Below are 144,179 nucleotides of genomic sequence, written 5' to 3' on the forward strand. Positions count from 1 at the left end.
ATGTGTGTCCAATAGCTGCAAGGGGGCCGGTGCAACTGGAATACAGAAGAGGGGTGGGAAATGGGCAACCCGGAGCCAGATCACACAGGGCCCTGTAGGTCATGGTGAGAAGTTGGTACCGTAGTTTGTTCTAAGTGTGATGGAGCAGGGGAGTGCTGTGATCTAATTTAAATTTTGAGAGAAAAGGGGAAAAGGGGTGCCTGGGTGGCTCAGTCAGTTAAGTGTTCCAACTTCAGCTCAGGTCATGATTTCGTGGTTCATGAGATCAAGCCCCCAGTAGGGCTCTGTGCTGACAGCTAGGAGCCTGGAGCCTGCTTCGGATTCCCTCTGCCCCTCCCACACTGGCACTCTGTCTCTCTCTCTCTCCCTCTCTCAAAAACAAAAGAAAATATTAATTTTTTTTTTTTAATTTTGAGAGAATGACTGTTTTGTGAGAAGTAGATTATCAGAGGCTAGAGTAAAACCAAGAACACCTGTCAGGAACTCTTGCTGCAGTCTAGGTGAACGTGATGACTTGGAAACAAAGAAAATAGCTGGATTCAGGACACACTTTGAAGGCAGAGCCAACAGGATTTGCTTATACGCTGTATGTGGGATACAAAACAAATTTTATCTGAATGATGCAAGAAAAAAAATAACTGAAATAATATCATCACATTCACAATATTTTAGCCAACATGAAATCTTGGGATAAGAAAGGCTTTTTGAGAAATAGAAGAAATAATTCTTTCACTGGTGAAAGAAGTCATGGATGATTCCATAAACCATGCATTCAGAATCTGAGAGGTAGCTAGACAATGATGTTACGGTTTTGTGGGAGGCACCATTATCCATTTAACTTGTCCCCTCTTCTCATGTCTGTCTCCAATAGTAGAGGCTACTTGATGCATTAGAATGGAATTCACACTAGAAAGGAAAAATTAAATCCATAGTCCCCAAACCTCATTTCAATTTCTTCTCAGCCTCAGGAACCATCAGCTGCGTGGCTGGGGTGGTTGACTAGGTAATACAATTGATGATTTAAATTCCCACTCCTCTTTCCCTGCTCATTTTCTAGAGATGGGGCCTTGTGTTATGAACTGGCCCAACATTAAGCATCCAAATAAAAAATAAAGATGAGCTGTTGGCACATATTCACATGATAAATTATTATATTTTTGGAGAATGATAAACTTCTAACTATAATGTTAAAGTTTTGTCACATGATTCCTAGAAATTTTTAAAGGAATTATGTTATAGAACTCACGGTAACAGTATGTAAGTTTGGTCTTTTAAGTTTACTGACAATTATTTTTATTTGATGTAAAGTGGATACATAATGTCATTATATACAGTCTTACTTACCAAATTGCTATTAAAGAGACAAGAAATAAAAATTGATCTTGAAAACTGAGCTAAAAATACTGAATTTGGATTAGTGTCCTTTATTTTCATACATATGCCTTTGTGCACATCCTCACATATTTCACAATTTCCCACAATACCTGATTATTAGATGTGCGATTTATCTCCTTTTTGGCTTTTATCTAAGGTTTTACATAGCTTGTAATAATATGTCAACAAAATCGGTGATTGTACCTTGACTTGCAAAATAAAACTCATTTTAAGAGCATCATAAATCTAACAGAGCATGCCTGGTGTTCGGATTGGTAGAAAATTGGATGTTAAACACTGGGGACAAACTGATCTTCTAATTCTGGTACTTGAGTAAGTACTAAAAGGAAAAAGAAGACGAGAGAAAAATCGTTACCTGGAGTTGATAGTTTAACTGATCATGATCAATTTGGAGTGCTTCTTGCTTAAGTAAATGACCTTTGGGGTGATTTCATTAGCTTCACATACTGCAAAAGGGTATATCTGAATTCAATGCTATGATTGAGTCTAAGCATATAAAATCTCAAAATAGTTTGAATGGGTGTTAAAAAACAAAACAAAACAAACCCGATTCTTTCTGAGACAAAGAAAGACTGAACTGTAAAGCCCTGCTTGGCACTGTTCTCTAATTGTTGGCTTTACGTGTGAGTAAATATTTGAGACACTGATACCATCATCACTTTGATGGTTGTGGTTAGGAAATGACTTCAAAATTAGCTGCTACTTCTGACTCTTTGGTACATAAGGTGTGCTCCTCCTGGATCTACTTTATTTGATGAAGTCTCTTTACCTTTATAGAGTTGAAATGCCCTATAATCATCTGGTTTGGATTCTACCTTCTTTTCCCTCATAAAAGTCTACAAGGCATAGACTTATTTTATTAAATTAGGATATGTCTTAAATGCCTGTGGAAAGAATTTGACATGTTTCTTTGAGAAACACCAGGCAGAAGAACCAAGAAAGGATGTTTGAAAAACAGATTAGGTATACGTATCTTCACATGCAGATACGTAGCTAGCAGAATGGGCAGGAACGAGGTCTTAATCCACGTGTGCTGATCTTCACATGTTGCTGGTAGATGAAATAGGGCCAAGTGTTGTCGCTAAATACCCCCATATCAAGAATCGTGAAGCTTTAGGAAAAAATGTAAAAGTTTAGTAAAAGAAATGAAACTATATTTTTATCCAAATGACCTTGAAGCCAATGTAATGATTCATTTTCTTGACATTTCATTGTCTTCAGTCGTCATTGCTCTTTGGGATATTTCAAAAAATGCTGAGGTAGTCCCTGTCTTTTATATTCGCCTGTTTGATAACAAATCCCTTACTTGAAGGAGCAGAACTACTTTTGAATTCCTTCCTATTCTTTTAATTTCTCCCCCAATGTCTTCCCTTCGTTTACCACAGCCTTTTCACAACAGGGGCCACTTCCCCAAACCTCAGTCACCACCTCTTCCTGAGTCTCCGGTCAAGGACGGGATCCGTGGCCACGGACAAAGGGGAAGGACAGAAGAAATGATATGACTCCTTGGGGGGTCCCTCTTTCCTCTCATCGTCCACCTCGCTCCGGATTCCACATAAAGGACTTCAAACCAGACTCCACTACCTGCTGGATATGTGACTGAATGTCATCACCTTGCATCTTTGAACCTCAGCTTTTTCACCAAATGAGACTCAAAACTCCTATCCTACCTACCTTACAGGGCTGCTAAGAAGTCTTCTGAATTAAAAGAACCTAGTGAACCATTTGTTACTTTGAAAAGTTAAAAGATGGCTATTAAACATTTTATTTTAAAAGAAGCAGAAGGATCAAGTGGAAAGGGTGAGATGCAGAGGCCTGGCTTGCAGTCTCCACACTGCTACTTCCTGGTCGTGTGGTCGCAGGCACTTCACCCAACCACCTTGCACAGGTGCCAAAGGAGTGATAAAGGCATCAGCTCATCTCCCACCTATAGAAGGTGGTAATAGTAATATTTACCGCAATTTCTTCACAAGGATTGAGAATACGATTTCAAAAGTTCTTTGTGAACTACAAACAGAATATAGTCGTCATCAAACTGGCTCTATAGAAACTGTGTTCAATAGGTACCATTCTAGCTCTTGTTACATGAAATATAGGACACTCTCCCTTAGTCGAGAGCGGTGATTCCTTAGAAACAAACAGTATATATATAACCTTTTCCCTCAAACACTGGTAACCTTTTATGAATTACATTTATAAACTCAGCATTGCACAGTATGAATGTGTGATTGTTAAATTAGTCAGTCGGTGGATTGATGGTATAGAGTAAGATGTTTTTTAGGTTTTGCGGCTTGATGGATATTGGATGATTAAAAAAAAAAAAAAGAATTAAAACTAAAACTGACAGAAGGGTAGCGGCTACCCCAGGGGAAAATTAGGAGTTGTGACTGGGGTGCTAGGTAGGGAAAGGGCATTTCTAGGGTATTGGGGATGTGCTTTTCTTGGCCAGAATGAGAGCTGCATGAATGTTCACTTGGAAATAGTCATTAAAGCTATGCTTTATGTTTTATATGCTTTTACTAATTGTGTGATATAATTTGAAATGAAAACATTTTAAAAATTGAGAAAGAAAAACATAACTGCCAATTTTGACAACTTTCCAAATTTATAGTGCTCCATGGGAAACAGGGGTTCAATATTCTGTTATCCTTTTTCACCCATTTTAATGGCAAAAAAAAAAATATTCACACTGAATTCTCCCATATATTGATGGATGTACAAATGAGAAGAAACACGGCCCTACATGTCAGTGTTATCCTGACACACAAGTGGTAATCTGTGTTTGCACACATCATCTTGGACTAACCCATTCCTCAGAGCTGATATTTCTATATGACTAAACATGCAGGATATGGGATAATTAAGTCCTACATATTTTGAAGATGTAGGGAGATAAATTACCATTTTGGCCACGCCCTAGATTTTGGACATGCTACTTTTCCCTTTCTTCCTTTAAAACAGGAGATCCTCTTTCTGTTTCCACTCCTGCCCTAGGAGAGCGACCCAACACAAACGTTAAAATGACGTTTTCTGGTTTATAATAGAGTAAGTATGATTCAAGTCTAGAGGTAGACTCTGAATTCAAATCTCACGCACCCCCCCCTTATTTTTTGTTTGTTTATTTGAGACAGAGAGAGAGAGCACGAGCAGGGTTAAGAGCATAGAGAGAGAAAGAGAGGGGGGAGAGAGAGAGAGAGAGAGAGAGAGAGAGAGAGAGAGAGAGAGAGAGAATCCCAAGCAGGTTCTATGCTCTGCACTAAACCTGATGCAGGGCTCCATCTCACAATCGTGAGATCATGGCCAAAATCAAGAGTCACACACTCAACTGACTGAGCCACCCAGGTGCCCCTCATATGCCCTTTTTATTAGCTATGTGAATTTGTACAATTGCGCCTCAGTTTCTTCATCTGGTAAATGGGTACAGTAGTAGTACCTATATCATAGGCTTGTTGCGATTTAATACATGCAGAGCGCCTATGACAGTGCCTCACACAAACATAGTAAATGGCTTAGTCAGTACGCTGGAAATGAAATCTTCCTTTGAGGTCTAGCTTTGCTTTTCTGAAGCCCAGAAATTCCTTCTTACTTAATCAAGTTTCTCATGCCCTTCTCTGAACCATTTGCCTGCTTAGGAATAGATACTAAGTATTATTCATTTTGTTACATTTTGTCTTGTCCCTTGCTATCTAAAGCAGACCTTACAACAGATTTTCCTTTCATGCTATAAAACCTAAAACATTTTTTGGTGGCTGGCTCATTAAAATATCCTTTATTTTCTGACTTTGAAAGAACAGCGGCTTCTCCATCATCACCATCCCATTTCTGCCGCCCCTCCTGCCCTACCTAGCAGGACGATCCCACATTAAATTCTAACATTCTCTCTCACCCACTAGCCTCATGCCACACACGCCTGTGCTTTTTAAACCATACAGAAAACATTAGCTGGGTCAATGTGTTTGTTTTTTGGTAGAAATGGAGAAAAGGGGGAAGATGAGGTGACAAAGTATCCTGGAATACCTAAGAATGTAATCATGGCTACAGTATTCACTCAGAGGATACAGATCGTGCCATCGCTAGGAGGAATCCAAGCAATTATACGAGCCCTGTTTCAGATAAGGACACTGAGTTTCAGACAGGCCACTGCCTTACCCAAGGCAGTCAGGAATAAATACAGAATAGAGCCAGGTTTCCCACCTCTAGGCCAGCATTCTTTCTCTCTTCTATCTCGTGACATCTCTCAGCCAAAGTGTCTAGGCTGTGATATCTCAGAGGAAAAGTAATTAATGAATAACTAGGCACACGGCTCAACAACAAAGGTAAATGGCTTTTATACATCAAGGCAAAATCGGGCAGAAATACCACTGCCTGCCATCTTCAGCTGTTCAGATAATTAATATTTTTAGAGTGCTTAAAACATAATCACATGCATTTAATAATTCCAACAACCCTATGAGAAAATTTACTTTCTCTTGCCCAAAGTCACAGAGCAAGTAAGTAGTTAACTCCCAGGCTCAGGCTCAAACCTTCTTTAAACACTGACTTACATTCTTAAGCAAACCACTCAACAATTAACTGGGGCACTACGAAGCGTGTGGTATGGGAAAAGACAGAATAAAAGAGTGCAAACCAGGTAAACAGCTCCACAAAGTTAAGGTAAGCGCAGTAGTAGAGGCATGCATGGGACGCAATGAAAGCTGAGGGAAGAGGGCGAAGGAACTTTCCGGGAATAGGTACCAGAAGCTAGGTTTTAAAGAAAGAGGAAATAGTGGCCAGACCAGGCTGTAGGAGATGACAGCAGAGGGACTAAAGAATGTGCGGTAACAACGATAACAGTTACTTTATATACAGCTCTTGCTATTCTCTGTATTTCACTGATTAGCATAGTAGATGCTATTATATTTCCCTTTATAGTTGAGAAACGGGAGGACCAGAGAGGTGAAATCATTTGCCTCTGTTACACAATGTTACACACGAGCCCAATGTTACACAACGTTACACAGAGCCTGAATTTCAACTTGGGCTCGGAATGCTTAATAACTTCTCCACATCCCACCACTCACACCATGTGAGAACACAAGAACAGTGCTTGTTCAAGGACAGGCCAGTTATCCAAACCACAGAAGCACAGAATATGCACGAAGAAGTGTAATACATAAAGGCTAGCAGAATGGGCAGGAACCAGGTCTTAATCCGCATTTCGGCAAGCGTGCTATGGTGCTTGGTTCTTGGTGCTTGACTCTGCCTGGACAATGATGGGATGCCTGCCACTAGAGACTATTTACCAGGGAGGAGGCATAGTCAGATCTAGGATTAGAAGCATCTTTCCTGATAAACCCAAAGGTGGAAATAGAGACAAGGAGACCACATAGGGATCTCTTATAATAACATAGGCAAGAAATAGCAACAAATGAAACGAAGATAGTGGTACTGAATATGGATTCAACAGATATTTAGGAGGTAATGTATACAAGACTTGGTGTTTGAAGGAAGAATCTCAATCTCCACTCAAGTTTTTGTGGGTTTTTTTTTTTTTTGGTTTGTTTCTGGTTTTTGTTTGTGGAAGGTGAATGGTAGTGTCTGTTATCCACTTAGATATCAAATAGAGAAGGGGGTGTGGGTTTGGGGAATTGTGTGGAAATTAGTTCAGCTTTGGACATGATGATTTTGTGGTCTTTTTGGTGAGAGAAACCAGAGAGTTATCTGACAGTCAGTGGAGCACATAGATTTGGTGCTCAAAAGAGACGTGGGGTTCAAGTTGGTGTGTGGTGGGGAGGGTCTTGGCTACAAATGAGAGTAGCTGGGCAGCCGTTGTAGAGTCAGAGGAAGTGCAGAGCAAAGAGGGAGCCCCGAGAAATGGCCACTTAAGGAGCTGGTAGAAGGAGAGCACCCAAAAGGCTGCTTGAGAGGAAGGAGGAAATCCAGTAAGTCCCAGTGTCACTGGAATCTAAGAGAGAAGGAGCTTCAAGGAGAGAGAACTGGTCCATAGTAACAAGCGCTATAAAAAGGAAAAATAAGACAAAAGCAACCTAAAGGTAACTGCTGACTTCTCACTCATCCTCGCATTTCTTCAAACCATTTGAGAGCCTAAACACCACCCAGTAAAAAAGCAAGGGGCTCCCTTGATTGTTCAATTGGCTTATATGCGGACTGCTCCTTGACGTGCAGGAGAAATTAAGGAGGAATAGGAACAAAATGCACCTTACAATTTATTTGGCCATGTTATGGACAGTTAGAAAACAACATGGACTAACAAGTTGAATATATAATAGAGCTATGGGTAATTGTGCTATGGAGAAAGGAAACAAATAACCAAAAGTTCTGAAAGAGAAGCATTGTGCAACAGGTATTAAAGAAGTGTATTGTCAGGTACAAGTTTAAGAAGTGGTCAGCAGCGACACAGGCAGGGCTGTGCTAACAAATAAATCCACCAATGTATCTTTATGATGCATCTTCTAGGCTTCACATTGCCATGGGCACAGTGGGTGCTGCCCCAAAGCATCACGGAGGGCCTTGGATAAGGAGACAGGCAACACTAACACACAGGCAAAAGCAGGGGTCAGCAAACACATGGATAATAATAAGGGCTTCTGTGTCAGACAGACCGGAGATGAAGTTCCCAGTTCCACCCTTATTAACTGGTAGGCAAGCTAGGTAACTAGTATAAGCGTCAGTTTTCTAATTAACTATATATAATATTCTATTGTTCCCTGAAAGTATCATAAGGAAATAAATAATATCTAGCATTTATTGTGTATTTATTACCCGTAATGTAAAATGCACTGTTCTGTCTGATTTAGTCATCATATCTATTCCAATCACTTTGTTATTGCCATTATCCCCCTTTTCCAGATAAAGAAACTGAGGCACAGAAGGGTTCCAAAACTTGTTCAGGAACACACAGATAGTAGGTGGCAGATTTTTAACCTGGAAAGTCCTAGCCTGGAGAATAGGCTTCTATAGACCATACTCTTCTGCCTCTCAATAAGCATCATGGTGGTCCCAGTGAACACAAGTGTCGGAGGCAGAGGGACGGGACCGTGGGACGACAGGGTTTGGACAGGCAGAGAGCATTCCTAACAAGGCTGCTGTCCACCAAGCCCTTCCCAACCCCAGCATATTAAAATTCCTATGGATATAAAACACATATCACACACACACACACACACACACACACACACACACTTCTATTTTTATATATGTGTGTATAATAGAGCAGGATTTTAAGAGCAAATACACTGAAGCAACTATGATGATGCTTCCCCCTGCTTAAGTGAAAGCCACTTTGGTGGGAGCGAAGTTTAAACTCTCAGCCTTTTCCCCTGCTCAAAAGCAGACCAGCTGTCAATCAGCAGGGAGACACCTTACCCAGGAGTGGAAAGGCAGTCACCTAACTGCTCCCTACCAATTTAGTTAGGGATTCGTTCTAACTCTTATTTGAAGTGCCTAGAAATTAATGTAATATTTCCTGTACTCATTTGCATTGCCTGCGGGCTGGAAGCGCCCCCTGTGAGGGCCACTGAGTTAGGCAGGGAGCTGTATCCAGGGCAACTCAGCACCAAGTTAAAGCAGGAGGAACCCTTGTAGAATGGAGCTGACACTGGGATTAGGATCTGTTCTATGAGACCGTGCCAGGCTGATAAATTGAAGTGGCAATTTGGGATTTAACCAGATAGAGAAGTAAATGTATTAGAATGAGGAAAACCCAAGGAGGGCGAATACTGGGGGAGCCATACAAGTTGGCGAGTGAGGTTTTGTTTTGTTTTGATTTTTAAATTCAAGTCTCTCCTTTTGGCTTTGCATTTGAATCCTGAATTTGAGCATCTCTTCTGCTACTGCAAATATATTAGCGACGTGGATTGTCTTTGTTAGTCTAAATTGCTGTGTGTTTGCAAATACATTTCAAGAGAATGCCACTCAAGAGAAAGCCCCTCTTGGACCCAAATCACAGTGTCTAGAAGTAACTCTTGACCTTGATGCATCTGTGCCCTGCATGTAATGAAAGTAGGTGCAGGAGTGGTTGAAATCTTCCCAAACTATTCATCTCTTATTGATTCACTTGTTCTATTGTGAGCAGAGAGACACATATATGCTAGTTTAAAATTAGGAGTTCCCAAGACTGTGATGAATGAAAGAGACATGGGATTCAGAAGTGCAGAATTTTCTCAGCCAGGAATTGCTGGGTTATTATCCTGGCACATCCGAAACAGATTTATTAATTCATTTCTTTAGTCTACAGATCCCCTCAAACATTTCTAGGATCACTATTTTTTAAGCTTAACTACTGAGCAATTCTTCTAAGTGCTACGTAAGTTTTAAGGAAATAAAAATAATTGTTGAGAATTCAAATTAATTGGGGGATATTATGAAGTGTTGGTGGGGGTTGGGGAGAGGAGAGGAAGGCAAAAGAGATTGAATTCCTTTCACTACATAAGAATCCAGTAACTCACAAATGATGTTGCTACATACACACCAGGGGAAAACTAACCCATTCCCATAAAAAGTTTATGAAAGAAGCATGGGCCCCCTTAAACACATAGATTGCCCTCTATTTGCACTGAAAATATTTCTCTCATTTCTCATACTTTCACAACTTAGGTAAAATAAACACAGTGGCCACCATGCTCATGGGAAATCTGTCACCTCAACTTTCAGAGCCAGCGTTTATTTTTAAGCTGCTTTTTCCACCTAAAAGTTAGTAACATTTGGAAAAAGCCAGATGACTCTTCAGTTCCTAAATCCTACGGATGGCCCATATGACAGAGGGAAAGCATCAGGGGTAGGGTGGAGCATGTGGTGATGGGTTTTCATTCTCATTGTAGTGACAGCGGTGAGAGGGTCTCCGTATTTTATACCTTTTTCACCTCTAGGTCATTCCTCTGCCTGGAACAGTGACAGTAGATTAACCTGTTTTCTTTGGTCTTGCATATGGATAGCTATATATCCACACATGCATTTCAACCCCTGCTCCTTTGTTCATACTTTGTCCATCTATTCAGAATACCTTCCCAGAGTCAGATACCAGGAAGCATTTGTATGGGCCCTTACAAGGCTCTGTACCCAATTTTGAATTTACAATTTTCACCGTTTATCTTAAAAGGGGACTCAACAGTGTACACACTTCAGGTTTCATAAAGCCTGGATCCTTCTCTGGCCTGTCTTATCCTCCCTCTACTTATTCAAGTCCTGTTCATCTCCTGAAACACTGCTCAGCTCCTGCTTTCCTCACCTCACTGACTCGTACCCTGAAAGCCTTGTTACAAAATAGGGAAACAAGTCTGGACTATAAAAATATCAGACAGTCCGTTCATTAACCTTAGTCTCTGAATAATATAAGACATATGTAAATAATGAGAACCATTTCCATTTGTATTTTTTTAAAAAATGCTACATAAATGCTGGGCAAACTTGATGTTTACTTCAAAGTCCAGTATCACTGGTCTGTGTTTCATTGAGGTAAATGTTTTTCAATGGAGGTCATTTGCTTACATACGAATACATTGATTTCATACTGCTTTCATTTGTTTCTAAAATTTTAGATACAAAAATAATTCCCTTTAGAGCTTTTCAACAATACAGTCTCAAAACTTAGATTGAACCTGTAAGACTAAGCTTTTTATAAAATGAAGACAAATCTGAAAACCTCTGCATTCCAAACAAAGGAGGATCCTTAACATCATGAATAATGTGTCTATAATACGATACATTACTTCATTTGTTTTTTCAGAAAATGGCACTTCATATACTTCTAATATCTAGCAGATAGGGAACGATTTTTAGAAATACAGCATTCTACAGCTCTGGGGGAGATACTTCTTACAAAGGGAGCTAATGTGTCCGAGAATAACTTGTAGAAGTTGAACCGCCCCTTCCACTTTTTCAGAAAGCCAAACCTTGGCAATTTGTTACTTAAAGACATTTATTTGTGTTAGAAAAATGAATTGATTAAAGAAGAGCCAACAAAATCTCACTCTGCTCACTTTAGATCTGGAGCAGGGCTTCTTAACTATAATGTGCATGTAAATCACATAGGGGTCTCGCAGATTCTGAATGGCCTGGCCTGGAGCCAGAAAGTCGGCCTTTCTCACACGCTGCCTGGCCATCCCAGTGTCGCTGGGCCCGGACTACACTATGCAGCAAGAGTCTAGCATAAGCCTTCATTCTTTCTTCCACATTCTCCAACTTACCATTTATTTATTTATTTACTTATTTTTGAAACCCAGATCAGAAATCCTATGACATTCCCATCGATTAATGACTTAGCAGAGCTAGAAATGTCCTTGGAAAGAGCTCCAGTTTTGAATGATTTGGAAAATAACTAGTATGTGAATGGGAAGCTACGCCTGAGGAGAAGATCTGATACCTGGACTGGAAGTAAGAAAGACTAAATTTTCATTGGTGGATCTAAGACCAATAACGGAATGATCCTGGACAAGTCATTAGGTCTTTTCAAGCCTTGGTCTCTTCGTGTTTAAAGTCAGGATGCTGGACAAGGCCCCTTGTGGAGGCCTCCTTCTGGTTTCTAGATTCTATAATATTGGCCATGTGTTTGTACGTGTCATGAAGGATAGCACATAATTAATCTGTTTACCTGGGCTATTTTAACAATCGGCGCAGATTGCCAAGCAACATATCAGCACAATCAATACAGTGATACTGGGTCTTAGCATCAACTAGTGAGATTGCTGAAAATAATAATAAATACTTTGTTTATTTCTTTCTTTGTTCTCAAGTTCATTGCCAACTCTAGACTCTGGTTTTGTGCTTTACTCATAGCAGAGGGTAGTTCCCAAAAGGAGAGCTAGAAGAAACTATCTGCAAATGGGAGTTTTAATCCCCATCTTCGGAAAGTAACTACCTGGCCCTACTAACTCACAGGCCCATTAAAGAAGCCAGAGGGGAACACAATATACATGCTGCTTTAGAAAGTCTTAAAAAGTGCCTTGCAAATGCAGGTTATATTTTTATCATTCCCCACATCTTTTCTAAATAATTTATCAACTAGAAAACAAAAATACACTTTGCATTTTGTTAGGCAGGCATTTTCTTTTCATCTATTTATTGACTAAAATAAACACAAAGAGGCAGGAAAAATAGAAAGAGATGAGTAAATGAAAGAAAACATTCTCCAACAACAGGCAGAAATCTATGGAAATAGATTTTCTCTGAAGAGAAGAATCTATTAGAATATTCTTAATGATCTAATAAAAAAAGGAAAAAGACTCAAAAGTTTCATAAATCATTTTGCACTTACTTTGTTATTAGAAGAGGGTACTGTGTGGCAATACGTAAATTATGAACAGAAGAAATTACAAAGTGCACATCTGCAAAGGGAATAGATGTGTACTTCACTGGGAATATAGTTAATAACTATGCCTGTACCATTTTACATCATGATGGAGGAACTATCGAACTGTCACAGAAACAAAAAATTTCCTTGACAAAGTTGCATTTTTAATAGACCCGTAATATGTAGTATTGCTCTATGTTTTCTTCTTACTGGATGAGTACAATGACTATCCTACTCAACATCATCTCAATGCCATCTCTTCTCACTGCTCCTCTAATGCTCAAAGTTTATGTAATACATTGAAACGTGAAGCGTGCGCTAAAACCATCAAAGAAACTAGAAAAATTCTTTTAAGCATTTGTTTTGATTCTTTTAAAGCCCAAGATGAGCAGAAACGCACCTCACTACTGAAAATCTGAAATACATTTAGTCGCCCTGCAGGCTGGCTAATCTAGATTTGCTTGCCCTACCTTAAAAGCAAGACAATCTGTAAGGTCCTCAAATGTAAGTCTAGGTCACATAACTGAATAAAGGTGGAATTTCCCTCCTTCCTCCTTCCTGACTTAAAAGAAACAAATAAGCAGACAAACAAAAAACAGATGTGAGGGCCTCCGGATTCTTGAAGCCTGGTTAATTGAAGTGTCTGCACAACTAGAAAACGCTATTATTTTAAAACCTTATTCTTTTAGCCTTAGTTGAAAGTGCTTTTTAGATCTGTCCTAGAAAATGCAGTCTGGTGTGCATAATTGAATTCTTATTTTCATAACTAAGAATTTTGCACTAACTCAGGATCATGCCTTTAAACATCATTTCTCAGTGTCCAGGACTGTACAGATAAAAGTTTAACATGTATCCATCCCATTCCCAGGGTATCTATCCCTGGAACTCTTGGCTTTAACACATAGCATTATTTCCTTACGGCTCCTAAAATTAAAGAATAAATTCGAAAATATCCAATATGCTTTCATCTTTTTCTATTGCCGCGACTGCCCTAGTTGGAACCCTCACCATCTGGCACCCAAACCCGTGTGCCACCTTCTTAACCAACCCCCCCCCCCCCCGCCGCCAACTTCTGCTTCTCCCCTTTCTACCTTCCACCTAATGGCAGAGTCATCTTTCTTATAAAGCACAGTTCTGCCAGGTCAGCCCTTGATCTTGATTCCAGCTTGAGAAAGCAAACCAAGCACTCGTGTCTACCTCCCCTTACTTTCCAAGTCCCACTGAAACGGCAGAAGAGGTTTCATTTTGTTTTCCCAAGAATAAAACTCTATAAGAGTTCTGGCAAATAAGAAAGCAACCCACTTAGGTTGGAGGAAATTGACTCAAAGAAAATGGAAGTAAATGAAAGGACAGAAGACCAGAGGAAAACTGCAGCCCAAAATGTCAGAGGAAAGATCGGCTCCAGTTGAGTCAACAATTTCAAAGAGTGGCAGTGGGCTGGGGGGCTGTCAGCAGAGAGGGATTTGAAGAATTGCGTTCTGCAGAGCTGAGCCTCAGAGATCTTTCTCCCAACTCTCCGTCTCTAGTGTGTCAAGTGAGCACTAGCAACCATAGTTATTCCCCAAGAAAAAACCCCAAGAATTTCCTTCTAAAGACAGTGGATGATATAGGTGGTAAGTAAGCCCAGTGAGTGAGAGGGGGCTGAGAGAAAAAAACAGAGTGGGGCTGGATGTAATATTGCACCTTCTCACCAGTAACAAAGGAGAAAATAAAGATCTGAGTGCTCCAAGGCCAAAATAACGCCTCTTTATTTGCCAGTTGTGGGAGTCCTCCAGCAGCGGGCCTCCTCTGCACCCACACCTCCTTCAGAAAACCCTGACAAACACACGGCACTTCCCTCTCTGACGGGGAGGACTGCTGGACACCCCCACGCTGCGGAAGAAACACACGTGGAGGATCACCACATCCTAGGGACAGCAACAGTACGAAAGAAGAGGACCAAGAAGAACTTGTGGAACAGATGAGCGGATAGAGAGGAGATGTTGTTCAGCAAACAAAACAAAAGTCAACAGTATAATCTTCCCTTTAAAACTGGGGTGAGGTTACGAAATCGAGGTGAAGCCAGTCGCCCAAAGTCGTGCAACTAGTCTGTGGTATCTTCCACCAAAATTTGTTTGACTCCCAAATCCGTGTCTCCATTAAAGCACATTTCATGCAGGGTGAGCAGGTCACCTTTTGACACAGTGATGACATGTGAAATTGGAGCTTGAAGGAGTGGAAGAAACGGCACAGGTGGAACGGAGAAAGGCAGGGTGGGAGGGCACTTTACCCAGGGGAAGTTTGTGAGTAAAGAAGTGTGCAAGGTGTATTTGGAAATACTCAAAGTCGAAGATTCGTTCTGGGGAAGTATAAGACAAAGAAGAAAAGCCAGGTTGAAGACCGATTCCTCAGTATTTGTTTTTTGTTTTTTAAAGTGTGTTTATTTTGAGAAAGAGAGCGTGCATGAGCAAGGGAGGGGCAGGCAAAGAGGGAGACAGAGAATCTCAAGCAGACTCTGCACTGTCAGCGCAGTGCCTGATGTGGGGCTCCCACCCATGAACCCTGAGACCATGACCTGAGCTGAAACCGAGTCTGACGCTTAACTGACCGAACCACCCAGGGGCCCCAATTCCTCAGTTTGAAATGCCCAGGAGTAGAGTGTCAGTTCCACCTTTAGGGCAGTGAAGCACCAGGGAAAACTTTTAAGCAGAGGGGAGGTTCTAAGCGGTGACAGTCAGATTCTCCTGAGACCTATGCAGAATGTTTTGGGGTGGGAAAAAGACAGAGGCAGCAGTGGTGTGAGGAGGTTTGGGGGCTCCTGTTATGACTATAACTGTTTCAGAGACTGAGCACTTCAAAGAAGCGCTGACATCACTTTAGATTTGGCACATGCACTCTCTGGATCTATTAAAAATCTGGTTTCCTTTTCATTTATCTTTCTATTTTTACTAAAAGAAAAACATATAGTTCAAAATTGAGCCCTGGTTCTAACCAGTACATTTCAGATCACTGGTGTTAATGGGTCAAGTCCCCGGAGGGCTCCACATTTAGAATAGGCCATTTGCACGCGCGAACAGGGCTCATACGTTTTGTCCATGCTCCTGAAACAATTGATGTACTCCAGTATATGGTGTATGTTTTTTATAATTACACCAGAAGAAAGCATTCTTTATGGAAATAAATGTGCTTTTTAAAAACACATTTCTGAAAAGCAGCAGGCAAGGCATTAATAACAAAGTGAAATGATAAACCGAATAGAAGTCTGAGAAAAATTCTATATTTGTATTATACAGCCATTGTTTTCATTCCTGGCACCTTATTTTTCATGTACATAAAGAGAACGCAAGCTACAGCAGGGTGAGACAAAGATCAATGCTGAATGTATTACTTGGCACTGGTCAGACGCAGTTTAATAAGAAAAAAATTGATCCATTAAGCTAAACCTAATTTTTGGCCGAAAATGGTTGAAATCTCTTCTTTATATTGCTAGCTTCATAAAGACCTATAATATTTGGAAGAAACAACTCAAGGCTGAGTTTAATAGGATTAAATGTATTGCAAATATACTTAACAAGAATCTATCAAGTTGTTAATGATTGCTATTAATATCAAACAATTTTTGTATAGAATTTTTTATTAGAGCAATTGTAAAATACAGCCATAAGAAATGTAATATCAAGAGGTTTTCAGGTAATTTGTAACAGCTACAATTGCAGAACTCAAATCCTAACCTACAAGATACAGTAATTTATTTTATCAATCAGTTTCTAACACAAGTGCAATTCAATTTGTAAAGTATCTAAGCGCTGGTCTTAGGCCTGGGTGGCCAAGTTCAGAAGGACGACGTCTACAGCAGCTAGTAGTGATGCTACATGCCACATGCCCAAAGATTGCAAAGTGGAGGATTTGGTGTTAGAAGATTTTGAAATATTTCTGAGATGTAATACTAATTTCAGAAACGATATTTTAATTCAGCTTCCTCTCAGATCATTGAAAAGCAGAAGTTTTAGTCTCAAATTTGATAGAACCATGGAGCTTTAAAGGGAGTATGGAATTCAGTAACTGGTTCAATCTGCCCATCTATAGATACAGAAACTAGAGCTGCAGACTGGTTCCATAAAATAATCTGCCATATACTGGAGGAATACTGAATGTTTTTATTCACGAGATGAAAACCGCTGTGACGAAAACGGAGGCCTCAGAAAAGTGAAATAGACACTTGTAGCCATAACCATGATATATCAACCTGAAAAACATATGCACAATAAATGCCTTTCTTACCTGAATTGTAAAGATTTGGGTTTGAATGCTCAAAGTCTCTACTTCCCTTTATTTATATGGACAGTCACTACTACGTAATAACTGCAGAAATGCGCATGCACACAAACACACACTCACTCACCTAAATGCATTTTTCTCAGAACTTAAATAATCAACATTTAAAATGGACCCATGAAAATTAGAATATTTTAAAGATCATGGTTTACATACACAATTATACTAATAAAAAATTTTTAACGACTGTATTCCCCAAAATTAAGAAAGAAAAATCATGTTCTTACACCTATTTAAAAAAAAATCTCTTATAGCCTGGGCACTGGGTGATGAGCTATGCCCTTTTACCTCCAGGGTACCAATTTAAGTCCCCTGCACATCAAGAAGGAGGAAATATTGTTTCCATTTTAATGGCTGTCCAGTGTTCTATGCAAAATGGATAGGAGGTTTCAGTTCAGTTCTTAGTAGATAGATGCTTACATTATAGAATTGTCACCCAGGAGAAAGGACAAGAACTGAAAGATTATGGTGGAGAGGCACCCTCTCACCCATACAGTGCATCCCATGTGTGGGAAGGACATCCACTGTGCTTAAGAAAATGCCTGTCAGTTCGCAGGAGTTAATTAAGTATTCCTCATAATTACTGGATTTATTACGTTTGGTAAAATCGTAATGTTTGCACGTACGTTTGTTTTTACACACAGGACAGCAGTTTGTAAGAGCAATGCTGGTGGCCGAATACTGTGATCATGAGATCACAGAGTTGAGAATACCTTTTTCTGAATTATAACTCCTGAATATTTTAACTGCAAAGTATGACGTAAAAACTCTATTGATGATTAGTTTGTATTTTAAGCATATAAATCACTTCTTGGTTGCCATGCTTATACTGATTTAGAAAAATACACACCAGTCTATATTGATCTGTTTTTCTAATTCTTCATCAGAAGGGTCTAATATGGTTGTTTCTGCAATTTACTTTCCAAGTTATCCTTTTAGGAGATGAAGTAACCAAAAGATATTGAAAATCCAAAGTAAATTACATCGTACCAGTTAGACTTCCCTGAAGGAATGGATACACCTCTGTAATCTGCTCAGCTCACAACTAATAGGCAGGGGATTCAGCTCTGTCTTAATCTTTACTAAACTATGACTCTCTTTTTAGCACACATTTGTCTTCAGAACACCTATCAAATATTTAGTATATCTTCTAACACGATTAAATTTCCTATTAGATTACAATCTACATTATGAATCAGAGCTTTTAAATGTATATAAAATCCAGTACTATATTGTGATACTTACTGAAGGACACTAAAAAGGGATGCTTTGGAAAACATTATGCCTCATTTTCTAAGCTCCAAACATGTAATTTAATTTTTTTTTGATCCCTGGTTTCTTGAAACTGGTTTGCTTACAGAAGTTAAGTTTGTATATAATTTGCTAATGGGGAAAGGGCCTAAACATATACCAGGGAGAAAAAAAATAAACCTTAATCCTCTAAATGAAAGTAGAATTTGAATATTGCCGTAGGAGAGCACACAACAGATGTCATCCAAAAGAAAGAGAAACGGAATCATATCTATCTATGCATACATGTTTGCAGACAGAATGTATATGTGTTTGCATGAAGATAGATGATCAGATATGCGTACATTTGATGCCTTTCATACTATGAAACAAAATCTAGAGAAGGAGATACCAGGTGATAAAGATGATTAAAAATTTTCAAATTAACTAAATGTAGCTAAATGTGATCTCTTAAATAATAATAATGACAGAATAGGAAAAGTTTACTGAGTCTCCTATCCTTCAATGTCATCTAGAGAGAAAAATAATGCATGCAAAACTGTAAACAGTGGACAGAGTATCTAGAAGTAATCGATGTTTCAGAATTCATTGAACTGTGGAAAGGAAATTAATATAAGAAAGCTCAACACTAACAAAAATACAATCACAGGAGAAGAGATTTAAAGAAATCAAGGATAATGAAGGAGCTTTAAAAGGGAAGTAAGTTTTGGAAATTGCTGTAAAGCTATAGGCTATACCAGGGAACTCATAAGAAGGTTAAATGACAGTCTAGTGCATGGCCCAACAAGAAAAATACATATCAGAGAGGAGAACCAAAGTGAAAATTACTAACCATCTCATAAGATAATTTCCTTCCTTTCCATTAATATAAAAGTACATAGCCACTAAAAATGTTTGCTAAGTTTAAACCAATAGTCTGGTTGTAGTGCTGATTCTATTTCCTAGAAATAGTTTGTTAGAGTTGCTATCAACCAACGTGTCTCTGTATTCCTTTAAAAATCTATAACAAGCCTATAGAACAAATCTATAACTATATATCATCTGCCATATATTTACTACTGTTAGTGTAAAATTGTTTTTGTTAATCACAGGATATCCAAGTCTTGACGCTAAAAATGGAATCCAGGGCTTTTGATTTTCGATTTACCTTAGGAGTTAATTTTAAGGGCTACTTTTGTATGAAGTTTCCTAATAATATGTAGTCTGTTGTCAGTTAATCAGGTTAGTGGGGTGATGAAGGTCATAGATCACTAAAATCATGATGAAGACAAAGTTAATAAAAACATGTTTTAAATAGAGTCAGTGTAAACTCAGTTAAAATTACATCCAATTCACTAATTTAATTATGATGCATTTAGACAATGGAATACATGCAGCTATTTTTTTTAAAGATGAAGTTGATAATATATTTATATGTGTATATGTGAATATATAAACAATATATATTGAAATGTAGAAACAGAAATACATTGTTATTCATCTGAAAATTGTGTGTGTGTGTGTGTGTGTGTGTATGTGTGTGTGCATACATTTGACTGTATGGATGTACTGTAACATCTGAAATGACATACACCAAAATAGAGTGATTGCCAAAAAAATATGTCCAATATCAGTATAGTCTAATTTGGTCTTGTTTTTGCTAGCTAGTCCTTCCTGCAGACCATGGCTCTTACTTCCTCCTCTCAAAACACTCTCATTTCAATGTCACAAAATCTTGGCTCCAAGGCATCAACTTATTTTTATCAACTTGTTTTTTGTTGTTGTTGCTTTTTTAAATATTATTTTAGACAGAGAGAGTGGGTGAGCAGGGGAGAGGGGCAGAGGGAGAGAGAGAATCCCAAATAGGCTGGATCCCACAACCTTGGGATCATGATCTGAGCCAAAAGAAATCAAGAGTCAGTTGCTCAACCGACTGAGCCACCCAGATGCCCCTATTTTTATCAACTTGTTAAACATTAATCCCATGGTATTGTTTGGATCAGTCTAGCCAACTAGAACATTCATCAACATTACCATCAAACAAAGATTTTGCCTTATCAATCCATATTAACACTAATTCAGGCATTCCTTGTGCCCCATTCTGACTGAAGGGAGCTCAGCACTGCTTTGCCAAGGTCACCGTGAAGGAATGCCTTTTCATGGCTTTAGCACACTATTTCATTGTTTTTCAGTCAACTTGAAGAACTTCACCAATACTCAAAAAACAATTTGTATTTTAAAATTTCAAATTAAGAAAAACTTCTTGCTCTATTTAAACTATAATGCAAATTGTTTAATACTTCCTGTTTTTCTAATGGTTTTACAACTTCAAGATTTTCTTGAGTGTTAAGCATTGTCCTTCTTACATTAGGCTAACAACATGTTAAGCACATGGCTACTCATCTAATGAGTAGGTAGCACAGATTTTTTGCATGTAGCAGGTAACACTGCACAGTATTTATTAATACAGATTTCTAAATAGTGGATGTCTTCTAATATCTAGAGTGGTTTTTTGAGTAGATTTATAGTGGTTCTGTTTCTCTTCTAACCATAGTAAATTTCTTTTTTTTTATTTTTATTTTTTTATTTTTTTAATATATGAAATTTATTGTCAAATTGGTTTCCATACAACACCCAGTGCTCATCCCAAAAGGTGCCCTCCTCAATACCCATCACCCACCCTTCCCTCCCTCCCACCCCCCATCAACCCTCAGTTTGTTCTCAGTTTTTAACAGTCTCTTATGCTTTGGCTCTCTCCCACTCTAACCTCTTTTTTTTTTTTTTTCCTTCCCCTCCCCCATGGGTTTCTGTTAAGTTTCTCAGGACCCACATAAGAGTGAAACCATATAACCATAGTAAATTTCTAAGTTGATTAAATTATAATTAATTATCTTTATTTTTTGACTACTGCCTCTCTTGCACCACTAGCTAGTACAATGTCATATAACTAAATTGAATAAACAGATACATAAACACACAAGGGGAGGCATTTAATGTAGTGTTGCAAATCTTTCAGCTTGTATAGTTATCATCCCACCCCTTCATTCCTTTCTGCTTCTTCCCCACTGAGAAAAAGAGAAAGAGGGAGAGACATTTTTATATTCTGTGCTTTGAGTATATGTTCTCTTCATCTAGGATGTTAATAAGCTGCTCAAAAGCTGCTTTTCCCTCAACCACCAAAACCAGATTTATGGAATTTCAGTGGTAAAAATAGAAATAGGATACTGAAATACTAAGTGTACACAAAGTCTTAGTAGTGACTCCTCTAGGTCTGTAAGTGCATGTAGGGTATTTTCAGGATTATTCACCTGTGCTGACCCAGTAATTCTGGGAGAAGTCTAATTAAAGCTGTCAAATGTTATTGTAATTAGACCCTAAGATTAACTATAATCAAAATGATTGAGAATAAATACATATTAACAACTACGGTCAGTAATACCACTCAATTTGATCATTTTAATAGATTATATATAAATGTGTATTGTTGAATACACATGTTGAATACACATGTTGAATATATATATATATATATATATATATATATATATACACATACACATATATGTAAAATCCTCTGGCCCTAGGGATAGCTATATGTTTCAACAATTGTATTCAATTGTATATACACATACACATATATGTATGTATGTATATATGTATGTATATATGTATAAAAATATATAATATATAAAGATATCTATATTTTTAAATATATAGGTATAATATATATATTTTAACACATACTAATACACATATATATGTATATCTGTGATGTGAGCACCTATAAAATTGTTTTTATAATATTTATTATCTGACTTTTCATAGTCATATATCATATGGCCTATGTAAAAAAAAAAGTTAGCAACAAAGATTCCTGAGTTGTATACGGAGTGCATAAAAGAAAAAAAAGAACACGGTAGCCATAGGATAGATGTTTGAAGACCCTGTAGAAAGAAAAATTAAATGGAATAAACCAAAGAAAGAGATCAAATGGGAAAAGCAAGAAAAAAAAAAAAAGGAAACTAGATTATCTATTCCTCCAGAGAATTATCCTTATTTTCTAATTCTTTTCTATATACCCTCAGCACTTACATTGCTGTTTAACATATGGTGGGCTCTCAGTAAATGCCACTGACTTGCTAGAAAGATAGAGCAGTAAGCATATTGGCTAAGGAGACAGGAAATATATGTGTGGGCAATTGGCAAAGTTGACACTGTTCATTTTCCATATTACCTAATGGATATTTCACTTCCCATATCATTGATGAAATTCTATTCGTTTCACTCTTTTTACACCCCCAAATTAATACCTCAGTGATTCAGAGAGGTGCATTTTCTTCAACATGTAGGTGACTTAAGTTTCCAAAAGAAAACTTTCTCAGGGTCCTATCCAAAATCAAACAAAACTGTAATAAAAACAGAGTATAGAGGTGTTATGTATGGTATACTGGCCTTAAAAACAAGGCTCATTGACTGGTAATGGGCTTTAAATATTCTTTTTTAAAGTTTTTAAAAAATGTTTTTATTTATTTTTGAGACAGAGGGAGACAGAGCATGAGCAGGTGAAGGGCAGAGAGAGAGGGAGACACAGAATCTGAAGCAGGCTCCAGGCTCTGAGCCATCAGCACAGAGCCCAACATGGGGCTTGAACTCACAGACCGTGAGATCATGACCTGAGCTGAAGTTGGACGCTTAACCGACTGAGCCACCGAGGTGCCCCTGGGCTTTAAACATTCTTATGGTCTACAGACTGAAACAGAAAAGATCCAATTCTCAGAATAGTAAAAAGAGCTACGTGCTAATCCTTCCTTTTTCTATCTGCAATTAGGATTGCAGATTTCTCTTTGAAAAAATTAAGGATCTATTATTTCCCAGCCTTGAAAGTAGGGGATACTGTTTTCTTAAAGGGATACTGTTTTTCTTAAAGCTGAGGCTCAAGGATTCAGCCAACAAAGAAATTATTCACCAGTATATTTGGCCTTAAAGATGCCTAAAAATATGCATTCCTTCTTTCCAAGTCCATTACCTGTTGTTCTTAAAGGAAGGTAGGGGAGTAAATTTGTTAACCTAGTTTGGCAACCAAAGACCATAAGAAAAATTATCCTTCAGCCAATAGCCTCATCACATTAAAAAATTAATCAGCTCCAAGAATCAAAATTGCAAAATATTCTGAGTTTATGGAGAAATGAAAATGTTTAAATTCAGTGAAGTAAACTTGTGGTTATTTCATTACCATGGAGAGCGTAATATTTCAGAGATGACACCTCCTTTAGAACAGGTATCATAGCAAGGTTTGTAAAAGCATGGAAAAAGAAATTCTTTTTGAAAGTCATGAAAAGGGAACATAGTTACATATAATTAAAAGTCAAGATCGTTTAGGGGACAGTAGAGTCCAGTGCAATTAGGGTGTGTGTTTGAATCTCACCTCTGCCACTTGCTAATTATGTGACCATGATCAAGTCATACAACTTCTCTGAAACACAGATCAGTAAAGTGGGATTAATAATACAAGCAAAGAGGGCCCCTGGGTGGCTCAGTCAGTTAAGCATCTGACTTCAGCTCAGGTCATGATCTCACCGTCTGTGAGTTCGAGCCCCACGTCAGGCTCTGTGCTGACAGCTCAGAGCCTGGAGCCTGCTTCAGATTCTGTGTCTCCCTCTCTCTGCCCCTCCCCTGTTCATGCTCTGTCTCTTTCTGTCTCAAAAATAAACATTAAAAAAATTAAAAAAAATATATATATATATACACACAAAGATATTGTTACCTAGAGTCTCTATCTCAGATCTGTTCAGAGGAGTAAGTTAGTCCTTGGGATTCAAGCTATTACTTAGCCCAATGCCATAAATATTTTTAAAGTCAAAATATATGAAAAAGCAAAAATAAAAAAAATTTAAGTAGAAATATATTCAGGGAATTTCAAAGAACAAGCATCAAGTACTTTTGGTGCATAAGATAAGACCAGGTCTATGTGTGTATGAATATGTTAAGTATACATTAAAAATTTCCCGAAGTCTACATAAGAAATGATTGGTAGTATTTCTCTCTGGGAAGTGAGACTGGAAGTTTTAAGTGGTGGGAGAGCTCAGGCAGGAAGATTTTAACTTTAATTTTATTCCCTTCTGTAATATTTAAGCCTTTAACAATGTCATACATTATTATATGATTCAAAAAATAATTTGGAAGACAAACGAATTATCTCAAACATCAGCATGAGGCAATATATCTTTTTCAGTATATGAAAGGAATTAATACATGCTCCTTTCCTCACAAAGACTAAATGATCTATGAAACTTAAAGTATAGAAAAATTACCAAAAATAATTCATTTTTAATAGGAGATGAAAATGGCAATAAATGATTTTTTAACAACACCTTGTAGGTACATGATACCTTTTTGGGCTAATTACTAACATTTGTATAGCAAATAGTACAAAACATTCTCACCATTTGCTCCTTAAAACATAATCAACCAGTGCTATCAGCACCATCATTTTCATAATGATGAAGACTGTAAACATCTTAGAAAAAATGGAAACACTTTTAGGATCGGGAACAGAATCATTCTTATTCATCTTCATATCTCCCTTCATACCACAATGCCTGGCACATGGTAGATCTTCAATAATTAACTGTTGAATAAATAAACAAATAAATAAATGAAAAAAATTATTTAATGCATGACACAGAAGCATATCCATTCACTATTACCCCAAATTGCTAGTGGCTGTGTTGGAGATGTCCACTTTTTCATCCTTAGCTCCATCCTACTTAGGGAACCCGCCATAGTCCCTTAAAGTAAATCTTACCTGCTAACTGGTCAGTGGCTCCTTCCTCTGATCTAAATTGATTGGACCAGAGGTGGAGAGTGATATAGTTGAGCTAATAGATTCTCTTATTTGTAATTAGCTTCTCTTTGTTGGACACTTGAACAGGGAAGCTGAATTTGAGCCATGTGAAAATGGAGGAGATAGAGTCAGTCTCCAGAGGGAGAAGAGACTATTTCTAAAACTCGAGAAAAAAGAGATGTGTCCTCTTATGAGGCTCAACTGCTATTAGTCCCATTGGGCTTTCTGAGCTATCTCTATACTCTTCCAAAGTTTCATGTTTTTTTTTTTTTTAACTTTAAGTGGGTTTCTGTTCCATGCATACATGCAGAGAGACTATTCCACCACAACTATCTACAGAATTTTCACTATATTGCCCTGGCTTTTCCACTATTGATATAGATGAACTATATATATTTATATTGGAAGCCAATCCCTCTACTTGTGCACTGGATCACCTACTCTGGAAATTTTAATCCAGCAATTCACTCCTTTCTTGACTACATCAGCAATTTTTAGCTATCTACTGGATTAGCCCCTTCAAAAAATACAAAGTAGCTGTTTTTTCTCATCTTAAAACAAAGATAAATCTCTGTTGACCTAGTGATGTGCTACAGTTATCTCATGCCAGCTTTCAAGAGCCATCCTTTCAACTCTGTATTCAGTGAAATCAGCCACAATGGGGGTATTTACATTACTGAGATTGGGAAAAGCTACAAATTAAAATGGGTTTTTCCCCAGAGAACCAGTGGTTAAATACTTAACAGCATACCAATTTTTTGACCTTACTATCTTCACTAATTATCATCCCATTTTTTTATCACCCTTTTCACCAAATTATATAAAAAGAGTCATGCATTAATATTTTCTCCATTTTTTTTCCACTTGAACCCATTACAATCAAGATTTTGTCCCTACCACTCTACTGAAACTGCTCTTATCAAGGTCTTCAAAGCCTTCCATAGTGCTAAATCTAATGGTCAATGACCAGTCCCCATATTACTTCATCTATCAGCAACATTTGACTCAGCTGATCATTTTTCTGTCCCTTTACTGGTCATTTCTTCTCGATCTTTTTTGCTGGTTCACCCTCTTTCCTCTGACCTCCTAATGTTGGAGTGTTCCAGAGCTCAGTCATTGGCCCTATTCTCTTCTCTATCTACTCTCACTCCCTTGATGACTACATTCAGACTCATGGCTTCAAAGACCATCTAGAGGCTCATGGCTCTCCAACCCATATTTCCAGGCCAGACTTTTCTCTTAAATTCCACACTCTTAGATCCAACTGATGACATCTCCACTTGGATATCTCAAAGATACCTCAAATTCAACAAGTTCAAAACTGAACTTCTAATCTTCCTTCCCAAACCTGTTTCACCAGCAATCATACATCTAAGACAATGGCAACACCATATTTCCACTTACTCAAGCAAAAAAACCTTGCACCTATCTTTGATTTCTATCTTACTCTCCCCTCCACACCCACCCTTTAGGAAATTCTGTTGGGGCTACCTTCAAACTAATTCCAAAACATAACATTTCTTACCCTACTCCACGGCTGCTAGCCTGGCTCAAACCTATAGTCTGGATGGTTAAAAGAGACTCCAGTAAGGCCCTGTACTGTACTGTTACCATAGTCCTCCCTGTATTATTTATCCTCAAGACAAAAGCCAGAATGGCCCTTTTATTTTTTTTATTTTTTTTTTTTAATTTTTTTTTTTTTCAACGTTTTTTATTTATTTTTGGGACAGAGAGAGACAGAGCATGAACGGGGGAGGGGCAGAGAGAGGGAGACACAGAATCGGAAACAGGCTCCAGGCTCCGAGCCATCAGCCCAGAGCCTGACGCGGGGCTCGAACTCACGGACCGCGAGATCGTGACCTGGCTGAAGTCGGACGCTTAACCGACTGCGCCACCCAGGCGCCCAGAATGGCCCTTTTAAAAGTAAAGTCTGATTATGTCACTTCTCGGCTCAAAATGCTAGGATTGCACCCTAGTTTGCTCAGAGTAATCGTCAAACCCCAGGTAATGACCTACAGGCCCTTCATGAACTAGCCTCCTGTTAACTTTCTGATACCATGTCCTGGGACTCTCCATCTCACTCACCCCTTCTAGCTACACTGAAGCTGCACCTTAAATATGCTATACATGCTTCTGCCTTTGGGCCTTAGCTCCAACTGTTTGCTTTGCCTGGAACCATTTTCTCCTGTCTATGAACCTGGCTAACTTCCTTACTACCTCCTAATCTTTTCTCCCATCTTCCCCTATTTAACATGGTGAAACATATCCACCGAACTCCTACTCTCCTTACCCTGTTCTTCTTTTTCATTCTTTATTGTACTTACCACCTCTCAATCTGCTTTATAATTTATTTATGTGTTATGTTTGCTGTCTGCCTTTTCTTACAGAATTTACACTTCATAATGGCCAATACTATCATCTGGTTTGCTGATGACCCAAATATTTTGGATCATCTGGCTCCTAATAAATTTTTAATAAATATTTGTTGAAAAAAATTAATAAATGACCAACAAAGACTATAAATGGCAAAGAACTTGTGAATTTATAACATAGGACCAAATCTGTTGTTATAAAAATTAGAAGTTTTAGAATTGTTTCCCTAATGAAATTTTTGCTTCTACAGTTTCCTGGTTAAAATTTAAAATTTACAGAAGAAATGTAGCAGTATTCCCACAACTGTACCTAAACCTCTCTCATATCTGGGACTCAAATCCTGGCTCTTATAAGAGCTCACAGCTCCTATAGGAGTTGTGCATTTATCAGTGGTGACACAAATGAGCCCATGTAGTATTTTGTACATATGGTGTTAACTTTTATGCTTTAATATATATGTGCAATATGTCTGAATTATACTTGCTCTAGGAACCATCACTTTTATTTCACTGACTTTTGTGTATTTAAAACCTCAGGCATCATACAGTATTGAATTAAAGTTTTTTTTTGGTTGTTTAATTTCCACAGAAGTAAGGGAAATAAAAGAAAAAGAACAATTGTTTTCACATTCAAATTCTTCATGGCTTGTACAATGCAAAATTCTCCCAAGTTGAGGAGAACTAAATATTAGAAACTGGGTGAGAGGTCCCCAAACATCTCTGCATTGACTCCAGTTAGGTTTCAAATACATGCTTATTACGCCTAATTCATAGAAAATACGTGAAATAAAAGAATGATGTATGAAGCCTATTAAAATGCTGATAAAATATACTCATTCAAACATGAATTAAAACCTTACGGTAGTCATAGATGGCAGTTGTTTCAAACTGAATCTTATTTTATCCTCTTCAGTATAATCTTATTACAATGCAAGAAACCATCTAAAGAAAGAGTCCTTAATTAATTATAAAAGTCATATGTTCATTTATACAACAACAACAAAGAGCAACCACAGGGGCACCTGCGTGACTCAGTTGGTGGAGCATCCAACTCTTCATTTCAGCTCATGTCCTGATCCCAGGGTTCTGAGACTGATCCCTGCATTGGGCTCCACGCTGGCAGCCTGCTTAAGAGTCTCTCTCTCTCTCCATGGGGTGCTTGGGCGGCTCAGTCAGTTGGGCGTCTGACTTCAGCTCAGTTCATGATCTCATGGTCCATGAGTTTGAGCCCTGCATTGGGCTCTGTGCTGACAGCTCAGAGCCTGGAGCCTGTTTCTGATTCTGTGTCTCCCTCTGTCTCTGACCCTCCCCCATTCATGCTCTGTCTCTGTCTCTCTCATAAATAAATAAACATTAAAAAGCAATTTTTTTTAAAAAATTAAGAAAAGAGTCTCTCCCTCTCCCTCTGACTCTGCCCCTCCCCCATGTGCTCTCTCTCTTTCTCTCTCTAAAAAAAAAAAAAGACCACAAATATACTGAGACTAAAAACTGAATTTGAAAAGAAATGTAAAAGTTCCCAACACAAAAGAATAAAAATTAAGAGTATTGTGAATGAATGATATATTAGTATTAACTAAATTAATAACTAGATGAAATAACTTTTAAAAACCTATATAAAACTTGTGTAAATATTATGTAAGCCCATAGATATAACTAAGAAAGACTTTGACATAAGTTTGCAAATATATCAAAGTGAAACATAATTCTACAAAATAGGGAGACTGAGTGAATAAAATATCTAAAATATCATTTGGAGTAGATTGTATTCAAGCTTACTTTTGTCTCTATCTCTCAGAAATTTATCATAATTGAACTACATGAGATCCTTGGCCTCAATTTCTATGCCTGCAGACATGAAGAAGTTAGACCCAGGCTATCACCAACCCAAAGCAGGTATTTGTTATTTGGTTAAGTAACTGTCTACATTTTTAAAACCAGTCTTTATTTCATTTAAACTAAAGTGAAGGTTTGGTTGAGAGACCAGTGTGAGTTAGTGAAAATCAACTGTGAATATGTTTTACAAATATTTGGGCTATAACTCAAAGCATTATAGTTGGTGTAGTGGTATGGTCCAGATTTTTATAAAATAGTTTTAATTTCAAATATTTCACATTTCAAAATTTCAAATATTTAAATTTCAAATATTTCACAAATATTTTATATGAACCAATCTGTTGTTCAACATGTTGTTTAAAAACTCTCTTTGCCTATTTTAATTCTAAATTTATAGAAATTAAGGAATAGCTTAGATGAACATATATCAACCACCAAAATAAGATTTTAGGGAAAACATATACATTAATCTCTTTAATTCAACACAATTTTCTTTTTGGTCTTTTAGCATATTGATTTGTATATAAATAATGTGCTAGCAATAAACAATTCTTATCTTTTTAATCTGGCAGGATCTCTACCTGAAAACTATCATGAGCAGCAGTTTTTGTGAGTGAAAATAAATCACATTTAAAAAATATTCACAGTTGATTTTCACTAACTCACACTGGCCTCTCCACCAAACCCTCACTTTAGTTTAAATGAAATAAAGGCTGGTTTTAAAAATGTAGACAGTTACTTGACCAAATAACAAATACCTGAGCAGGCTGCTTGAAAATCATGTTCACTGATAAACTCACAGTCAAATCCAATGACCATAGACTCACATAGACTCACCTTGGGGAGTAAAGGACTCCCCAAGGAAGGAACAGTTTTTCTAGGACTTATCAAGGTCTACTTGATACTATCTACAACTCTCCTTTGAGAATGTCCTAATAGCAAATTAACACAAAGAATAACCAAAACATCAGGGAAAGATTGACCCTAAAGGTATGATTGTTCTAGTTGTTCCAACTTACTTGTACCTTGGTGGAAAAAACAGAAAAGAATGTGCTGTAATCACTTGTCCATCAGCCCTGAAACAGGATGATGGAGATGAAATGAGATGATGGGGAAGACCAGCGGGGAGCCCCAGAATCTCTTCTATGGTTGTTGGAACACAGATGTTTGGGCAGCTCACCCCTGTCGTGCCATCTTGCTTTCATTTTTTGCTTTATTTTTTATCTCCATGATTTTCTGTTAACTTCCTGTTAACATCCATCAGAAACGTAGCTCCGGTTCTGACCAGCCTAAGGGCAATAGGTTGAATTGGGTCATGGAATATATGAAATAACTGATCTAGTTTCCACAAGGTTCGTGGACTGAATGGAAATTATTCAGAATGCACTGAAGGAAATAAATAATCATATTCTGTCTTTCTGTCTGGATTTCTCTCCTTCATGGTCTTTTTGTATTTGGTTCATGGGAATGTGTATCTCCAAGGAAACCTTTTTTTTTTTTTTTTAAACTTCAGCCAGTATCTCAATTATATTGAGCTAATGATAATTATCATTTATCTTGAGCTGATGATAATATGCCAGGCAGAAGGTATGGACAGGTGGAGATTGATAATTTCCAGTGAATATTTTCAAAGTTTCTCTGGATCATCTACACTGTTTTCCGGTTCATGTAACTTTTTCAAAAGTCACCTTCAACAGGGCTTGTAGTGTGGTTGAAATATGACACTATGAGGATGGCAGAAATAGAGAAAACAAGGTAGGCAACAAAATAAAAAAGATTGGGCTTAACAATAATTTCTATTCACTTAACACCTATTCATTTGCTCAAAAAATTACTGAGTGCCTATCATGTGCTGGGGAACAGAGAAGTAAACAAATAAGTCCCTGCCTTCATATTAAAGTAGCAAGACAGACAATATACCAAAAATAATAATAGCGATAACTGGTATGGTGAAAAAGAAAGCTGGTAAAGAGAGTAGTGTGGTCGTGCTGGTTTCCACAGGGAGGGCAGGGATGCTCTATCTGAGATGGTGACCTGGAGGTAGAGGAGGGGATGAAGAGAAGTAGCAGGTCATGTACCTGTATACCTGTAGGAGGTAAAGGCATTCCAGGAAGAGGGATCAGCAAGCCTGGGAGCTTCTAGGGGCCTGAGGAGATGCAGAGAAACCAGTGGGATGGGGCAGTGGGTTTGACAGGAGGAAAAATAAGCAGTGAGGTTGGAGAAAGAATCAGAGGCCACATCATATGGGGCCTGTGGGCCATTACAGGTCTTTGGATTTATTTTAAGTGTGATGGGAACTCTTTGGAAAATGTGCCGTTATTTGATTTACCCTTTTTAATTGTCACTGGTTTGCTGGCTTAGAATGCCCTGTAAGGGGACATAGTGGAAGCAGGAAAACCAGGCAGGCGGCTAATGCAGGTGGATGGCCAAGAGATGGCGGTGACTGTGCCTAGGGTGGAAAGCAGAGCCCCGGCGGAAGGGTCGGCTTAGAGAGAGGCTTTGAGGGAGGAGCCTGCAGGAATTGCTGACAGGGTTGGATGCCAGGTCTGAAAGAAAGGCAGGAGGCGAGGATGAAGGAAGGATCTGGGGGCCTGAGTAACCTAATGAGCAGTGACTGTGCGCTGGCCTTTACTGAGGTGAGGAGCATCGCGGGAGGTTTGCAGAGGAGTGGCTAAATGGAAACCAAGTGTTCTGTGTTAAGCATGTTAATTTTGAGTCCCTATTAAGTGATGATACACAGCAGGAGCCGGGAAGAGAGGCAGGTGCTGGAGATAAACACTCGGGGTCGTTGGCACCTAAATGGAATCCGAGCCGCGGTCGTAAAGCAATTGCCTCACGAAGCGAGTGCATATCCAGAGAACAAGACGAATGAAGCCTGAGCCCCAGGACACGCTAATGTTTTGAGGTAGCAACCGAGGAGGATCCGGCAAAGAAAACTCGGGACGCGGCAGTGAGGTAGGAGGGCACAGAGGCGTGATGTCCAGGAATAGTAGCCAAGAAAGTGTTTCAAGTGTATCAAATACAGTTGAGGGGTCAAAGATGAGCACTGGAAATTTACGTAGAGTGACAACTCTAAAAGCCTGGCTGGAGTGTGGTCAAGAAAGCACAAGAGCCGAGCGTGCGGAGAAAACCAGTACCTTAGCAACGGTCTCTTGCCAAATGAGCAAAGCAGCGCTTGGAATTGTATTTCCCGTTGTTCCTTAGTTCTTTGCAGTTTAATTTTCAGCATGGCCTCCAGTCATTTTAGTATTGAACTTCAGAGTTCAGTGTTGGGGGTTGCAGTAAAAGCTTCATTTTGAACAGTTTAAGTAAGAAATAAAAGAAGGCAGAAACCATGCAGGCATTTCAATTTAGCATTCTTCTCTAAACTATGTTGTTACCATTATATTACTCTAGTTAATCATCTGATGTTAATATCTATGTAGCTTTTTCCCCTCTAAATCTGTCAAAGAGAAGAAGTGAAATGGCAAAACATCCAAATGCCAGAGTTTTTTAAAGCACGTGTTGGATTTAATGAATGTTTTGTTAAACAGAAGTAGGCTTTGAGGACATCAGGTCTCTGAGATCATTTTGAAAGGGAAAGAGGAAAATGATAGACTTAATGTGATTGCTGCAATGATTTTTTCCTTTATTTTTCCTTTTGGTCTAGGGAGAATAGACCACAAAACAAAATGAGCCATTACCCAGGTGAAAAGTATACTCTCATACCAAAAGAACTTTACAGCAGCTTTCTTATCCCTACATGTACTTTATTCTTTCTTCATTTTGACTTCTACTGACTTTAACAAGGGTATTATGGATAAAAATTACAAGACAATATTAAAACAATGAGTACAACAGTTTGACCTAAATATATTTGCATGTATCCAAACTTCACTCCTATATCAAGATCCAGCTCCAATAAACTTCCAATGAAATCTTTCCAATCCCTTCCTCTTAGGATAAATCTTTCACCTATAAATGTAAATAATATCCTATCTGTAAATCTCCTTCATTTTTTCATTTGTTCAACTATTCATTGAGTGCTTATATGGGCTAGCACTATTCTAGGTGCTTCAGATGCATCGGTGAACAAAGCAAAGATCCCTGCCTTATGGAGCTGAGATTCTAATGTGGAACAGACCTCGAACCATACACATCGTGAACAAGTAATCACCTAGTATTTAGAAGGTGATAGATTACTTGGTAAAATGAAATGTAGAGCAGAGGAAGGCGGTGTAAGGGATTCCAATTATTTTTTTAATGTTTTTTTTGTTTTGAGAGAGAGAGAGAGAGAGAGAGAGAGAGAATCCCAAGTAGGCTCTGCACTCAGTATGGAGCCCCAGGTGGAACTCGATTCCATGAACTGGAAAGCTAATGACCTGAACCAAAATCAAGAGTGTGATGCTTCACAAACTGAGCCACCCAGGCATCCATCCAATTATTAAAGTAGAGGTTAAGGTAGGGCTTACTAAGAAAGTGAAATCTGAGCAAATCTGAGGATTTGGAGGGGAGGAAATTAAAAACATAGTACAGGAGAGCATTCCAGGCAGCAGGAGGAGCCAATAGAAGGACTGGAAGAGACACACCTGACCTTTTATAAGGAAGAGGAAAGAGACCAGAGTGACTTGAGGGAAGTGAGAGAGGGGAAGAGTAGTAGGAGAGGAGATCAAAAGTTCATGATGCGGAGTATGAGGAGGCAGATTATGACAGTGAAACGGGGGCCGTTACAGAGTTCTGAGCTGAGGAGTGACATGGTCCAACTTCTTGTTCAAAAGGCCCCTCTGGCTGCTGAGAACAGCTTAGAGGGGAGTCGGATACAAGAGTAGAGAGAGCAATTAGCAGACTCTAGCAGCTACCTAAGCAAGAGAGGATGGTGACATCGACTCCGTGCAGACAGCGGAGCTGGTAAGAAGTAGTTGGATTACTTTAACATAGCACTTTTAAATTTTTGTTAGATTTATGTGCACATCTTATTACCATTTCTAGACTATACACTCCTTGAAGCCAGGATTTGTGTTCATGCTTACCTTTCCAACAAGGGGTGCTCAGTAATATTTTTAATGACTAAACAAATGGCTACAAGACAAGAATCTAGCTTCTCAATATCTCTGGCACACACCCTGTATTTCAGGGCATATTTATGAATGGACAATAGCACCACCAAGAGCATCAACTTTGAATAAGAAGACTAAAAAAATCTACATACTGCATAACTGATGGCAGAATAACGTAAAGAGAAAGATGCCCTCATATATAGGAGATTTATTTAATTGCTTACAAGTTTCTAGAAGTAATCTGCTTCTCCATTCTCTCTGCTTTCTCCTTGAGGTAAAATAGTAGCCAAGGGAGAAAGAAATTCCTGGAGAATTCAGGTTCATAGTACGTTTGTCATGGAAATACTATTATAAGAGCCAGTCGAATGACATTCTATAATGCTAACCCTTATTCTAGTTAACACTGCAGGGAAGAAATCTATCTTTGTCTTTAAATTCCATTATAATAAAAAAACCCAAATGGATAAAAAATAAATACCTTCTCCAACACATACATATCTGGCATTACAATAGCCAAATGATGCAATCATTTGCTATTAAATCACAAATTTCCAAAACTCCAGTATAGCAAGAGGGAAGGAGAATGAGAGGCTAAGGAGAACTGCCAGCTCTCCAGCTTGAGAGACTGGGTGGTTGGAGGGCTGTACTCTAAGTAATGCAGGAGAAAAAGCAAATAAGGCACAAAGAATTGTTCTAAAAAATCAGAATAAGATATCTGACATGATGCATATTTGAGATTATGACTGAATCTACAAATATATATTTGTGGTATGAAGGTCTTTACCCAATGAGCTTATCCATAGTCATGAAAATTAGATCATTAAGGAATAATTATACAAACTTCTTTCATTCCCATCTCCTCTCTAATGTAAAGTATCAACAAGGTAGAGACCAGCAGACAGTATACATTTTAGATATTTGTATTTAGTGACCAAATTGTAATTTGGTGAACACTGACATAAAATGAAGAGGAGAATAATAATAATTTTCTAAATACTTTATTTACAAATTAATAGTTGTGGCTTTTTGATTTGGGATCCCAATTTCAAATTACTTCACTAATTAGAATTCTGGTACATTTCAATACCCTATGAATTTCATTATTCAAAGACTTTCTTACCATAAAAAGAAGATGAAAAATCTCTCTGATCCTTTATCACATTTGCAGTAGTATTTCTTTTTCTGCTTCCAAATCTGCACTGGGACCATCAACAATGCCAACAAAATGAATCCCTTCTCAAGCAGGAGTCAGAAATCTGTTGTATCTCTCTGCAGAGTTCCCATTAAATAATTTCTTCAGTTTCAGTAATAACCAAAACTCTTGAATAATGTACTCTAGGATGTTCTGTTTCAAGATCTTTAACACTAGAGACATAGACGAGAAAACTTTATATCTTTAATATATATTTCTACACTCATAAATAATGAGTCAGCTTTCATTAGACTATAATGCACCAGGAGAATGCTTCCATTCCAAATGTAACCAGATTGTATCTACCTATTATAAAGTAGGAAAGCCCTGTGTACCCTCGCAATAAAAAGCACTGTCTGAATCCGTGTATTTCACATTGCAGGTCGTGACCCGTTTGTGGATCATGAAATCAATCTGGTGAGTCACAATCAGCATTTTCACAAAATAAAATAGAAAACAGTGGAGTAGATAATATCAGAGTGTGTTATATTTTTTAAGGATATGTGTGGCTTTGTGAAAGTTTTATATGTATGAATGTACTAAGTCTTAATGTAAATTATTTCTTACCAAGGGTTGCATTCAAAGAAATTTGAAAGCCACTGGTTTAAATAATCTCATTGGTGGATATTGTTGACAAATGTCAGGAGCTCAGATATGAAATGAAAATAAATTTTATGAAATATGAAGATTTGTTTTTATATGATAGCTCCCTAAAAATCAAGCACTTACTTATTTCAAGCTGTCAAATATCTTACAGAATAATACCTAACAAATAGGATCAAAGGTTTCTCCCACACTGTGTTTTTTTTATTTATTATTTATTTATTTATGTATGTATTTATTTATTACTAAGAGTATATGCTCCAACATCACTAAATGACAGATTCTCACTTGATTGATTTAGCCTTTCTGTTTAGTAGTAATTATGGACAGAGGTCTCATTTAGTGGCATTAATATTGTATTTAACTTAAAAATAAATTCAAAAGTTGAGAGATAAAATGCACTGTATGAGTCCTTAACCAATGAGGACCCTTAAAAGATACGAAAGCAATTGAAAATCCACAAACGCATATGTTCTCATTATATGTAACCTATGTACACACTCCCGAACATCATATTAGTATGTACAAACCAAAGCATAGTCTATATTTAAAGAATAAATGACCATAAATACAAATCTAATGATTGTGTTTCACTGTAATTTTATGAGAAGCCTAAATAACATAGAAGTTACATACAGTGCTTTACTTATATTACCAGGAATAAGTTCTATCCATGGAAATAGTGGGAAAATTTGGCCTAATTTCACAGTACCTAGTTATTCCTTGTCCTGTGATGCCTAATTTATATTTTGGCAAAGAGATTTTAAGTCTGTAGTTACCAATAAAGTATCAATCATGAGTTTTACCTGAACTTGAAACACTCCTCTTTTGAGAGAACTATAGGAAGTGTGAGTTTCTATTTTATTTCATTTCTATCACTCCATTCCTTAGGTTCTTTATAGTGTTTTTAAAAATCCATAATATAATTCTATGAGAGTTAACATAATAGACTGTAACAGCTGTTATGGTCTATTGTGTAAATAAGTAATTACAGAATTTACAGACTATCATGTAAATATGTAATTATGGACTTTTTAAAATGTGCATTATTTACTCGATAGTCTATCGTTTACATATGTAATTATGGACTTTAAAACATGTATTATTTACTCAGTCTGTAACAGCTCCTTGGGACAGAGTCGTTCTGGCCTATCGGGTAAACATGTAATTACAGAAATTTTTTAAATATGTATTATTTATCTGATAGTGCTGCTACAGATTATCACATCCATACGTAATCAGATTTAAAAAAAAATCGTTGTCATTACTTTGTATAATGCTTCCACAAGTCAATTCAGAGATTGCCGGTTCATGGATCAGTTACTGAAAACCATGCAGGGATTCCATCATTTAGGAGATTTGCAAAGAATAGTAGTGTTCTGCAAGTTACCTAAATAAATTTTCAAGTTTCCAAAAAGTGATCCCAAAAGGAACAAGTCATTTTGAGAGAAAGGATGCTTTGATGATAGTCTCTAGCTTCAGGTACTAATTTCATTTTTCCACAGTTACCTACATTACCATAATACTTATTTTAAAAAGTATTCTTTTTAAAGAATATGAATAAGAAGTAAGAACTTCTTAACATATTTGGTCTCTTTGAAGGAGCATATTTGGAATGCATTATACCTGTTGTCTTTTTCCATTCTCAGTTATGCATATCTCCTTATGATGACAATTTAAACCACTTGCCAATTTCTGTGGTGTAAATACTCCCACCAAAACACATTTTAAGCTACCAGAAAGATCTCACCTAACTTGGACTGTCCCTTAACTACCAAACCATAATGGCAGTTGGGAACCCATTTCAGCATACCACTGCCTTTCAAGCCATTTCACATTTCAGTTATTGGCTTGTGGTATCTGAACCTTATTTTGCGGTAGACTCTGAAGAAGTCGGAAACAAAAGCCCAGTTGCTAAAGGCACATGTATCAAGTGTTTGAAATTTAAAACTCAGTGAGTCAATAAGAGACCCTGTAGTGACCTATTCCCTGGCTCCAAAAATGCTGCAATCCCCATCCTGAATGTGTTACACAGCACTGTGAGGATGGGAGGGCATCGTTGGCCATGACCAATAGGAAACCAATCTTTGGGTGACACATTACAGTTGAGGTGCACCTATGAACATCAGTTTGGCAAGAATGTTCTAGAGGTGATTAAACTATCAGATGAGTGACTGGGATGGAGAACTTTTAAGATCTCTCCTAATCCTATGATACTGTATTTTGTGATTTAATAAATGAATGAAATAAAGGTCAAATATATCACATTTCAAGAAGCCATCCCTAGTTCCACAGTTGTGTACTAACAGATTTAATTGTCATTTCTTTTTCTTTAACATTTATTCATTTTTGAGAGACAGAGAATACAAGCAGGGGAGGGGCAGCGGGAGAGGGAGAGACAGAATTTGAAGCAGGCTCCAGGCTCCAAGAGGTCATCAAAGGGCCCCACACGGGGCTCGAACCCACGAACCATGAGATCATGATCTGAGCCAAAGTCGGATGCTCAACTGACTGAGCCACCCAGTCTCCCCTAATTGCCATTTCTAACTGAGTAATAAGTTATAAGCTCAGCTGGGCAATTCTGGAAGACGAACCTTCAGAGAAATGCTGTAAAAATGAACTTCAGATACTGACAATACCAAAACTAAGGATGTTAGTGTTGTGTCTTTTATTTTTTGAGATGTGCCTTTAAACATCTGATTGAATATCTATAGATAAATCATAAATATGGGTAATCTATCTACTGGTTATTAATTATTTTAAGTATCCCTAATTTCAGGTTTAGGGAGAATACACGCATCCCCTTATAGAGCACAGACAGGGCATGATAAATTCTCTGTATAATAGGTAGTGTTAAACACATCAAGCTGTGTGGTCAGTATAATAGGCTGTCAGGGTGAAAGAGATTTCGAGTAATTCCATCCAAAGGGAATGAGATATTATATACATTTGTCTAAGATGCTCATAAGATTTTGTTTCATTTCACCACTCAAAACACCCTGCAGAAAGCAGGACCTTCCACATGCACTAAATTTTAGTTGTGCTGGAGCCTTTATCAAGACCTGACACCACGGGTTGCATACCTTCAGGGAGAGATTGTGTTGCCAAATGTTTAAATCCCCATGTAGAGCAAAACACAAAATATACATTACATTAGAGTATCACATGGCCAACGACTGGCTAGAGCATGCCTGGAAGAGGGCAGGTGCTGCCTGCCAGAGGCTGCAATTTAATATCCTGCTATAAAAGCAATAGGAGGCTCCTGTTCATCTGAAACCTAGAACCTATAATAAAAACAGTGAACAATTCAAAACTGGCACATTACTCCTACCGGCTGTTTAGGTGCCAGGATTTTTCACCATGCCAGAGTCGCAAACTGTGTATAGTACCCTGAAAACAACTGAGCCCTTCTTATGTGTAAGGTGGAATTGTGGGTAGTGAGGGCTTTACTATATGGGAAATTCTGTTTTCTTTGTTTTAAGGAAATGAGCATAATATATGTCCCGGTGGTTATTTAGGGAAATCGCTTATTCTGGGTTCATTAAAAGGCTTGAACTACATAATTTTATATAAAGTAAGACTTACAGCAGTTAACAGTCTGAGGCACAGAAATGGGAAAGGTAAGCCAGAATTTATAAACATTCGTTTCATCCAGGTGCACCTCACTTTAAACAATAAATGCATCCCAGGAGTGAAGTGAAAATAAAATACTTACAAATTGAATCATGTTTTAAATTAAACTAGGGATACGGTTACTTAAAGGAGGCTTCAGCTGGTTCTTTAGTAATGTGGATGACCGATTTGCAATTTATCAGTTTATGAAATATGAATTTTCAGATGTCAAATTTTAAAGCAGAGTACATCCATACATATATTTATATGTGTGTATATATACTTACAACTACATATCCTTATAAATATTCTCAAAGTCCTACAGTTAAAATCAAAATACAGCAAAGACATTCATGTTTAGCTTGATCCATATGGATTTTCTGGGTTTAAAGGAACATATAAAATATTTGCTTGAATGAGGATGTGTTAGAAAATGAAAAACAAAGGTTTCTAGCATTGCAGTTAGTTATCTGTGAAGTGGGAGTGTCGAGCAGTAAAACTCCGTGTCCACTTGGCTGCGACAATTAATATGGAGCTATTTTCAAGGTGGGATTATGGGCAATGGAACCTCTAGGGATGGGCTGTTTTGCCCATGCGTTAAATCCTCATTTTGTGTGAACTTAATGAAAAGATTGCAGTATGTTCTGTCAATGGTTCCTAGAGCATGGAGATGTCTCTTTCTTTTTCCCCTGAGTAAATGTAGTGAGATTCGTGCTGCATTTTATGGATGGCAATGTAAAGAAAGTGTGTGCTTTTTACTTTGTTTAGAAGTCCTGAAGATAGACTTAAAATCACGTAGGGAAATGCAGTTGGTCTATGGATGGAATATTGACTGGATGCACAATCAGTGGATTTGTAAACTTTGCTGTGTTTGGGGAAAACCTCTAACATTATAAAATATCAAGAAGAAAGAGTTGAGTTTTTCTATAGCATTTTAAATTAGGCATGGCTATTTTCAACAGAAGCTTGTTGGTCTGCTCTAAAAAAGTTTTTATTTATTATTCTAACTAGTTTGAATTCACAAGTGTGGTGTGCTATAGCCAGAATAAAGACTTGCTTTGCACAGAAATGTTCAGATGCTGTAATACAGGCAAGCATATGCTTATCTTCTTTTGATAAAAGACTGCTTGAGGATAGCAAATGCACAATATTGATAATAACAAAAAGCCCAGGGTAGAGTGGACAGGAACAGACATCAACAGGTGAGGCACGCTTGGTGTACTTGCCACCAGGTGCCCAGTCAGCCTTCGGGCAACCGTAGCACAGCCCGCATACCCTAGATCCATCAATGAGGAAGGGTTCACTGGAGCTAAACTATGTGTGGACATCTGCATGAAGCTGAAGTCCATCCAGAGGTATGCATATAGTCAGGGTGCTCCCTCCCTTCACCCCTCCCCAGTCCATGACTTATGCAGGACCAAACTTGTTTTTCCCTCATGTTGCTGAAAAACACATCACCTTGGGACTCCGGCTACCACAAAATATCCAGGGTCCTAGCAAACAACTCAGAGGCTCTGCATAATTTGCACCCATGACCCAGTTACCTCGATCGCAGAATTCTGTCCTTATGTGGAATCCAGACTCCAAAGTTTTGGGATTAAACGGGTCTTGATTCAGTAGTCCAGAGCTTATTTTTGTTTTTAACACCATGGAATTTGGGGGGTAGAAGGAGATTTTAGAGATAAGTCAAATCCCTTCACTTTATTTTTTTTTTAATATTTATTTATTTTTGAGAGAGAGAGGAAGGGAATGCACGAGTGCGGTAGGGGCAGAGAGAAAGACAGAGGATCCAAAGCAGGCTCCGTGCTGACAACAGAGAGCCCAATGCGGGGCTCAAACTCATTAACTGCGAGATCCCAACCTGAGCTAAAACCAAGAGCCAGATGCTCAACGAACTGAGCCACCCAGGCCCTCCTCAAATTCCTTCACTTTAAGTTTGAGAAAACTAAGGCCCAGAAAACTGACCTGAGCTGGCAGACCACTGGCTAGTGGCCCAGCCATAGGCGGATCTTCATTCTAAGGAAAAGGAAAGAACCCTGATTAAGCTAAACGTAAGGTGCTGTATATGTTACCTCGTTTCATACTGGCAAAGCCCCTCAGAGGCACTCATCTTTATCGTCCCCATTCACAGAGTAAAGCAAGTGAGATCAGAGCAGTTGCCTGGGGCATCCAGGTGGCTCAGTCGGTTAAGTGTCTGGCTTCAGCTCAGGTCATGATCTCACTGTTCTTGAGTTCGAGTCCCGTGTTGGGCTGTATGCTGACAGCTCGGAGCCTGGAGCCTGTTTCAGATTCTGCGTCTTTCTCTCTCTCTCTCTCTCTTGCCTCTCCCCTGCTCGCACTGTCTCTCTCTCTCAAAAATAAAATAAATATTAAAAAAATAATAACAGTTGACTAACTTGCCCCAAATCATATACCTTTTGGGCAATTTGCTGAAAAACCATTCACTGATTTGGCCAATTTACCAAATGATGAATTTGAAGAATGGCCAATCTGCTGAGTTTACCAAGAACTTCTTTCTTTTTTTTTTTTAAACGTTTATTTATTTTTGAGACAGAGAGAGACAGAGCATGAACAGGGGAGGGGCAGAGAGAGGGAGACACAGAATCTGAAACAGGCTCTAGGCTCTGAGCTGTCAGCACAGAGCCCGACGTGGGTGGCTCGAACTCACGGACTGTGAGATCATGACCTGAGCCGAAGTTGGACGCTTAACCGACCAAGCCACCCAGGCGCCCCAAGAACTTATTTCTTTAAACTATGATTTTTACAGCAATTCATATTATCCATAGTAGTGAAAGCTTTTGAGATTACTTTTAACATTTTAGTCAACTGTTTTTATGTTGTCTTCATGACCACACGTTTTAGGAATAAATTTGTATTGGTGATTAATATAAATCAAATTTGAGCTCTTAATTACAAGGTCCATTATAAAATCCCGTCTAGGCATTCATACTTTCTTACTATTGCTTATAATGGTATCTGCTTTCATCCTGAATCTTGTGCTAAGCACGTCAACATAACAAAGGAGCAGAAGTCATAAACTTTCTGCATTTTCTGAAATTTCTAGCAAACTGAGTTGCATGGAATGGTTCAACAGCCTATAACGGTATTTCCAAGATTTCATTTTGTTTAGTCTTAGTTTTAGTTCATTTTTTAGTTTGCCACAGCCATTTATACCCCGCAGTCCAGCAGCTCATTTGTCAGTCCAGACCAGCCAAATGTCCTTTCCTGTTTGTTTCACATCTCAAGCACTTCAAAAATGTTTAAAATACATTGCAAGTAATCCATTTAATTTATCCAGTTAGCAAATCTCTGAATCAAAAAAGGACAAAAAGCAACGGGCCCAATTAAACGAGTTGGGTGACAGAAGCTCATCTTATTCTTAGGATTTATAAAAGTCCTTGAATTTAGAACAAGGACAACAGCATGATGTGAAATAAATGAACTGTAATTCCCCAAAGTCAGGGACCAATACGTGAAGAAAACCTGGAGTACACTGAATTTTAGAGCTTATCAACTAATGTAAAATGGCTACAGCAAAAATAAAAATTAAGAGTTCAAAACTAATCTAAAACTTTGAAATAGGCTTTCAAGCTGCTATGGCCGCCTTACTCAATGGGATCTGTGATAAACTTAAGAGAAGCGTCATTGAAGGAAAGTGTTGATAAATCTGTGATTTGGCAAATTGGCCCTTCCATGAATTATTTGATAGGGGAATTGGATTTTGGTGAATTGGCTTTCAAAGAAATGGTTTTTGGAGAAATAACGATTCAAGGAATTAGTCCTTCAGAAGGTTTTTTTTTGGGGGGGGGTGGGGGCACATTGATACACTTTCCGATCACCAGAAGGTAAGGTACGGAAACGTGTCTGCTGACTCCAAAACTAACATTCTAACCTTCTACCCTTTCCAATTAACCACATAATTCGATGTAAAGTGGAAAGATTTTTGAAGTTCCTTAGAGCCCAAGAAAAGAAACATGGACTGAAAATGTTAGACCACTGAAGAAGTTCCCCCTTAGAAGTATTATAAGTATATTAAATCAGATCTCAGAGTTGAGTTCAATGCAAATCCTGTACTATATGTCCCAGTAGAAGAGTAAGATATAGTGATTTTGACGTGCCTGGTAAGAAAGCGCTTTCCCTGATACCAAGAACCTTAATTTGAGCAAGACTCAAACATTTATATTCATATCATGTGGATCTGTCTGGCCACAGTTAATTTGAGCATGTCACTTTATTCCCTGTACAGCATATCTAAAGCTTTAAGGCAGATTCAGGGAGCCTTTTCTTCCTGAAACACAAACACTACACAACTCTCTCATTAACTGGAACTTTCACGTCTGCACTGAAGAGAAAATAGAACTTAAAGCTCTGTCCTACCTAGTATATGTCAAACAGCACAGATTAGAGAAGGTGTGTTTGACAACGGCATTTTATTCAGGCTTGTGAGGGAAAGAGCCGGACAGGTTGTAAACCTGTATAACTATGCAACAAAAATAACTGCAACGATGTTTAAAAGATATACTAAAATGAAAATGTTTAAGATACTTGACAAAGGCAAAAGTTTGCCTGTTACTCATTTGATGTCACCCCAATTCATCACAACTGTTGAAAAGGTATGCCTCTACAACTTTAGAGCTAAAACCACTCCCAGGTCTTGTGGAGCCACAGGTGGAACTGGGAGTGTGCTTCCAGGAGTGGGGAAGAGAAAAACAATTATTTAGTAATATTTTCAACTTGAAAGTGTCTAGGTCAGTTCTGTTCACAGTAATATAATGTAAGCCACATACATATTTTTGAATGTTCTAGCTACATTTTAAAAAGTGAAGGACACATGAAATTAATTTTAAGAGACAGAGACAGAGCATGTGCAGGGGAGGAGCAGAGAGAGAGAGGGAGACACAGATCTGAAGCAGGCTCCAGGCTCTGAGCGTTCAGTACAGAACCCAATGCGGGGCTCAAAATCACAAGCCGTGAGATCATGACCTGAACTGAAGTCGGACGCTTAACCGACTGAGCCACCCAGGCACCCCTGAAATTAATTTACATTTTTTTTAACGTTTATTTATTTTTGAGGCAGAGAGAGAGCATGAACGGGGGAGGGTCAGTGAGAGGGAGACACAGAATCTGAAACAGGCTCCAGGCTCTGAGCTGTCAGCACAGAGCCCTACGCGGCGCTCGAACTCACAGACCGCGAGATCATGACCTGAGCCGAAGTTGGCCGCTTAACCGACTGAGCCACCCAGGCGCCCCTTAAAGTATATATTCTTTAACCCCCAATGCAACCAAATTTTAGCATTTTAACCTCATAATCAATATAAAATATTAGTGAGATATTTTACATGCTTCGTAGTAAGTCTTCAAAAATCTGATGTGTATTTTATACGTACAGCACAATTCAGTTGGGACTATCTACATTTCAAGCACTGAATAGCCACACATGACTAGTAGTTGCTATATTGGACAGCATGGGTCTAAATCCACAGTCTCATTTGAAAAGGGAGGTTGCTTTGAGGGTATTGGAGTTGGGTGATTCTGTCTGGGTTGGACTGCAGTTTGTTTATTGTTAATTCTGAACGTTAGCCTGCTAAAGGCTTAGGCCAAAAGAGACCTCCAAACTCTGGGCTATAATTCACACCTCAGTTAACATGAAATTAATATTACCAACTTGCAAAATGTTTGGGCTGTCCCCTGCTTTTCTAAATGTTTTCATTTACATCTAAGGCCAAATGGTAAGAAGTACAGGAACCCTCTTCTCTTCCCTGTCTCCCAACTCTGGTCATCCTTAGTACTCTACTGCATTTCCATCCACTGGATTGTCAAGAAACACCATTCCTGAGTGCAGTTTGCCTTTATACATATATATTTTTTTAGGTTTGTTTATTTTGAGAGGGAGAGTGGAATGGGCAGAAAGACGGGGAGGGAGAGGGAGAATCCCAAGAAGACTCCCCACTGTCAGCACAGAGCCCGATGCGGGGCTCAGTTTCACGAACTGTGAGATCATGACCTGAGCCGAGATCAAGAGTTGGACATCAGATGCTTAACCAACTGAGCCACCCAGGTGCCCCTGGTTTGCCTTACATTTTGACACAGGATAGAGGTATTTCTACTCCAAGCCTCTGCCCAGGCAGCTCTGCTCCCAGTGCTCTGTGAACAGTGCTGCCTGCGTCCCCACACCTCCACCGCCTGGCTGACTCCTGATTGCTGTGTGGAGTCTGCTTTCTTTCACTTGCCCTAAAAACCCCGATGCCACCTCGAAAACCATCCCGGACTGCCTCAAAGACCCAGACCCAATGCTCTTCCACCATGCTCTCTTGGCAAACACTGTGAGCTCTTATGCCACATTATTTCCAATATGTCTGTCACTCTGCAGCATTATCACGTCTGCCTATTGTCCCTCTCTTCCCCCCCACCCCCAAGATGGCGAGAAAAAGTATCTTCTTGACCTTTGTAGTTACAGTGCCCAGTACAGAACAGGTACTCAAAGCTCATGGACATGAAATATGAAACAGTATAGAAAGTATAATCAAGTTCATTTTTTCAAATGATACATTGTTTAAAAGCGTATGCCTAACATGTTTTATAGCCAAAATGAATGTAAAGTTCAACCGTTAACTTCTAAATTCCAGGTGTTGTGCCAGATCTTGAGGCTACAGAGGTAAACCATTCTCCAGACTCTCAGAGATGGCAGTTAACTGATGGTTAAGACGAAGGCTTCTCAAAGCCCTCATCGAGGGTGAATACCAAGCAGCCTGGGAAGTTATTTAAAAAGCAGACTCTGAATCAGGCCGTCAGGGGTTAGCCCCAGATTCTGCCTTTCTGACAAGCTCCCAAGGGCCACTTCTGGTCCAAGGATCCCACTTTAAGTAGGACTGTGGTCCAGGAGTCAGGGGACCTGAAATTTAACTCTGACTCCTATTGTATGGATATGAGTCTTTACTCTCAGTACTGCCAAATCTGCTTGCTCAACTCTTAAACTACCTTGGAGAAGAGAGTAGGTTTGGGCTGCTCATTAAATCACCTGGAGCTAATTTTAGAATGCTGATGCCCAGAACACAACCTGCACCTAGTAACTCGGAATCTCTGCAGGCAGGGGTGAGGCATCAGTGTTGTTTTGTTTTGTTTTAGTGCAGGGGAAGGGCAGGGAGAGAAAGAATCCCTAGCAGGCTCCTTGCTCTGAGCACAGAGCCTAATGCAGGGCTCGAACCCACAAAGCATGAGATCATACCCTGAGCCAAAATCCAGTCAGACTCTTAACCAACTGAGGCACCCAGGCACCCCAGGCATCAGTATTTTTAAACTCCCAAGGCTGAGAACTGCTAAAGTGTTACTAGCTGGATATGTTGATTATTAACTCAATTGATTGGTGTTAATGAGGTCAGAGATAAGCAAATGATGCTCCCCTGCCAGATGACTTTATTCTATTCTGGTGGCGGTACTTCCATGTCATTGGTGGTACCATTTCCAACACTAAAAAGGCAACACAAAACACAGACCTTGATACAGTTGTGCACAGAAGGAAAGCTGTACTGATACCATAAAGAATCATCAGCCAAGCTTCCCAACTTTTTGCAGTCACCACCCTTGACTCATGAGATCAAATGAAAACAGGATTTTTTCCAGGGAAAAATAGTAAAACCAGACTCCAAGGAGCCACTGGATATTTTTGCCTTGCACGGGCAGTCCCATCCTAGGTTCTTTTTCAATTAGTTTTTAAATTTGAAAAATTGAAATGAAAAACTCCAAACACTTTAAAACTATACTTTGTCAGTTAAAAGAAAAACCCTTTATAATTCTTACCACATCTCTTTGTGCTAGGTTAAGAGAGAAACATCCAAACTTCTAGTCTTGACTTTTAAGATGTCTTAGTTTCAAACCTGTTACTGTCTTTAATGTGAAAAAAAAAAAATTGGTTGAAGTAGGAAAGAAAACAAGAATTAGATTTTTATTCAACTCAAGTAATGAATTGCTTTGTAGCACAGCAGTAGCATTTGTCATTAAAATACTGATTTTTCCCCTTTAATTAGTTTTTGCTTTTGTCAAGATATGCTGCTCATGTTTTCCAAAAAAAAAAAAAGATTATTTGTTTAACAAATTTATCAACAAATAGCTAAAGAGTATACAATACACCCAAAACATCCTAGGATTTGAGAGGCAAAAATATATGATGTCCTGTTATCTTCAAAGGCCTGAGGAGATTAAACTTACATTCTATGGAAAATATAGCTAAACTTATGAACAAAAAGTAATAAAAGCTAAAATACTAGCTTTAAAGTGTTCAGAGAAGAGAGATCGCTCACTTCCAACTGGAATGGAGTAATGCAAGGCTAAATAGGGATGGGAAAGGTTTTACCTGAACCTTGAAGGGTGGGCAGAGATTAGATGATTAGCCCAGAAAAAGACAATCTATGACCAAGAGCATGAAGAAAGGAAAGCATAAGATGGGCTTAAAAATAGTGACGAGGGGTGCCTGGGTGGCTAAGTTGGTTAAGCATCTGACTCTTGATTTCAGCTCAGGTCTTGATCTCAGGGTTGGTGAAATCAAGCCCCTTGTTGGGCTCTGTGCTGACAAAGTGGGGCCTGCTTGGAATTCTCTGTCTCCTTCCCTCTCGAAAGAAAGAAAGAAAGAAAGAAAGAAAGAAAGAAAGAAAGAAAGAAAGAAAGAAAGAAAGAAAGAAAGAAAGAAAGAAATTGTAATGAGACAAGTAAAGAGATTGATGAGACAAGAGTATTTGACCTGGATCAGGTGAAAAGTTCCACTTCACCCAGGTTTAGATCCAAAGGGTTAAGGACTATGAACTAAGCAAAACATAGTTAGGCAAATTGGATTAATTCTTCTGTTCTCCAGAGACAGGGTAAAGGGGTAAAGTTGATAAAAATAAATTGGTATAAGAGTTGACAAAGGTAAGGTGATAAGGGGGGCCACAATGAATGTACCTGAAGGCTAGACTAAGGATTTTTATTTTAAAAATTTCCTATAGGTAATGGGAAATTGACTAAGGCTTTTGTCTGTTTGCTTGCTTACTTGTTTGTTTTAAGTAGCACAATGAGGGATGCTTGGATGGCTGAGTGGTTAAGCATCTGGCTCTTGATTTTGGCTCAAGTTATGATCTCATAGTTCATAGGTTCAAGCCCCATGTCACACTCTTGAACTGACAGCATGGAGCCTGGATTCTCTCTGTCTCTCTGTCTGCCCCTCTCTTGCTCATGCTCTCTCTCTCTCAAAATAAAAAGAAAAATAAACATTAAAAAATAATAAGTAGCACAGTAAAAGTGATGTCTTCAAGAAGACAAACTTTGAAGCCATATATAGCACAAATTAGAGTGGAACATAACTTGAGATGGAAGAATGGATTAGTGGAGCAATGAAGAGAAGCTGATCTGGATCCTAGCTATAGAAAGAAAGAGGTGTCAGAGAAATGGAGGAATGATAAAAAGTAGGACTCATTAATGAATAAATCTGAGAGGTACCCCTTGGTGTTCCAGTCATAAACTCCCAACACTTGCTTCTTCATTCTGAAGCCTGCTTGCTGTGAATACCTGTGATCTCTGCTTGAGGTCTTCAGCCTGGTTGGGAGAACATGCTTGGCCCACATGCAGGATGAGCCAGAAGTACCAGAGAGCAGAGAGATAACACCCTTAGAAGCAGCCTGAGCCAATAAGAACGGGGATGTGGAAGATAAATGCTACAGATTCCTCACCCCTCCATTGGAATAATTCTTAGTTCTACACTGTCCCTCAGAGTGCCCCAATGGGATTAAACCTCAATTTCCCAGTGGCAACTTGCTTGATAATAGACCATGTCTTGTCTTTCTTTTATGCCTTATCTCCTTTTCCCAGGGTCTCATCAGCATTTCTTGTATCACTCCCAAATAAACTTGTGGCACTAGTATCCTTGCCTTGGTGTCGGCTTGCAGAGGAACCTAAACTAACAGTTAAGAAGAGAGTAGAATTAAAAATTAGGCAGAATAATGACTCCCCCTCACCCACCAAGATGTTCATATCCTCATCCTAAGAATCTGTCAATGTGATACTTTCTGTGGCAAAGGGGACTTGGTAAAGTCCATGAAATGGGGACTAGCCAGATGTGTCCAGTCAAATCACATAGATTCTCAAAAGCAGAGAACTGTTCCCAGCTGTGGTTAGAGGGAGATGTGACAATGGAAGAAAAGTCAGATGCAACATTGCTGGCTTTGAAGATGGAGGAAAGGAGCCATGAGCCAAGGAATGTGGGTGGCCTCCAGAATCTGGAAAAGGCAAAGGAAATGGATTTTCTCCATTTCTCCAGGGCCCTTAGAAAGGAATGTAACCCTACTGACATCTTGACTATATCCCAGTGAGGCCATGACCTACAGGACTGTGAGATAATAAATTTGGGTTGTCCTGAGCAATGAAGTTTGTAGTAAATTTTAGTAACAGCAACAGAAAGTTTATACATTATTTTAAAATTACAGCCACTGAAATTTTGAGGCAGTCATAAAAAGTGAACTATAACAGAAGACATTGATTTTTTAAAAGATGCCGGTTTGAATGCTCAATATGTTGAGCTATGTGTGTGTTCTTGATAGTATGATATTCTTAGATATTCACAGAGCCTCTTGTATATATGTAGTATCATTCTTCAACTAATTATGAGAGGGGAAAGATGTTTGATATTTGTTGTGTTTTAGCCAGGAAGTTATATCATTTAATCAGTTCTATTAAACTGTACGTGATGCCTTTAAGAAGACACAGTCTTCAAAATGTGTTGGTGTAGGGGAAATGATGGCAATTGATAATAAAATACCATTGTCAAACTCACTCCTTCTAGTGCTCAGTTTCACCTGGGCTATATTTAGAAGCTTTAATTTGGAAAGGATAGTTTCCATGACAAATGTGTTATGTGAGTATATTCGTTGAATTTAAAACTTTCATTGAGTTGTAGCAACACACACAAGGGCTTGAAATAAGAATTTTGACACATTAATTCAGAGCAACTTAAAGTAGCTTCCAGTGCATTGTTCAAAATACATAATCCTGGACACACAGTTTTATTTGAGCATACAGTTCTTTCAAACACTACACCTTTGGAATATTATGGGTTTTTTTTTTATTAAAAAAATTTTTTTAATGTTCATTTTTGAGAGAGAGAGAGACAGAGACAGAGAGACAGAGTGCAAGTGGGGGAGGGGCAGAGAGAGAGGGAGACACAGAATCTGAAGCAGGTTCCAGGCTCTGGGCTGTCAGCTCAGAGCCCCATGCAAGGCTCGAACCCATTAACCGTGAGATCATGGCCTGAGCCGAAGTTGGACGCTTAACCACCTGAGGCACTCAGGCACCCCTGGAATATTATGTTTTATTCCAATCCTGTGATTTCATCGGGTTACTTCATTTTTAGCAGCCACTGCCTTTTCCTACTCTGTCCATGCTTTGCAGCCCCACCCAATCCTCACCCCTCCCCACAAAACATGTACAATAGGGACACGATTGAATATTAAAAACTCTAAGCCACTGGTGAGCTAGATTTGGCAAGAGAGTTGGGTCTGCTGCGTCTAGACAGACTTCTGCAATAATACCCACCCCTCCACCTAACCTCCCTCATATAAAGCCTACCTACTTTGTGATTCAGCTTCTACCTAGTTCTGGTTCATATGCTGGTACTGACAGAGCCTAGTGGGGACCAAGGCTGGGGCCACGGTGGCTCAGCAGAGTTCCTCCAGCCTCTCACCCTGACAAGATTCTGCTTCCCCTAGCTCTTCTACTAACCAGCAAGAACTCTCTGATAGGATCTGGAAGTCCAGTGGCTTCTTTGAACAACTCTGCCTTCCCTTGATGCAGATTCTACCGATTTGGCTTAGGCTTGACCTGAGGCCTTTCTGCTTCCTCTGAGGTGAGCAGGAGTGAAAATGGGGAGAGGATTCTTTTTGCTGCCCCATTTTGTTTGCCACAGCCTGTGCCTCATAACAGCCCGTGCTCCTGCTCCAAGCACAGAGCAGACCTCCAAGCCATCTTAATTAAATCAAATTCTTATTTAAAAAACAAAAACAAAAACAAAAAAACAAAAATCTTATCTATCTGCAGACTGTCAATGCCAAATGTTTTGCTTTTACTTCTCCCCTGTTCACAATATACCATTCATAATAAAAATAAGCTCTTGCCAAACAAATTTTAAATAACCAGGGTAAAGCCTACCATGTTTTTACATATTATGGATTCAGTTCGATCACTCCAGTGACAGGATAGGACAATAAATGTTACTGCTTTCTCTGGTGGGCAATGCAGTCCAGTGTTTTCAGAGAGGAATCTGCTTAGAGCACATCCTCTAACTGCAGATATGACACCAGATGCACAGCCCCCCTCCAGAAAAAGAAAAAAAAAATTCCTCTAAATACCAAGATAATTTGTAGAAGGGCTATATGGTTACAAAAGCATTTTGGCAGGGCTTAAGAAAATGAAATAAGGGAGAAAGCAAGTGCAAAAGACATTGAATTTCAAGTAAGAATGGGCGCAAACACTTTAAAGCCAAAAATAATCTGTGTACCCTGGAGCTTGGGGACCGTCTGCCTCGGCAGATCACAATCCTATAGCCATGTGTCCCCAAATGACTAAAAAAGATGATTCAAGAGGATTACCTATTGGTGCAGGCTTTTAATGCTGACAAATGTGGTTAGCTTTATAGGCAGGTGCCCTCCACAGCTTTTATTTGCTATGGAGTTTTTAATGTAGTTAATGCTGTTTTAATTCCATTTCTACTAGGATCCTATTTTCTCTGAGACTTGGTCCTGCAAACCGAGAATCTGCCATCCATAGTACCTTTCAAGAATGTCATTCAGAGACCTTCTTCTTTAAAATTATCTGTGATAATTTTTTTCACCGTCTTTGCCCTCCCACAATCTTGACTTTGGTTCCAACCCCTGAATCAACGCTATCCTCCCTAAGGTCATCGGTGATCTCCTCTTTTCCAAATTCAGTGGCCTCTCATGATTCTGAGGACCAGTCTTTCGATTTTGAAACTATCAGGTTTCCTTGGCCCCTTCTCAGCCTTGATTTTAGAAATTAAAAAAAAAAATCCCAATTCTCCTATTTTTATCTATAGAATAATTATTGAATTTAAATATATTTTTGTTTTTTATTTCATTTCAATCAGTGTTTACCAATTATTGCATTCAAAATCCTCTACCAGAAATTACTGCTCCTCTTGACAGAGCTGACCGAAGAGCACTGAGCTTTGAATGAAGTTCCACATGAAAGAAACAATCTCTACTCCTAATCTGTCATGTGATTGGGAGTATAAATTTTGCAAGCATCTTAAACCGTTTTTCCAGCACTACTGACCTATTGATTACCAAATGGTGAGATTAAAGAGTAATCACTGATGATACCCATTCTACCAGGTTTCCAACTACCTTGGAATGTTCTAGAAGTATCAGGAAGGTAAAGAAAGAAGAAACACACCAGGGATTTAATAATGCACTCTAGAGACTGATTTCTAACATATACTGATCACAGATGTGTGCCTCATTGGGGCCTAATATTCACACTTCATGGTAGGCAAAGTCTAGGCTTCAGCATTGCCTACAAAGAGCTATTCCTAGCCTGCAAGTTATGAAAATCATCACTGGAAGTCTTAATATCATGTGTTAAATTTGACGGTCACTCAAATGCACACAGAAGGATAAGAGGGTCAGGGTGCTAGCTACTAATGAGAAGGATGTTGATTTTAAATCTGTAATGTGTATATTTATATGCACTTTTCCATTTGGCGATAGTGTTTCTAATTGGATCTTTTTGTGTACGCGGCAAAATCTTTAATCAGATAACATTTTGCATCCCAAAATCATATATAGTTATGGTATTGAATTTTCTTTTCTCTACAAAAGGGTTTATTTAACCTCTTTAGTTAAAAATAATTTAAGGCCATGATGAATATTGATTAACCTTGGGAACCAAAGAGTAAACATAAAAACAATTCTGTACTCTAAGTTCAGGTTTAACAATGTGCTAATAGCCCATAATGAAGATAGCAGCCATCAGTTAATCAACCCATTAAGTTGGGATCAGAAGTGTCAACCCAAGTGCAGTCGACTAATTTACTGACCCTTAATGGGTCAGCAAGATCTATAACCCAAAGACTGATCTTTCTGCTTCTGTTTAAGTCACTTTGGAGGCCAATTCACTTCTTTCCATGATTATGATCTCTGACCTGGTATGGGCAGGAAGTCAACATAAAATCCATTTATGAGAATGTGCTTTGGGTTACTGAGTAATGGAATCTCAAGCTAACTAGTGAGTTAAGTGTCCGGGTAGAGGCTCTTTATGGAAGCACCAACTTTTTCCAATGTCCACACAAGTGTGAAAATTGACGTGTACAATCTTAAGTGAGAACTTCTGACTCCAGTACTGAAGGTCTTGGTTCTTGAGTTAGCTAAGTCTTTCGACCCACTCTCCTTCCTATACTGCTGTGAGTGCATTTTAGTTTTTTGAAATGTCAACAGGTCAAAAAGAACTGAGTAGCAAAATGGCAAAGTATAGAGCTATGCCTGCCCGATAAAAGTTTTGCTTTATGAAGGATGTAGTGGGTTGGATAGAAAGTTGCTTTAGTGATTAACAAGAAAAATGGATATAGTTTGGCTGAATCTAATATATGAGATTCAATTACCCATCCAGTGTGCTACTTTCAAGGGGAAGAAGAGAAAAAGTGGGAGCATATCTTCTTGTTGGGCCTTTGATAGGGCATAACAAAAATTATGAATCAAAAATCCATTCACTTGAATTGTATTCGTATAGAAAAGCTAGAATAATTGCTATGATAGTACAAGAGGTGTTTTGCTTTTTTTGGTTTTTTTTTTTAAACATCACCATTTCTCTTTCTCAGGTGATAAAGCAATTTACTGTACTCCAAGTTACAATGTCCATTAGCAACCTGTCAGCTGTATGATGTCAGAGAATCAAAAGGATGTGTGTTCTGATGCCCTGATCCCCAGCCACGCCTGGGCCTCCAATGCTTAAATGCTACCAACTCCAGTCCTGCTCTGACAGTCTGTCCTCGGCTGTGAATTTTTCCCCCGATAGAATACAATGAGATAAAATATGAGATATTAACTCAGGTTCTGGAAAGGGAAAGCAAGAAAAAAAAGAAAACTAAATGCACTAAACATTAAAAAAAAAGTTTTATTGAAAGAAAAGCAGATTAACTTGAAGACCTAAAGATTTGTTTTTCTCTCTACAAAGGAAATGTGTCAGTTGCATGCCTATGATGCTTAAGGATTCCCGCAAAGGAAACCATCTTTCCTGGGAGAATAGAGAGCCCCTCTATTGTTGGTGACACTGCCCTCTCCCCCCGCTCCCCCCCCCCCCGCCCCCATTTGTTGCCTTTGTTTTCCTCCCGTCATTAGTCAGCTCCCAGTACCACTGTGCCAACCTCAGCACAAAGACACTCTAAAAGCCTCTGTAGGAGCAATAGAGTTCCATCCTACCGGGGGAAAAAAGTGACCCCTGAGGTCAGAAAGATGAGGAAAGATTTCGCCTTTGGAAAGCTGTCACAGACTTGGGTGGCTTTGGCAAGTTCAGCCTTTACAGGTGACCTCGTGCACAGGTTGTCAACCTTAAGACCGGCCAGAGAGGGGAGGTGGACAGGAAGGAGAGAGAGCGAGGTCGTGGGGACGGAGGGCATGAAAGAGAGGCAGGAGGAGTAGGAAGGAGGCTGCAAGGAGGCCACTAGACCCTGAGGACCCAAAGCGGTGGCCCTCCCCCGGGGCTGCGTCTCTCAGTAACCATCCCCGCCCTCCGCACTGGCGCTTCCCTCCGGGTCACTGCCCCGCCCCACCTCTGGGGCTGCGGCGTGCTCCGCCCCGGTCCTGGAGCCTGGCGGCGCCCAGAGCACGCCCCGGGGTCCCCAGCTGGGCTGACCACGTGGAGGGGGTCTCGGCTCTCCACGCCGCCCCGCCACCCCCACCCCTTCCCCAAGGCTGCAGCAGCAGCAGCAGCAGCAGCAGCACCAGCAGCGAAGGAACGGAGCCACAGCGTCACCGAAATCCACACAGAGCCCAGCTGCGCCGGGGGCAGGGGGAGGGGGCTGGGGCGACTGCAGGGGGAGTGGCGGGGGCGGAGGGGGGGGGGCGCCGGGGGCCGGCGGGGGCGGGGTGGTGGCGGGGGCGGCGCGCGTGGCGGCCGCGCCCCGGGCCCGCGGCCGGCGTCACTTACCCGGCCAGGGCGCGGGGGCAGCTCGGCCGACTCCTCGGGGGCCGCGGCGGCTCGGGGCCGGCGGTCCGCGCAGCCCGGGCGCTGCCAAATGTAAACAATCCGCCATGATTTCTTTGTTTAGCTAATTGAACCTGCCGCCGTCTGGAGTCCCAGGCGCTCCCTCTCTCCCTTCTCTCCCCTTCCCCACCCCCCCCCGCGCTCTCTTTTATTTATTTATTTGTCTTCCCCCCGCTCCTCGGTCTTTCCCTCTTTCTTTGGTCTTAGTAGCTGCTTTTAATGGAAGTCGAGGCAGTCGGGTGGTTGGTGCAGGGAGTGCGGTGGTGGTTTTTATAAATACAGGTAAAATAATACCCAGATCTCTGGCTGAGGTGCAATTTCTCAAAGAGGAGGAGGGTGTTTCTCTCTTTCTTTCCCTCTCCTTTCCCGCACCCCACCCCCTTAGTAGACTCTCCTCCGTGGAAAGTGCCCGACGAAGGTGGCGCAACTTCCCAGTCACCTTTCCTTTCCGCCGAACTCTCTCGTCCCCAAGTTCGCAGGTGGATTTTGGACTCCGCAGAAGCGCTAGGTTCTTCGTTTACTTTGAAAACCTCAAGTGTAAGGGATGTCCGACTGCCTAAAGGCGTGCAGAATAGTCTCCACCACCCCAGGGGAGGAATAACCATAATACAAAGTGCTCATCGGGGGAGGATGACCTATTGGCGTCAATTCAACTCCTTCTTTAAGAAAACACCGGTATTACACACACACACACACACACACACACACACACACGCCTTTACACACATCCAAACTAGCACCTACACAGTGGAAAGCTCCCAGACAGTGGGGCACTTCAGCCTTACCTTTGCATAAATTCGTGATAGTTATTGCACAGATATTCGATTGGGGAGGGGGTAGACTCTGAGCACATATTTGGGGTTTAAAACTTCCAGGAAATCTTTAGGTCCTGGCCGAAAGGAAGGCTTTGCATCCCTTGTGTATGTGTTCTGGGGGTAAAAATGGATCTGATGACCAGTTTTCACTCCAGTTAATGCAAACATCATTTAAGTTCTGTTCTAGGTGGATTTAGGACGATACTCCGGGTAATCCAAGACAGAAAAAGTCTAGGGTTATGGCTTCATTTATTTAAAACACTGCCCCTTCAGTCTCACTTCTGTTTATAACCACCATACCAATGACACCAAAAATGATTCAATATTTTAATTCGTAAGGAGGATTAAAAGGAATCTACATCTTGCATTGAAACTGCCTCTGAAGTTATCATTAGAATTAATCTCATTAAAAGAAATTATTGCCTTACCTATGCTTATTCTGTGCGGGGGGGGGGGGGGGGGAAAGCACTACTGAGTGAAGTATTGTCATCCTTAGAAGTTGGGACTCACTGTTTACAGGTCCTGTAATATATTGATGATACATGTAAAAGGACCGTCTGATCCAATCTTAAGAGGACCAAACTAACAAATATTTGCACTATAGGTCAGTCACTTTGGTGTTCTTAACCACTAGGTCAATGAATAGGGATTCAAGCATTCTGATTATACATAAGAGAAAAGAGAAAGGAATTGTATTGCCAAGCAATGGAAATGACCCCCATCAAATCTATTTACATATGGCTTTAGTCTGTTTCCTTAGGAAAATTCAACAGAAGTTATAATCCTATTGTTGTTGTTGTTTTTCATACTGTGATATTCTCTCTACCATGCTAAATTTTACAAGTTGTTCCAAATTCTAACTTGAACTTGATCTTAGGAAACCCAGCTTGATATTTACCCGTTCCCAATGATTGTGCCTTCTCTTGGTCTCAGATATGAAACTTCTCAGCTTCGCAGCTGTGTGATCAAGGCCTTTGAGGGATTGGTGTACTGATTACATGGAAGAATCTTTTTTTAATTGTTGCACAAAAGTTAGACTTAGGGAGCCAAAAGTCAGGTGACAAAAGCAAATACGTTTTGCATTAATTTATTTAAAGACCTGGCCTGCTTTATGTAGGTCCAAGCCGACATTAATGTTTTCTAATGCAGTTGAATTTTGTGTATTTGCACCGTTTTCCTGTCCTCAGATTTATTTCATGGGCTGCTTGGCATGAACTGAGATTTGCTTTGGAAGTTGGAGGGAGAGGGTCAAGTGGAGCTGCCCTTGAGTCCATTCCAAATTCTCACCTCTCTCCTTAATGAGATGTATTTGAAAAACTCAGTCTTCTACCTAGGTGTCTCCTTCACTCCCACAAGTTTACCATATTCACAACACTTCACTTATGATGCTTCTAGTCACCAAATATGTGTGGGGTTTTTCCCACACTATGCAGTTCTCCATGACACCAGCTGGGTGTCCTGCAATTTTTTTTTTTATTTTTTAAAATGTTTTTAATGTTTATTTTTGAGAGAGAGCATGAGCATGGAGAGGCAGAGAGAGAGGGAGACACAGAATCTGAAGCAGGCTCCAGGCTCTGAGCTGTCAAGACAGAGCCTGATGCAGGGCTTGAACCCACACACCATGAGATCATGACCTGAGCTGCAGTCAGATGCTTAGCTGACTGAGTCACCCAGGCACCCCGGATGTCTGCAACTTAATTCCATTCTGACACTGTCTACCTGAAGATAGCATCAGATCACATAGGTTAAAGGCTCAGTCTCACAAGACTGCCTGCGTCCCATTTCAGATGCCCATCACAAGTAATAGGTCCCCAGGTTACCCACACTTTCTCTCTGACTGGGCTACCAATCAGAGGTTCCCATGACCTCCTTCCCTTTTAGATTCAATTAATTTGGTAGAGCAGATCACAGAACTCAGAAAAACATTTACTTACACTCAGCAACTTACTGAAAGATACAGATGAATAGCCAAAGAGATACATAGCTGTAAATTGGGGGGGGGGGTGATGATTGTAGCAGCTTCTGTCCCTGTGGAGTTGGGGTGTGCCATTCTCCCAGTGCCGATGTGTTTGCTTACCTAGAAGTTCTCTGAACACTGTACTTTTGGATTTTAATGGGGGCTTCATCATATAGGCATGGCCAATCATGAACTTCATTTTCAGTCCTTTCTTCTAGACAGAATGGAGGAAGCACTGAAAATTTCAAGTGTCTAATCATGGCTTGGTCCTTTCAGTGACCAGCTCCTATCCAGGAGCCCACCCAGAGTCACCTCCATAGAACAAGAGCTGCTCCTAACATTCTTATCACTTAGGAATATTCCAGGTCAGGGACAGATCAAAGACCAAATATTAAAAAAAGAGATTTTCCTAATGCTTTTACCTCGTAAGGAATTTAGGAGCCCTGGGTCAGGATAGGATCAGAGACCAGTATATATATTTCTTATTATTCCATCCTAGGTAAGATCACATTATAGATTTTCATATGTGTATCTTCCCTCCCCTATTAGTTAATGGCATTCTTTAAGCCTTCATGCCCAACAAAATGTTAATGGTATACCAGACACTTGTTGAAAATACGTTGAAATAATTGAAAATTGGTTCATGGCTGGATTTTTTAGTTTTTTGTGGTAGTTTGTTACATTGATGGCCCCAATTAATCATACCTTCCTGTATTCATGTCCTTATGTAGTCCTATCACTGACCATGGCTTTAGCCATGTGAATTGCTCTGGTCTCTAGAAAGTGTGATACAAGTAGAAGTTCGATAAGTCCTAGTATGTTGGGTCTTATCCTTTTGGGATGTTCCTTTTGGAATCTTTTAAACTTTGAAAGAAATGTAGGCTATTCTGCTAACAAGAAAGGCCACATGGAGGAGAACTGAGGCAGCCCAGCCTAGCTACTAGCTAAATTCAGCTCTCCATGAGTGATCCCAGCCAGTACTACATGGAATAGAATAACTGTCCAGTCAGTTCATGGACAATAATTGTCATTTCGAGTGACTAAGTTTTGGAGTGGTCTGTTATGGAGCAGTCAATAATTGATTCCATTCTTACCAGTTTCAAAGACTAGAGACATGGTCACATTACTGTTGGAGACAAGGATTTATCAAAAGGATGTGGGGTCAAGGGAAAGAAGCTGAAAAACCAGTGGGATTTTACAGAACTAGAACTTCATTTGTCACCTCTTAGACCTCAATGACACAGTCACTGCAATGATGTAATTGCCATTCTGGTGACGGTCTTATGCTCTCACTTTAGAATTAAGATATCTGAGGTTGTGAAGCAAAGACAGGTTTTTGAGTTCAGCTATCCTGCATTCAAATCCCAGCTCTGCCCAAGGGACAAAACAGGGTGAATGAACAAATATACATCCCCCCGCCCCCAGGAAATTATTTAAGTGGATCAGGAGAAGAAAGAATGAGTAACATTTGGAAATTTTGGACTCAGACACAAACCAAATGCATGCAACTGGTTATCTAACTACCTCAAAGTCAGATTATCTCCCTATATGCGATGATCCTTGGTTGTGAACTAGGCACCTAAGGATCTGAGTCCTGTAACCTTTGAATTGGTTTTCGGTGTTTGTTGCTGATGTAAATTTACACACACACACACACACACACACACACACACACACACACACACACATGCTAATTATCCAGAGTAAAAATGCAGATGGGGTTGAGAAGAGAATAAGGATGTCTCAACATGGCAAATGACCAAGTTAGCTGCACTTGAGAATTTGAGCAATGTTTTGTCTTCAAAAGATGAATTTTCTCAGACCTCTAAATGCTCAAAAGGTTTATATAAACATGAAATAACATGCAATTATAAATTAAATCTATAATACCAATGAAATCTAAGTTAACCAATTCATTTTATGTGATAATACTTTGCCTAAACTAAGTTAACTCTAGCTTTATAAATACGGTACTGGTGATTACTGGCATTCCTATACTATGATGTATCAAGTGATTGACCAATGAGCCCACCATTTCTGGAATTCAAAATTATGTGAACTCTCCTTTGCATGGTGCTCCCTTATCTCATTTGGCTATCACTTGGGATACATTAACTTCTTATCTGTTTCAGTCCAGGATAATTAAAATTGAGCTGCTTAGCACTAACCCTAGACACAAAACAAATATGGACATTAAAATAATCAAGAATGTACTTATTTTGGGGGCACCTGGGTGGCTCAGTTGGTTAAGCATCCAACTTCAGTTCTAGTCATGATCTCACAATTCGTGAGTTTGAGCCCCGCGTCCAGCTCTATGCTGACAATTTGAGCCTGGAGCCTGCTTCAGATTCTGTGTTTCCCTCTCTCTCTCTGCTCCTCACCAACTTCGCACGCGCACACATTCTCTCTCTCTCTCTCTCTCTCTCTCTCTCTCTCAAAAATAAATAAACATTAAAAAATTATAAAAAGAATATCCTTATTTTTTAAGGTTAGCATCAGATTAAAAATTCCATTTTGAGCAAGATTACTATGAGGTAAATAGCAGGGAGTGTCAGAACAGAGGTCTTGGGTTCAAATAATGTATATGACACTAATCACAATGTAACTTGACTAGGACTCTTAGATATTTCAATTTAGAAAAGGAAAGATCTGGGGTACCTGGGTAGCTCAGTCAATTGAGTGTCTGACTTCAGCTCAGGTCATGATCTCAAAGTTCATGGGTTTGAGCCCCATGTCAGGCTCTGTGCTGACAGCTCAGAGCCTGGAGTCTGCTTCAGATTCGTGTATCTTTTGCTCTCTGCTCCTACCCTGCTCGCACGGTGTCTCTCTCTCTCTCAAGAATAAACATTAAAAAAAAAAGTAGAAGAGGAAAGATCTGAGAACCACAAAGGGATTTTTGGTAGAAATCATAAAGCAATGGATTTTTTATGGCAGAATTTCAGCAATGTGGCAGGTTGGCTTTGTAGTGCTTCTCCTGCAATGTCCGTTTCCTAATTCCTCGTGATCCTCATCTCTCCATCTTTGGTTAAATTTTTCTGTCCTCTAATTTTAATTCTATTATATCATCTCCCCTAAAAATTTAGGCATTTAGTAGTATTATCTTCATGGTTTGCTTAAAATTATACTGTTTACTTCCAAAACATGTCCATTAGTGATAAAACAACTCTTCTATTATGGCTCCTCAATGATCATTAGGTTTTCAGGAAATACATTTTTTTCCCCAGGCTCAGAAAAAGTTTTGGCTTAAAAAGATTATTTTTCAAATCCAAGGAGAATAAAAGTTGGAAAACTCATGCATTCTGTAGTTTCTGGAATGAGTGTAAGTTTCCAATATGCAGCAGAGTTATGAAAAGATCAAACTCTCCTAACAGTTTCATTATCCTTTGTTTTTTGGAAAACTATAAGCATAGTATCCATGGCAAACCCGAAGAGAAGAATTGCAGAGTCTTAACAATGCTTTTCCCCGCACTTGGCGCAGGTAGTCGGGAAACATGAATTTCTCACTTCTAGCCAGGCGCTTGGAATGGGTGCAGGACCATCTATGGGCACAGCTGCTGCTATACTTGAGGGGTCCCAGAACCCAGACACTGTTCTCTGAGCAGCCAAATGAGTATCTTCCCAACCACTACCACCTCATTCACTTTTTTTAAGCCTGAAATATTAAAATTAGCCCAAAGTGTTTTTAAAATTTAATTACGCCCTTTGGAATCCATGCTTTGGAAGACTGCTATTTTTCCTTTAAATAAACCAGGATCTGGAATGCATACACACATATGCATATTAAAAATATGATCGGAAAACATACTTGGCTATAGCACATAGCTTAGTAGGAAAAAGGGAGAAATCCACAGTTCACATTTTCACATGTGTTTTAAAAGATTCTCATGGTATACCTACAAAGCTGTTGTCAGTTCAGTGATGCATATGCTCGATTGTAAAGCACATCTTATCACCTATCTTAGTATTAACCTGGGGTGGAGAGGCGAACATAATTCCCACGTTTCTATCCTTATGTTGTATGCTCCTTAAAGGTGGATACAGTAATGCTCTCTGTTTTATACAGAAGTAATAAATACTATCTTCAGGAGATGGTAATTATAATAATGATGCTCCCTTGACAAAAAAAAAAAAGTAACAAAGGTATTTTAAATTGTATTTTTATTATGATAGGGAGATTTCAAATAATCTAGCTAATTTTGACTAATAACTACTGAGAATTAACATTATTATTTAATGCAATCAGTACTTGAATAGAACATAAATCCAGGAACTAAGCACTAGGGAAGATGTATAACACATAATGCTTAGAGATTTGTAATTCTCGAGGATAGAAAAGGAAGTACCCAAAGGAAATTAAGAGCTGGTTTTGTCAAACACAGAGATTAGATTTTCTTATTTCTAAAAATTACTCTGAAAAGCTTATACTTTATGACATATGTATATTCTTTTAATCTTCTAAAATCTACAACATAGATGAGACCATTTTCTTTTTCACGACTTTTAATTTTATTTCTAGTTTCTTTTCCCAAACATCAAAGTGAACTGTTACTTTATCCTGTTTTCATAGATTGTTCGAAAACATAAAATATAATTTAAATGTTTACATATTATAAATGCTGTATCAACTGTTCACTGTCATAAAGCCACTTAGCATTGTGGCTGCATCTGAGAAATATACAAGCGCAGTAAAACTTCACTTAATATGCTCTAGCATTTCTTCAATAAACAGTGTGAAGTCAAATTCCTATGTAATTTAACAGTTGCTAGTAGCAGCTCTCTGTGATACTAGTTGAAAATAGCTACTCTGAAACATGAAGCGCAACACAAAAAAATTATTCTATAGGTTTGCTCATTTCCCAGGGTTCTGTCCAGATCGAACCAACTGGTGCAGAAGCATGAACTTGAAAAAGAGCAGTAGGAGCACACTCACGTGTTGAGCTGTTTTAGCTGTTTCTCTCTCCCCCTCCTTCTGTTCTTCCCCTAGGGTCACTTGAAAACACAAATAAAAATGACTAGCATTTTAAAATGCCAAAGAAAGTAGAAAGTTATGTAAAACGGTGTGATGAGAAAAACAACTATTTTGAGTTGTTGCTCAGGCGTTTTATAGTGTGACCACCCTGCTCATACCCAGGGTCTGGACATTTGGAAAAGGACCTGAGCTTGGGATTTCCCATGCCTTCGCACACCTCTGAGTACCCGCTTTGCTTTTCTTGGGCTACCTTTTTTTTTTTTTTTAAGTTTTTGCTTATTTATTTTGAGAGAGAGAGTGTACGTACACAAGCAGGGAGGGGGAAAGAGAAAGGGAGAGAGAGAGATTGAAAATCAGAGGCAGGCTTTGTGTACATAGACATTCTTTCTGTGGCCATTGCAACTATTCTGCCTACGTGATACCATGGATTCAGTCCTATTCTTTCATTGATTTGGAGTAGGAAAAGATGAGAATACAGGGTGTTAAGTCACCTTCAAGAGGAGCCACATGTCCTCTGTAGGTACCAACCATCCAAAAGAGAATTTCTGGACCCTTGAGGGTCTACCCTGGGGGACAGTGATGAGAGGATGGGAAGCTGGACCTTTGAGGCCATTTTGTCTTTTTATTTTTGTTTATGTACCATTTGAATAGATTTCTTTCCTTCTTTACTTCCTTCCCTGTCTCCCTCAAACCTTCATTCCTTTCATCTCTTTCCCCTACCAATGCTAGAGAGCTAAATTTATTTATTATTTTTTTTACATTTAATTATTTTTGAGAAATAGAGTGAGACAAAGCGTGAGCGGGGGAGGGGCAGAGAGAGAAGGAGACACAGAATCTGAAGCAGGCTCCAGGCTCTGAGCAAGCGGTCAGCACCGAGCCTGATGTGGGGCTCGAACCCACAAACTGGGAGATCATGACCTGAGCCGAAGTCAGACGCTCAACTGACTGAGCCACCCAGGTGCCCTATAGAGCTTAATTTATTTAAACCATATCTAAGGCAAATAAAACCTGCCTGCATAAGTCACGTAAGTCATTCTGTGACACTGTTTTAACATGCTTCTGTCATGAGTTCTGACACGACATTGCCTATTATGAGGATGTTAATAGATTATGAATTTTGTTATGATACCAACTCAATGTATTTTTATAGAGATTCCAAGCTTTTCTTTTCTTCTCTCTGTAGAGACTCCAAGCTTTTCAATTGAATGCCCCATCAGTAGAAACAGTCTTTGGAAATGAATACCTCAGAATATATGTTTAAATATATTTAAAGGTATGAATAAATATTTTATGTAATTTACATATATTTATATATGATACATATAAATGTATATATAGTACACAAATATATATCATATCTAATTTATAAATCATATAAATACAAATGCATTAAATAGATTCGAATTGTATGTTATACATGATACACTGTATATATATTTACTTATATATCACCGTACTAGTACAGCATACATTTGCAGAACATAATTTTTTAAATAAAGAGGAAATAAACAATATTATTAAAAGGTTTTATTTTGCTTTATTCATCAATGATAAATTCAACCTTTTCCTCTCTCCTATGATGAATATACTATACTTTCCCCTAATATTCTGAGCGTATCTGTCAGTGTCTAAGCATGAAAAAGAAGCCTAGCTAAGATTTTTTTTTTTTTTTGGAAAGGGAATTTGGTACTAGGGGTTGCTTAACAGGAATTGGTAGAGTTGAGGACCTAACCGAGGGATGGTGAAGAGCTCAGAGGTTAGCAAGTGCAGGACACCTAGCAGATGTAGGTTGGGGGACCTGTGGGAGAAGAGGGGGACCAGGGGCCAGGGTTGACTGGCAGAAGCTGATCAGAAGACATAGCCACCGCCAGGGGCGCTGCCACAGACAAGAGAGTCTGGGAGAAATGCCCTGTGTTCCGTCTGCCTTCTGGTCTGCAGTGTCTGGCCAGGCCTTTCCTGGGCAAACCCAGCCTCTTGCAGATGTCCGGACAGCACAGCCCACAGAAGCAGCTCTAGGTATGATACAGAAGAGCAGGGGAAAGGGTGAGAATGGAAACAAGGCAGACAGGCCCAGTACCTGCCACAGAACTTCCCACAGTCCTCTAAATTGTCCCTGTCTTTTCCTAGCTCTATATCTTGGCACATCTCCATTCATCTCACCAGGAGTGCCCTTCTTTCTTTTATTTGCCTGTCAAATGCCTATATGTCTCTCAAGAACCAACACATTTATTTCACAAACATTCATGTGGTTCCTATCATATGCAGGGTACTGAGTGCTGGTTCATCAAAGCAATCAATTTCTTTTGGAAATAGGTCTATTTCTTAAACTTTTCTGATCATCAGATATATATTGAGTCAACATAGTCTGGTCATTCTGAGCAAGGATCCAGGACCTAGACTACCCGGGTCAAATGCTGGCTCTGCCACCTACCTGCTGTGTGAACATACCTCAGTTTCTTCATCTCTAAACTAAGAATATTAATAACAGGTACCTTGTAAGATTGTTAGATGGATGAATTAAGTTAATATTTTGTGGCGTTGGGAATTGTTCCTGGCAAATAGTAAATTCTTTATCTGTGTCTGTTCAACTAAATATATAAATACTGACTCAGTCCTTTCTCTGTGCTTCCACAGCCCTCCATCCATATTCATTATAGAAATTCATTACATTGAGCTGTAAACTGCACATCTGTCACTTCCGGTAGAATATGAGCTCTTGCTAGGGAGTTCATGATTAATCATCTTTGTATTCCCAACACAAAGGACATAATAGATGCTCAATAAGTGTTTGTTTAATTAATTAATCACATTATCTAAACCTCCCCTGTGTCACAAATCACGAAACAAAATGATGAGTGCCAAAGGAAAGATATTTTTAAGAGTGCAGAGAAAAGAGGGATTAGGGTACTGGCCTTGACACGCAGAGATGAGGCAGCATCTAAACTTTCAAAATTTGGCTAGGATCAGACATATTCAGCTAATCAGGAAAGCGGAGAGAGAATATGAACAAAGACCTGGAGGAGGGGCATGAGCAGGAGGAATGAGTGAAGGAGCTTGAGTAGACATGATTCAACAAGGTAGGTAGGAACCAACCTGTGGAAGGCATGTAGAAAGATCCACTTTATATTCTAAGCCAAGGATTTTTAATCTCTATTTCTACATGATACCCTTGATAGATAAAAATTAAACCTGTGTCACTCACCTCAGCTTACTCAAGATTAAATATGGCTCCTTTTTGCTGTTCAAGAAGCTCATCTATTTCTCTTTTATACCTTAACTGTTTTCAGCATCAAATGTACAGATGCCCCAAAGTAGTCTGTAGTTAAGAATCATTACATAAGGTAATATGTAACAATTGGAAAAGTGAGTTAAGTATGTTCAGATTAATCTTCAAGGAGATTCTTGTAACAGAATCTATAAAATGCTTGTTAATCACACTGTCCAGGGTAGTATCATGCACGGGAGTGCTCACAAATGGATGGATGAAAAAGGACAATCGAGCTCAAGGATAAAATGCATGGCCAAAATTCTTCACTCAATAATTGAATAAGTGCAAAAGGATTATTGTGCACTTCATTACAGCCGGAGAATTTATTCTAAAATCTGAGAATTGAAACTCTTCTGTAAGCGGCTTTGTTTTTCTTCTTTTACATGCATGGTGCACTGCAAAGCTCCTGAGAGTTGTCATTTGGCTCTGACCTACTTTGAAGCACATTTCATTTTTCGGCTGGGAGCTGTGAGAATGCACACTTCCTCAGGACAGTAAGAAATGCCCATCTTTGGGATTAAATCGAATTTCCCACAGAGGCACTCAATGGTGAATTGGTCTCAAATAGTCTAAATCCCTTGCCTTTTGTGATGAAGTTGTTCTTATTGTTTAGTTTGGTGGTGGGTAGCTTTAGGGATCGCTGGGTGAGTTATCGTCTACCTGTTGGTCCCAAATACCCTTCTGCCCTTTTACAAAATTCCTGCATCTCTCTGTCCTTCTGCCTCCTTCATGGAACTTCTTTTCTCTATCTAGCAGTGAAACTTTGTGACCTCCTCTGACTGTGTTATCAGCAACTCTCTGTGAACTGGTCAGCAGGATGGAGGTATTTTCAGAACAATTCAGCTGACATATATAGTCCCTTCTGGGTACCAATTACTTCAAACCTCACACATAATATAAGCCCGTTGATACTAGGAGATAATGGTTTTTTTTCCTGCATTTTATGCTTTCTTATTATGCTAGGTTTTGCTTGTTTGTTTGTTCAAACCCAAGTTGAGAAATTTTAATAGCTTTTTTGCTTTACGGAATATAAACAAACAGGTTTAATGATTATGGAGAGCTGGTATGTAGAACTCATTATTTTGTAACTTGTAAGTTAGGTAGTATAGGCACTTTTCTTGCATTATAATCTTAATATCTATTTGCTTTGCTGGAACAGCATGTGATTTAGGGTAATTTTGTGGGTAGGTTTCAATATGGCTCCCAGTGACTCTTGTCTCCTGGTATTTACACCTTCAAGTAATCCCTTTCCTCGTTGAATAACATCTAAGAACAAATAATACTAAAATTTTTATGGAACCACAAAAGATCCTGGATAGCCAGGGAAATTTTGAGAAAGAACAAAGACGGAGGTATCATGGTTAAAGATTTCAAAATATACTACAAAGCTGTAGTAATCAAAACAGTATGGTACTGGCACAAAAACAGACACATAGATCAATGGAACAGACTAGAGAATCCAGAAACAAACCCATGCTTATATGGCCAATTAATCTATGGTGAAGGAGGCAAAAGTATACAGTGGGGAAAAGTCTCTTTAATAAGTGAGATGAAAAATGAAACTGGACCACTTTCTTATATTATACATAAAAATAAACTCAATGGATTAAAGAACTAAATGTGATACCTGAAACCATAAAAATCCTAGAAGAGAAAACAGGCAGTAATTTCTCTGACATCAACCATAGCAACATTTTTCTAGTATACACACACACACACACACACACACATATACACACACACACACATACATACATGTATATATATATACACATACATACATATATATACATATATATGTATATATAATATCCTTTGATCAAAGACACTGTGGATAAAACCAAAAATAATCTCTAGAGATTATTATTTTCTTCTCAGGAGGAAAAAAAATCAATTTTGGAGTAATATATTGTGTGTATTACTTTTCCTTTGCAGCAAGCTGAGATTAAATTTCTTCTGTATCAACAACCTCCTCACATTTCATGGAGTTTTGAGTAAAACTTAGTAACTAAAAAGAGTGTGGAGCATGAGTACCAATTACCGTCAGTGAATGTTAAAGCTTTTGTAATAGTCAAAAGCATGGTAACAGGAGGAATATCATTTTCTCATGTACAGCATAGAGGGTTTGGGCAGAAAATTCATTCCCATAGTGCAGAGGTGTTTTTTGTTTTTGTTTTGTTTTTTCTTTTGTTTTAATGTAGATACTTGAGTAAAACAGCTGCAGCTAAGAATAGAAGCTGTCTGTATTAGTATCTGTTGTTACATGTGAATGGGAGAAGATATTTGCAAATGATCTATCTGACAAGGAGTTAATATCCAAGATATATATAGAACTTGTACTACTCAACACCAAACAATCTAATTTAAAAATGGGCAGAGGAACTAAATAGCCATTTTTCCATAGAAGACATCCAGAGGTCCAATAGACACATGACAAGATGTCCAACATCACAAATCATCAAGGAAATGCAAATCAAAATCACAACGAGGTATCACCTTACACCTGTCAGAAAAGCTAGAATCAAAAAGACAAGAAATCACAAGTGTTGGTGACAGTATGGAGAAAGAGCACCTTTGTGCACTGTTGGTGGGAATGTAAATTGGTACAGCCACTATATGACCCAGTAATTCCACTACTGGGTATTTACCTAAGGAAAGTGAAAATACTAATTCAAAAAAGACGTATGTACCCATATCTTTATTGCGGTATGATTTATAATAGCCAAGAATGTGAAAGCAACCTAAGTGTCCATTGATAGATGAATAAGAAAGATGTGGTCTATATACACAATGGGATATTACACAGCCATGAAAGGGGATGAGATCTTGACATTTGCAATAACATGGATAGATCTAGAGAGTATTAGTCTAAGTGAAATAAGTCAGACTGAGAGAGACAAATACCATATGATTTCACTCATATGTGGAATCTAAAAAACAAAACAAATGAATAAACCAAAAGCAGAATCAAACCTATAAATACAGAGAACAAACTGAGGGTTGTCAGAGGTCATGGACATAGGGCAAGTGGGTTGAGGGGAGTGGAAGACACAGATTTCCAGTTCAGGGATGAATAAATCACGGAATAAAAAGTAAAGCATAAGGATACGGTCAATGGTATTGTAAGAGTGTTGTATGGTGATAGATGGTAGTAGCTATACTTTAATCACTATGTTTTACACCTGAAACTAATGTAACATTTTGTGTCAACCATACTCAAATTAAAAAAAAAATTTTTGAAAAAGCAGGGAATCCTGGATTTCAGAATTTAATTGTGCTACTTTGTAGCCTGTGACATTGAACAAAGTAATTTTTCTAGTCTTTCCTTTTGTCATCTGTGAAATGAAGCAGTTGCAGCCTATTTGTTCATTCGGCCCTTTACTTCATGTTTATTTAGCCTTTGCTATATGCCAGGCCCTGCAGCAGAAGTGAACAAGGAAGTCACAGCTCCCGCCTTCTTAGGACTCTGCAGCTTGCATTTAACATCACGTGGCTTCATTTGGGGAATAAATTCAGGCTGTGAAAGGGTCTATAAAAGGAGTCAATTCAATACATATATTTTAGCATCTATTAGCTGGTGCTTATATTCCAGAATCATAATCAAATGTCCCCAAATTAATAATACTAGGTCATGTGTAGTTCTCTGTACTTTGCCTGGCACTTTCTTATTATCACGTATGAGCCTCTCTAGAACCATTTTAATTTTAGGTTTTATTACCCAGACTATACACCCACCCACCTCTAACTCTGCCTTTGGTTATATTAGACCCCCCTGCTGTACATTCTCACCCCTAGCTAAATAATGAACCAGGGAATTTTTTACAGTAGGCTTCCCCTTCAGTACTGAGCCATAATCTAGCTAATTACTCTATCCTAGTATTTAGAATGGAGAAAGTATTCAATATACATTTAGGGTGTGAACTTGAGTCAGAAAGGTTAAATGACTCGCCCTAAAGTCATCTACTGAATTTCATAAGCACCGGATTTAGGCTAGTACCCACACAGAAGTTTTCAGTGCTACTTGGGTTAGACAGAATGGGACATTACCATTTGTCCTATGCCTTCTATTTTGATTCATTAAAACAAAACAAAAAAAAATCAAAAACACTATGTTTTAGAAAAGTTTTATGTTCATGGAAAAAGAGAGGAAAGTACAGAGATTTCCCATATACCCCCTCCCCACACACGAATAGCCTACGCACTTATCAACATGCCCCACCAGAGAGGTGCAGTTTATTAAAATTGATGAACCTACGTTGATACATCATTATCACCCAAAGTCCATAGTTTACACTACAGTTCACTCTTCCTTGATTCTTTTTTTTTTTTTTTGATTTTGGTTGTAGTCACAGCAGGGATAGTGGCATACCAGAGCAAAGGTGTGGAGAAATAGACAAGAGACAACTGGGTACATAATCCCTTTTGTTTGGGGGTCTTGCTCCAGGTGGCAAACTCTCACAGTAAAAGAAATTTTACTAGTGATGAGAAAGGAAAATTGGTCCCAAAATTTTAATTTTCAGATGGAAGTATTTTTGCATTAACTTGGCAGATAATTCCTTTGAAAATTAGCTGTATCAGATTTAAATTTCTTTTAAAATATTAGAAAAGGTAAAAAATGAGAAGTTGGTCTTAATATCTTTTTACTCTTATTATTTTTCCCTTTCCCAATTACAGACTCCTAATGAGTGGATATGTCCAAATGGAAAATATGTCTGTATCATAATAAAATTATATTTCTCTTTCCACCTTCAAAAGCTTGCTTCTTTGCTGAAGAAAACTGTATTTACTCACTTGCATTTTGTGTTTTTGCTCAAGTGTCAATTTCCCTGTAAAGTCTAACTCTATTAAAATATATTTGCCTGTGGCCATGCCATCTTTAAATTTTCCTTAATTTGCATGCACTTCATATCTTAATGCAAAACCTAAAATGTCTGACACAAAGTCTATACATAACAATACTTTTGATTGACAGGAAGGTTTATTATGCATTGATATGACATCATATTTATGTATAACAATGACTTTTTGACTGACAACTAAGCAATGATAGAATTCTGGACACCTCGACACACCATTTTTTTTATAAGACAAACTAAAATATCCAGATAATTGGCTGAATTTTTCAGTTTTCATGCCAATTGCTTAGCATGGAGTTTGAGAGGACACAGTGAGCTCATGTCTCTTTCTTTACCTTTTCCAGTGGTGAAAGATGATATTTTTGTCCCAGTAGAACATCATATGGTTCCATTTCTTTTTTTTTTTCTTTTCATGATTTTGTGTGTTAAAAGTTGGCAACTCTGGATGTTAAATAAATGGATTTTTAAAAATATAGGCACGCTTGCAACTGGTGTGTGGAATATGTTCAAGGAGACGGTACGAATAGAAAAATCTTAATGGGATTCTGCATTCTAGTCTCGTGAGAAGGCTCGGTCAGGAGGCATGATCCACATCAGTGCACACTGATGCCAATCAAGTAACACATCTTTCTAGAACACCTACCGTGCAGTCAGCATTCAGCACAGGGTTCAAACACAAGAAGGACTTAGAAAGTGCCACCAGGCAATACATATTTTAGCGTTAAATAATGTGGTAGACTGCAGGAATCCAGAGAAAGGCAATGGCAGAGTGGGAAGGGAAGTGCAGTGCCTTGTACCGTAAAAGACTTGAGTTCCATCTGAACTTAAGCCCTGACCGGCTGCAAGACCTCAGACAGGTTGCTTCACAGCTTCATGTCTCAGTTTCCTCGTCTGCAGTAGGAGCTAGGGTGATCTCCCAGCTCTGTTGTTCTACAACTTTATGGAAGATGGGCTTCACAGAGCAAGCAAGGCCTGCACTGAGCCTGGGGAGCAGACATTAAAAGCCAGCCCTGGGGCAGCCCTGAATGAGTGACTGCAGATGCCCATGTCAGGAAGAGAGCCTGCTTAAGTCTGAGATTCTGCAATCAAATGAGCCAGCTCTTCACAAAATCAACATTTAATTTAGCTCAATAGAAAAGTAGAATAGTAGTAGCACTACAGTAGTAGAATGTTCCTTCTCTCAAATAAATACACCGTTTTTTATTTTTTTTTTAATTTAATTTTTTTTAAGTTTATTTATTTTTGAGACAGAGCATGAACGGGGGAGGGTCAGAGAGAGAGGGAGACACAGAATCGGAAGCAGGCTCCAGGCTCTGAGCATCAGCCCAGAGCCCGACACGGGGCTCAAACTCACGGACCGCAAGATCGTGACCTGAGCCGAAGTCGGACGCTCAACCGACTGAGCCATCCAGGCGCCCCATATACACCGTTTTTTAAAAATAGAAAGCATCTGGCTTTTAAAAACTGACTCAGGCACCTGTCATCATCATAATGAAACGACTGGAGTAGCTGTGTGACTGCGCATCATTGGATTCTAGCCACCAGATGGGGGCATCTCACTCAATCACTCCTCTAGGAAAAAGTTGCAAATCATATGTTTATGTTGCAGTCATGAATTGCTGTCTTCACAGTTCTACAGGTTCCCTGAATTATGCACATGCTCCTGTGTTCTTTACAGAAAAGAAATAAGATGGCCAACTCTAACAATTCCAGAAATAATAAAGTGGGACATTAGATTTGTCTCTGGCCTTGAGAACATCTGGAAAGGATCAAAGATTCTCCACTAACTGGAGGAAAAAAGCATTAGGATGTAAGCAACAGAAAATTGTTGACCCTCTTACAAAAATGACGACACTGTTCTTTTTTTTTTTTCATGTTGCCTCTTTTTACGCCTTTGATACCTGTTAACTTAGATCAAGGTACTACTCCTCTTTTCCCAGTGGCTGTACATGGAGCTAAGAATTGAGGCACAGCCAAGCAGTTTGTATTCAGTGCTTATTTATAATGCACAACTTTCTTTTGCAAAACTAAAGCTACATTAGAGTAATTCTGCATTATTCTGTTTGGAAACATTGGACCCTATCTAAGGCCATTGGGAGTCAAAATTCATCTTCAATAGTAATGAACAAACAGAACAATTTTGACTTTTTTTTTTTTTTTTACTAAAGAGAAACTAAGCCCAGTGTTACCCTCAGAAAAGATGATGTAAAACGGATTCCCTATTATAGTCCAAGGAACAATGGATGGCTATTTCAGGTGAAAATCATGATATTGAAGACTATTTTAAGAGCTAGGAAGTAAAATACAATTTATTACAGATTTTATCTTTTTTTCATGTTATAATTAATATAGCTTGGGTGATGCCAGTTTTGTTTTGTTTTGTTTTGTTTTGTTTTGTTTTTGCATCTGTAGGAGAAGAAATCCCTTCACGATGCTGAAGTTAGAGACTTTATATATAAATAGCTATATCCTTCAATAGCATGGGCTAAGATTTCCCCAAATCTAGTAGTTCATATTTAAGGTAGATAAAACTAACAGAGTGCCTCAAAGCTCTATGCTGCCATCATCTACTGTTATAAATAAAACAACCGTAAGCAAAATAATAAAATTCTGCACACCGAAATTTCTGCAAGTGCCATGGGGACCTCCCGGAAATAGAGTGGCAGAGCACCTGTGTCACCGTTGGCCGCCAGCCAGAGGTCACAGAGATGGGGTTTTGTGGCAGCCGACAGGCACAGGCTTGTTCGTGGACCCTTGAGACACACTCGGAGGACTTCCAGAAATACTTCGCAGAGGATCCTTGCCAGGTGTTGGGTCCTGCATGACCAGGTTTGCTGTTGTTTTTTTAGGGAGGCAGGTAGGGGGTGTCAACTGTCCATGCAGCAAAATTTGGTATACCTTCTAATGTAATCTACTTTATCTCCACTGGCTGCTGAACTCTGGGTAGGACAACAGGATAATACTAATGAAAGGTAGAATATCTTCCCACACTTGAGGGACTCCAGTCTGCAAGGAGTCTCACTTCAAGATGGAAGTTCAGAAAAATGCAGAAATCTGTTCTGAATGCACACATTACCGAGGGAAGCATGATAAGAGAGAGGGAGAAGTGTGGACAGCAGTTGAACCTTCCCCCACCTCCAATTCTCTGCACATTTTGGAACTGTGAATGACGTTGCTTGCATTGAAACTCTGGGATCTTTTAAAAAGTATATTTAGAAACCTGATCTTGTACTGATATTGGACACAGGGAGAGAGGCTGTAGGAAGAAGGATGTGGCTCAAACAACTCGTGACTGGAAATAATCTTAAATTTACATACATGCAATTCAGTCTCAAACCCACCGATAAGATGATATTGGGAGAAATGGACATGAAGCTCACAGAAATACTGGCCTTGGGAAATCCTAGAAGTAGTCACTCTCTGCATTTCCATCCAGACCTCCTTTCCTGACTGCCACACAACCCAACGGACAGACTCTTGCACTGCCCTGACTTGCCATCAGGAGATGGAAGGTCTGGAGAAGCTTTAGACATCATGCCACCTTCATGGTAAGCACAATCTGTTGGCACTTCAAAGAGACTTAATACCTATTTATGGAACCAATGGAAAAGGAAAGAAAATGGCACGATTCATTCCACTTGCTTTCAAATTGTTTTCTTTTTTCCTCTTAAACCTAGGCTTTTCACTATAAAACAATGTGTAACATTTTTGTTCTTTATAATTTGCCAACTTTTTTCTATTATACAAAGTAAGACTGTATTTTGCTTCCCATTTTTTCTGCCCTTTCCCCCTACTCCTTCCATCCACCTTCATTATGTTTAAGCTAGGAATGACCCTTTGGGGCACATGCCCTCAGTTTGTGGTCTTTCATTGCTCTGTTTCTATTCTTTCTTAACTTAATAACTCAATTCTGCAAGACCTTTTTATTCCAGTGAAATAACCTGGTTATTTTGTACACACACAAGCACACATATAACCACATGAACGTGCATGTACACACACATGCACGCATACACACACTTTGAAATTAGTTCTTTTTTCTACAAGGCGAATTAGAATCACATCAAATTGAAACTTAAATATATTTCTATAAATACTTAAAAATGAGTATGTAACTCTGAGTTCCAAAAAAAATGCAGAAATGGTTGAAAATGTGGGGAAAAACCTGTAGCTCCCTAGAGGTTAAAATTATGATAATCATTTTCATAATTCAAATGAATACATAATTACTAGACATCAACAGGGAAGATTTACGGCTTACTAAACTAACCCAAAAAATCAGTAGCTATCAGTATAGGAAAATGTACCCTCTTCTATCTGAGGTAAATTAATTTTGTTACTGAAATGTCATTATATTCTATTTCCACTCTTATCACTTATTCAAACATATCCATTTTCCTTCCTAATGTTTCATTGCTAAGATAATTGAACTTTTCAGTTTTTATCTCAAGCTTATATTACTTAAAAATCTCTGTGTGCATTATTACAACGAAAGGGCAAAGGTAGAGCTAGGAGTTATTCAGCTATCATGGTTTATGATTGCATTGAAGCTCACAATTGATTATAGCTTCCTAACCTCTCTTTTCCTACTCATTACCCTCTTCATTTTATACCAGTATTTCCAGCTATCAGACTGTCTTTATTTAGGAGGCACAAAAGGAAAAACCAAGAAGAATTTGAAAATGACATACTTTTGTTTTGACGTTTCAATTTAATGCAGGTTTGAAAATGCTGAACTGTCTAAGGTATACTAAATATTCATTAGGCAGTTTAGCTTTTACTAAGTTCTAAATGAAAATGACCCAGCAAAATCAAATTGAAATTTCATAGAGTACTTTTCAAGTATGGTTCTAAAACATGCATTAACCAAAATGCATTCATTTGGATGCAAGTCTCTCTTTCTCTAGAACACATACACACCCTAGGGTCTATTATGCTTTCAGTTCAATGCCTCCAAAATGTGTGTGGTGTGGATCAAATAAATAGTTCAACAGCTTTCGTAAGCAAACAATCTTATGGTCTGGTATCTCTACAAACCTCTCGTGCTATTTCTTTATGCTTCCCCACTTACAAAGGTTAATGCAAATTTCATTTGAATGCAAGCAAAATATTCTGCATTATTTTCTACATAGGCAAGTCTGTTCAGAAAGAGCCCATCAGAATTTACCCATGTGAATCCACCAGCCCTTTATGGACTTGTAGAAGCATAGCAAAATGCACTCACTTTTAGATGTCAGACTTGCCACTGGCCAGTCCTAGAATCACACTTCTTAGAGCAGGAAGGACTTAGAAATCATGTAGCCCAGACTTCCTTTTAGAAAAAAAATGGAGAGGGGTGCCTGGATGGCTCCGTCAGTTGAGCATCCGACGCTGGATTTTGGCTCAAATCATGATCCCAGGGTTATGGGATTGAGCCCTGTGTCAGGCTCTGCACTGAGCTTGGAGCCGCTTAGGATTTGATCTCTCTCTCTCTGCACCCCCCACTCATACTCTGTCTACCTATCTCTCTAAAAAAGAAACAATGAAAAAAAAAAAACAAAAGAAAAACATTGTATAATTTAGCATATACTTAAAATAGACTATTTTGTCACTCCAAAATGTTCTTCTTTTCCTTTGGTAATATTCCTTGTTTTGATGCATGCTTTATTTGATATTAATATATAAGCACTCTAGGTTTCTTAATGCTTAATGCTTAGGTTTCATGGTATACATTTTTCCCTCTTTTTGCCTTCAATTTATTGGTATCTTTGTGTTTAAAATGTATCCATTTTAGAGAACCTAAATTGGATCCTGCTCTTTGATCTAGTCTGACAATCTCTGCCTCTTAACTACAGTTAGTCCACACGAACAATGTAATTATGTTATTTTTGTGCTATCCATCTCATTTTTTTCAAATATTTTGTTCCTCCTTTCACTTTCTTCCGGTTTAATAAAATAACTTTTTAAATTAACATTTTATTTTGTAACAGTTTTAGATTTAGAAAAAAAAATTGTGAAGATAATTCGGAGAGATTCCATACATCTCACCAAATTTTCTCTATTATTAACATGTAACCTTAGTATAGTACATTTACTATTAATGAACAATATTGATACATTTTAAGGTTCACATTTTATTCATATTTCCTGGTATTTACCTAATGCCCTTTTCTGTTCCAGGATTCTATCTAGGACACCACATTACGTTTAGTCATCATGTCTCCTTTTTTAAAAATTCTTTTTAACGTTTTTTTTTTTAATTTATTTTTGAGTCAGAGAGAGACAGAGCATGAGCAGGGGAGGGTCAGAGAGAGAGGGAGACACAGAATCCGAAAGAGGCTCCAGGCTCTGAGCTGTCAGCCCAGAGACCGATGCGGGGCTGGAACTCACTGACCGCGAGATCATGACCTGAGCCGAAGTCGGACGCCCAACTGACTGAGCCACCCAGGCGCCCCTCATCATGTCTCCTTAAGGTCCTCTTGACTGTGACAGTTTCTCAGACTTAGCTTATTTGACATGACCTTGACAGATTAAAGGAGTAAGGGATTCTATACACTGTTCCTCAGCTGGGATTCATCTAACACTTTATACATGGTTATGCATAATCAGATAGTTTACCTATTTTGAAAGGCAGATCATAGATGTAAAGTATTATTTTGTTCCATGTTTCAAGGGTACAAAGTATCAACATGACTTATCACTGTTGTTGTTGACCTTGATAACCTAGTTGGAGCAGTATTTGTCAATTTTCTTCACCAAAAAGTTACTCCCTACCCTTTCCATACTGTACTCTTTGGCAGAAAGTCAATATATGCAGCTTACTGTTAGGGAGTTGGGAGCTTATGCTCCATCTCGATGAAGGTAGGGAGTCTACACAAATTATTAGAATTTGTTCTGCTCAGGAGATTTGTTTATTCCCTCCCATTTATTCAATCATTCATATCATTATGAACTCATAGATATTTATTTTATACTTTGGGTTCTAATCCACTAACTTATTCTTTATTTTATTGATCAAATTGTTCCAGTTTTGGCCATTGGGAACTCTTTCTGTTGGTTCCTGTGTCCATTTGACATATATCCCAACAATGTGGTGGCTTTTATTTTTTTATTTGTTTTATTTTGTTTTGTTTTAGCATTTCCTTACTCTCTGGCAAATAAGATGCTCCAGATTCATCTTGCATGTTTTCTTTCCCAGTCCTACAATCAGCCATTTCCCTAAGAAGCTCTGATTATTCTATTCTATTCTATTCTATTCTATTCTATTCTATTCTATTCTATTCTATTCTATTCCATTCCATTCCATTCCATTCCATTCCATTCCATTCCATTCCATTCTATTTATTTGTTTGTTTGTTTAGGTAGTTACTTACTTAGTTAGTTAGTTAGTTAGTTAGTTAGTTAGTTAGTTAGAAAGTGGTATTAGAAACCAAGATCTGGGTGCTAGATGTGCTCATTGCTACTAGGTTATCATTGCTTCTGGGCCCTCTCAGCCGACACATCAAGGAAATATATGTGTATACTAAACCTAGTATATAAACCCATGTCTCTGCTATGTTTATATGTAACATAGATGTTATATGTTATATTGATGTCTCCAGTTCTAGCCTATTACCATGTAGATCATTTATAACCTCTTCTTACAATGTGTAATACCCTACTCCAAGAGTGAGAAACCTGGCTCCCACCATCTGACATCCAGTTACTTAATGATTTAGTTCCAGTATTTGTGTGTAGTAGTATCAGATTTGTTCACTCACACGTCCATGGGAAACAACTTTATCAACTAGAATATAGCACGTATATACAGATTCTTTTGCCTTTTGTCTTACAGACCCCGTTTATTTCCCAAGGTACTTAGGTCAGCAACTCTTTCCCATACTCTCTTAAGTGAAGCTGTTTTAAACATTTGTAATAGGGACTCCTGGTGGCTCAGTTGGTTAAGTTACAGACTCTTGATTTTGACTCAGGGCTTGATCTCACAACTGTGATATCATGACCTGAGCCAGGCTCCCCATGTGTGTGGATCCCAGATAAGATTCTCTCTATATTTGTTCCCTTCACCTACCCACTAGCCCACATTCCGGTGCACACTCTGCCTCTCTCAAACAACAACAACAACAACATTTGTAATAAAGATGTATTCTTTTGTCACATTCTGCATTTCATACTGAGATCCCATAGCTTCCTAAAAGGTTTTTTGAAAATTTTCATAGATTAAAATGTACTCTGTGTGCTATAAAGTTCTACAGGGTTTCCCCCCCTCTTTTAAAATTGAAATATAATTAACGTACAGTGTTATATTAGTTTCAGGTATACAGTGTAATGATTCAACAATTCTATACATTACTCAGCGGTCAACAAGAGAAGTGTACTTTTGATCCCCTTTATCAGTTTCACCTCTCCACCCCCACCTCCCCTCTGGCAACCCCTCGTATTTAAGAATCTGGTCTTTGTTTGTCTCTTTTTTTCTTTGTTTTGTTTCTTAAATTCTACATTTGAGTAAAATCATATGGTGTATGTCTTTCTCTGATAAACTTATTTCACTCAGCATTATATCCTCTAGGTCCATCCATGTTGTTGCAAATGGTAAGATCTCATTCTTTATTATGGCTGAATCATATTCCATTGTGTGTGTATATATATACCACTCCTTTTTTTATCCATTCATATATAGATGGACACTTGGGTTGCTTCTATATCTTGGCTATTGTAAATAATGCTGCAGTAAACCTATGGGTGCATATGTCTTTTGGAACTAGTGTTCTCATTTTCTTTATGTAAATACCCAGTAGTGGAATTACTCGATCAAATGGTATTTCTTTTTTTAGTGTTTTGAGGAATCTCCCTACTGTTTTCCAGAACGGCTGTCCCAATTTGCTTTCTACCAACAGTGTGCAAGGGTTCCTTTTTCTCCACATCCTCACCAACACTTGTTATTTCTTGTGGTTTTGATTTTAGCTTTTCTGACAGGTATAAGGTAATATCCCATTGTGGTTTTGATTTGCATTTCCCTGATGATTTGTGATGTTCTGGGCATCTATTCATGTGTCTGTTGGACCTCTGGATATGTTTTTTGGAAAACATGTCTATTCAGTTCCTCTGCCCATTTTTAAATTGGATTATGTGAACTTTTTTGGTGTTGAGTTGTACAATATATTTTGGATATTAACCCCTTATCAGGTACATCACTTGAAAATATCTTCTTCCATTCAGTAAGTTGCCTTCTTCTTTTGTTGATTGTTTCCTTGGTTGTACAAAATTTTTTTTTCCTCTGCTGTAGTCAAATTCTATAGGTTTTGACAAAAGCGTGTTGTCATGGATGTACCATTTTAATATTATACAAAATAGCAGCACTGCCCTAAAATATCACTGCCCTGTACTTCACCTACTCCCTCCCCCAAATTTTTGGCACCACTTATTCTTTATCTGTCTCCATAGTTTTCCCTTTTTCAGGATACATTTAACTAGAATCACACGGCATGTACTCTTTGCACACTGGCTTCTTTCATGGAGCAATGTGCGTTTAAGATTCATTCATGTCTTCGGATTCTGTGTCTCCCTCTCTGCCTCTCCCCAACTTGCACCCACGTGCACTCTCTCTCTCTCCCTCAAAGATAAATAAACATTAAAAAAAGATTCATTCATGTCTTTTCATGGCTTGATGACTCATTTCTTTTCATCATAGAGTAATAATCCATATGTGGATATACCACAGTTTGCATATCATTTCACCTATTGAAGGACATCTGGTTTGCTTCTAGTTTTGATGATTATAAATAAAGCTGTTATAATCATTCACAGGCAGGTTTTTGTGTAGACACGTTTGTAGCTCAGTCTGGCAAATAAATAGAAGTACAATTACTAAATTGTATGGTAAGATTATGTTTAGCTTTGTAAGGAATTGCCAAGCAATCTTCCAAAGTGTCTATACTATTTTGGTTTCCTACCAACAAAGAATGAGAGTTCCTATTGCTCATCCTCTGCATTAACTGATGTTGTCAAATTTAGGTTATTTTGTTTGTTTTGTTCTTTTAATAAATATGTAGAAATATCTCCCTGCAGTTTTAACCCGTAATTCCTGAATGATAGATAATGTTGAGTGTGTTTCCTTTGCTTATTTGCTATCTGTGTATCTTCTTTGGTGAAGTGTCTGTTCAGATCTTTTGCCCATTTTCAAATTGGGTTATTTGTTTTCTTTTTGTTGAGTTTAAGAGCTCTTTGTGTACCTTGGGAATAAGTCCTTTATAAGAAAGATGTTTTCAAATATTTTTCCGTCGGATTGTGGCTTTTTTCTTTCTTTCTTGATAGAGTCTTATACAGTTCAGAAGTTTTTCACTTTAATAAATTCCAATTTATCCACGTTTTCTCTTGTGACTCATGCTATTGGTGTTTTATCTGAAAACTCATCACTAAACCCCACAGTTACCTAGATTTTCTTTTATATGTTCTTTAAGAAGTTTTGTAGTTTTGTGTTTCACATTTAGGCTCATGATGCATTCAGGTTTATTCTTGTGAAGACTAAAAATCTGTGCTAGATTCACTGTTTTGCATATGGACAGGCATTGTTCCTGTACCATTTGTTGAAACGACTGTTTTTTCTCCACTGAAATGCAGTGATAGGCAGAATAATGCCACAGCTCCACCAAAGATGCTCATGTCTTAATTCCCAGAAATCGTGAATATGTTAGACTACATGGAAAAGGGGAATTAAAGTTACAGATGGAATTAGATTCCTGTTCAGATGATTTTAACAGGTGAGCCCAAAGTAATCATGAGGGTCCTTAAAAGTAGAAGAGGGAGGCAAAAGAATCAGAGTCAGATAAGGAGATATGAGGATAGAAGCAGTGTCAGACTGGTATAATATGGGAAAGGACTGAGTGGCTAATCCTGGCTTTGAAGTTGGAATTGATCCATGAGCCAAGGAATGTAGTGCCTCTGGAAGCTGAATCAGGTAAGGAAAATGTTCTTCCCTGTAACCTCCTGAAAGGAACTCAGCCCCGCAGGCAACTTGATTTTAGCCCAGTGAGATCCATGTCAGACATCTAAAGTCAGGAATCATAGGGGTGCCTGGGTGGCTTAGTTGGTTAAGCGTCTGACTTCAGCTCAGGTCATAATCTCACCATCAGTGAGTTCTAGCCCCGAGTTGGGCTCTGTGCTGACAGCTCAGAGCCTGGATCTCACCATCAGTGAGTCCTAGCCAGGAGTTGAACTCTGTGCTATGAGACAGTTCAGAGCCTGGAGCCTGCTTCAGATTCTATGTCTACCTTTTTCTCTGCCACTCCTCGCCCTAGACTGCCTCTCTCTGCCTCTCAAAGGTGAATAAACATTAAAAAAAATTTAAACTCTGGAATCATAACATATTAAATTTATGCTATGTAAACCATGAAATTTGCGGTAATTTGTTACAATGATAATAGTAAACTAATACAATTGCCTTTGCTTTTTTGTCAAATATCACTGTCCATATTTCTATGGGTCTATTTCTGGGCTTTCTGTTCTTTTCAACTGATCTGTGTGCCTATTATTTCAACAATACCATATTGTCTTCATCACTATAGCTTGTTAGTAAGTATTGAAATCAAATTGTCTTCTTTTTGTTCTCTGTTGGCTTTTGCCTTTCCATATAAGCTTCAGAATAAATTCGTTAATATCTATAAAATAGCTTGTTGAGATTTTGATTTGAAGTGTGTTGAAGATCAAGCTGGGAAGACAATACTGAATCTTCCAATCCATGAATGCAGAATATCTCTCCATTTATTTAGATATTTACTTTCTTTCATCAGAGTTTTGTAACTTTCCACATGTAGATCCTGTGCATATTTTGTTAGGCTTATATTTAAGCATTTTCTTTTTGGGGGGCGCTATCATAATTTTTTTTTAATTTCAAATTCTGGGGCACTTGGATGGCTCAGTTAGTTAAGCATCCAACTCTTGATTTCAGCTCAGGTCATGATCTCACAGTTCATGAGATCAAGCCCCACAACAGGCTCTGTGCTGACAGTGCAGAGCCTACTTAGGATTCTCTCTCTCTCTCTCTCTCTCTCTCTCTCTGCCCCTCCTCCACTTGCACATGCGTGCATGCACTCTCTCTCTCTCAAAATAAATAAACTTAAAAACATTTCAAATTCCAGTTGTTCATTTCTAGTATATAGTAAAACACTGACTTTTGTATATTAACCTATATCCTGAAACATTTGTATACTCACTTAATAAGTCCATGAGTCTTTCATTTTGGAGGTTTTGTCTTCTTTTTTTCGGCAAATTTTTGGGATTTTCTGCATATATATTCATTACTCTGCAAATAAAGACATTTTATTTCTTCCTTTCCAACTTGTATACTTTGTATTTATTTTTTTCATATAATTAAACGAGCTAGGTCTTCCATTAAAATGTTAAATAAGAATGGTGAGAGAGAGGATGTCCTTGACCTATTCCCCGTATTAGGATTAAAGCATCTAGTTTATCACCATTAGGTAGAATGTTAACTGTAGGGTATTTTTGTAGATGTTCTTTATCAAGTTGAAAAAATTCTCCTCTATTTCTAGTTTCCTGAGAGATATTATCATGCATGGGTGTTGGATTATCTTAAATGGTTTCTCTTTTTTTATTAAAATTTTTTTAATGTTTATTTCTGAGAGAGAGAGAGAGAGAGAGAGAGAGAGAGTGCAACCCTAAGGAGCCTGAGTAGGGAGGGGCAGAGAGAGGTGGAGACACAGAATATGAAGCAGTGCTGACAGCTCAGAGTCTGACACAGGGCTTGAACTCAAGAACCGTGAGATCATGACCTGAGCCAAAGTTGTACGCTTAACTGACTGGGCCACCCAGGCGCCCTCCTCAAATGCTTTTTCTGATTCAGTTGGTATAATCATATAATTTTGTTTGTCTCAGGCTGTTGATGTGCAGTACATTGATTGATTTTCAAGTTTTAAACCAACCTTGCATAAGTGGAACAAATCCCACTTGATCATGATGTATGATTCTTTTTATACATAGTAAAGTTGATTTGCTAATATTTTATTGAGGATTTTTGCATCTATGTTCATGAGAGATATTGTTTCATAGTTTTCCTTTCTTGTACTGTCTTTTTTTTTTTTGAAGATTTCAGTGGAGAGTTTACTTTAGGAAGCCAAATGCAGCCAAAACAAACAGCTAACAAAACACATGCTTACTTATGTTTGTTTCTATCCTAGTCTTGATTTTTAAAAATATATTCGCCAATAGGTTTCATGTAATATCAGGTATGTTTTATTGCTGCAAGAGGAGCAGCATCAATATTGTCATGAGGGGAATAAAATCTTTGAAAAAAATATTAAGATATTTGCAAAGAAACCAGAATGTGTGTGTGTGTGTGTGTGTGTGTGTGTGTGTGTGTGTGTATTTTCCCCTGCTTCTATTTTTGGAAGAGATTGTAGAGAATTGGTAGAATTTCATCCTTAAATGTTTGGTAGGATTCACCAGTGAAACCATGTGGGCCTGGCACTTTTTTTTTTTTTTTTTGAATAGATGTAGGCTTATTCAGATGATGTGTTTTTTGTGTGTAAATTTTGGTAGTTTGTGGTATTCAAGGAATTGGTCATTTTATCTAAGTCATCAAATTTGTGGGTGTGGAGTTGTTTATAGTATTCCTTTATTATCCTTTTAATGCCCAGAAGATCAGTATGATGACCCCTCTTTCATCTGATATTGATAATTTGTGTCTTCTTTCTTTTATCTTAATCTGGTTTAAAGGTTTATCAATTTTATTGATATTTTCAAAGCACTAGCTTTTGATTTCATTTATTGTTTTACTCTTTAATCTCATTGATTTTTATTTATTTATTAAAAAATATTTCTAATGTTTATTTCTGAGTCATAGAGAGACAGAGCATGAGTGGGGGAGGGGCAGAGAGAGAGGGAGACACAGAATCTGAAGCAGGCTCCAGGCTCTGAGCTGTCAGCACAGAACCCAACACGGGGCTCAAACTCACAAACCATGAGATCATGACCTAAGCCAAAGTCAGTCGCTCAACCGACTGAACCACCCAGGCGCCCCAATCTCATTGATCTTGCTTTATGCTTAAATTGCTATTCTTTTCTAATGTAGTAGATGTATGACTTTTTTCTAAACCAGCATCAACATTTAAAAATTTTATTTGGAGCATTCAGTATATTTACATTAATTTTAATTGCCTATATATGTAGACTTATTTATATTATCTTATATAGATATAAGACATATCTATGTGTCTTTAGGTAGATTTTTTTTTCTCATTTTATTTCCCCCTTACAAGTTTGGATTTTCATTTTCTATTTCTATTTTATAGTTCTTACTTTAGGAAGTTAAATAAATTTAATTTACCATATATAAAGTTTTATTGTCTAAAGTTGGTCAATATTTCTGTCCTTCTCCTGAACAATTGAATGATTTAGAGTGCTTGATTCTAGTCACCTCTCCATTGAAAATGCTATTCTTTTTGGGAATTTTAACTCTACTTTGTTTTTATTGTTTATATACTTTTATATTGTTGCTTTTTTGTTTTATATAGTTGATTTTGATTTTAGATTTACTCAAATATTATTTTCATTTTAATTGCTTATTGTTTTTTTTTTCTTTTTCTTTTTTTTTTTTTTTTTTTGCCAAAAGGTATATCTTTTAGAATATTAGTGAAGATGCATTGATGGTAAAAATCTATCAAGGTTTTTTTCTGTTTGTGGGGTTTTTTTTATTTGTTTGTTTCCCCTAGGAATTTTCTTCATTTTACTTCATTCTTGAATGATATTTTGCTGGCTACACTCCTTTGGGAGTGCAGGTTGGCAACTGTTTTCTTTCAGTCCAGCAAAGATATTTTCCTACCTTCTGTCTTCCATTTTTGTTGGTAAGGAATCAGATGTCAGTCTAATCGGGGGTCAACAAACTATAGCCTGCCTGCCAAATATGAATTACAACTGTTTTATTGGAACACAACTATTCTTATTCATTTACAAATTTTGTAGCTGCTTTTACTACAATGACAGAACTGAGTATTTGCAACAGAGACCACATAGCCTTCAAACCCTAAAGTAATTACCATCTGTTTCTTTACAGAAAGAGTTTTCCTGATCCCTGGTCTATTATTGCTTTTGTTAATGTAAACAGGCTCTTAAGATGATATCTTTGCAGTTTACTGCTCTGTAATTTCAACACGATTTGTCTAGGTCTAGACTTTTTTTTTTTATGTTTGCAGTTTTGGGAGCTTCTTGAAGATGTGGATTATTGGTAGTTACTCATTCTGGAAAATTTTCAAAATATTTTTTAATTTATATTATGCTCTTTTATTTTTATTTTTTCTATATGTAGATTTTATCTATTTATTTTTTTTATAGTTAGCATACAGTGTTATATTGGCTTCAGATGTACAAAATAGTGATTCAAAATCCCATACATCACCCAGTACTTATCATGAGAAAATTTCAAATCTTGACCTGCTACCTGATGAAGTTTTGGGATCATGGTAGGGTTCAGAGCTGATGGTCAAGAAAGGATTCTTGAAGATATCTTTGATGTAAAAAGGTCATTTTATTAAAGCAGGGGGACAGGACCCATGGGCAGAAAGAGCAGCACTGGAGTTGTGAGGAATGACTGGCAATGTACTATGTACTATGGACTTGGGGGGAGGTAAAGTCAAAAGGGAAGTTTCTGAAGAGATTTTCATATGCTAAAGACTCAACAGATTACTGGAGGCCTAGCTATTGTCAAGCTATGGTTGTTTTTCTCTCTAGTAAAGCATTAACATCAAGATGGTAGGGAGTTCCTGGACTTTAGGCTATTGATAGGATTTCTTTTTTCTTGTAAACTCATGGAGACTCATCAGTTTAATCTTTCCTGATTTTGGGTAGCTGGGAGTGTCCAAGGAATATCATACACATCCCACCTGGGGGGAGGGGTGTGTGCTAGCTTGTACTTTGCCCTTGGCCTCCCTTATGCCTCATCACTACCTTCTCCCTCTTTTCTCCTTTTTAAAAAAGAAACTGTCTCACTCTTTGCTCCATATCTCTAGTATCACTTTTGTATATTTTTCCATCTCTTTGTCTCTTAATCTACATTCCAAATAATTTCCCAATAACCTTCCAGTTCACGTACTATTCCTCTTTCTGCTATGCAGTTTATATAATCCACTGAATTTTTAATTTAATTATTCTAGTTTTCATTTCTAGAGGTTCTACATGGTTTTTCCCCAAAAAATACTTGTTCTCTTTTTATATCTTATTTTTCCCTACTCATTTTTCTCAAACTGTTCTCTTATTTCTGAAATATATTAACTATAGTTCTTTTATAATCTGTAGTTGATAATTCATATATCTTCATTCTTTATATCTTTTTCTCCTATTTATTATCTTATGTAGAACATTATCAGAATTCTTTAATTCCAATTTTTAGTTCCAAAAAGCATATGCATTTGCTAGTGTCATGTTGTGGGGAGCACAACTAGACCAGAACTACTTGAAACCAAAGTATTATCCATTTAAAGATTCTTAGAGAACCTCACCAATGTAAATTGACATACAAACCCTGAGGGGATGCATTTCAAGGTAGAATTGTTTTTTTTTTTTTTTCCCTTTTTCATTAAACACAGTAGTTTAAGGCAGGCAATTTTCCTTGCATTCTGAGAGGGGTTGGTGTTGGGGTGGGGTATTCAGAGAAGGCAGAATTGGGTTTGTTTCTAACTTGTCCCTAAGAGAACACTTCTGGGATCCCAACTTCACCAGGTCACCAGTGTTTTTATTTGCCTTATAATCATCTTATCAATGCATTTAAGGAAGTAGAAAAAAAGTATTCAACATTATAGTTGTTTTCAGCAGAAGGGTAAGGTAAATACCTAGTCTGCAATAATAATAGAAAAGGAAGTCTAAATCCCCTCATTTAAATGTGAGCAGTTTCAGGTCAAAGGAAGGTAAGAGACTGAGGTCACACAATTCTGGTTGCCCTAATAAAGAATTTATTTTTGAATGTTCCTTAACAGAACAAAAAAATGATTTTAAGAAAATTCTTTTTAAGGAATTCAGAATTAAGAAAATAATAATTACTGGGATTGAAGTAAATATCCATCAATATTCCATAGGATAGGTCCATTATTAAATAGTCAAATAAGTGCATTTCGAGTCACAGAAAATTGTCATTTGATTAAAGATTTTAATCAGATTTGAGGTCATTTCCATCTCAAATCGGTGTGCCTTACACAAATGTCTTTATTTCATTTAAAATTTTCCCAACTGCCCTACTTCCTAAACACCAAGGGAATCACCAGCTGCTATCCTGGTATTTAAGCCCAAATCTCTGGCATTATCTTTACTTTCAAATCTTTCTTCTTTCACATATACTCATTTATCAACTTTAGCAGCTTCCTTTGCTCTGTCAGTCCCTTGTTAGGGTCTGGCTACTTCCTGATTAGAATATTGTCAGTTTCATTCTGGCTTTCTAGTATCCCACGTCTACCTATAAAATCTCCAACCTTATTTAAAAGCATGCATAAGTGACACACTCACTACACACACAATTAGTCTATATGTTTTATTGAGGCATCTTTCTATATAAATAGAGGGTCTAGACAGTGGTTCTTCTAGGTGATGAATGTTCTGAAATTGGGCGATGGAGAGTAAAAGGGGTTTTAGGTTTAGATGTGATATTTTGATTTTTACAAAGCAATGTACCTTAAACTACTTTGGTAATATAAGTAAAAATAAAGAAAATACAATCACAGCAGTGTATCTCTATGCTTCAGCGCTTTGTGACAGCTCTTTCCCATCCTACACATTTTGGCTTTTTTCACTCCTTTCCTGTTTAACATATTTAGCCCTTGAATTCCATGGCACGGTTCATACATAGGTCAGGACATTCCCTCCTATTATTATTTTTTTCACACCTTCTATTCTCTGGCTCCAAGCAGAGAAAAATAAATACAAGGTGCATTCTTTCTACTCACCTGCCAGTGTGGGAGTTGAAAAAAATTCCTTAACACAGGCTTCTGATCATTCTCCTTTCAGAAATAATTTTCTAATTGTTGTCTCGAATGTTTCTACATGCCTGACCTTCCTGTTCTCTATACTTAGTTAATGTTTTCCACCCTGCACCTCCTCCTCTACCTGGTCTGGAGTCCTAGAATTTCCAATTCTTAATCTTCACTTATGACCTCTAAACTCAAATCCTGACTACACTGGTAGTAGTCTCTGTTTAACTGCATCCACTTTTAAACAACTACTAGAGTCAATGAATTATCTAGAATGAAGTTCAGAAGACATAGAAACAGAAAAACATCAAAATTGGATTAAGAGAGAGAGAAAACAGAGTGATAAAATTTAACACATAGAGTCACAAAAGAAGGTAATAGAGACAACTGGGAAGACAAAACATTTGAAGAGATAGGCAATGTAAAAAACATGGATCCTCACACTCAAGAAACACAGCAAACACCCAAAAAGGTTAAAAAAAATTTTAGATGTATTACAGTGAAACGGACGAAAACCACAGACAGAAAGTTTAAATGTAGCCAGAGAGAAAAGACAGAATACCTAATGAAAGAGAATCGAATAGTCAGATACCTGATTTTTTTAATAAGACAGTGGAATATCTTCAAAGTGCTGGGAAAAAATAACTGTCAACCTTGAATTGTATACTCAGTGGAACTTTTTCAAAGACAAAGACAAAATAAAGGCAAACAAACAAAAAAACCAGAGTGTTCCATAAACAGACCCTCCGTGAACTACCTTCTGCAGCTCACTTTAGGAAGAAGGAAAACAACCCCAGAAAGATGCTCTGAGATTCAGAAAGAATCATTAGCAGTAAGAAGTATTACTTTCCAGGTAAAGTTGAACAAGCTCTAATAATATAGAGCAATAATAATACTGTATTAGTTTCCTATTTCTACCATAGAAAATTTCCCCAAATATAATGCCTTTAAAAACACAAACGTATCATCTTAGAGTTCTGTAAGTTAGAAGTCTGACACAGATCTCACTGGGCTAAAGTCTTGGTGTCGGCCAGGCTGCCTTCCTCTCCAGTAGCTCTAAGGGGAGAATTTGTTTCCTTGCCATTCACATCTTTAGAGGCCACCCATATCCTTTGGTTTTTGTCCCCCTTCATTTTCAAAGTATCTTTCTGAGCATCCTCTATGTATAGTCACATCCACCTCTGACCACAGCCAGTAAGGTTACTCTGTTTTTTGTTTTTTTTTTTAAATTTTTTTTTTAACGTTTATTTATTTTTGAGACAGAGCATGAACGGGGGAGGGGCAGAGAGAGAGGGAGACACAGAATTGGAAGCAGGCTCCAGGCTCTGAGCCATCAGCCCAGAGCCTGACGTGGGGCTCGAACTCACTGACTGCGAGATCGTGACCTGAGCTGAAGTCGGCCGCTTAACCGACTGAGCCACCCAGGCGCCCCTTGGTTACTCTGCTTTTAAGGACTTATGTGATTAGATCAGACCCAGGATCTCCAGATTAATATCCCCATTTCAAGATTCTTAACCTTAATCACATCTACAAAGTTCATTTTTTCATGTAAGTTAACATATTTGCAGATTTGGAGAATTAGGATGTTTGACCTTTGAGAAGTGAGGGTATTATTCTGTCTACCACAAATGCTATCTAATATTTGGAGTTCATGCTTTTCTGGATAGACTTGTAAACCCATACTGAGAAATACCAAGTACTAAACTAATGGATAAGAAGCCTAAATATTATGAAGATGCAGGTTCTCCCCTAGTTTATCTATTGTTTAAAAGAAATTCCAGCAAATATCTCATAAAGTTTTTCATAAATTTATGAGGCTGATTCTGAACTATATATGGAACAGTGAAGATCCAAGAAAAACATAGAAATCCTAAAGCTATAGAGATTAAAGCCATGCAATACTAGTTCAGGGATAGATGCCTGGAATAAAATAGAACCCCCAGGCACATTTCCACACATATTTGGAAATTTGACATATGACAGATGGGGCAATGTATGTCAATGAGGAAATGGTAGACTTTTTCAAATACATGGAGCTTGGACTACTATTTATTCAAATGGAGGCAATGAATTACAGGCTTCCTTCTAATCATACAAAACATTAATTCCTAGTTTTTATTAGTTGGGTATGCTATCTTCCTTAACTCCTCAGATTACAATGGATTAACCCTAAAGAGGTTACTTATTGGTATCACGTTCCAATGCCTATGTGTCGGGGAGAGATGTACTGATGCCCTGATGCTTATTATTACTCACAGACCCAGTATCCTTCCAGCTGATGGCTCTGCCATTTCTTTGGTTTAGTTCTCTGATTCTTCTGTGTCTGGCTGGCAGATAGGGAATGAAAGTGAGCATGGCAGACTATACAGGAAATTTTAGGGCTCAAAATATATTCTCGTGGCTCCACCAAACTATAAAACTGGCTGGAAATGTAGTCTTTCTAAATGTCAAACAGGAAAATGAAATGTATTTCTACTACATAAGTGAATTAAATAATTCAATGTGAAAGGCAACGCTAAAACTTACTGGAAAAATATAGAATTTTTTTAAGCGCTCAAAGTAGGTAATATTATCTTAAATAAGACAGATAAATACAAGCCATAAAGGAAAGATTGATACCTTTTAAGCATATTAAAATTAAGAACTTCTGTTATGTAGCATAAAGAAACTTAAGTGATTAGCCACAAATTGGAAGAAGTATTTGCTGCACATAACAGACAAGGGCATAGTTTCCAGAATATATAAACAAGTACTAAAAATTATTTAAAATAGGAAAGGGAAAAATCCAGTAGTAGAAAAAAAACAACAAATATGATTTCAAGTAAGATGAAAAACAAACATGAAAAATGTTCAACCCTTTCCACTATTAGGAAAATACAAACTAAACCTCAATGTGGCTTTAACTTCACACCTGCTAGGCTGGCAAAAATGTAAGAATCTGACAATGTTAACAACCAGCAAGGTTGTGGAGAAAACGGAACTTTATATACTGATGGGTATGTATGTTAGTGCAATTACTTTGGAAAATAGTATAGAATTAACTTATAGAGTGGAACCAAGTCTAGCAATAATATGGACAAAAGTAAGTCACTCACATGGTGTCAGTAGGGATGTGTTCAACTGTGTTCAAAATAGAATTAGTTACTATAATGGGAAAACCACAATAGTAAACAATCCAAATGTCTATTGAATGGATAAGGTGGGGGTACAGCCATAGAATTCACAACAGTGAAAATGAATTAACTACAACCACACACACACGCGCGCACACACACACACACACACACACACACACACACACACACACTTACAGAACATGGATTCATTTCACAAACATAAGGTTGAGTGGAAAAAAGAAATCATGGAATATATGCAATTTGATTTTATCTATATGAAGTACAAAAACAAGCAAAACTAAATAGATTGTGTCAGGATACATATACATCAGGCCAAACTATGAGGAAAAGCAAGGAAATGAGCAAAACAAAATGTAAACCTGTAGCTTTGTCTGGGCATGATGGAAATCAGAAAGAGAAAGAGGAGATTTTAAAGCTACTGATAATGTTCTTTCTTAAACTGAGTGGTGAGAACATGGGTATTCATTTTATTATTTTTCTTTAAAATTTCTTCATTATATTTGTATAAAATATTTCATAATAAAAGATGAAAAAAAGAACTTATTCAGTAAATATTTCCTGATAAACTGAAAATGCTTTTTAAAAAGCATAGCACACTACCTAGCACAGAATAAATGTGAGCTGTGTGTTAGGAATTTATTTTTGTTGTGCTTGTGTCTTCCTTAAGTCTTCATTTTTGCCTCTCATTCATCTTCTTTCCCTTGGCTGTGTTCTCCTTCATTCCTGCCACCACTTGGTATTTATTGTCATACCCTTCTGATGGGAACTGGTAACATCTCAGGCCCAGGGATCCTGAGACAAAGGAATTTGGATCTGGGACAGATTTCATCAAGTATGTGCCATAGGAAGAGGTGAAGCTACAAAAGAGGATGTAAATCTATGTTCTGAAAGTGATTGGCTTTTTACTGTAATAAACTGCAGGATGCAAAGTAAGCTTGATGGGAAATGTTTTGTAAAAGTATGGGACTATAAGGATAGAAAGAAATAAAGGAACAGAGCCAAATAAGATTACGGATTCTATATAATTTGTTGTATTAAAATAAATTTGTATTATGGTTATGTTAATAAAGTAGTATATAGAAATCTATGTATTCCATAATTGGGATCTCTCTGAATGTGAGAAAGATAATAAGGAAGTAATTTAGTACAATAAAGTATCACTATGCAAAATTTGTTTCCTCAAAAGTCTTTGTTGAGTTGTAAACAATGGAATTTCCTTACCAGTAGATGCAGATTTTCACTGAGAACTCAGAGTAAGAAAAACATACCAAACTCAGGATTCTGATCTACAAAGGCTCACTACTTAGTTCCTTTAGGTGGGGATGGGAATGTTGTAATAGCTCTCAAAGGTAGAATACCACTAAGTACTAAAGCCAAATGATAGGATGTAACAATCTGAGAAAAAAAGCCATTTAGAGATTATATATTTATATACACACATGTGTCTACACATAAATACACATATGCATATGTGTATATAATTTTTAGAGGAATTTGAGTTCACAATTATGGAAGCTAATTGGATAGTTGTAAGGTTGTTGCCTTTGCAACTGATGCTGGAATTGCAAGTCCACTGGGAAGGCAGAGTCAGGAAGAAAGGATGAAAAGTGGAAAAGTACAAGAATAAGCTGGAACCTACAAGCACAAGTTGGCAGTTTCTTGTTGCTCTGATGTTGATGATATGAGTGTCTACAGGAGAACCTGGCATTCTTTATCACCTGGCTCAAGAGTTAGAGAAGCTAAAGAAGAATCCAAGAGAAGGTGGAACAGTTGCAGGTCTGGCTACTGCCCCATGCCATTGTAAGCCCAGAGACTAGCAACAACACATGTGAACATTTATAACAATGGCTGCTGCCTGGCTTCTACCCTCCAAATCTTGCACAAGAACTTGTATTTCCAACTGGCAACACAACGGGAAGGGAATTCTGGAAATGTAGTTCACTCCAATCAAGTTGACACATTACAAAGCCACCACGGTCTACTATTTGCTATCCTGGAACTCAGACTTATCTTCTCAAACTATACTTACTTTCCAAATAAAAACAATAATGAAATTATGCCTAACATGATCCACCTATTTGTGCATACAACAGCAACATGGTTCACCCTTTCCCCAGAAGACAATACAAAATTCCTGTTTTTGTGGAAAATGTTCATTCTTTTTCTAGTCCAGTTGGAAAACCATGGCCTATGTGCTAAATTTATCTCTCAACTTGATTTTGTACAGCCTGTGAGCAAAAACTTTTAAAAATATTTTTTAGAAAATATTTTTATAGTGGGGTGCCTGGGTGGCCCACTCAGGTGAGGCTTGCTTCTTGATTTCAGTTCAGGTCATGATCCCAGGGTCATGGCATCAAGCCCTTCATCAGACTCCACACTGAGCATGGAGCCTGCTTAAGATTCTCTCTCTCTCTCTCTCTCTCTCTCTCTCTCTCTCTCTCTCTCTCTTCCTTTCTCCCCTCCCTGTCTCCTCTACTCATTCTCTCCTCTCTCGCAAATTAAAAAAATACAGTAATTTTATAATATAATGCTAAAATAACATAAATACAATATAAAATAACATCATTTATATATTTTATAATATTTTTTTTAAAAAGAGTGTTTTTTAAAAAAAGATGCAGCAGAGACTATATATGACCTACAAAGCCCAGAAAAGTCTAAATATTTGCTCTCTGGTCCTTTATTAAAAAACTTTTAGCTAGTCTAGCTAATTCATGCTCCTTCTTTGTTATGCTATGACTTCAATACTGAGATATCAAGTAAACTACTATTAACACATCTTATGTAGATGGTGAGATAAAAGAAGGGAAGTAAAAAAAATATTTGGTCAAAAATATATACAAACATTCATATCAAAATATGCAAGAAATATTCATAACTGTTATAATTCTCATTTCCGCAACTGGTCACTCGGTCATTGTCAGTATTTATAAACATTTTCTTTCTCAACCTAGTCCATAATCCTTTTTTCTCAGTACACAGCTCACCTAAACATAGTTTTCTCTCTGGTACTGTGAGCCAAACCTTTATTCTTGAAAGGTGCAGGATTCTGGTTAAAGGTGCTACCTAAATTATATTCTGATATTTTTCCATTTATTTTAATCATAGAACATAGGAATTCCTACAGAAGGTCTGCATTCCAGACATATTCCTCCTTATTTCCATTGTGTATGGCATCCCAATTTCCACTGGAAATTCCAGTGGATTCCACTGGAATTTCCACTGGATCTATTACTCCAACCTGTTGCTTCTTTGCCTGTCAATTCACAAGAATGCAAACTCAAAGTGGCAGTCTCAACTTCCCATTCAATGGAATCATTATTGTGTCCCCTGTTGAAACTATCCTCTCTCTGAAAGTAAGACTTCTAGATCAGCAAAACCTAAACCTGTAGAAACAGGGAGCAAAACTTTTGCTATAAGATCATTAGGGGTAATAGTGAGAGAAGCCACTCTCATTTCCACCTCTTGATTCCTAGCCCTGTGAATTCTTGCTATGAGAGAAATGGGATCATATTCTGGACATTTCACCACATCCTGGAGGATATTCCTTCAAATCCACAAGGTGTTACCACCCACTGACACTGTAACTGAGTTTCAAAAGGCTCTTCCATCATTCTATCAAGCCAGATGCATTAGGATGATGGAAATATGGTAAGACCAATCAACTCCATCAGCATGGCTTCATTCTGACATTTTGTTTGCTGTGAAGTCACTTCCTTAATCAGAAGAGATGCTATGTGTAATCTCATGCATGTAGTGAAGGCATTTTGGTGGTTTTACCTAAATACGTGCAGGTAGGGGAGGTAAGTCCATTTCCAGAGTAGCTGTCTATTCTGCTCTTAGGAATAAGTGCTGCCCCTTCCATTATGGAAGCAGTCTAACATGATCAACTTTATGCCAGCTAACTGATTAATCCCCCCAGGAGGTGCCATATCAGGGTTTCTATGTTGGTCTTTGCTGTTGGTTGACCAGGTACTCTCAAATATCTGTAGCCTAATTGGCCTGATGAGTGAAAGCCCTTGTTGAACTCATATAAAATCTTCATCTTTGCTGCTTTGTTCATGAATCTATTGGGCAATGGCAGGATGGCTGGGGAAAGAGGCTAATCGATATCCATTTTTAATGGGCATCTTATCCACCTGATTACTAAAATCCTCTCTAGTGAAGTCACCTTTTGGTGAGCATCCACATGGATGTAAATATCTTCACACTCCATGCCCATTTGGAGAGGTCTGTTCACATTCCTCTTCCCCAGACCTCATCCTCACCAATTTTCTAATCACGCTCCCTCCAAGTCCCTGGTTATCCAGCCAAACCAATAGCCACGGCCCATGAGTCAAAGCATTTCCATACCTCTGGCTGTCTCTTTCCAGGCAAAATGTACAACCAGGTATACTTCTCTGCCACTTAAAGGACTTCCCTTTACCACTGTACTTGAGACCCATCCCAGAGTGAAGCAAGGGCACTGCAGCCATTCACTTCTGTGTATTGTCGTAATATCACACAAAATCAGTGGGATGTAAACCAAGCCAGGGTTTTTTTTTTCTTCCTTAGTCAACTGGTTATGGAGAACTCTTTATGAGTTTGTAGGTATGGAATAAGAAGGAAGGAGAGCCTAAGAAAGAAGCTACAGTCTTTTATAACCTAATCTTGGAAATAACACACTATCACTTTTGAGAAAGTCTATCAGTCACACAAACCAACCCTGGAATGATATGGGAGAGGACTACTCAGGAGTATGAATACTGACAGGCAGGGATCATTGAGATCTGTCTTGGAGGCTGGCTACCAAACAAAAATAAAGCAAATGTAGGGAATGTGGCCTACAGTCATTTATTGGAATATCAGTTGTGAGAGATCCCAAGCTGTAGCTGACTAAGTTTTAAAATGCAGAGGCTTTGGGAACAATCTGTGGAGTTGAATCATTTGGAATAAATGGTTTAAATTTTTTTTGTTAAGTTTTATTTATTTATATTCAGAGACAGAGAGCGTGAGTGAAGGAGGGGCAGAGAGAGAATCCCAAGCAGGCTCTGAGCTGTCAATGCAGAGCAAGACTCGGAACTCACAAACTGTGAGATCATGTCCTGCGCTGAAATTAAGAGTTGAACGTTTAACCGACTGAGTTACCCAGGCACTCTGGAATAAATGATTTTTTTTAAAAACTTGGATTTGGGTGTTGTGTATTCCATACTGATTTCTTAATATGAAGTTTATGTTCTCATCCCCTTTGAACGCTAGGACTCACTGTTGATGTCTATCTTCATATCCTTTCACAGATTGCCAGCACACGATGATGAGCTTCTTCAAGAAGCAGTCCCTAACTTAGTTGGAATGAAAATATTTTAATATTGTTGGTTGACTTTAAACTATTCAAATTTCTAACCACACTCACCAGCAAACTTAATATGAAAGGGGCTTAATGAAGCATACTTCCAAATTTAAATAAGTTAATTTTGTTTGGAATAGTCTTTACATTTCTTAAAATAGCTAGAAACACCCTATATCAAATTCAGTTTTGGAAATTAATGCACAAGGTCAAGAAGTGGATATATTGTTTATCCATCCATCCACCCATCCATCCTTTAAGTAATACTAATGCTTGGTTTTATATTAATATTTCATGGGATTCCATATAGTGATTCCATGTAGTTCTGCTAAGTGCCTGGACTAGAATGATGGTAGTGGAGTAAAAAGAAACAAACAGATGATAGAGATATTTTAAAATGTTTCTTAAGTTTATTTTGAGAGAGAGACAGAGCACAACCAGGGGAAGGGCACAGAGAGAAACCCAAGCAGGCTCCTCACCACCAGTGCAGAGCCTAACATGGGGGACTCGAACTCACAAACCGTGAGATCATGGCCTATGCCAAAACCAAGAGTAGATGCTTAACCAACTGAGCCACCCAGGTGCCCCTAGAGATATTTTAAAAGGTAAGAGGGAAAGAAGATTTAGCAGATAAAGAAGATAGAGATGATGAAGAAGATAAAGTGACTCACATGTATTGAGAAAAGGAGGGTAGTCTTGCCAATGACAGAAGCAAGGAAATTGAAAGAAGGGGAAGCAGGGACATGGCATGCAGGGTGTGGGATGTGATGAGTTTGAGATAATGAGAGGTCACTCACGTAGAAGTTAAAATGTAAGAATGAAACCTATGTAAAAGATTGGAATTATGAAGATTGTTTTCGTATAATTCTGCAAATATTTGCCAAGCATCTGTGACAATAAGCATTATAAAATTATGAAGATAAACATGGACTGAAGGAAGAAAACTAACATTTATCAGGCATCCTAAAATATGACAGGCAGCTTATTAGAAACATTATGTTTTGTCACTCCCCATTTTTAGGATGCTTTGGATTTTTTCAGAGTGATTAAACTGTTTCTGCCATGTCAAAATCTGTGTTATTTCAACTATACCAGTCTGCCTCACTTTTTTCTCAGTTTGCTTACACTCTTATAATGAAAAGGAATGCATATGTTAAAATACCTTTAATATAAAAGTGCATGTGTCAAAATTCTAATAAAGAAACATAAAGCGAGGACCATCAGAATCTGGATGAGAAACATAAACTCTATTGGCTCAGGTTGTTCAGGGAAACTTCAGTGGAAGAGGTAGCATTGGAATTTACTTTACAATGATGGGAAATAACTTGAAACAGAGATGGGGAAGAGTGTTCCAATTTTAAGAAGAAATAACAAATATAAAGCAAATAGGAAAGCTAGGAAGTTTAGAGCTTTGTGATTCATGCAGTTGGCTGAAGGTTAGAGTATTTGGGAGACATGGTTAGAAATAATAAGGTTATCAATTGTTGTTAAGTGAGGGCTTTGAATAACAACCTAAGTCTGTAAGCTATTCAGAAAACAAAGGGAAGATATAAGAGGCTATTGAGTGGGAAATGATGTGATTAGTGCTATGTTTTAGGAAAATTTTCCTACCTGCTGGCCAAAACAATTAGTTCAGGATGGTTGAATGACTGAAATGCAGCCACTAGACATACTCACCATTGTTTTATTCTATAATTGTTGGAGAAAAAAGAATCTGTTTCCTTGGGATGTGAAATTGGAAGGTGTGAGCCCAAAGATGCTGGGAGCTACCATTGATTGATTGATTCATTCATTCATTCAATATATAATGAACATTTGCTCTGTGTCAAGGACTTGTCTGGGTTCTGGAGATAAAGTAATGAACAAGGTAGAGTCAGTCCTTTCTTTTGTGGTGTTTACATCCTAGTTGAAGAGAAAAATAAATACAAAAATAAAATAAGAAATAAAATTTCAGATAATAAGTTCCATTAAAAAACTAGAACTGGATAGCAAAATAAAGAGTGACTGAGAGTTTCTCAGATTAAGATCAGAAGATCAGCTTGAATGTTACTTTAGATAAGGTGATCAAGCTATGTGACTTGTGGGAGGAGATTTTTGAATTAAAATTTAAGTGATGCAAAGGAAGAATAGTTGTTCTGGGCAGAGAAAACAGCCTGGGCGAAACTTCCAATTTGGTCACCTTTGGCCTGTTTGCAATGCAGAATGCAGATAAGTGGAATAGGAGCAAGTCAATGATGGCAAAAATGATAGGAGAGGAGGAATTACCAGTTCATATTTTTGTGTTTTAAAACGTTTTATAACATGTGATGGCTCATTTTACGTGTCAGCTTGGCTTGGCTGAAGGGTGTACAGATATTTGGTTAAAAATTATTCTGGGTACTGTGAAGATGTTTCTGGATGACATTAACATTTGAATCAGTAGAATGAGTAAAGCAGATTGCACTCCCTAAAGTGGGTGGGCTTCATCCAATAGAAGAGATTGGATAGCCTGAATAGCCTGATAGACAGCCTGAATAGAACAAATGGAGGACCAGAAGAAAATGTGCTCTTTCTGCCTGACTGTCTTAGAGCTCGGTCATAGTCTTCTGCCTTCAAAGTCAGATTCAGACTTGAACTTATAACCATCTGCTTTCCTGTTTCTTAAGCCTTCAGCCTTGGACTGGAACTATACCATCAGCTTTTCTGGGTCTCTAGCTTGTTGACTACAGATTTTGGGACTTCACCTCCATAACAGCATAAGCCAATTTCTTATAATAAACATGCATACATATATATACACACCTATATATGTATATACATATGAAACATATGTACATATAACATGCATTTTATATATACATATGTGTGTATATGTGTATATGAACGTGAATATAAATATAAATTTCCTAGTGGTTCTGTTTCATTTCTCTGGAGAATCCTAACTAATGAGACACTCATGAATTACTTCCGTATTTTAAAAAATGTGATATTTCAAAAATAAAAAATGGAAAGACATTGAAAAACTGTTGGCCAAATTACTTGGGCAAGTAATCTGATTGCAGTTTCCTTACTGTCGAATGACAGTAATAATAGTTCCTACATCATGGCGTATTGTGAGGATTAAACAATAATTTATTTAGAACCAAGATTGATATAGTAGTGCCAGTTATCAGTTGTTGTTGCCAAAGAAGAGAATTAGTAACTGAGTCTGGTTGTTTCCTGAGAGGAAGGAGAGCAGGCAAAAGAAGCCAAGAAAGAGTGGAATGAGGAAGCATGAAATTTAGGAAATAAGAGTACTACAAAATCTAGGTAAGAGAAAATACTAAAGAGGGAATGGTCACACATTGTAAATGCTGCTGAGAAAGCCATACAGAAGAATATACAACTAACTTCTCCTCTATTCATATTCAACAGTCATTATCCCAATGGCAGACACTTATGAGCTCACTTTTCTATGCTGTCTTGTTCTTCCATACGTTTTAAGTCATATTCTTTTATATGACATCCGTACATCATTTTTCTCTGTGTATGATCTCCTCAAACAGACTCTGCATTCTTCAAAGCTAAAACCAGATTTTTTCCCAAATGATAAATTTTTAGTTTGTATTCTCCTACTTCATTCTGAACACACACACACACACACACACACACACACACACACACACACACACACTCTTAGATGGATACATGAGATCATCAACAAAAACTTGACCTACAAATATCAATAAAGACAGGGTGCAAATTTTTAAAAAATTAGTTTCAGGGGCACCTGGGTGGCTCAGTCAGTTGAGGATCCAACTCTTGATTTTGGCTCAGGTCATGATCTCATTGTTCATGGGAACAAGCCCCGCATCAGGCTCTGCGCTGACAGCATGGAGCCTGCTTGGGAAACTTTGTCTCCCTCTCTGCCTCTCCTTCTCTCCCTCTCTCTCTCTCTCTCTCTCAGAAGAAGTAAATAAAATAAAAAGTTGTTTTTTTTTTAATATATGAAATTTACTGTCAAATTGGTTTCCATACAACACCCAGTGCTCATCCCAAAAGGTGCCCACCTCAATACCCATCACCCACCCTGCCCTCCCTCCCATCCCCCATCAACCCTCAGTTTGTTCTCAGTTTTTAACAGTCTCTTATGCTTTGGCTCTCTCCCACTCTAACCTCTTTTTTTTTTTTTTTCCTTCCCCTCCCCCATGGGTTTCTGTTACGTTTCTCAGGATCCACATAAGAGTGAAACCATATGGTATCTGTCTTTCTCTGTATGGCTTATTTCACTTAGCATCACACTCTCCAGTTCCATCCACGTTGCTACAAAAGGCCATATTTCATTCTTTCTCATTGCCACGTAGTATTCCATTGTGTATATAAACCACAATTTCTTTATCCATTCATCAATTGATGGACATTTAGGCTCTTTCCATAATTTGGCTATTGTTGAGAGTGCTGCTATAAACATTGGGGTACAAGTGCCCCTATGCATCAGTACTCCTGTATCCTTTGGATAAATTCCTAGCAGTTCTACTGCTGGGTCATAGGGTAGGTCTATTTTTAATTTTCTGAGGAACCTCCACATTGCTTTCCAGAGCGGCTGCACCAATTTGCATTCCCACCAACAGTGCAAGAGGGTTCCTGTTTCTCCACATCCTCTCCAGCATCTATAGTCTCCTGATTTCTTCATTTTGGCCACTCTGACTGGCGTGAGGTGATATCTGAGTGTGGTTTTGATTTGTATTTCCCTGATAAGGAGCGACGTTGAACATCTTTTCATGTGCCTGTTGGCCATCCGGATGTCTTCTTAAAATAAAAAGTTTTAAACATAGACTATCCTTCAAAAATTTTTTTAGCAAATGCTTTTATACAGGAGCATTGGAGCTTATATGCTTCTGTCAGGAGATTTGTTTGGATAAATTTTAAATTGTATCCTTATCACAAAATAATAAAACCAATACTATCTCTTTTGTATATATGTGAGTTCTTCTCTAAATCTAGCAGTAGGATCTCTTACAGATATTGCCTTAATGGAGATTTTAAATAAATAATTTTCATTGTCTACTTCTATTAACTAATTCAGTAAGTGAAACACAATGTTTCCCATTCTTCCTTTTTTTTTCCTGCTTTATTCAGTTACTTTAGTAATTTCTACCCAGATGAGTAGAAATAAGTGAGGCTCTTTTATCTTGAAATAGATCATTTTTATGGTTGCAGACATTATCAAAGTTTTATAAAAGTTTGGCTTATAGCCCATCATATCTATAATGAGCATTTTCTTTTTTAAATCCCAAAAAGCAACATTTAAATTTTATATGATAAAGTAAATCATCCTCATTACAATGCCTTCCTTGTTTGCTTAAAGAAATTCAGAAATAAACTTTCATAGTGAAAAATCCCAGAGAGTCTTTAAAAATATTGTGATATAGATTTGTGCATAATGAGTATAGAAAATAAGTGATAAGTGATGAAAATAAATCTTCATTGTGCTATTATAAAGTGAGAGATTGTACATCTTGAAATCTTCATCTTGGCCTTAATTTGGAAAGACTCGCTTTCAGTTGATGACTCTGTTTCTAATTTCTCTGAGAAAATAGAAGCAATTCACATGCGTCTACCACCAAAACAGCAAACTTACCTACATCTAAAGCCATGCTTGTATCCTGGTTTTCCTACTGTTACTAGAGATGAACTGTAATACAAGTCCTACCTCCTGTCCAACTAAGGCCACTACCTCAGTGGATCCTGTTCCCTCCGACCTACTCACCTACATCTGCAATTGTCCCCTCTGTCTCCTGTGTCATCAATTTTTCCCTCTTCACTAGTCATCAAAAAAGTGATTTTTTGAATACAACTGTCATTCCATCTACTGCTCTCTTTCACAGCCTCCTTTCTTAGCACAATTTCACCTCATGAAACTCATTTATCCTCCGTCCAATAACTTTTTTCTCCATTCCCTTGTGAACCTACCATAGTCAGGTTTTTGTCTTACTAGTCTTGTCACCAGCTCTTGTCAGAGTTATAAGACTTTCACGTTGTCATAGCCAATGGTTAATTCCTATCCTCATTTAATTGATCTACCAGCATCACAGATATAGAGCATTTTTCTTGAAATACTTAGTCACATGAGACTCAGAAAATGGTGCTTTGGTATATTTTCCTACCTGACAAGGCACTCCTGGGTTTCCTTTGCTGGGCCTCTTTATTCGTCTGATATTGAAACTTTGACATTACTCAGCCGAAGTCACATTCTCTATGTGATCCAGCCTCATTGTTTTTGTTATCATCTATCACTGATGACTTCCAAACTGGTATTTCCAGTCCATGCCTCTTCCCTGAGCTGTAGATTTGTATTATTGACCTGCTTATTCAGCATCTCCATTTGTGGGTGCAACAGCTACCTTAAGATTAATCAAAAACCAAATTTTGATTACTCTTAAAACTTCTGCTTCTTTAATTTTGCCTCAACAAAGGGTACCTTAATCTTAATAACACATCCTATCTATGAAAGATGTACCTTAAGAAATATGTGCACGGGCACCTGGGTGGCTCAGTTGGTTAAGCATCAGGCTTCAGCTCAGGTCGTGATCTCATGATTTGTGGGTTCAAGCCCCGTGTCGGGCTCTGTGCTGACAGCTTGAAGCCAGGAGCCTGCTTTGGATTCTGTGTCTCCTGCTCTCTCTCAGACCCTCCCTTGCTTGCGCTGTCTCTCTCTCACAAAAACAAATAAAACATTAAAAAAAAAAAAACCTTGTTTTTAAAGAAGTATGTCCAGAATCTAATTGCATCTCATCTTCCTCCAATACAGCCATCGTGGTTAGTATAAGACACTATTAACTCTGTTTCCCTTGATCTGTTTTTTTTTTTTCCCTTTGGAATACTTAACCTGATTCATGGGTTTAATTGTCCCCCCAAAAGACATTTTGAAGTCCTAACTCCCAGTATCTTAGAATGTGACCTTAATTAAAAATTGTTATTGATAATGTAATTAGTTAAGATGAGGTCATACTGGAGTAGGGTGAGCTTCTAATCTATTATGACTAGTGTCCTTATGTGAAGATGGCCATGTGAAGACTTACAGAGATACATAGGGAGAAAGCCATGTGAGGATGGAGGCAGAACTTGGAGTTATGTTGTTACCAGCCAAGGAATACCTGTGGCTACTGGAAGCTGGAAGAGTCAAGGAAGGCATCTTTCCTAGAGACTTTAGAGAAAGCATGACTTGGCTAACACCTTGATTTTGACTTTTAGTCTTTAGAACTGTGAGAGAATATATGTCTGCTCTTTTAAGTCACTTAATTTGTGGTACTTTGTTATGGCAGCACTAGGAAATTGCTATTCCTGGCATATCGTGTATTTGTTTTGTATATTTATTTAGGTACTTGTTCATTGCCTACCCAACTAAAATGTGAGCTCCCCAATGGCAAGCATTTTGTCTTTTTTTTTTCATGCTGCATTGCTTACCTAAAAGAACGATTTGTCTATTGTAACTAGTAAAACCTCAGAGAATATGTATTAGATTCCATCCTATTCAGTTAGGGGCAGTATCCATGACATTTGCTATATTTTTAAAGGTTGCTTGCATTTTGGAATAAAAAAATAATATTAAAAATGACCCGGGTAATAGGAAAACTTTTAACACAAAACCAGGACAAATTTCATTAAGAATGTATAGAACATAAACATAAAAGTTAATAAGGTATAGAAGTATAATATCTACAAACAAAAAATAAGAAGATATAGTGCTGAGACTATATGATGTTAAAACTATCCTGTTACTCTAGCAAAAATAAATCCAGGAAGGAAAAATCAAGTGTTAGTTTAAAAAAATTATCTAAAAGGAGGGGGAAAATAAGTTTGAGGAAACAGGAATGAAGACTTTCTAAATATTTTATGCTATATAACGTTGATTTGGGGAACAAATATTTTTCCATTTCAAAAATTAATTTAAAAAATAAGTCCTGAAATTATGGAAAACAAACATTTTTTTTCTTATTTGTATTTACATTTGAATTGGAAAAGCAACATGAATTCATTTAACCTAACTGTTTTTTTTCCTCCCAAATAAGTTTGTCTTAGCTTTGTCCACTGAAAAATCCTAGAAGCAATGACAAGCTAAGAAAAATGAACGTACCTAGAACCCATTTGTGGCATTTAAATACCAGTCTCCACTAAAAGAGAACACGACTTCATAGAAAAAAACAAACAAACAAAAAACTAATTCCAGATCAGGGGCAGCAATTATACAACATGAACTGAGATATCTTGGTAGATTGGAAATCAAAGTCTCCATCAAATCCCATGATGTGTCAAATGGACCCTTGTTGACCCAATGGTCAACAACAAGGGCCTCCAATGGGCCAAAGATGGGACAATTTGAGGATCAGAAAGAATAATTAATGCAATTGGGGTTGAAACCCTTAAATGCTGTCTTATGAATTCAAAATGATCTTTTAAAAGAAAGAGAAATGGGGAAAGAAAGAGAACTCCAAGGTAAGGGATGGGGGCAACATCTTTTTGGACACTGCTGAAAGTAACTTAGCACCACCACCTTACTCTGAAGACTTACAATTTAAAGGAAAGAAGTAAACATTTATTCTGCTTTTCTTATATAAACTGCTTTGTAAACTAGTCCAATAGTCCCATTGCTGAGGGAAGAAAAGTTTGTGTTTATAAGCAAATTTCATAAATTTGCAATTGATGATAGAATTGGAAAAAAAATCCCTCTTTTCAAAATAAAGTAAGTGATTCAGGCAAAACACATCAATGGATGAACCATTAGGTGAAAAGTTGATGGAAAGATCAGGAGGTCAACACTTCAACTCATTAATCAATCTTAGCACTAAAAGTGGGACTTAAGACTGTACAATGCCACTTGATGTGAAGCATACAATACCACTTATAAATCATCTTTGCTGTAAAATGCAGAACTTGAGTCTAACCAGGCATTTAAGAGTAACCTCTATGCTCAACAAATACAAAGGAACAAACTAAATGACATCATAAGAAAACAAATAGGCAAATCCAGACTGTGAGATGTTCTTCAAATCAGTTGACCTAATAAATCACAGAGAAGGCAGAGAAGGGGGAAAGGCAGAAGAAAGGGGAAATGCTCTTGACCATCAGAGGCTTCAGGGGCATATCAAGAAAATGTCATGTGTGGACCTTTTTTGGGTCCTGATTGAAACAAAACAATTCTAAAAAGACATTTTTGAGATAGTTTGGGGAGATTTGATTACAGTACTGGGTATTAGATTACATCAAGGAGTAATTATTAATTTTGTTAGGGGTGATGACATTATAAAGATTGAAAAAAAATCCACATTTATTTAGAAAAAATGTACCAAAATGTGTAGCAGTGAGTTGACATGATGTTTGGGCTTTATTTTTAAATAACTCAGCAAAGAAAAAGGATAAGAAGAGGCAAATGTGGCAAAATCTTGATAATTATTGAATGTAAGTGACAGAGATATAGTTCATTGTATTGTTAGTTGCCTGTATGTTTGAAGTTTTTCATAATAAAAAATTTTTAGGCTTATTCCTTTTGAAAATTAGGAGATGATTCTTCAGAGAAATTCCAACTGGGTGGCCTGAAATATGAAATATGTTAAAGGGGCCAATTGGTAATGGAGAAAGGTGGGCAGAATGTTCAGATTTTTGTGTACCCAGAGCAGCTGAAGTAGAGAAGCTGAATGGAAGAATAAGTACAGAGAAGATAATGTGTGTGTGCACGTTTGTGTATGTATGTTTGTGTTTGTGTGTTTTAGGTTAACAGTGAACATTAAACATTTTGATAGGTAAAAAAAAAAAAAAAAAACAAAACTAGTAAGTAGTAACATACCCATTATTTTCTAGCATGTAAATTTTTGAGATCTGGGTTTATCCGAACAGTGTAATTATCTCCCATGTTCACAGACATCCGAAACAAAAATAATTGATTGAACTTGATGCTGGGAACATGTACATTGGACTAAGTTTAAATGTTTGTGCAAATGCACCTCCCCTAAATCGACTTTCAAGTCGATGCCAGCCCCCTCTTGGCTTGCAAGGTGAGGCTGATGGGCTCTCTGTGTCCAGCTCCTCTTGCTTCCACCAGCCTACCTGGTTGTTCTTAAACCCTGCCATTCACTTACAAAACACCTTCAGTGAGGACTCCCACTGCCTTGGGGAGAGTAAGCAAATCCTTGAAAGCTCCCCACTGCTAAACTCCAGCTTTACTTTTTAATTTTTACTATATTTTATTTCTTATAATCTTCTTTCTTTTTTCTTATAACCTTCTAATGAACCCTTTACTGTAGCCAAGTTATCCCACTCATTCTCCACCTGACACACCTTATTCATTGCACCTTTCTAAAATGACATAAAGAAAAGATATATTTTAATCAAGATCCAAGGATGACAGTTGGGTTTTGGTCATCTATGCCTTCTATGAGCTTTAAACTGTATATGTGCCTACATACCTGCAACCTTTACCAGAATATTTTGCTCCTCAAGGTCCAGAGACATTAAATATATTAAAATGGAATACAAAATATGCAGTTTGTTGTGTCCTTAGAGATCTTTAAAACGAAAAGAACCATCTGCCCTACATGATAGATGTTCATCTCCTGAAGGCAAGACAGTGTTAAATGATCCCCAAAGTACTTTCTAGTTACATGTTTTAGTAATGGAACTTCTTTCTGCTAGTAACAAAGCTCAGCAATGTATGGAGCACTACTGCTCAAGACCAGCAAATACACCAAATACAGAATTTCAGGCCCTATCCAAGATCTACTAAATCAGAATCTGCCTTTTATTCTTTCTTGCTTTGTTGAAGATTAGTTGGAAATAATAAAATGCAGATTCTGATTTAGTAGATCTTGGGTAGGGGCTAAAATTCTGCATTTCTAGTAAGTTCCCAGGCAATGTCAATGCTGCTGGTCTTTGAACAAATGGTGTTGGGAAAACTGGGCAGCAACATGCAGAATGAAATTGGGCCACCTTCTTACACCATACACAAAAATAAATTCAAAATGGATGAAAGACCTAAATGTGAGACAGGAAACCATCAAAACCCTAGAGGAGAACATCACAGCAACCACTTTGACATCAGCTGTAGCAACTTCTTATTAGAGGCAAGGGAAACAAAAGCAAAATTGAACTATTGGGACTTTATCAAGATAAGAAGCACAGCAAAGGAAACAATCAACAAAACCAAAAGGCAACCTTTGGAATGAGAGAAGATATTTGCAAATGACATATTTGATAAAGGGTTACTATCCAAAATCTATAAAGAACTTATCAAATTCCACACCCAAAAAGCAAATAATCCAGTTAGGAAATGAGAAGACATAAAGAGATATTTTTCCAAAGAAGACATACAGATAGCAAACAGACACATGAAAAGATACTCATCATTAAGGAAATATAAACCAAATTACAATAAGATACTACCTCACATATGTCAGAATGGCTACAATTAACAACACAGGAAACAACAGATGTTGGCTGGGATGCAGAGCAAGGGGAATCCTCTTTCACTGTTGATGGGAATGCAAACTGGTGCAGCCACTGTGGAAAACAGTATGGAGTTTCCTCAAAAAGTTAAAAATAGAACTACTCTACATCAAGCAATTGCACTGTTAGGTATTTATCCAAAGAATACAAAAATACTGATGTTTATAGCAACATTATTAACAATAGCTAAATTATGGAAAGAGCCCAAATGTCCATTGCCTGATGAATGGATAAAGAATAGAATATTACTCAGCCGTCAAAAAGAATGAAATCTTGGGGCACCTGGGTGGCTCAGTTGATTGAACGTCCAACTTTGGCTCAGGTCATGATCTCACAATTCATGAGTTTGAGCCTGCATTGGGCTCACTGCTCTCAGTGCAGAACCTGCTTTGGATCCTCTGTCCCCTCCTCTCTCTGCCCCTCCTTCACTTGTGCTCTCTCTCTCTCTCAAAAATCAGTTAAAAACATTTAAAAAAAAGAATGAAATCCTGCCATTTAAAATGATGTGGATGGAGCCAGAGTGTATTATGCTAAGCAAAATAAGTCATACCATGTGATTTCACTCATATGTGGAATTTAAGAAACAAAACAGATGAACATAGGGGAAAGGAAAACAAAGAGAGGGAGGCAAACCATAAGATACTCTCAACTATAGAGAGCACACTGAGGGTTGTTGGAGGGGAGTTGGGTGGGGGCATAGGCTAAATGCATAATGGGTATTAAGGAGGGCACTTGTTGTGATGAGCCTTGGTGTTATATGTAAATGATGAATCACTAAGTTCTACTCCTGAAACTAAAACAAAACAAAAGGAAAAAAATCTACATTTATAAGATCCCCTGGTGAGTCATGTGCACATTAAAGTTTAAGACCTGGAATAGTGTAGCCACTTCATATAAAGTGTGTGTGTGTGTGTGTGTGTGTGTGTGTATGTAAAAAGTATATACACATACTTAAAATATATGTATATACACTTAAAATATTGAAATGTTTTATATATAACATATAAAAAATTTCAATATAGTTAATATATATTGAAATGTTTTATATATAATGACATATATATGTGTATACATGCTAGTTAAGAAAATTAAAGATTATAGTTTACCAAAGTGTAAACCATTTAATTTCTGTGCTTCTAAAACATTCCAAGATGAATGTTCAGAATTCTCATTGACTGTTGAAAAATGTAGCAGTTAGGTTTTTAACAGATATCTTTTTACTGTATTCATTGTTTTAATAATATTTTAAACCTATACGGTAGATTGGTTTTTTTATTAGCAAAACTCCAGCATTATGTTCAATCTTTTTCTTAACAGTCCTAATTTTACTTTTGGCAATCAAAAATGAAAGCAAGATCCATTACTTATTTTCTGGCCTTATTTACCTATTGATAGATTTTAAATGCCAGCAGCTGTGTTCATATTTCTTCACTTGAGTTATTTAAGCTACAAAACAATAGCCATATTATATTTTTTATGACTTCAGAAAAAAATGATTCTTGGTTAATACAGCTGAAGATTTTCTTGAAATTTCAACTTTTCTCTAAATGTTTCAAATTACTGTTAAAAATGAGAAATGAGTTTTTGCATAGAAAGTTGCTGTTGGAGAAACTTCTGAAATATTAAACAACAAGGAAATACACCCAGAAATTTTAGTTCCTCCATAGTCTAATCTAGTTCTAGAAAATCTACATGATGTGAACAGTCTGCAAATGTATTCATTTATTCATTCTTTACTTCTATGTAAAAAATATTTATTGTCCTAATATGTGGCAGGCAGAAATCTCAGCAGAACATTTCAAGTATAGATCCAAATAGAAAAACCTCCCTGCCTCCATGGAGTTTAAAACCTAGTGAGAGAAAACAAAATGTTATAAACAAATATACAATTGCATGTTATGATATTTTCTATGAAAAACTAAAAAAACCCCAAAAAACAAAAAGGGAGCTATAAGAGAGAGTTTGATGTAATAGAATGCCTCTGATGTAGTAATTTTTAATCTGAGTCCCAAAATATGAAGAGAGAACCAGAAAAAGAATGCAAGGATGAGTATCCTGAGTTAGGAGAGAGGAAGTGAAAGAGGCACCTGGGTGGCTCAGTTGGTTGGCTCTTGATGTCGGCTCAGGTGATCATCCCAGGGTCTTGGGATCAAGCCTTGCATCCTGCTCTACACTGACTGTGAAGCCTCCTTAAGAATTTGTCTTTCTCTCTTTCTGTCCCTCTCCTCCACTTGTGTGCTCTCTCTAGCTAGAATAAAAATTAAAAATGATTTTAAAAAATTAAAGAAGACCAGAGTGATGGAGGCAGAGCAAAGTTATGAGAGAGGGGTGCAAGATATCATGGGAGAGGTAGGTGGGGGGTAATTTAGGCAGGACCCTGTAGACTATGGTAGGAAAGACTTTAAAGAGTGCTAGGCTAACAGTATATATTTACATATACAGGCATACATTTTTAAATGCTTTATTATGATAGATGTTTAACATATACAAGGAAAATAGACTAGTATAATGACCACTATGTACCCATTCTCTATCTTCAGTAATTATAAACATTCTGTCATTTTTGTTTTACCGATAGTTCCCCCCATTCCCTATCCCCACATCATTATCAGTTTATTTTTTAGGTAAAATTTATGTATTCTGAAATGCACAAATTTTAATGATTCATTTTTGACAAATGGGTTCACCCATGCAACCTAGATCCCTATCAAGATATAGGGTGTCTATTACCGCCCCCCCCCCCGATTTTATTTTGAGAGAAAGAGAGTGTGAATGGAGGAGAGGGGCACAAGGAGACAGAGAGAGAGAGAGAGAGAGAGAGAGAGAGAGAGAGAGAGAGAGAGAGAATCTTAAGCAGGCTCTATGCCCTTCACAGAGCCTGATGCAGGGATCAATCTCACAACTGTGAAATCATGACTTGAGCCAAAATCAAGAGTCAGACGCTTAACCGACTGAACCACCCAGGCACCCAAGTGACTGGCTTCTTTCATTTAGCATAATGTTCTCAAGGTTCATCCATGTCATAGCAGGTATCAGTACTTCCGTTCTTTTTACTGACAAATATTAATCCATTGTTTGAATATACATTTCATTAGCCCATTCAAAAACTAATGGACTTTTGAGTTGTGTTTATTTCTTAGATATCATAAATAATGCTGCTATGAACATTCAAGTACAAGTTTTTATATAGACATATGTTTTTATTTCTACTGGTTATATACCTAGAAGTGAAATTGCTGTGTCAAAAACCTACATGGTAACTCTGTTTAACAATTTGAAGAACTGCTGAACTATTTTACAAAGTGGTTATACAATTTCACATTTCCACCAGCCATGTAGGAGGGTGCCAATTTCTTTGCATCCTTGCCAACATACTATTATTTTTCTAATGTGGCCATCCTAGTGGTTATGAAATGGTATTTCATGTGGTTTTGATTTACATTTTTCTAATAATGACATCTTTTCGTGTGCTTATCATTCATTTGTGCATCTCCTTTAGGGAAATGCCGGTTCAAATCCTGTACCCATTTTAAAATATGGCTATCTTTTTATAATTGTGTTGTAAGAGTTCTTTCTGTATTCTAAGTACAAGTCAGTTGTCAAGTATATAATTTGCAAATATTTTCTCCCAGTCATGGTTGTCTTTTCACAATCCTGATGGTATTATTTGCAGTGTGAAAACTTTTAATTTTCATGAAGTTCAATTTACCTGTTTGATCTTTTGTCACTTATGCTTATTGTTGTCATATCTAAGAGACCATTGCCTAACCGAAGATCATGAAAATTTCTTCCTATGTTTTCCTCTAAGAGTTCTATAATTTTAGCTCTTACACTTAACTCTTACATTACAAAGTCCATTTTAAGTTAAATTTTGTGTGTGGTATAAGGAATTGGTCCAGACTTTCATTCTTTTGCATGTGAATATTGAATTGTCCCAGCATCATTTGTTAAGAATATTTTTTCTTTTCCCATTGAATTTTCTTAGAACTGTTGTCAAATATCAGTTGAGCATAAATTTGCAAACATCAGTTGAGCATAATAAGTCCATAAGTTGGGCTTATTTCTGGACTTTCAATTTAACTCCATTTATCTTTTTATTTTTATTTTTTTTATTTTTTAATATATGAAATTTACTGTCAAATTGGTTTCCATACAACACCCAGTGCTCATCCCAAAAGGTGCCCTCCTCAATACCCATCACCCACCCTGCCCTCCCTCCCATCCCCCATCAACCCTCAGTTTGTTCTCAGTTTTTAACAGTCTCTTATGCTTTGGCTCTCTCCCACTCTAACCTCTTTTTTTTTTTTCCTTCCCCTCCCCCATGGGTTTCTGTTACGTTTCTCAGGATCCACATAAGAGTGAAACCATATGGTATCTGTCTTTCTCTGTATGGCTTATTTCACTTAGCATCACACTCTCCAGTTCCATCCACGTTGCTACAAAAGGCCATATTTCATTCTTTCTCATTGCCACGTAGTATTCCATTGTGTATATAAACCACAATTTCTTTATCCATTCATCAATTGATGGACATTTAGGCTCTTTCCATAATTTGGCTATTGTTGAGAGTGCTGCTATAAACATTGGGGTACAAGTGCCCCTATGCATCAGTACTCCTGTATCCCTTGGATAAATTCCTAGCAGTGCTATTGCTGGGTCATAGGGTAGGTCTATTTTTAATTTTCTGAGGAACCTCCACATTGCTTTCCAGAGCGGCTGCACCAATTTGCATTCCCACCAACAGTGCAAGAGGGTTCCTGTTTCTCCACATCCTCTCCAGCATCTATAGTCTCCTGATTTCTTCATTTTGGCCACTCTGACTGGCGTGAGGTGGTATCTGAGTGTGGTTTTGATTTGTATTTCCCTGATAAGGAGCGACGTTGAGCATCTTTTCATGTGCCTGTTGGCCATCTGGATGTCTTCTTTAGAAAAGTGTCTATTCATGTTTTCTGCCCATTTCTTCACTGGGTTATTTGTTTTTCGGGTGTGGAGTTTGATGAGCTCTTTATAGATTTTGGATACTAGCCCTTTGTCCGATGTGTCATTTGCAAAAACTCCATTTATCTATATGTCTATCTTTATGCCAATATGTCTCTGTCTTAATAACTATGGAAGTGCCCAACAATTTATACTTTAATCTGATCACCCCCTCAGTGTTGTATGAATGAAATGGACTAGAAGAGGGCCAAGAATGGAGACAATGAGAATGATTAGGAGGTGATTACAACAGTTTCTGTGGAGAAATCATGGTGACACGTACTGGTGTCATTGTAGGGGGGTAAAAGTGGACAGATGTATTTTGGAGATACAGATAGGTTTTAGAGCGGGGTTGTGTCTTGGAAATGAGAGAGAAATAGTGGAAATAACTTCTGGGTGCCTTGCCTAATCAAGTAGGTGCATGGTAGAACCATTTACTGAGTTAGGGAAGATCAGAAAAGAGGCATATTTCTGGGGGGTCATCTAGAATCTGCTTTTAAGATTATAGTTATGAGATGTGTTTGATAGCTAACTAGAGATGCCAATTATAGCCTTGGTTATAAAATTTCTTTCTTACGTTAGCTAAGATTAGGGTTATTGTACCTAGAAAACCCTTTCCCTAGACTTTAGCTTGTTCCTTCTCATTATTCATATCTGGTGTTCAAATGTTTACCTCCCTCAAAAGACAATGTCTGAATCCTGCTTCTCATTTCCCTTAAACCCATGAACCCATCCTAGTTTTACTCTATCACATTATCCTGCTTCTTTTTTATAGCATTTATCATGATTTGAAATGATTATTATTACTTTTTTTTTTTTTTTTACTGATTGACCGCTTTCCACAACTAAAATTAAATTCCATCAGAAAGAATTCCTTATCAGTTTTGTTTACTGCTATATATATGTGGAGTGGTTACCTAATACTGGTGCTATGGACTGAATGAAATGTTTCCCTCCCAAATTATATGCTGAAGCCTTAATTCACAATGTGATGGTATTTGGAGATGAGGCTTTTGGAAAGTAATTAGGTAAGGTCATGAGGGAAGGGTCCTCATGTTAATATTAAAGCCTTATAAAAACAGACACCAGAGAGCTTGCTCTTCTTCTCTTTCTCTCCACCATGAAAGGATATAGTGAGGAGGTGGGATCTGCCAGTCAGAAAGAGAGCCCTCATCAGGGAAGTGAATCAACTACCACCTTGATTTTGGACTTCCCACCTTAGCCTCCAGAACTGTGAGATATAAATTCCTGTAGCTTAAGCTACCCAATCTGTGATATTTTATTATGCCAATATTATTGATATTTTAAGCTGACTAATACACTTGAAATGGAAAAGATGCATTATTATTATTATTATTTTTTTTTTTTAATGAATGAATCCCAGGGCTCAGAAGATTAAATGAAGTGGGGGAGAAACGTAATTTGGGGAGTTTTCAACATTTAGATAATATTTGAACCTAAAATGGTGTGTGATATTAACCAAGGAGATAGAAAGAGAAGAGAATCCAGGACAAATTCCTAAAGAAGTCTATGAAGGAATAGCTAGAGGGCAGGAGAAAAATCAGCCAAGACTATAGTTTGATTGGAAGAAGGGCAGAATGTCAATAGTGCCAAATGCTATTGAGAAGGCAAGTAAATTACTGTCAATTAGGCCATTAACTCATTAGACATCTACTGAACACTTACTAAATAGAAAGCTGGATCTAGGTGGGGAACGTGCACAAATTATAACTACACTACTGTATGCAACAGTTTATGACCTAAGTCATTGCAATAAGGGTAACTCTAAAGAACACATTGGATCCTGGGAGGAGAAGTAGACAGAGGAAAATTCATTCTTTCAGTTATGAGACATATAGTTCTTGAGTACTATTCCAGGAGAAAGGAATTATATTAATGCAGATCAGTAATCCTAGAATAGTCCAGGCTTTTTTATTAAAATGAAGGGCAAATTACTGCTTCCAGAGTTTTTGATTTGTAAATACTGCAACTTCCTTTATCTTGTCTATACAGAAAACTATGTATCTTCCTAAGGATAGGGAAGAAAATGATTGATTGACATTGGGGAACCCATGAATGCAGTGCATTTGCAGGAAAACTCAACGAGGACTAAGATCAATCAAGCATTTTTTGAGTACCTAATGTGTATCTAGCAGTAAACGTAATCTTAAAGTGATACAAAAGAAGTCATGGAAACTTATTATAAACTTACAATTAGACAATAGTCTTGTGCTAAACAATGGCATATGGGTGAGACATATACATAATAAGCATGGATTAATTTAAATTCAAAGTATATTTTCCTAAAAATTAATTGAGATATTGTTCAGTAATGCATTCTGCATCATTAGCACCTTCTACCCCTCACTTTACTTAGCCTCTGCTAAAGATATAACGATTTTTGTTCCATTATGTGAAAAACAAAGATACACAGCCAGATATGCCATAACTTTACTATATTTATCACTAGGTAAAACAAACAGAAACTTACATCTTGATATAATATAATATCTGAGGCTGAAAGAATTTTAACATTTACATTGAAAATGACCCCATTTTCCTCCAAGGGCAAAATCTAGCTATAAAAAGGACTTTTCCCTGAGCTTTGCCCAGGCCATGATCCTGGGACTATCAGCTATAATGAGGGCTGTATGGCTAAGTCCCCATGCATTGTAGTGAATACTTATCCTGACAAAGTGTCTGTAGACATAATGAATGTAACAGCCACATTAGAATTATGGGCTGTAAAAAATATTGCACTATGAATTATTTGTCAAGAAATAAAAGATGCATTGTAATTTGCCAAGAAACAACTGTCTAATGTGTTTCCCTTTTTAAAAAAAAATGTGCTTGCTTGCAAAATATTTGGAAAGTAAATTATCTATTACTATTGCTTGCTTGCTAATTGTCAGTAATAATCCCTTTCAATTACTATGGTGAAGTAGGTCAGCCAACTTTTAGTGCTTATGAAACTCGCAATTTAGAGCAAGGCAGCATATCAGCAAGTTATGTTTTAATATGATTGAGTAAATAGACTTCCTTTCAGTCCCCTTAACCCTAAACATGGATACAGAGCAGCCATAATGCTTAAAAGTAATTATGTTTAATTTTATTTACATTATTTTCATAAATATTTGTAATGACCATCCATTCCCATTTTATTTATTAATAGATTTTGTTGTCTAGAGAAGTTTTAGGCTTAGAGAAAAACTAAGCAAATAGTACAGTTTCCCATATATCCCCTTTCCCCCATTCACCAGCCATTTTTATTTATCCAAACTCTTCTTTGAGTATTTAATATTCTCAGGCAGCTTAGAAATCCGAGACTATCTGTATAGTTTTAGTGATGTGACTACCTTTTTACCATATTTACTTACATATTTCCCATGATGTTTCTAGTATCTTGTCCACCAATATCTCTTATGCAGTTCAGCTCTGGCAGCCATTGAAGAACTTTGGACAGGTGATTTTGATAAATGTCCCTAGCAGAGGTAAGTGCAGAGGTTGTATTAGAACAGGGAGAGTCTAGAAGGAAAACCACAGTCTGGGCAGAAATGAGAAGGGACTAAAGCAAAGAAGTGGTAAATGGGTTGGGAATAAAGAGACAGATTTGAGAGAGTTTGGGGGTAAATTCAATGTAACCTAGCAATGAGTTAGGTGTGTGCATAGAAGGAGGAGTGGAAAGAAAGCCTAGGTTGCTGGCTTGGGGTGCTGGCTGTTAACAGAGATGGGGAAATTTGAGAGGAGGCAAAGATTTGAGGAGGTAGGAAAGAGTGACTCAACATACTTAAGGGACCTCAAAGGGAAGAATCCACTTTGCAGTTGAAACAGGGACATGGACCTGAAGACAGCCCTTGTCTCCTGATGCTGAGTAGGTCACCCATGCATGGTGAAAAATGGAGGAAGCATGGCTAGATAGAGAACAGGCCAGGGAAACTGTGGCACCTGCAGAAGGAGAAGATCAGTTTCAAAGCTGCCAAATCCATGGATCTTTCTGGCATTTGGAAGCAGTAAAGGAGTGAAGCAATTTCATATATTATAACTTGGCATTCTCTTTCTAACCCCACCTTCACCGTCTGACTAGCTGACCATAGGCAAGTCATTTCATATTTCTCTCCTCTCTCATCATTCGTTGAAAAGGAATAATGAATTTTGCCTAATTTACTTCATGGATTGGTGTAAGGTATGATAAATTAATAGGTGTGAAAAACATTCTCAGAAGTTGAATTGAAGACATTACCCCTCTTAAGTTGGAAGTTCTTTGGAAATTCTAACAAGGAAGGAAGGGGAAAAAGAGAACCAAGAAGTAAGAGAGAATGCAGAGCAGGCCTAGAAGAGTTGAGTACCCATGAACTGCAGTATTAGACAGCCAGCGGCTTCTTCAGTATTAATCCTTTATCCTGTCAAAGACTGTTATGGGTTGAATTGTGTCTCCCCCAAAAAAGATAGATGAGATCCTCACCCCAAGTTCTCAGAATGTGACCTTATTTAGAGTCATTACACATGTAATTAATTAAGATGTGGTCATATTGGAGAGATCTGACTGATGTCCTTATGAGAAGACAGCCCTGTGAACACACAGAGACCAAAGGGAGAAGGCCATGTGAGGATGGAAACAGGGGCTGGAATCATGTGGCTGCAACCAGGAATGGCAAAGATTACAGATGAACCACTAGAAGTTAGGGAGAGGCAAGGAAGGATTCTCCCCTAAAGGCTGCAGAGGGAGGAGCATGGCTCTACACACACCTCGATTTCAGACTCTGGCTTCCAGAACTGTGAGGCAACAAGTGTGTGTTGTTTTCAAGCTTCCCAGTTTGTGGTGTTTTGTTAGAGCGGCCCTAGGAAACTCATACACAACCAAGCACTTTCTGTTAAAAAGTCTTTAATAGTGACCACGGTTTCTGTTCCAAAGCAGATGAATAATACAAACGTAGAACTGGGGTAAGTTATAGTCATAAAAAAGTAATAAATGCTGTGACTTTTTTTCCATCAATTGCATAGAGTCAGTAAAGGTCAGTTTCACCAGCACAAGAAGCCATTTATTTCAGGCATTAGGCCATAGAGTCAGCAGGCTGGGCAGTCTGATCAGCCTCAGTTTGATGGATTATCAGAGATTAATCAAGTGACCCAGATATCTTCCAAAATCCAGAGATGTGAGGTGAATATATCCTGGGCATCATTTCTACCCACACAAGTCTTGGAATTGACATTGATTCAGAAGGCATTCTTGCATACTGTTGAGATGGTACAGAAACAGCACCACTAATTCATACAAGATATACTAAGGAGCACTGGTCAAAGACTTAGGAAATACACGTTTCAGTCCTGACTGCCTCTTTGTAGGTTTTCAGGTAAACACTTGAGTAGATGTCTGTAACCTTTTGTCAAGTTAGCATATTTTCTCTTTAGGGATTGTATCCCCCTCCCCCCATGCTGATATCAAATGGCTCACTTCTTTTATCTCAGGGACAGATGGGTGGCCCTTGCAAGTTCTTGTCTCTAGCTAAGCCAGTCTAAATGGTTTGCAAATGTTATATGGACAATGAGGTAGAATATTTATTTTCTGTACCGTGAACACTCAAGACTAGTGCTGGCAGCTGTCTTACTGCCACATGAAGCAAGTTTTCTTAAGAACAAAACCAGTATGCAAGAAAGCAGAGCCAAGAGATAGAGAGAGAGACAGAGACACAAGAACATCATTTGAACCAATAAATTCAGTTGTGCTTTGAAGCCATACTAGGATTTGCCAGTTATGTAAACCAATGAATCATCCGCCCTTCCTTTTTCTCTTTACATATGTTGAAATGGGTTTTATTATTACTTAGCCTCCCTGACTTTCAATTTTCTAATCTATAAATTAAAGGGATTACCCTTGAGTTTCTACCATCACCATAAGAGGAACACTCTTTGTCTGACTTCTTTGGCATAAGAAGCTCAAGAGACATATATAATAAGGTCACCCTAACCCATCCACAGACTTGAATCCAGTTTAGATCAGCCAAAACCCAGTAAACCTGCCAATAGGTGGGCAATAATAAGAGATTGATTTGTTAAGTCGTGATAATAAGAGGATTAGAGGCAGAATTCACTTAAGACATAGTTAACTTTGAAACAGAGTTTACGACAAAGCTAACTTTACACATGCTCATGTCTAAGAATAGAACATTAACAGGTAGATGCTTTCCCATCATATTACCACCAAGTCAACTTTCTCATTAGGATCTCTGGTCTTAAGTTTAAAATTGTTGATATTTTATTCCCAAATCTCTCTTATTGTCTCAATGAAAAACAAAAAGCTACATCTATTATGCAATAGGTTCAAATACTGGGTTGAGCCCTTGAATTTTAGAGCTAGACTGAAACTTGGAGATTATCTAGTTCAATTTCCTTCTTTTAAAGATGAGAATCCTGAAGTCTAGGGGGCTTTCATGACCTGTCAAGGATCTCTCAGCTAGTTATGTCCAAGGGGACTAGACCCTAAGCTGTTTAATGTCTACTTCATTATTCTTTCTATTATGTCAAATCTCTTCTGGTGTTTACCAAATTTGGAAAGATTCAAAGCTAATGCTCCCTTCTGACCTCACTGTTTCTAATTTTTCTAATCATATTTGGGGCTTTTGAAAGCTATGAGCTTGCATATCAAAATTTCTTTTTGTCCAAAAAATGTAGGAAAAAAATGGAAGCGGCCAGTAAATCTGATGCTTTGTTATTAACCTATTTTATGTGCCATATGTTTCTTATTCCATAAGAGTACGATGCTTCTGCCATTCAAAAAAAAAAAAAGACAGATTTAAGTCACCACTCCATCTCTGTCTTTTATGACAGCAATTTTTTAAAGGTTGAACAGAGTTACCCCCACACCTGTTTCTTTTAAACTGAAAGGGACCCAGCTGCACTCTGCAGGGAAATCACAAAGACAACTGGAGATCTTGTCAATTTACAGCCAAGCTTGGCTGGAGAAAAGTGGATAGCTGATTTGAGAAGATAAGGGAATAAGTACATTTACCTGAAGATGAGCATGGCCTAGCTGAAGAGACCAGAGATAATGAGGAAGGCTTCCTTTGGTTTGGTGGGAAATCCATGATTCTGTAACATCAATCAAGACAGTTTTATCTGATTGCTAAGTTTCAAGAAAACCAGTGAACATTTTAAATAACTATACAGAAAGGGAAAAAAGGAAATAGGGGAAGGTAGGTACAATCACTCTCTGTTATGTAAAGTTGGAAACTAAAGCCCTACATGGTATGGAATTAATATTAAATTTCAATGTTATCACATTGAAGTAGGGAATTAAGGAAATTTTATAAGAACAAAGACTCTCCTTGTAGATTTCCAGGCCTTGCCTGCAAGGGATTTTGACCCCAGTTCAATGCACATGGAAAAGAAACAGTGTATTGGCATGCAAGGGCTGGGATAACAAAGTGAACTTTAAAACTGACTGTTTTAAGAAGTCTCATTGAGAATAATCTCAATATATCTTCACATCATATATTCTTCTAGATGTTCAATAAATGTGGATTTAAATCATTTGCATTCTACTTATTAGCTGGTATCATCTCTCCTCATGTACCCGAGGACTATAGCTTCAAGTAGCTCCTCCCTGTACAATAGGCCGTACCTGGGGACATCATCTGAGGATGTTGACAGAGCCTCCCTCATCCCTTTCCCCAACACACACACACACACACACACACACACACACACACACACACACACACCTATACATGCTCTGCACCAAAAGTCCATGTTAGCTCGGCTTTAATACTCTGACTCACTCATGGGCAGGAATTAATCTCTCTAGCCCATTATTTTTAAGCTACCAGGGAACATTTACATTTTAGACCTTGTAGGAGAGAAATTGGAAATACAGAGCCAGCTTGGATCATGGTACAGGTGGCAAGATGCTTGGAACTGTGGGAAGTTTCAAAAAGAAAGGCGAGGAATGAACGAATGTCAGATGATATAAGCAACAGAAGGAACCACCTCCTTCCCAATTAATATTACATAAATATTTTCAAAATACCAACTATATGTAAAGGATATGCTGAAGGGTTAAAGGTCCCTACATTTAAGGTGGCTACTCTATGATTAAGAACATAAAACATACATGTTGAAAGTATTAAAATATACAAACAGTGAATGGCAATGACAAATGATGGGTTCTGGCACTAAGGACCATAAATGTTTAAAGATTAATGATATTATTTCAAGGTAGGTGTGGAGGGGGGAGTTCAAATAAGGATTCAGTACTAGACAAGTGTTGAGCCAGAGCTTCAAGGATGGTATGATGCAGATTGAGATGAATGGGTAGAAATTCTACGGAAGGGAAAAGATATGAGCACCATGTGGAGGTGAGGAAATGCTGGAATCAAGTGCCGGGAGGGGACCATCTCTGACACCAGGATGGAAAGTCTTGAAAGGTTGTGAATGAGAAAAAGACTGGAATGATGAAATCACGGGCTTGCTTTCGTGTAGTGTATGGGGAGCCTATTTTAAAGGGAAAATATCTGGTCCATTTTAGATTGATTGGCTTCTAATACCTGGGCAAGGCCCCTTCTCCATAGGACATTCTGCAACATGTCTATCCTCTGAAAAGTCCCCAAGGAGATGATTGCATCTTAGACATCCCCTGCCCAGACATCCATTTGGACACTGAGGGGAGCCCAGGGTCAGATTTGGAATTTGGAGGACAAGTAGGCCCCTTCCAACAAAATACCATTTTGTTTAATTTCTTGCAACCTGATGTCGTTCCAAAAATCTACCCTGGTAGCAACAGTTCGTATTTCTAAATATAAGCCAAAAACATGACTCTGCCTTTCCCAGTCACCCATCGGTGGGTGCTTTTTCTCCCACTGGGCACCTGCAAACAGATCTTCCTGTTCTTTCTGTTCTTGTCTGTTTTGTAATGTGATTGAGGAAGCAGTAGACAATTCAAGGTCCTCCCAGAAATGCCAGGGAATGTCCTCTTCAGGGACCCTAATTTCATAAGCACTTCCTCTGTGGGCAGTTAGCTGTTTTTACACTTTCATTCTATATTGATTCTTCCATGGGAACAAGGTACTGCTTCTCAGCCCCTTAACTTCCAAGCTCCCACCTCCTCCCTTCCACATTCACAAGAGGAACAAACAGTTCATTTACATCCTTTCTAGTCACGTACTGGAGACTAAATTTTATAGAATTTATATAATTTTCAGGAATATGAGAATGTTCTCAATACTGAAACTTCTCTTGAAAACACTAAGCTAACCAGAAATTCTCACAGTGCACACTTCATGAAGGGATAGTGGCATCTTAAGCAAATAATCTGCTAAATTAATAAACCTCATAAATTACAAAATCCCTGAATACCAACTGCTGAAATACAATCACTCTCTGACCTGAACCTATTAAATGAAGAAGTCTGCTGTGCATAATTTACAACAGTGCTGTGAATGAAAAATAGCTCCTTAAAAGGGAGATAAAATACAAAAATGGTCTGGCTGTAGAAACAGAATTACTGGTTATTTCAATTCTTATTTATTCTAATATTGCTTTATGGGTCATCTAATAATTTTTATCTTTATCGTTGTTTTGCTCTCAATTGCTCAATAATCCATGATCAAGACAATATTACATTTTGTTGGTTGGATGGCAAGAGCAATGTGAAAAAGGAAGTATTTATCATGCTTGTATTATACATATGCTTAATGTTTCCTTAAAGTTATAAAATATAATATTGCATGCAGATATCTATCTATTGGTGATATTATTGTCAATCAAATTAGTCATCTTTCAAAAGAAAGTATTTTGAAGGTATTAAATCAGTGGTTCTCAACGGGGAGTGGTTGTGCCTGTAGGGGAGATTTGCCACTGCCTGGATTCACTTTTGATTGTCCCATCTGGGGTAGGGAGTGCTGTACATCCTATAATGCACACCCATCTGAATAAAGATTTGTTCAACCCCTGACATCAATAGTGTTGTTGTTGAGGAACCCTGTATTCAAGTGATAAAAATCAACTCAAATTTCTAGGTATTTGGGAAAAAAAGATCTCTCAAGAACATTTTCTTGACAAACTCTTTTGCAGAATTTTTCTCCCAAGAAGGCTATTCCGAATCAACCAAATTAAATTTAGAACTCACTGTCTGTTGGGGCACCTGGGTGCCTCAGTCGGTTAAATTTCCAACTTTGGCTCAGGTCATGATCTCATGGTTCTTGGGTTTGGGCCCCGCATCGGGCTCTCTGCTGTCAGCTCAGAGCCCGCTTGGGATCCTCTGTCTCCCTCTCTCTCTGCCCCTCCCCCTTTCTCTCTCTCTCTCTCTCTCTCTCTCTCTCTCTCTCAAATAAATAAAACAAAAAGGAACTCACTGTCTGAATAAAAGCACTGAATAAAAGGATTAGCAGCAACCATCTTTATTAGTTCAAAGATTGCACAAGGGGTTCCCTTCCAGGGAAATGTAACCCAAACCACGAGAAAAAAGCTGGTAGAATGTTGGTTGCAATATATTTCATATGAGGAGTAGTTTGGACCCAGATGGGCTAAAAAAATGACAGAGAAAGAAAAATAAATATGTACTGACCCTCATGCTTATTGTATTAATGAAATCATTTTTAAAATCTTAGTCTCTACTATTTTGGGACTTTGAGGGAGAACACTTACTAGGATGTATTGAATAAAAAAAAAAAAATGAAAAGAGGCATATAATATAGCTAAGATATAGAAGCAACCCAAGCGCCCATCAATAGTAGAATGGATAAAGAGGATGTGGCACACACACACACACACACACACACACACACACACACACACACCACAGGAATATTATGCAGCCATAAAAAATGATGAGATCTGGTCACTTGTGACAATGTGGATGGACCTAGAGGGTATTATTCTAAGAGAAATAAGTCAAACAGAGAAAGACAAATGTCCAATACCATACAATTTCACTCATATGTGGAATCTAAAAAACAATGAATAAGCAAGCAAAAAGCTGAATCAGACCTATAAATATAGAAAACAAACTGATGGTTGCCGGAGGGAAGAGAGTAGAGGATACAGACTTCCAGTTTGGGGATGAATAAGTTACAGGAATAAAAGGTGCAACACAGACTACAATATAGTCAATGGTATTGTAATAGCATTGTATGATGACAGATGGTAGCATAACATATAGAGAAGCTGAGTCACTATGTTGTCCACTGGAAACTAATGTTACATTATGTGTCAACCATACTCAAAATCAAAAATTAAAAAAATAAAGTGATATAGATGACAAGAAAAGTAAAATAAAACAACTTAAGGAAAAAGAAAAGGGACCTATAATTAGGGCACTAGCATATTTGTACTGCTAGGTCAAATTGTAAAAATCATAACTGAAATATGCAGAACTCTCTTCAGCTGTTTTTCTAGATCTAAAGTCAGTTTCGCCCTGAAACTCTTTCACTAGATAGATGTGCATGCACATGCATGCATACACACACACACACACACACACACACACACACTTGTCATTTATGCTATTGGAAAATTCTTATTCTTTTCACTTGATGGTCATTCTATTTTTCTAATGTAAAAATATACGTCTCCCTAGTCAAATTCAAGATTCAAACTCGGTCCAATCAAGTTTATCCCACTCTCCCTTCTCTTGTCCTGTTCCAAGAAAGATATAAGTTCTCAGGAAAAGATACGCTTGTAAAATCAAAAGGTTGGAAAAAATTGTTAATGTCTATGCTGTCTCAGAACCAGACTCCACCAGGCTCTGGGACAAACAAGGTCCCAGACAGAAGATATGCAAGGGTCCATTCCCTGGCACATCTTTACCAAACCTATCTTTTGTTTCTGCTTCCTCTGTTTCAACTTTGTTTCTGGTTCCAGTGTGTGTGATTTTTGCTCTTTCTTATAACCAGCATCCAAATTCATTACCTCCCTTCCCACATAGGTTCTGAGTTTCTCTCCGGTACTCATGTTACTTATTTTCTGTCTAGTTCCATGGACACCTAAGAACGGACCTTTCCTTTACACTCCTTTCCCCCCAAAAGACTGGAGTCCTACATCTGAATTTTGGGCAATGAATGGAAGCCTGTTACCTGATAGTAAAAGACCTGAGGTAACTGAGCAATTGTTGCGGGAGGAGGAGAAGTTGAGGAAGGCTGACAAGTTCTAACAACCACCTTACCAGGTACTGGGATTTTTTATGGTTTCTCAGTTTGCGTTCTCTTAGCTTTTTTGGTTCATCACTGTCAATAAAACCCTGTTTCTGATTATGGACTTTTCAGTTATAAACTTGAAGAACCAAGATGATTTCATGGCAATAACCACAGCCCTGATAAATATTTTAGAAGTCTGAAGTGGAAATAGTTTAAATGACTTACTTCATTATAAAATCACCGAAGTTCTCATCACGGACTGTAAGATAAAGGCAGGGTCCAAAAGTTCCTTATCCATTCCACACTAAACATTGCACATCCTTTTATACCCTCTGTAGTCACTTATTGTATTGTACCATCTGCTATAAAATGTAATGTACCTATTAGGTTATTTTGATCTTTAACTTTTTATAATTTAAAAATAATTGGTTTAAAGATTTCTGAAACCTCATTTTGTCATTAGCCCAATCCTGATGAGTCATTGCTAATTAATGTTTTTTTTTTAAGTTTATTTATTTATTTTGAGAGAGAGAGCACAGAAGTAGGGGAGAGGCAGAGAGAGGGAGAGACAGAATCCCCAGCAGGCTCTGCACCATCAGCACACAGACCAATGTGGGGCTCAAACTCACAGTGAGATCACGATCTGAGCCAAGATCAAGAGTCAGACGCTCAACTGACTAGACCACCCAGGTGCCCCATCTAATCCATGGTTTTAGTTGATTTGTTTGTCTGTTAAATAAGTGTGTGTATTACAATATGTGTCAAAAATTAGAAACTTGGACAAATTAAACTGCACCAGCAACAACACATTTTCATTCTGTCATCTAGTTTGCAAAGATGCTTGCCTGGTGAAGGTGCCATCATCCTCCTTATAATGGAGAGCTCTTTAAAAAGCCAGTTTTATAGCTATTGGAAGTTAGGAAAGGCAACAGACCCATTAGACATGAACTCACCCGACTTCTTCCACTAAGAATGAGATACGGTCCGAAATCAGAGGTTCAGAAAAGAGAAGTCAGACCATCAGCCTCCTGGTTTAGCTGACCCTTCAGTGCGCTTCTACACGCATGCTTGTAAGTGCATGTGTCATGGGCATTTTGAAGAAAGGAGTGAATGACTCCTGGGAACTAGCCTTCCAATTCCAAGATGGATGTTTTCAGCTCTTTGTCCTCTGCTTCTACTTGTCTCCCATTGTCAGTGGAAGGTTTCTTTAACTACTTGAAGACTTTGTCTTTGACTCTCTTTCACGGCACTTTTTACTTTCTGCGTTCTCACTCAGTGTCAATAAGTCTTGCTGATTTCTTTTTTTTCCCTCCCCACACAAGTGCCAGTACATCCACCGTCAATGTTTTTAATCTCACTGCTCTCCTCTACTAACCTCTGTGGAAATCTCCAAAGTTACTTCCATGGGCTCAAAGGGTCATGCTCTTTTCTGAGCTCGACTCCTAATGGATCAGTTCCTTTTTAATTGAAAGATAAAATGCATCTCATGATAATTTTTTAAAGTTTATTTATTTTGAGAGAGACAGAGAGAGAGAGCACACATGCATGCATGAGCGGGAGAGGGGCAGAGAGAGGGGGAGAGAGAATCCCAAGCGGGCTCCATGCTGTCAGTGCAGAGCCTGATGTGTCGATCCCACAATGTGAGATCATGATGTGGGCCAAAATCAAGTTGGACACTTAAGCAACTGAGCCACTCAGGCGCCCCTCAAGATAATTTGTAAAAAAGGCATCTTATCCAAGCACCAATCTACCCCCAGATCCCTGGCTTTCCACACATCTGTGCCAATGCTCTTTCCATGAACTTCTGCTGCTTCTGTTATCCTGAAGGATAAAGGTGTGATCCTTTATTCACACTCACCAAGGCAAATATGTAGTAACAGAAATGCATTCACATCATTGTGATGAGGGTGACCTACTTACAGTAGGGGCCTTCTGTCTTGTCTTCCAGACAAGAGGAACCACATTTCACACGTGGTTGTGGGCCAATATTAAAAATGATGAATATTAAAAAAAAATTTTATTTTTTAGATTTCTTTTTTTTCTCAGTCCATTCTTAAGTCGCTAACTTACTAAGGGAACAAAGGTGGTGCAGATACTTTCCCACAGCTCCTAACAAGAACTGAAGTGAATTTGTTTTAACTCCTTTTTCACCAAAGTAGATTGGAGAATAAAGGACATAGGTGGTCTGCATCCAGGCTCCATTTTTTAGATGGTAGGACTTGGTATTTCCCACACACGGGCAAGGTGGTATATTCTGTTGCTTAAGGTATATGGTAGAAAGTATTATCCCCAAATAGGACTTACATAGCCCAAGCAGCCATTAATATCTGAAATGAGAAGATGATACATTTATTCCCTTGATTAAGGAAGTATTTACTGATAAAATATTCTTTGTAGGAGACCACATTTAGCTTTGTTATTTCTTACACATTGATGTAAATCATTTACCCCTTGGGCATATAATAGGCAAGTGTTAGTTTGTGGGGGGACCGAGGATAGGGCTAAAGTTATATAAAATTTTATCTATACAATATAGAAAAAGGGGACTGCAAAGTTATTGAATGCACACCTATACATTTTTAGATGAGGAAGTCGAGATTCAGAGAAGGTCTATGGAATACAGAAGCAAGGGCTCTGACTCCCAGAGCAATGCTGGAAGCCACTGCCTCATGGTGAGCTGGAGCTCTCCTCAGACATGGGACAGGATGTAAATGCCTGCAAATGTCTCCACATGTTGTTGCAAATATTTAAGAATTTTCTTATGCCCCCCTGGAATAGATTCTATAAAGAGAAAGTCCAGTATAGAATTTTAGGGCTGAAATATACCTGAGGGATCAGCTAGTCTCAATCTCTCACTTTCAGCATGAGGTAACTGATGCCCAAGATAAGTAGTGGCAGATCCAGGGCAAAAACTAGTCACCCCATTCCCAATCTAGTTCTCTTTTCGCTTTATCATGCTTCTGCAAAGACTAGACAATAAAAGTGGTTGCCTGACTTTCACAGAGAGAAAGAGCAGAATGCAAAATTAGGAGGGGTGGGTTATGTGAAGAGCTGACTCCAACAGCATTTCTGATCTGGAAGGGGCGAGATTAGAGAGTGATGTACGACGAGAACAGGATGTAAGGAGCTGGCATGGCTAGTGCTGTAGTTCTCACAATGCCATCCCCAGACTACCAGCACCAGCAATACCTGAGAACTGGTTTAAAATGCAAATCCTTGACCCATCCTGGACCTACTGAATCAGAATTTCTGGGGGTGCACCCTACCAAGATTTTTAACAAGTCTATCAGGTTATTGCGATGCACTGTAATATGTGAGAACCAATGTGTTAGAGAAGTCTTTATGAAACTTTTTTGGACCCAATTCTCAGGATACCAGAATCTTCAGACTAGGAAAAAGCCTTCTCTATCAGGCACATCTTTGTTCTGTTTGATCTCTTCTAACTATGAAGGTTACTATGAAAGGCTACTTTATGATTACTTCCATAAAACAGGCACAAAATTTTATTTTGCAAGTTTCAGGTGTACAACTTTATAATTTGATATCTTTATACGCTACCAAGGGATCACCACCAGTCTAGGTACCCTCTGTCACCATAAAGTTGGACTCCTTCAACCATTTTGCTGGTCCCCAACCCCCTTCCCTCCCCTCTGGTAACCACTATTCTGTTTTCTGCATCTATGAATTTGTTTTTGTTCTGTTTATTCATTTATTTTGATGGTTTTTTTTAGATTCCATGAATGAGTGAAATCATACAGCATTTATCTTTCTCCATCTGACTTATTTCACTTACCCACAAGTTTTATCTATGTTGTCACAAATGGCAAGATTTCATTCTTTTTTTATGGCTGAGTAGTACTCCATTATATACACATATCATATCTTTATCTATTCACCCTCGATGGACACTTGGATTGCTTCCATATCTTGGTCATTGTAAATAATGGTGCAGTGAACATAGGGATGCATACATGTTTTTGAGTTAGTATTTTCATATTTTTGAATAAATACCCAGAAGTAGAATAGCTAGCTGGTCATGTACGAGTTCTACTCTTAATATTATGAGGAATCTCCATACTCTTCACAAACTCTTAACATGGGCAAAATATTAATTTAATTCTGTTTAATATTAATTTAATTTATTTTTAGGCTCTAAAATTCTTATTCCTTTTATAATTATTTCTCACTCTTTTGGTTCTATCTATAATTACTTAGGGGTTTTTATTCCCATTGTTTCCATGCATCTATATGATTTAGGATGAATATATCCGATACACTAAAATTGTTTGGATTCACCATAGCAGAGAAAGAGTATATTTAACTAAAAGTGATTTTTAAGGGATAATCCTTATTCTTCTAGGTTAATTCTATGTTTGTAAACTTTATTATTTGAATCTTGAAGTTGGTGCAGTCAAGTTCTAGTATAGATATATTTGGCTCCAATATGCTAACCTACTCGTTTCACACATTTTATTTACTAAACAAAAACAAAGAAGCCTGGTTGATAAATAGGTAACTAACATAGCTGGGCAAGGGGAAACAGCCCAAGAAAAATGAATGCAGAAATCTCTCCTGTGAACAAGGAGGAAATGGCATTGTGCTGTGGGTTAAATAGACATGGGTTTGAGTCCCTGCTCTCCTGCCTAACAGAGGCAGTCACCTGGAGCGTTATCACTTATCCTCTTATCTATTTTCTTATCAGGAAAACAGGAATATGAATACCTGCTTTGTGGGTTGGTTTTTGGGTGTGTATCCACTCAATCAAACAATTGATGGAAGGTATTCGTGGTGTTCTTTCATTTCCCCCTGTTTTCTTAATTTTCTCTTGTACTATTTTGCCTTTTTAATATGCTGCTTTGTATTGTTAAGTGGCTTTCAACTGTCTCATAGATTCATTGAGGGCAGTGAAGCTGTCTGAGACCTCTTTATAATTCGTTTAGCCCTTTGTATGATGCTCTGCACATCTAAATGCAGTGGACCTCCAATTACTGAGGGATATTCAGTGTGCAATGGCAATGGAATAGAAAGTGTCACCGGCATTTGTCCATGGGCTACTTAATGTCATTCCTGTTGCAAAGGATTGCGCTCTCTCTGGGGTCCCTGTTCTCTGGCTTTCTGAAACAGACAGCAGTCATAGGCTTTCGCCACATCAAAAGACCAAGAAAGGTTTTTCCTCTAAATAGAAACTGTAACTTGGTCTGAAGCTCTCATGATACTATAATGGTGCTTCTCAAAGTGAAATCTCTGGAAGAACAATATCAGCATTACCCAAGAGCCAGTTGGAAATGCAGATTCTCAGGCCCACCTGACCTACTAACTCAGAAATCCGTGTTTTCACAAGCCCTCTGGGTAATGCTGATACACACTAAATTTTGAGACCCTGACCTTAAACAATGCCCTTGCTTCACCTTCCTAGTTACCATGGGTCCTGACCAGCATCCATAGTGTTCTTAAGGCAATATCTTATCAGGGGTAGATAATAGGATGGCAATGCCTATATTACACCAACAGTTAGGTAGTAAAAAATAAAACATGGAATTTCTCAAAGTATGTTTAATGGATCAGTAATTTATAGGCTATTAATAAGTGTTATTTTTTAAAAAAAGAAATTTCTTAGGCAAATGAATTTAGGGTAATAGGTTAAATAGGATTTCTTCCCTCAGAAATTTTCATTTTTATGCTCAAAAACATTCTAAATCAAAATTTCCCCAAATTTATTTGAAACAACCTTTCTTTTCAAATAGTTTGACACTACACCATTTTTACTCAGTCTTTAAAATTATTAATGCAGCGGTTCTCAAGTGGGTTCTTATACTACCTGCCACCCTTCCCACCCCACTGGGGATAGTTGGCAATGTCTGAAGACATTTTTACACATCACAATTGGATGGGGGTAGATGAGGGCCTGTCAGCTACTGGCATCTAGTGAGTAGAGGCCAGATGCGATGCTAAACATCCTCCAAATACACACAAAAAGCCCTCACAACAAAGAATTATTCAGCCCCAAATGTCAAAGTGTCAAGGTTGCAAAACCCTGTATTTCTCAATCAAGTATTTGGTGAGCTCCTTCTGTATGTGCACACATTGAGCTATAGCACACAAAGACTTGTCTTCTTCGTCTTCAGAGTTTCCGTACCTACTACATTGCCTGACACAAAAGAGACACCCAATCAGAGCTAATTGAATGAATGGATTAAGAGAAGAATGAATGATTGGGGGAAACATGACTATTATATATGAAATAACAGCAAACTTTCAAGACAATATAAAAATCACATTATTTAATATAGCCAGAGAAATCCATGTCCAGGAAGGCTTTGAAAAGAAAGGAAGGTGGTAAATGATCTTAAATGATCAGAGCAGATGTCTCTGAGAGCAGAGGGCAATTCAGCCCAGGGAGCTATGAGAGACTACACAATGAACAGGGGTGAGTCAGGTGCCATTACACCTTGCAGGTCAATGCCTCACAGCTTTATTCATGTGGTTCTATCAGCAGGGTCTACGCCCCTCCTCTGATCCTGTCCACGTCCTGTCACAGACAGGCAGCAAGTGGCAAAGATTACTAACTGCCTGCCTAAAAGCCATAGGTGTTGTGTTTGTTTTTGTTTTTTACTACCCTGGGATTTTGTTTGTCTATTTTTATTTTTTTCTCGATGTCTGTTTATTTTTAGAAGCTCTGTTTTCTTTTTAACTGTTTTGAGTTATCTAAGGAACATATTGTATGTCAGTGAACTTTTTATTTTTTTTATTTATTAAAAAATTTTTTAATGTTTATTTTTGAGAGAGAAAGAGACAGAGTCCAAGAAGGGGCAGAGAGAGAGGGAGACACAGAATCTAAAGCAGGCTCCAGGCTCCAAGCTATCAGCACAAAGCCTGATGCGGGGCTTGAACTCACAAGCCATGAGATCATGACCTGAGCTAAAATTGGACGCTTAACCGACTGAACCACCCAGGCGTCCCTATATATTAGTGAACTTTTAACAAACAATTCAAATAAAGTTCAAAGCTCCCCTTGACCTCCACTCAATCCACTGTCCAATGTTTGACACCACATTTATTTGACTGCCCTTAGAGGGATACCCTCCAGTTCATCATGTCTTTACCTACTATTTCACACCCAACTCCACTATCATCATGTAGTTACCTACCTGGCCCCGGAGGTCATTGGATTTGAGAGAAAAAGCACTGTACTTGAAGTTAGATGATCACCCTTCTCTGAGCAAACCTTGGCTGACCACTAAGCACACTGAGCTTTATTTTGCTCATTTCTAGGATCTGTGCTCCCCGCATGACAAGATTGCTGTGAGAATTAATGCAAATAACATCAGTAAAACTACTTGGCAAGTCGTACTTCCCTGAACAGGAAGTGCATCAAGTAGGAAGGCATGTATCTCCAAGAAGTCTGCAAAAGAGCAAAACCTTTCCCATTCCTTGATCTGTCAGTGAAAATTAAACAAAGCTTGAATTCCATTATGAGTGATAAATTCCATTATAAGCAATAATATACGTGAAGCACTTAGACATTACCAAGACAAAAGTGGTTCACAATTTAAGTATGTTTATTAATGCTTTAAATAATAGCAATCATAAATCTATTTGCTTTTATGTAAAAATATTTTACTTTCTATTAAATAAAATTGATACCACAGGAAGATGAGTTTCAGATACTTCCTGACACCCTACGAAACACTAAACAAATGTGAGATGTTATTACTATCGGTCTTTTAAGACCAGGCTAAAGAATTCTTTTCATAAAACCTTCTCTGACATTCCAACCTAAGTCTCTTGAATTTCAGTAGTGGTTATTTCTCTCTAGTTTTCCTGGTCATTATGCATACACATGACCTTGCATTCCTCCTACTGGTGTCACGCTATTATTCAAATACTTGTGGAATTCAGATTCTGGTCTTTAATTGTTTGTGTGTTTATCCCATCTCTCAATCAGATTGTGGCCTTCTTTATGTCAGAGGCCATGTTACCTGCTGTACTGTGCAACACGCCGCACATAGTAGGCACCCAGTAAGTGTCTTTGATTTCATTTGAAGAGAGTGTTAGATCCCAGAAGTGCCGCAAGAATGTGTCTCTTAAAACCCCTCATCTATAACCTTGTCCCTTCTGGTATGTAACCAGAGAATAGCTTTGAAGTGAGGTTACAGTATGTTTCTTTCCTACTTGTTCCCAGGAACGAAAGCTCTTGTTTTCTACCCTGATAAAGTAAGATGATTTGAATCTGTCTAATGCAAAACCTGGTATATGCTGTTCTTTGTACTGAAGGTCATCTGCTAGAGTCTAAAAGTATCTGTTGGCAATAATTATTTAAGTGGTGTATTTCTAATCTTCAAAGGGATAGTTCTGTGTTTAAAATTAATTTCCTTATTTGTCTATGGTTGCAACTTAAAACACTTTTCCTTATATGCACTATAAAATGTTAATAGCTACATATAGAGTGACTTTACGACTGTAGTGTCATTTTTCTCAGCTTGATCAGCTCTTTTGAATGGCATCATTATGATCAAAGTTGTTTACAGTAATAAAGTATGAATAGTTTCGATAAAAAAATAGGCAGCATTACAATTAAACAGTATCTGGCATTTTAGAATGTGATAACTACTCATAATGCTGTCATAGAATAAGCAAGTCTACAATATAAACATAGTGACAAGAATGACCTGAACAAGTCTTTGAAGCACAAACAAGAATATGAATCGGGGAGGATGTGCTGCCATGGGGTTAAGGGAGGAAGCAGAATATTCAATACACCTGGAGTCTTTCAAAGAAATTGTGAGCAGTTTATTAGCATTTTGTTTATACTGGTACCCTTCATCTAGTTCTATTTTTGCAATGAACAAGCAAAATTTAAAATTAGGACAACGTGCCAAATGTCTCAATAAAACTTGGGTCTTAATACTTTGTTTGATAAGGTATACTGCAAAAATCAGTCTATTCATATTCATAGGGTATTTATTCAATTATATTACCATGCTATTGGAAAGCATAACAGCTAGAATGTATAAAATAACTCTATAAATCTTTATACCATGTACTAACACCTCTCCAAATACAATACTGTTTTCCTAATCAAGGCACTGATCTTCAGGTTTCTGTTCCTTTCCTTAGGGGTAGCAGATAAGAGAAATTTGACAAATCTCTAGTTAATCAATATTGGTACTGGTTTGAGCTTCTGAAACAATGTTTGAAAGAGGTAAACGATGGCACACTATTTCTTTGAGGGATAAAAAGGGTTAGTTTCAGCAATTTTAAGAGGGTAGTTGTCTTCCTAAATGCAGGAATAACACAGAAGCAGCTAAATATGATGAATATGTTGGTTCCTTTCTTGAAGAAGGGAAATAAGTAATTTTTGACATGGTTCTTTTTTTAATGCTTATATATTTATTTTTGAGAGAGAAAGAGAGAAAAAGAGAGAGATAGCAGGGCAGAGAGAGAAATGAGTAAGAATCTCAAGTAGGCTCTGCACTGTCAGCGCAGAGCCCAATGTGGACTCGAACTCACAAACTGTAAGATCATGACCTGAGCTGAAATCAAGAGCAGATCAACTGAGCCACCCAGGTACCCCTTGATATGATTCTTAATACACAAAGTAATTAGAAACCTGAATAAAAATAAATAAAAGGGTCATTAAAGATTTATTTAAACAAATTGTGTGTGTGTGTGTGTGTGTGTGTGTGTGTGTATATATATATATACATCAATAACACTAAAATATAACTCACAATGTGATTAATTGATTTATTATTTTTAGTGAATAACAGAAGTGTTTTCTCCTGCCAAATATTTTAATTTGCCAAATGAACCAAGTTGGTCTTCTTAGATCTTCATTTAGGGCTTTCCACAATATGATCTTGACATCCTTGGACAAACTTATGGCTCCAGGCCTTTATAGGGACCTCCAGCCCTTCATGGTTCCTTGAATTTCCATGAATCCCAAATACACACAACTTCTACTACCCAACCTCAGCTTCCTCTCTATATATCTAACCCATATGTTTCTTATGAGAGTTTTAATTTCCCCCACCTCTACTGTAACCAGCTTCTCCAAAGCTCCTTCTTTTGTTGAGTCTTCTATTTTCTGTACCATCCACTTGGCATGTATCCAGAGCTATTTTAGATTTCTGTTTAGCTACTTCTGGTTGCCTTTCACATAACATATCCTGACAACTATTTAGTGGGAATTTTTAATATTCATGAGATATTCCGATTATAGCACAGAGTTATCCAAGTGATGAAGCAAAAAAGCTATGTCCTTAGTCTATAAGTTTAAAAAGAATTTCTTGTAGATTTGCTTTTTCCACTTTCCTTTAAAGTTCAAAGTGTTCTTTCTCTCTTTCCCATACTCTCTGCAGGGTACAGCTAAGTTAAAAAATAAAGCAAAATTAAGAAAACAAACAGAAAAGACCCAACCACTGAGATATAAGAATGTCAGCTGAAATACCTAAAAATAATATTCATTAGTATAAGCAAAATTATACAAGAGCAACAGTTCCAATCTGCAACAAGGGCAACAATCTAAAAGACAGTCCATGCTTTATGACGTTTCTGACTTCCACCCTTCCTGAGAGTAATATTATGTGCAAACTAAACAAGTGATTTCGAGAGAGGGAAAATAAAATAACAACACAAGCTTTATCATCACTTTACCAGGCTTAATAAACATTGTTTTTAAAGTAAAATTAGAAAGTGTTAAGTTAGTAGTTACTAGTTTAAAAGATCAGCAAATCTATTAATTTGAGAACAAACATATAAACCAAGCAACAGTTGGCCAATTCAGAGATCATCTTTGAACATGACCTGTGTTTTGTCACCTTTACTTAAAGCAATGGTTGTGGGAGATGGGGAAGTTGAGGACTTTGGTGTTAGACATGTTGGTTGTGTATTTTTTGTTTCTGACAAATAAACATTGTATATATTTAAGGCATACAATGGGATGTTTTGATATATGGCTACATCATGAAATGGTTACCATAATCAAACTAATTAACATTTCCATCACCTCCCATAGTTACCGTGTGTGTGTGTGGGGGGGGGGGGTAAGAACACTTGAGATTTATTCTCTTAGCAAATTTCATGTATCTATTATTGTTAACCCTAGTCACCATGCTATAAATTAGGTCTCCAGAACTTATAACTGAAAGTTTGTATCAACTGATTCAATAGCTTCTCTTTTCTCCCACCCAGCAGCGTATGGAAACCACTACTTTACTTTCTGCTACTATAAGTTTGACCTTTTTGTTTTAGATTTGACACGTAAGTGAAATCATGTGATATCCGTCTTTCTGTGTCTGGCTTATTTCACTTAGCATAATGACCTCTAGGTTCATCTATGTTGTCTCAAATGGCAAAATTCCTTCTTTTTAAAAATGAATAATATACCACTGTTTATATATACCACATTTTCTTACCATTCATCTATCAACAGATACTTAGACTGTTTCCATATCTTAGCTACTATGAATAATGCTATGAATATGGGAGTGTAGCTATGTCTTTGAGATAGTGATTTTATTTCCTTTGGATATATACCCAATAGGGGGATCGCTGGATCATATAGTAGTTCTATTTTTAATTTTGTCAGAACTTCCGTATCGTTTTCCATAATGACTGTGCCAATTTACATTCTGACCAACAGTGCACAAGGGTTCCTTTTGCTCCACATTCTCATCAACACTTATCTTTTGACTTTTTGACAATAGCCATCTCATCTGGTGTGAGGTGATATCTCATTGTGGTTGTGATTTACATTTCCCTAATGATCAGTGATGTTGAGCATCTTTTTCATAGACCTATTGGCCATGTGTATGTCTTCTTTGGCAAAATGTCTATTCAGGTCCTTCACCATTTTTAAATTGGGTTATTTGTTTGCTTTTGCTATTGAGTTGTAGGAGTTCCTTGTATGTTTTGGATATTAACCCCTTATCAGATATATGTTATACAAATGTTTTTACCCATTCCAGAGGTGGCCTTTTCATTCTGTTGATTATTTCCTTTCCTATGCAGAATTTTTTTTTTTAATTTTGATGTCGTCTCACTTATTTATTTTTGTGTTTATTGCCTGTGTTTTGGTGTCAATTGCAAAAAATCATTGCCAGGATCAAAGTTAAGGAACTTTTTCCCTATGATTTTTCTTGGAGTTTTATAGTTTCAAGTCTTACATTTAAGTCTTTACTCCATTTTGAGTTGATATTTGTGTGTGGTGTAAGGTAGGGTCCAATTGCATTCTTTTGCACGTGGATATCCAACTTTCCCCATTGTATATTCTCAGAGACTTTGTCAAAAATTAGTTGACTATATATGCATGAATTTATTTCTGGGCTCTCTATTCTGTTCCATTGGCCGATATGTCTGTTTTTATGCCAGCAACTATAGTTAGGTAATATTGTTTGAGATCATAAATTGTAATGCCTTCAACTTTATTCTACTTGTTTAAGATTGCTTTAGCTATTTGGCATCTTTTGTGGTTCCATACAAATTCTAGGACTATGTTTTCTATTTCTGTGAAAAGTACCGTTGGAATTTTGATAGGGATTGCACTGAATATCTGGCCTGATTTGGGAAGAATAAACATGTTAACAATATCATTCTAGTCCACAAACATGAACTATCTTTCCGTTTATCTTAGACACATTATGAAATGCCAGCACATCACAGCAAAGGAAAAAGGAAATCCTCCCCAAAGGAGGACATTCATATAGGCACACACATGCCTTGTCAGTCAGCATCTCAAACAGTGCCCAAAGCATCCCCTGAAGCAAACACCAAATTTAGGCTCATGCCACCATTGCCATAGTCTCTAAGATTTGCCTCAGCAACCTCATTTCTAAAAACCTCTCTTTAAAACTATTTTCACAAGTATACAAAACAAAACGTAACACAGATATCATGCAAGGCACCCTATCCTATGAGGTTTTCATCATATTAGAAGTGTGTTCTGAGTTTCTTCCAGCACTTCTGGGAACTCTGTTGGGATGACAGTAAAGCCTAGAGCTTCCTAGTTTCCTCCTGTTCCAAGATCTGCTTCTATGGAATTAGTTTTATCACATGCAAACTGTTCCTACTCCACATGGGAACACAGCCCTCTCTTTCTGAGATTACTGTGAAATCATCATTCACACAAGGCTTTTGTGCATCTAGCCAGCTTCATGAAAAGTTTAGAATGAAAGAGGGATTTTACATCACTATGCTGCTCAACCCTCTCTTTCTAAAGACATCTGCTTCTCTGTCTTCAGGATTGCAACCCACAATGGGAGCATTTTCTTCTCCTAATCCTGACATATATCTCCATTTCTTTTTTAGAAAATCATACCCCTTTTTCATGAGAGTGGGCATTCTCTTCCTCTTCACAAGGCAGTCTATATGATGCTATAGGATTCTGCACAGTATGTTTGCTTTGAATTGAACTAATCAAAATAGAAAATAAATCATGTTATTACATCAAATATATATATATATATATATATATATATATATATATATATATTATTATCTTCTTTTAGCTTAATAAAGACTAGGCAGGACTTAGCTTTGAAATTGCCTCTTCCAAGTATTTATTTAGACAATCTAAAAGTCTATCAGAAGGGGATAGCTAAATAAGTTATACATCGCTATTAAGAAGAATGAAGCAGTTCTCTATGAATTGACATTAAGATGTGTTGTTATGCTATTGTACATAAAATATTTTAAGTTAAAAAAAGTATTGTGCCATTTTTTTGGTATGAATACATACATGTATTTGTAAGTCCATAGAAAAGAGTCTACATAGGTACATGTCTCTCTGGGGGAGGAAAACATTTACTAGTTTTTTGTATTATTTTAATTATCATAATAAGTATTTCTTAAACTATTTTTATGGCACAAGCACCAGAGTATCTCAGAAAATTTCTACTAAACTTCAAGGAAAATGCAGTTCCTTTACTATTTGGCTTATTTGCAAACAAAAACATAATGCAAAAATCCTCAGTTTTCTATGAAGTATTTTTTCCTATCAATATTTGTTATTTAATTTTATTTCCTCATTTGGAAATTATTTATTCATATTATTTGGGCATCTATCAGAACACTGAAAATTGATGAGACAGAAACCAATCCTGGTTTATACATTTCAGCCTGAGCTGATGATCAGTATAGAGCATTGTGTGTGGCCTTGGAACTGGCTCGGGGAGGCTAAGCAATCTTAGCCTCTTGTTTGACAGTTGTTTGACTGTCCCGCTGGACTAAGTTGAGAAATCACACAGCTTTGTTTACTGCCAGCAGCCATTCTGCTATCCCAGAGGAGCTAGCTTTCAGATGAAGCTGATGCTGAGGATGCTGGGCAGAAAGACAGAAACTGGGTGTTTGGTGATGTCATCAGCCTGATGGATGGACCAACCCTGAAACCTTCCCTACTCTGTATTTCCAGTCATAAGATACAAAAATTTTCTTTATTATTTAAGCCATTTTGACTTTGTTTTTCTATTGCTCTTGAAAGTGTTCTGTTAAAGTATATATATATATATATTATATAATATATAATATATATATTACACACACACACACACACATATATATATGAAAGATTTTATTTTTAACTAATCTCTATACGTAACATGGGGCTCAAACTCACAACCCTGAGATCAAGAGTCACATGCTCTGTCGACTGAGCCAGCCAAATGCCCCTCTGTTAATATATTTTTTAAGTAAATAATCAATATAGACAAAAACTTCTGCATGATAATTGTCATCAGAAATGTTTTATGACAATGAAAAGTACAAATGATCAAGATACTCAATATTGGGGAACAGGCACATATGATATAATATTATGTAGCTATTCAAATTGATGTTATAAAGTATTGTTATACTTTATAACAATAAAGTTATAAGTATTATAACTTTATAAGTGTTATAAAGTATTGTTATAAAGTATAAAGTATAAAGTATGTTAAAGTATTTTTTAATTGGCAATCCAGCTCCTATTCCATCTCTCTGGCCTTGGTAACTCTCGAGTATTCCCTGTCCTCATTTTACTGTCTCAACTATTTGCTTTGTCTTCTGTGGTTTTCTCTGACTAGAGTGCCTCTAAATTCTTCCTACTTGTGGCCCCATTCTACCTCCCCTTTAATTTTTTTTTTTAATGTTTATTTATTTCAGAGACAGAGACAGAGACAGAGCACAAGCAGGGGAGGCAGAGAGAGCCAGAGACAGAATCTGAAACAGGCTGCAGGCTCTGGGCTGTCAGCACAGAGCCCAATGCGGGGCTCGAACCCATGAACTAGGAGATCATGACCTGAGCTGGAGTCGGACACTTAACCGACTGAGCCACCCAGGCGTCCCTCTACTTCCCCTTTAAACTCTGCCCAGGTACACTTCGTCCAGGAAACCTTTCCATAAACCCTTCCTTGTCCCCCAACTTGGTACTAGCCTCTCCTTTATGCACCCACAATATCTGTGGTTATCATTTCTCTAACTGTTCATGTTTCAACTACATGATTTTATGTCTTTGTTCACAATGAGATTGTGAGCTGTTGAAGACAAAGACCAACTGGTTCTTGTGTATCCCTAATGTCCAGCCAGAGGCCTAGCATTGCATAGATGCTCTATAAATATTTGTAGACTGTGTGTGTGGATGGTTAGATGAATAAAGAATGAATCTTAATCATAGATATATCACGAATGGAGGATGGTTAGCATCTAAATTTTGTAATGGTTTTCTGTATTTTTCCCAGAAATGGGAAAACTTGTGTTTAGAAAACAATTGGCTATTTATGCAGAAATGAAAACTAGATTTTGAAAAATATCACTCATCTCTTAAGCTCCTTTGTAAAAGTTTATTGACCAAGATTCATTAACAAATATTTATAATTGAGATAGCCAAAGACAAACTTCATAGTGTTATTCTCTCCTGAAAAATTAAATCGACTTACTCTTTTTGATTAATTTTGAAAGCTTTGGTTTAAGGTTATAGAAGTCTGACAGAAAAATTGAAGCCATGATTGATTTACATGACACACTTTTAAAAATGCTGTAAAACATTGCAAAAGCTCTGTGACATCTTTAAAGATGAACTCAGATGAGAAATGCTAGGTTTGCTGGGCAGGGAAGGAGCTCTATAGGTAGCATTCACCTCCAACCCACCCTTTCTGAAGATCCTGGTTGGGCAGTGTGCTTTCGCATTCCTAACTGCTACCTTCAGGAAAACAGAGAGACCAGGCGGCATCATGCCCTCATCTTCTAAACAATGTTAATACTAAGCTTTCTAGAGAGATGTAACACAGTAGAGAATATAAAATAAATTCTGAATCTGCATATCACACATTAGAGGTACCAGGCTGGCAAAATTTCCCCTCCCTACTCCTGTCTTGGGGACCATTGGATTAGTCATTTTTGTATGCACACTGCCTGAGGGTAGATGACATACCACAGGCATTCCTAGGAATTGCCAACTAAATGGTTGTATCTATGTGGTGAGATTATCTAGGACTATTAATTCTTTGGTTACATTCTTTAGTCTTTTCCACAAGTTCTTGAATCTTTTCAAATTTTTGAGTGATAGTCCGTTGAGAGAAAGGGGGAAGAAAAACCATATTCTGATATTGGGACACCTTTGTTCTCTTTTGTAATTCAGCATGCCCTTACTTATTGCTTTGTACACCAAGATAGAAAGAGGTCTTCTTGGAGCATGAGCCTGTCAGATGCACAGCCTCCCTGATGTTTTTCCTCCAGGTATCAAAATTTTTACTCTGATACCTGCCTATGTAAAATCTGAACTCACAAGAGAGTAATAATGAAGAGAACTAAATATTTGTTTAGTACCTAAATGAGTTTGATACTTAGGTTACCCCCCCAAATTTACCCATTAGCCCCACATCCCTTGGTAGTACCAATGAGTGACATGAGCGTGGGAGAAACCTTTGACTTCCCTACAGCTTCCATCACTTCTAATAAATGCAAGTAAAGACAGTGTGATTATTCTTCAAATTCAGTTTTGTGACAAATTCCATTGCCAATTACCAACAAGATTGCCATCCCTAGGCCTCTCCTAGAAAGATGATCTGTAGCTACCACCATAGATATTATCCTCATTTTACAGATGAGAAGATTAAGTAAACCACTCAAGTGCATGATTAGTGAGATGTAGAGCTCGGAAGAGAACACTTGTTTTTTCAACCCCCAATTCTCTCCTTTTCCTACTGTACCATACCATCAGAACTTTATAAAATCACAACATGATAGATTTAGAAAGATAGGTTTAGAATTATAGAATGAAGACCATATACAGCTTATTATCAAGAAAACTTAAGCCAAAGGATAAGCAATTCTGACATTAGTGGCTAAATTCTCCTCACTAGAAAATATAAAAGCCTCTCTACCAACAGTGGCTGAAGAAAATATTTCTGTTCTTT

This window comes from Neofelis nebulosa, chromosome 9 (genome assembly GCF_028018385.1).
Source record: "Neofelis nebulosa isolate mNeoNeb1 chromosome 9, mNeoNeb1.pri, whole genome shotgun sequence".
Lineage (NCBI taxonomy): Eukaryota > Metazoa > Chordata > Mammalia > Carnivora > Felidae > Neofelis > Neofelis nebulosa.